The following is a 131778-nucleotide window of genomic DNA, read 5'->3' as shown; positions in this document are numbered from 1 at the left end:
AGAGGAATATAAAGAAAGTTCACTCACTTTACATCCATTGAGAAAGTTACCGATGGCGAGCACTGTCGCCAGAATACACCTGAAGGTCTGGCTGGCTGCCAGTTGCTCCATGGCCAACTTCAGATGGAAGAGAGGTTCAGCAATTTCCTGTTAAGACGACAAATGCATTTAAACGGCATTGTGGAGATTCATATAGAATAAATGAGCCTTCAAATCAGTTTTTTTTTCTGGTGACATTTTTGGTAATGACAAGTCATCACAGTGGTGTTTTTGCACCAGGATATTACTTGTGCAGATTGTGCCATGCTGATAATACTCCGTTTTTCACTTACTCTCTCTACAGAGTCATAGTCCAGAGCAAAGGTCCACAGCTGAAGCCTGGAGCTCAGGTGAGGGATCTCCCCCAGAGTAAGCAGGCAGAGCTCAGCCTGGGCCAGAGGGCAGTGAGGGTTCTGGGCCTTGGCCTCCTTGATCAGACAAAGTTCTTCTTCTGTTGGGATTAAAGCTTGAAGACGCTGTTTTATAGAAAGAATGTGAAAAGAGATTAACTAGCACCGCTTTCAGGTTGAATTTGTCACATAGCTATAAGGGAAATGAGCTGCCCTTCCAACCAAAACAAGCAAAGGTTTGGAAAAATCCTTACAGATCCTTCACACCTTGGACACAGTATTTTCCAACTCCTCTGGGAGGCGCTACAGAACTCTGTACACCAAAACTACACAGGAGCTGTTTGTCTTTTCATACCATCATCTTTATAAATATTCATAAATTACAGTCCAAGTCTCATATGTGAAGCACATTGTTGCAGTTTGTACATCAACACTCTTGCATTTTACGTATATTGTTCCTCTCCTATAAGCTGCTCGTAAATAATTTACTCAATATGTAGCTTGTAAACTGTGTATTTTCTGTAATTTTGTGGACTTTGTCTGTGTGTTCTCTGCATTGCTCATGACCCACCAACAACGGGAAACACATTTTTTGCTAGTACGACCACATACTTGGGCAAAAAAGCTCATTCTAAATTCAGAGGTTAATCAGATGCTAAGTCAAAGAGGACTTGGCCTGTACTGCACCTGAACGTCGTCTCTGTCCAGCACACTGCTGTCCATGCTGTAGATAGCAGGGGGGAGGAGGCGAGGAGGGGGGAGGCTGCTCAGTGCAATGGTTATGATGTTACTGCGCTTCATTCCCAACACTGAGACTGATGGCTGCTTCTGGGTTGGGATAAGAAGATTAGAAGGCAGTAAAATTGAGAAATTAAAACAGCTTATACGATAGGTATTCGCAAATCAGATTAACAAACATTTCTGTGGCTGTATTTGCCTATTTTCGGCCCTTTTAGTCCTCCAGAAAGAGCTTTGATACTGTGAGGGGGTTTAAATTTTTGCAGCAGATGAAAACGTGAAACCCCAAAAGTGTTTCAGAAAAAAGGTATTTAGACTTCCTTTTTGGGATCTTGAAGAAGTTTCCCCTCTGCAGTCATTATAGAGGATCCAATCAATAAATAATATTTCGGCATTTCTCCAGCTAACATTTTGAACTATCGGTCTCTGCAGAATCTCAGTCACTCTGGTCATTGTCATCCTAAGAGTTTCAGGAAAACACATCTTAACTTCTGTTTTTGGTTCTTGGAGTGATTTCACTCTCATCCATGAGGCATTTTCAGTTTTAATTGACTGATGGATAGTCCCAGATGTATATTGTCACCCTCAAATCCCCTGACTAATGACCCATTTAGACTCAAGACTCATATGTCTTGAGGTGTGAATAGTTGTGAAACTGAAATGTCAGGGGTAACTTAAGACCATAATGGTGGTGAAACTTACTGGGGAAGAAATCTCAATTTACTTGATTACTGATTTCATAGATTCACTTTTCTGTTTACAGATGGCTATTCCAGTTTAACATAGATGATTTCCTTCACTCCTCTTGCAAATCATTGTTTTCTTTATTTACAGTCTGTACATTGCAATTATAACATCCCTGATCTGGCAGTTGCATCAATATTTATAGCTTGAGGTATGTGAGTCTTGCTTTTAAATGCATTGGCTATGGGATTTGGGGGTGACAGTAAATATCTGGGGCTTCTCATCACTCAGAAATGAAGAAGCCTCTTGGATAAGATATGAAACATCGTCAAGAACCAAAAGGAGCAACCCAGTTGTCTTTTATTTAAGATCTTTGTACTACACATGAAAACTGATACAGAGCCGCATGAATAGACCCAATCCATTAGCTGCTCTGTATTTTCCATAAGATTAAACCAGACACTGTAGAAGGTAGAAATCGATTCCTGAGGCATTATCCTGTCTCATCACTCTCACCTGCCGTCCAGAAACCACACTTAAACTGGTGTTATTGCCCTTAGATTCAAACAAGTACTCTAGCCGGTTTGTGTCCAAATGCACCGGCTCAAGTCCGGCCCAAATAGTCTGAGTCCCAAAGCGAGTCATCCTGGGAAGTGGAGCCAGATTCTGCAGTTCCCTCCAGTGGAGCTTCAAGGTGCGACTTTTTGTGGTGGCACCTTTAGGGGAAGCTGAGGGCAAACAAGGAGGAGGAGGAGGAGGAAGAGGAGGAGGAGGAGGTGGTGGTGCTGGGGCGACTTGCAGACATGATGATGATTCTTTGGATGTATGAGTTCCCTCGTCCTCTGTACTGTCCTCCTCATCCCAGAGGTCTGAAAAATCCAAGGTGTTGAGGCAAAGACGTGCAGCTGGTGTTAGGAACGAAGCCCAGGACTGGTCAAAGTCCCAGGTGATGTCCTTGGTTTGCTCGGACTCCTTCATTGATCCAAGTTGTCTCTGACTCAAAAAAAAAATCTTTAGATATTTAATAGCATTTTGTTCTTCAGAAAAGCTGATTCCAAAAAGCACACTTCTTCCTCATGCTTGAAAAAATTAACATCTTTCTGATCTGATTATGTGAAAGCCACATTTCCTTATGTTCCACACAGAAACAAAACTTGATTTCTTCCTCTCCTCTTCTTACTGTGCAGTCAGCAACCCCCTCACAGACTCTGTGTATCCATCTGAATGTCTGTGGATGCTCTGCCTTACTTGTCCACCACAGAAGCGCATAACTCAAACACCCAAAGCACAATTTCTGAACCACCTCTGGGTGTTCTCACTGCACCGTAACCTACAATTGCCTGGGGGTGCAGCGATTGTCCCTTTGAATCTAAAACAGCGAGCTGTGTTTGATCCAAAAGTCCACTGTTGTCCTGTTGGTGCGCCAAAAACCTGCAACCTCAGTCAAAGGGAAAAAAAATTCCGCTGAGTTTTAATGGGCTGTGTTTAAGTCCTGACTCCAATTTTGAAGAGAAAATCCAAGGAACGCCTTTGTACAGCGTTTCCAGAATATTCGAATGACGCTCCTCTGCATTTATCCCCTGACTTTCATGTCCCTGAGTGACACTGAGTGAGAGTTTTAGTTAGAGAGCAAGAGAGAGATGCATTGGTCAGTTGGTGCATCAGTTTGGGTTTATTTGAGTTGCACCCTTTCCCTTAATTTCCTTATCGAGGCTGCATCTCCTGTTTGTATTGCTACTTGTGTATACACAAACGTCTCTATCAGCCTCTGAGGATCTGTTACTTCCCTCTTCTTCTCCCCCATGAGCACATAAAAGAGTACGATTTACAAAGTTTTGCACTGTATTTTTTTCATATTGCATGCAACTTTGTGGAAGACATATCTGCAATCAGTAAAGCTGCACGGATGGAGCAGAAACATACGACGTTTCAGTGTACAACACATGAAATCCTGATTCCATGATGCTTCTTTGCACATTATATGAAGAGACGTTGTCCTAAAATGCAAATCGTGCAGCAGTGCATGGGCAGCAGTGCTCAGCAACATCGTAAAATTGAAATAACACTCTTTAATAAAACATGACACTGCGGTGCTCATGATTTCAAAAACATTGCAACTAATTTTAATTAAGAAATGTGAAAAATATTTCTGTAAAGGGTGTACAACACACACAGTATATGGTTGTGTTTTGCAGGGTCATTTTCATGGTCGACGTGCAGCCCTAATGAGGATCCCTCCCTCTGCCATTAGGTCTCTGCTAATTATACTTTATCTCACTCAGTGACCCTGCTGTCTACAGGCTGCAGTGGGACTCAAGGGACATTAGGCCAAAATGGGCTCTATTTGCAAAGCATTGGATCATTTAGCATTTATTTATCAAGAGAAAGCTTGCAAACCTGCTGCAAAATTTAGATAGTAAATGCTACGTGGGAGTGGTCATACAAGCAAAGTCTTTGACCTCTAAAAATACAGTTGTGACAAGTGTTAATTTGGCAAAAATTCAGTTGCCAGACATAATCTCAACCTTCCTGTCAGTATTTTGATGATGACAGAGGGATTCCCAGTGACATTTCCAGTTGATATATTCTGGTAAAGCTGACTGGGAACTTCCTAGCCTCTCTGTGTATATCTGTGTGGTCGAGATTGTACAAAGAAATGTGTGCATCTCTTCTCAACGGTTTCTCTGTCTGTCTCGTCTGACTCCCTCAGGGCCAAGATAAAGATCAAGGCAAAAATTACATGAAATCATTTCCAGTTTGCTTTGAGAGTATTAACTTGAAGGTCGGGAATCAGATTTTTTTTTGTCATTTAAAAGGATGATTTTGAACTGGGACACTCACCACATGGAGTTTTGGGAGATCGATGTGTTGGTGCATAATAACCAGATTATTTTTGTTGTTTTAATTATGCTAGTGTGAATTACTATTAGCACAGTTCAAAAGTTGTTGCTTTAAACCCACAAGTCCACTAAATTATTGCATAAGTTGTGTTTTGAGCTTTATGTAAGTTTCTCCAAATCCTATCATGGCAAGATCTTGGATTCAGTTCAGATCATTCCACACATACATTTGAATTTTTTTCCCCCCAAGCAACTGAACATCTCATTTTCCTGAAAGACAATTACATACCGGTATACCACACTGGTGCTATGCGCCACATATTCATCGCAACAATGCAATGTGGCAGCTGTGGATAGTGATGGTATGTACCCCAGCTCCTTTCTGTAGACCTGATGATTGGTGGCTTCACAAAACTACTATCAGATCTTGATCTGGAAGTGAGATCCCACCTAGGGCTTTCTTTAGTCTTCTTGCATACACATTCCACTGATTTATGTGCAATTATTTGTTACAACCACTGTTCCCTCTAAGCTGCGCGCGTGCGCAATTGCGCACTGCTGACACGGTCTCCGCGCACAGAAAATCTGCACTGCGCGCACACACAAAAAAAATCTAACCTAAATTAAAAATAAAATAAACACGTAACAATTCATTCTGTGCTATTTTTCAGTGTGAGTCAGTGAGTGACCAGTGACGATTCACATACGTATTTACCATAGACTGTATATAATGGAATTTACGTAGCTAATCAATGTCGTTGACAGGCGTCCTTATGTGCAGGCACCGTTTCTCAAAGATATGAATGAGTAGATAGGACACGCCCCTTTGAGCTGCGTGCTACAGCGAGGCTAAGCTAGTGGGAGAAAAGTTTCAGTGCATTCCGTTGATGCAGACGGTGTGAAAACGGAAACAAGTATGCCGGCTCACTGTGCTGCATACAGTTACACACTACGTCGTACGATTGAGACAAGGAAACTTGGAATGACTTTTCATCGGTAAGAATAGTTTTTGGCTCTTTTTTCATTATGAAATCTTGTTGAGAGCTTCCAGTCTACGAGAGCTAACTAGTTAGCCACTAGCAAAACACTAAGGCGAGCGAGCAGCTTGACAAGCAAATACCAGACGATTAATAGTAGCTGTAGTATAGTTGTACAAGCAGTAGTAGTAATACTAAAAGTACAAGCAGTAGTAGTAGTTTAAACAGCTGTTAGAGTCGTAGAAGTAGTATCAGCATTTGTAATATTATTACAAGTTGTAGTAGCAGTGCCAGTATCAGCAGCAGTAGTGTACCACCACCACTACTACTAGTAGTAGTCACATTGCTATGACTACCACCAATACTACCAATAGTAGTTATAAAGCCTAACTCATATATATCCAGATTACCATCTATGTTCTTCCTCCAAACCCATTTTATGATTGGGATTACAGGCAGTTCTTTAGGACTGCTCTCAAATAATTGAAATGTTACTAAACAAGGTTATACTTATCAAATTAAATAGCTCTGGTCTCCAGTATATTGGCGAATTCAGTTATTTGTACTTAATTTATTAGCATTTCTTTTTTAATATGTTGTGTACAGACTGACTTACTTCTCTGTCTACTTTTCTTACTCCATGTAGGTTTCCCAGAGACTATGGGTTGAGGAGGAATTGGAAGTTTGTCGGCTTAGACCTGGTGTCATTCCATCAGTGTTAAACTTCCCAGCTCATCTTGGAAGAGTACGTGCCAGAAAGACCACGACCAAGCAGCCTTGAGATCTTAGGCAGCGTCTCCCTGAGGTGGGTGTCGACGGTGTTCACAGTCAGGTCTGTGGTAATCCCGTCAAAAAAAAAATCTAGATTATAAATCAACATGTAACCAAAGCACTCTGTGTATAACGCCATAGTATAGGATGTAGTTCAGAAAACGTCAAAGTATAGTATGCTTTACTCAAGAATAACATAGTATGGCCTGTAGTTCATAATACAGCATGTTGGCAAGAAAAAAAAAACAAAACATAGATTATGATGTGGTTCAAAAAGCGCAAAATGATAGGATGTTGCCTAAAATTGTCATGTATGATATGTGGTTCAAAAAAATGTCATAGTGCAATATATTGTCAAAATAGTATGTTATTCAAGAAAACATCAGAGTATAAGATGTCGTCTAAAAATGCCATAGAATAATATTTCATTGCACAAGTAAAAGTATAGTAAGTTTTAAAACTGTTCATATTCTTACATGTTGCTAAAAAAAACAAAAAAAACAAAAACAAAAAAAAGTCAGTAATATGTCAATTAAAAAAGCCTATAGTATAGCGTGTCGCCCAACAAACATCATAGTATAGCATGTCGTTCTAAAAACGTCACAGTGTAGCCTTTAGTCCACAGCTGTCAGTAGGTGAGGAGCAACACAAAAACAGTCCAAACGCTGGTTTCCAGAGGGTTAGATGAGTATTTATTTGAAAGAGTAAGTTTACAACAACACAACATGTGAGGCGGTTAAAAACAAATGGGTGTTAGTAAAATAAAAATAAATAAACAGAACTAAAAGTGAACTTCATGTTGACATTGATGGGCATTCCAACCAGGAACAAAGTAAAAGATAATCAATACGAAAAAAAACCTCTTCCTGTTCACCTCTTAAAACCCAAAAACACACCGCAGTAGCACCCTAAACTAAAACTACCAATGGGTTTCCTGTTTTCCTTTCTGAACAATTCAAAGGTCCCTCTCTATCTCCCCACACATCCACCAACCACTGGAACACATCTCCAAAGTTCTGCCGGGCCAGCTCAGCTTCCCCTCAGAAGAAGTGCCGCCACCTGCCAGATGAAGGAGCCTTTTGAGAGGCAGCTGGCATCGTGATTGGACTGTACTTTGGTCTGTTCCAATCCAGCTTCAGCTCCAGAGACGGCAGGCGGGACGAGTCAACGGAGGCCTGGTGGACGAAGGCATGCAGCTGAGTACAATCCAGAAAACAACAGAGGAGGAGTGCAGCAGCCCAGGGCCAGAACAAACAGAGTAGCATCGTATGTCTCTTAGAAAACATCATAGTATAGCCTTTGGTATGAAAAAACACCATCATATACATCGTATATTGTACAAATAACAAGTCAAAGGAAAGAGACATACATTGTAGAATTGTAGTAATTGTGGGCTGACTGATTTACTGATTATCAGTATTTTATTTTTTACTGATTTACGGTAATAAATACATTTAAAAATGGCGCTACTTTGGCTCTGAACCTTAATCTACCTGTGGTCGCTCTGTCTTCTGGAGTGATTTGATTGGTTATACGTCACGAATAAAACTCCTTTAACTTAACATCTGTAAACAAAACAAAAACGTATCAACAAAGTTTTCTGTTAGAGTTTGTGTTCTTCTAAGTTTAACTCCAAGATTTTAAATACTTTCATTTACTGCAAATGAATATCTACTCCAAATGTCTCACTAATAATCATTATCAGCCTTAAAAACCCACAAAACACCCCTCTATACTCGACCACACTTAGTACAGTCCGGTTCCCCCTTCTATAAATCTGCTTGGAATCTTCCACTTCCTGTTTGTCAAAGTGGCCTTCTACCTGGACAGGTTTTGTTGGAGCTCATGCAACAAACATTTTGGGTAACTGCACTTTAATATGGATGGATGACACTGAATTAGAGTCTGTTTTAATGAGACTGAGTTAAGATGTGTAGCTCTGTCATTAAATAGTAAATTATTTCTCAGAATTCACAGAGAAAAGTCTGAAATGTTTGCTAGGTTAGCGTCCCACATGTTCTTTGGCTCAGCTAAAGCTAACTCTCTCCAACTTCTGGATCTCTTGAGTTGCTTGTTGTTAAAATATCTTGCTAGAGGTGCTGAAGCTCAGAAAGTCTGAGATGTTTGTTCAAAATAAGCTCATTCTCAAGTCTTATCTGAACTGTCCTCTTTTGTTTGAACTTTCCCTAAACTTAGGAGTTAATGACAGAGCAGCACATCCAGACTCAGTCTCATTTATGTAGAGATTAAACTTCAGTGTCATTCATTGATGTTAAAGTGCAGTTTTTCAAATGTTTGTTGCACATGCTCCCGACCAAACCAGTCCAGGTGGAAGACGATGTGAAGAGAAAGCTCCAGAGGATGAATATCACACATTTACGTTGGAAATAAATGTCCTTTAATTAGACATTGTCATGCAAAAGTTGGATTTCCCTTTAATGATGTTCAAATCTTTGTTGAGTGTTTTGTTGATGTTGGTTTCTAAATGTTTTTTGACACTCGGCCCCAAAGATTAAAACCTTTTACGGCTCACAAGCTGCAACAATTCACACATTATCAACTATCTTTCTGACTAAACTAAGATAAAAAGTGAAAAACTGCCTGATTCCTGCATCATGAATGTAAATCTTTTTGGTTTTTATGACAGTAAACTGAATATATTTGGGTTTGACATTTTATAAACCAAAACAAGAAATGAATTACTGGAGAAAACAATCAACAGATTAATGGACAAAGAAAATGTGTTTTCCAACATATATGGCTGAATTACTCCAACATTACAAGATACATACAATTTGAATTCAATTTTATTTATATAACGCCAATTACAGGTCAAATTGTCTCAAGACAGCTTTATTTTTATATTTTTTTGTCATATTTAAAATATGACAAAGTAAGAAATTTAAACCTCTTGACTAATCCAATTTATTATTTGGTTTTTAAGAGACTAATCGACAACTAAAATAACTTTCTCCACTAAAACTAATAAACATGAGGTCAAATAGAAGGAAGAGTTTTAAATACTGCAGTCCCACGATGACAAGAATAAAGTTTGTCAACAAAAACTAAATCTGCTGGTGGATTCCATTAAAGTCCTAATAAATGATAATAAAGTGTGATACTAAAGGTTTGTGGTGCTAAAAATGTCAAAGTAAAGATATCAAGTTGAACATCTGGATGGAGGTTGATAAAAGTTGACCTCCCTTCATTTCTCTGGAGCCGACTCCATGGATTTTATGGATGGTGGTTAAAGACCTGCTCTTCTAGTCGTCTTCCTTCTAGTCGCTGTAAAAAGTCACTCCATCCTGGCCGACTTCAACACCTCTTCATGACAACTTGTTCTGCCTCCGACCTCGTGGAAACTCCAGAAACTCGGGAAAACCCGTGGAGACTCGAAGAACTCGTGGAGACTCGAAGAACTCGTCGGGCGGGGGAAGGTGTGGTGGGTGGTGGGGGTAGGTGGGGGAGTAGAGGGGGGAGGCCGCCACCCACCTCCCCGCCTACTCTCCGCCCTGACTCCACCCAGACTCCGCCTTGGCTCCACCCATGTGGTGACTTCAGAAACTACGATGTCAAAGGGACGACGAATTTATTTCTTTTTATCTGATCTGTAGCTCAGTGAGTTAAGGATTTGCCTATGGAGCTGCAGGTCGCTGGTTCAAGACCAGACACTTCTTAAATTTTCTCAAAATACTGACAAAGACAAAGAATGAAAAAGGCCGGTGGCGGGTCTTGAACCTGCGACCTTCCAGTCACAAGTCTGTCTCCTTTTCCCCTGAGCTACTCGCTCAGATACTAATTCTTCTTTTTTTTGCGCATTTATCATCTATTTTTTGTCGTTTTCGAATTTTTTTTAAACTCGAGTCTTGTCTCGCCGTTTTTCTCAGGAGGTTGGACTTCAGCCTTTGTGCTGGAGGGTGGAACCCTCAGTTCCAAGACTTTCCAAGCCTCCACACCTCCCGAGTCCTCAGGACCTGAGCTTTCACACAGTCTGAGGGCTGAAATTTTCTAAGTCCCACATTAGTTCTCTGGTAGATTTAACTTTCAGACAGTCCAAGGACTGATATCTTCCAAGTTCCTGAGTAGTTCTCTGTTAGTTTGAACCTTCAGACAGTCTGAGGACTGAAATTTTAAAAGTTTCTCAGTACTTCTCTGTTAGTTTGAACCTTTAGACAGTCTGAGGACTGAAATTTTAAAAGTTTCTCAGTACTTCTCTGTTAGTTTGAACTTTCTGGTTAACAGAAGCCTTAAAACTTGTGACCATGAGTCTTGATTTCACATTTAGACCATCCATCTGAGTTCTTCTCAGACCTTCACCTGTGGGTTTTTTAGAAATCCTCAACAAACTTTGATTCTCTTCACTGAACAGTAAAGTTTGTGGAGATCAGAAGGTAACATTAGTTTGATCAATGCCTTCAACTACTAGTAGACTTTATCTGGAAAGCAGTTTTCTGAAATGAGTTCTTAGTAAATCTGTCCACAATCAAACCAAGAACATAGAAAGAGGAAATGTTTGAAGAAACAACTTGATGTTTTCATTTCAGACTAGAAAACACTTTAAGACCTTTATCTGTTTTTGCTCTTTTTGATCGTTTTATTGTCTCTTCTGTTTAATTTGATCTTCTAAAGTTTAACTGGTGTCTTTTCAAATGTTTTGTCTTTAGTTTGATTCTTCTTAAATGTTTAGTTTTGCTCTTTTCTCACCTTTTATTCTTTTCTAATGTCTGATTTGATTTCCAAATGTTTTGTCTTTTTTAATGTTTATTTGTTGTTTTTTCAAATGTTTTATCGGCTTGTTTGAAAAATTTCCTTTTCTTTCCCAATGTTTAATTTTTTGATTAAATCTTTAAGGTTTTTCTTTTTAAATGTTTTACCACCTTTTAATGTTTGAATTTCTTTTTAAATGCATCATTGTATTTTCTGTTTAACTCCTATTTAAAGTTTTATTGACTTTAAGATTTTATTTTCTTATTAAACATTTAATTTTTTAAATTACATGTTTTGTCTTTTTAAAGGTTTAATAATCTAATTGTTTTGTATTTTTAAAATGTTTAATATTCTTGTTTAATTGTATTTTTTTAATGTTTATCTAAAATATTTCATCTTTGATGTTTTATATTTGTTTAAATAATTTTATTTAATTTCATAATTACATGTTTTGTATCTTCTGTTTAATTAACTAATTAAATATTTTGTCTGTTTAATATAATTTAATTGTATTTAATGTTTAATTTTCTTTTTAAAGGTTTTATTGTATTAAATGTTTTTTTCCTTTCATGTAATTGCTTTTTTTTAATGTAGTTTATTTCTTTAATCTTTTTTTCTGTCAAGATTTTAACCCTGACCTTAAAAATTAAACAAACCCTTAAATCACAATGAAAATACTTCTGTTGTCACAATCATGAGTTAGTCAATTATTCAGTTTATCAATTCAACTTTATTTGTTTAGCACCTTTCACACAGATGACAAAACTAAACAAGCAAAGAGAAAAAACTATGCTAAAACTATGATTAAAACTCAAAAACACATTTCTAAAAAAAAAAAAAAGGGGGGATTTAACATGGTAATAAAATATGCTGTGTCCATGGGATGGAGGGAATTTATTGAAGTCTTCTTGGGCTCACATGGCAAATCATTTAAAATATAAAGTTGATATTCAGTCTAAGGAAACTGGAAACTGCAGAATGACAGAAGAACCAACAATATCTCCTGTTTTGTCCTTTAATGAGTCCATTCTTCTTGTGCTTTCAGATCAAAGAACTACAGACTCTTCACAACCTGCTCAAACTCTTCGTACAAGACCTCACCACACGGGTCAAGAAGGTTTCCGTCTCATTTCTACTCTGAAGCTCACCTTCTCCTGCTCAAACTGCTGACAAATGTTTCTGCTGCTCTAAAGTCTGGTCTCCAGAACTTCCTAAAAACTCTCAAAGTCTCTTCTGCTGCAGGTTGCTATGTAGAACTTTTGCAGAAAACCTCACTAAACCACATGGAGGGGCCTCAAGATAGTCGTCCAAATGAAACCGTACAAAAACCAAACTAGCACAACCCAAATGCTAAAGTCTCCTGCAGCCTACCAGAGAACCTCTTTAAACAGAGAATCAGGACAGGAACTCTTACCTTCTGGACAACCAACGTTGGTTCTCAAACAAGAATACAGAATGTGTCTGACCAAAACCTCTAAAGACTCACTACAGCCAAGATAAAGACACAACTCAGCTGCACCAAATCCACTAATCACTGCACACATTAGCACCATGTGCTAACTGTGGCTAAAGAACCACATTTACCAAGACAACTATCCAGTACAAAGCCCTAAAACACACCAAGAAACACATTAAAGACGATTTTACTGCTGGAAGCTGCAAGCCAACGCCTAAAGAACAAACTAAAGCAATGGAGCCAAACCCGGTTCAGTGGTGAAGAGAAGCAGAGGAAATGTTTGTCTGCAGCCAAATAAAGCAGGAAGACACTGAGCTGCTCAGGTGTTCCTGATAACACCAAGCAGCCACCTGGACAGCCAATAGGAACACAGCTTACTGGAAGTCCAGAGGGCTGGGTTAGTGAAGGAAATTTAGTTTAAAGTTGAGGCAGAAAGTTAACAAAGAAAGTTGAAAACCACCTTCTGATACCTGAAATCTCTGAGTTTTCACACAAAGAACGCCTGAACATGTCAAACTGGTTTCATAGTAGAACCATCATTGTAAAAACGTCATAGTATGGTGTGTTGCTCAAAAAACATTACGACCCGGCTGTCTAGGGTCACCGAGGAGCAACACAAAAACAGGACAAATGCTGGTTTCCAGGGGGTTAGGAGGATATTTATTTGAAAGAGTAAGTTTACAACAACACAACATGTGAGCAGAAAAATCACAAAGTCTGTCTTTAGTTCAGCTGAAAATACTAGTTTTTGTCTTTTTTATTGACCAAACTTTTCAGGAAGTAGATGAAGAATAATTAAAGCTCTCATGTAGAAGTCCAACTTATTTTGGATCCTTGTGGAGAGTTTAATCTTAGAGTTTGTCAAGCTGTTGAGTTTTTAGAGTCACATGGATTGTTTTGACATTTAATAACCGAGTCCTGAAATAAAATTACAGTTGTGGATTTCTGTCATTTAGTCTGGACTAAACAAATAACAGCAGCATAAATCTCAAACGTCATTATGAGGAGTCTGGATTGAGGTTTCTCACTTGATAATGATCAAAACATGAAATTTAGGTTGGTTTAAAGGAATATTCCACCTTAAATCTTTGAATGTTGACCTAAAAGGTTGGTTTCAGGAAGTATTCCACCTACAAGGTCCTCAAACATCCACCTTAAAGGAACATTCCACCAAAAATCCTTGGACATGCACCTAAAATGTTGGTTTAACCGAGTATTCCATCCAAAATCCTCAAAGAGACCTGAGGGGCTGGTTAAAAGGAATATTCCACCTAAAACCTCAAATATAGACCCGAAAGGGTGGTTTAGAAAAAATCCTTCAATGTAGACCAAAAAAGTTAGTATGGAGGAATATTCCACCTGAAATGTAGACCTGAGAAGTTGGTTCGGAAGAATATACCATCCTAAACATCCTTAAATGTAGACTAAAAGACGGTTTGGAAGAAAATTCCACCTAAAATCCTCCAATGTAGACCTAAAAGGTGAGTTTAATGGTATATTCCACCTAAAATTCACTACTGTAGACCTTGGAGGTTCGTCTGATGGTATATTCCACCCAACATCCTTTAACATAAACTTAAAAAGTTCGTTCAAAGGAATATTCCACCTAAAATCTTTCAATGTAGACCAAAACATCTTGGTGTAAAGGAGTATTCCACCTTAAATGTAGACCTAAAGGATGGTTTGGAGTAATATTATAATCTAAAATCTTCCAATGTAGACCTAAAAGGTTTATCTGACGGTATATTCTACCCAACATCCTGGAACATTTACCTAAAAGGTTGGTTTAATGGTATATTCCCAGAAGAACCCTTGAACATCAGGCTTAATGGTATATTCCACCCAAAATACTTGTACATATACCAAGAAGTCAGTGTAAAGGAAATGTAGACCTAAAAGGATTGTTTAAAGGAATATTTAAACGATTATTTTCATTATTTAATAATCTGTTATCAGTCAGAACCCTGGCAAACTTATTTTCATCAGTTTTTTTAGTGGAAGTCACAAATAAAGGAGCTCTTGGTTTTTCCCGGCGTTACTGAGTCAAAAGCTGCTGTTTCAACACAGAACGTTCACATGCATCCACAAACCTCTCAGCACTCAAACACCCACAGACAGGCAGCCGGCTGGGCTGAGGCTCAGCGGCGTCCTCAGACTCACGAGTCGGGGAGTCGGTGAACTTGTTGGTCCGGTTTGAAGGCCTCCGTGTGGTCCAGTAGAAGTCCACGTAGTCGGTGTTGGCTTTGAACCGCAGCGACTGGCCGCCATCAGGTGGACCGGCTCGTCCTCATAGGGCTCCTCCTGTAGCCTTGAGGGAACCACAGGAACATTCAGTAGCTGTTGGAGTTCTTCCTGTCAGGCTCGTGGTAGAACGGCTCTGAAGAATCTTGTACTTGTCTTATCTGGAACAATGTAACAGCCTAAACTGTTGACAGCAGTGTAAAGAAGCAAACACACAGGCATAGATTAGGACTCAAACTAGATTTATTTTAGAAAACAAATCAACTTAGAGGCATTTGTTCACATGTGGCTGAATAGGAGGCCGTCCAATCAGATTCGAGGTCTTCACTCTGTAGGTTGTTTGTTTGGTGAGACTCTTGGACCTCCATCAGCTGACGTGGATGTTTGATGGTCTTCCTCTCTAGTGCCAGATGATTCATCCATGAATTCAGCAGCTACAGACTGAAATGAAGCTCATGCTGCCGTTATTGAATTCCTGTTCCAGATCAAATGTTCAGAGCTCACCTTGAATGCAGCCGTCTGCTGTCTGATAGTTTTTCTCATTGTAGTCTTCAATAAAGTCTTTTTCCTCATGTCAGGATGTGGTGAGACTCTTTCTCAGTCTCTGCAGACGTCCCTCATTGTGCATCTCCAGAGAAGAAACAGAAAAACTGATCACTGCTTCAGCATCACAAACGCTCTCCAGCATTGAGAGTGTTTTAGGAATTCATTCATTGTGTTGTGAACTTTGAAGGAGCAGAAACTTTACAGCTGCCAAAGATATGAGCTCCAATTCTGTATGTTTTAGGAAATGAAGTTCATCAAATGAACACTTGATTATTGCTGATAACGCTCATTAAATTACTGAAGAAGTCTAACATAAAAACCTGTAAACTCTCAGGCAGCTTTTGTTAAAGTTTGTCTATAATTCTATCATCATGTTCTGGAACCAGGACTCTGCAGAAGTTCCTTCAATCAGATACTTGTGTGTTTCTATTTAAGGCCTCAGGTTTGAACGTACAGCAGAGGATTAGAAAGGAGTGATTTTAATATTTAAATCAGTCCAGTAAATGTTTGGCATGAAAATTATTAAAATTTTGATTTAGATAGATTTGTGTCAAATAATATTGTAGAGTCTCACTTAAATATATCCAAATGAGTTCAGTGTATTTACATTTTATAGAATATTTGATTTCTTAATCTCAATACTGTAGGGTCTGACCCTAAATATTATAATAATGATGTCAATTTAAATAATATTTTAGTGCAGAGTCATAAACTTTAATCAGCTAAACTTACATAATAAATATCACTGTACAATCTTAACCTGAACATTCATATTATTGAGGTAAATTTACATAAATCATGATATTCTAGAGTCTTAACTGGAATATTTCTAACATTAATCTTTTTGTATTGTGCTGATAAACAACAATAACCCGACTTTCAGATAATATTTGTTGTCTGTGATTGTGAGACTAAATTCCTCCACATTCTGGAACTGGACTGAATTTCCCAAAATGGAAACATGGACAGAATTTAACACTCATGTATCCATGGCAACGCTAACGTTTCTGCTTCTTACCAAAGTTCACAACACAAGGTAAAGATTTTAATGTAAAACTTCAGGGATGACTGCTGACCATAAGTATTCTGATCAATACTTCATGATCAATATCAGGACAGATGTTACAACTCCAGCTGTTCCATTAGACTGCAGTTATTCACAGAGAAATTAAAACATCACATTCCTCATAAAAACTAGATGGGACTTTTATTAAATAAAGTGTTGGTGAATAAACAGTGTAAAAAGTGCAAAGCAGCTCCATTAAATCAGGAGATGTGAGACTTCCACAGCATGGATCACCATCTGCTGTGTTGATTCATAGCTGAATGTCAGAATGAACTGAGATAGAAAAGCTGCTTTGAGCTGCAACATTACAGTCTGACAATCCAACACCATCACAGTTTTCATCTGGTTGTTTTGCTCCAACATGCTGTGAAGTTCAGTTTTTACCTGAATCAATACAGAGATTCTATTTCCAGCCAAGACTGAAATAAAAATTAGAATGTTATGAGGTTATTAATGCAACTAAATCCTTTCAGATGGAAGGATTTACTTCTAAGTTCTAATTCAAGTTTCAGTTGGAGCACATTGCATTCACAAAGAAAAACAGCGATACCTTCATAGCAACATTTAATAAACCTAAAGCTTCCCTGTTGGCTCATTGGTGGAGTTTGTTACTGAGCATCTGAACCTTAAATCCAGTGAGACGACCATCTTCAGTCGAGGCCAGTCAGAGAACTTCAACACCTTCCATCAGCTGGACCAGATGTGGCATCATCTCCCTCTGAACATCTGGATGACAGGAGAAAAGACAGAAATCAAACACAGATCACAGAAATACAATTTATTCACTTTCATCATTTTATAAAAGTAGCATGAACTTTATTAAAACTTGACAATATCAGTAATGAAAGTAAATGTTTTTATCTTGTGTTGAAGCTAAATTTAAAGTCAATTTTAATGACAGTTTATCCTGAGAGGAGTGAGAATGGAGCTTTTCTTTCCTTTTTAGAATATTCCCTCAAAATATTCTGTTTATTATTGGCTTTAGAAGCATTTTTCTTTATTTATTTTTAGATACCTCAGACTGATACACTTTGCTGGTTTGCAGATAATTTCATGTACAATGACAATAAAGATCTTCTATTATAACATATTTTGCTAAAACAAGAACTGCAAACCTTCTCAACCATCTCTCAGTCTGCAAAATTCCAACTGCGACCAAGAATTATCTGATGTAGTTATTATTATAATCTTTACTGAACCAGCCCTGGAATTAATAAAAATCTGTATATGGATATGATTTTCTCTGATGGGACCACTAAAACTGCATACAATAAAGTAAATCTCTTCTGCACTGCACACATACTACACTTTTGTATAACTCTGGATGTCAGAGTAAAGGCAGACAGATCCACCGATCAGCCACAACATTCTGACCACTGACAGCTGAAGAGAACAACATCCATCATCTTGTTCTAATGCAACGTTCTGCTGGGAAACCTTGACGTTCATGTGGATGTTTGACATGTACCACCACCTAAACACTGCAGGACAAACAACCCCCTAGTCTCCATGGCAACAGCAGTCCTTGATGCCAGCTGCCTCCCTCAGCAGGACAAACAAACTGCTCAGGAGTGGTCCGAGGAAGACGACAGAGCTAAGCTGTTCACCTGGGTTCCCCACTCCCCACATCCACATCTGATTGAGCATCTGTGGGATGGTCCAGGATCAGCCTGGTCTAGGTAGGACCCACCCTGCAACCCACAGGACCCACAGAATCCACAGGACATCCCCAGAGGTTCTGATGAACCACTGGGTCAGAGGAGTTTTAGCAGCATAAAGGGACCAACACAGTATTAGTCAGGTGGTCAGAATGTTATACTGTTATATTGTCATGCTGATTATATGATCAGTAAATGTTACCATCAATTATAACGTCCACATTGATCAGGAAAAAAACTAACTATCAGTTCATTCAGAAACTATGGGGTTAAACCTAAAAACACAGACCTCAACAGCAGTTTGTTTCAAAGCAGAACACCAGCTGGTTTTCACTAAAGAAGCTTTCAAAGCAACAATTACATGACAATTTTGTTCTCATTATTCAGAGTCAGCCAAAATAATGTACACACATCAGGAAAAGAGAAACTTTTATAAATATTTCATTTGTATAAGTACTTCTACACATATAGATACCTCTTTCAAAGTTTGATCAAGTCACGATAACTCTGTTTGCTGTTGTACGATGTTTTCCCAACAGATGGCATTACCCTCATGAATGGAGCATCAACAAGTGACGTCTACAACACAACAGAAATGTCTGGAAGCCAATGGCCACCACTTTGAGCACCTCTTGTAATTGTAGAGACCAAAGATAACTTTTATTAATCTCGTGATGTCTGAATAAATTTGGTATTGAAATATTTATGCAAGTTTTTCTTTTCCTGATGTGTGTAAACATTATTTTGGCTGACTCTGTATAATGGGTTTCTGTCAGGTCACCAGGCAACACCTTTTTATAATAATGACAAACATACCTGCATTCTACAGGAGTGATTTTCCTCATGTGCAGGTAAAGATGTGTGAGGAGCTTAGAGATGACAGGAGCAGGAGTCATCCTCACTAATTCAGCTTCCACCTAGAAACAGAAAGACCACAAACAAACACACTGATATACTCTCAAACGTTCAACCTCACAGCCTCAAAATATCTGTTTAGGGAGTGTTGTGTTTCTAAATTCTGCTGAAAGCATCGACAGACATTCTCTTACAAGGTTGTGTAAAAAGCAGCCTGTCCTCTGAGCTACTGAGAAATCTTCCTGAACAAAGTTTCCACATGTAAATCAGCTCAACAAAAACTAAAGCCTCAGTCACAGATAACAGGTATCGCAAATTATAAACAACTTTCTTTGTTAACTCCGATTTTCTGCTTCAACCTCACATAAAAAGGGGAGTTTAACTCATCAGGTGACTGAAAATGAACAGCTTGTGCATTTCTAGATCCAAAAGTAGGATGTTTCAACTTATGTTTTACTACAAATACATGCAATAATAAATAAATACATGGCTGGTTGTTGGTTTATTCACTATTAATGTCATTTTATATACTGGATTGAACTTGAGCAGTGGAAGAGAGAAGGAATTTAATGAAATTATGGAGATTCAGAGAGGTAATGTTGCGCAATGTTAAGTTAAGCATGGTTTAATTCAAAGCAGCTGGATGTTAAACTTCAGTGCAGCTGATCAGGTTTCAGTTAACCTTAAAGTAAAATAACTTTTTTAAAAGCTAAAATACACAGCAGAGAAACACAGGTTGAGAAGGTCATTCAAATAATGAAGGACAGCTGCTGCAGCAACTAACACAGGTGTTCAGCGGTAAGTAAGCCACCTGTGTTAATTAGCCCGCTAGCTAACTTAGCCGCTTAGCTAGCTAACTTAGCCGCTTAGCTAGCTAACGCGTCCGGACCAACTGCTCAAACACGACAAAACACAACTCTTCACAAGTCGCTGACTTAACGTACAACAAAACAACGCTACTGGTTAAAAGTATTTATCTTCTTACCGTATTTGACTCCAAAAACAATGTCAACAGCAGCCAGAGATGCTACCAGACCTGCAGACCATAGATATACATAGACTAGATCCGCTAGCGCGCTGTCTTCTATATTATCTATGGTTTGACCAATCACTGCTCTCTGGCTCCGCCCTCTGAGAATCTTGTTGTCGTTTGGCTCCACACTTGCTGATGACCACTTCCGGTCTCAGAAAATGAAAAAACGGACATTTTTTCGTTTCTGTCTCTTACTGATTTTACTTTCTTGTTATTCTAAATATAAAACGAAAATCAAAGCATTAAAAAAACGTATATCCCTTTTTGATCATGAAAAGGAAAAACGCCTTGTATTTCAATTTTATTTTTGTATTTTAAAACGAAAAATCAAATAACCACTCGTTTTTTGTTTTTCAATACCCGTTTCAGAACGGAAAATCCAATTACCAGATCCGTACACGGACCCACCACACACACCTTTGACACACTTCCACACATTAGTTGAGGAGCCGCGAAAACCTGGTCGCGCCAAACTATTTTACATCTGGCGCGAAGCTCTCCAGCAAACTTCAGCGTTGGATGAAGAGTCCAGCCACTGGTCTGGCCCGGATTCTGCCACCAGCGCGGATGAAGCCGATCTTATCGAAGGAATTGATCATTCCAGTGACATGTAAGTCTGTATTCATGACAAGTTGTTTGTTTTGAGTTGGAGAAAAGTAAAGAAAGTATAATATACATGTAACGCCGCCGAAAGCATTCCGCGCAAAATACGCATCATTTTTACAAGTCATGTGCTGCGCACATCTAACGTACCACATAACTTTTTCTGTGTGCAGCAGTTACAATGCTGGGAACGAGGAGGAGAAGGAAGAGGAGAGAATGGAGGTCTCCTGCTGTCCTGGTACCCCAGCGAGAGGTAGAGGGACAGACCGTCCTCCAGCCATGAGACGCTGCAGCAGCCGCTCCACCAGCGAGCGCTCCGGGCCAGAGGCCTCCCTACAGCTGGCTGGAAAACTGAGAAGGAACCTGACAGCTTACCTTCTCTGCCACATTTCCTGCCGAAAAGGAGGCCAGGTGTCCAGCCACCTCTGTCAGAATGTGTGGACAGCCCTTCTCCATCAGACCTGTCCAAGTACTTGGACCAGGAGACCATCAAAATACTGTTTCTGATTCAACTCAGTAAAAACGAGTTTCTTTTGTTTTCAAATGCACTTTTTATGGTCTGACCATGGTTTTGTACATAAAATATGTGTGTTCATAAGTATCTGGCACACTTAGAAATTTGATTGCACTATTGTAAATAATTTGTTTTGATGCTGATGTGCAGTTTTGTTTATTTTCGTTTTTTTTTACAGGTTACAAAATTGACCATATCTCAAAAAGCAAATTATGTACAGACTCCAAATAAATTTCCTGTGGTTCCAAAGGATACTGTGCAACTTTTTTACATTTACAAATTTGAGGGATACAGCTATGCAATTTCTGTATTTTGAAATATATGTGAAAAAAACAAAAACGATTTTCATTTTTTTAAGGTTTATTGCACTTTTATGCAATTTTTTGTAGTAGTTAAGACATAAGTCAATACATATTAAAATTTGGGATATCAGGGTTATTTTGATGTAAAGCAATTAAAAATACTCCAAAAAATGGCACTACAGCATGTAAAAATGTAAAAATATGTCCTGGCGGACTTGCACAATGGTGGGTCTTGAAGGGTTAAGTCAAGCCGATGCTTTAACAAATGTATTAGTCACAGTCAAACAGCGAAGCAGTCAAGCTTTCATACAAACCTCATAACATCACTAACTGTTGATGCTACAGTTGACTAAATGCTGCTGACGCATGGCCCCCAAAAAGTATCTAACCTGCAAGGCAAGGTTTGTTAATGTTGCGGTTGGCTGATTGTTTACTCACTGTACCGTTAACCTAAAGCTCAGTGTATCGCATATCAGGGGAGCTCTCTGAGCTGACACATACACACACACACACACACATACACACACACACACACACACACAGACACACACAGACACACACACACACACACGTTCACAAGAGCAAAGCAGGCACCTCTGATGAATCATCATGCAAATAGACAAGAGCCACAAAAAACTCAGTGCAACAAGGCGGTGTGGAGATCTTGGTGGTGATGGAAACTGTTTACTGCGATGGGAAACTGAGCAGCCCAGGCCACAGCCCACCTTCAAAACTTTCTTATGAATATGTCTGTGCTCACAATGAAAATTCAAAGGCACCATTTCAGGCCCTTTCCGACTTGAAATAACGCAATAATTCCAAGTCTGGACACACCTTCTCATTCAATGTTTTTTCTTTATTTGTATTATTTTCTGCATTGTAGATTAATACTGAAGATTAACACTTTTTTGTTTCCGTGTGCATTCTTTCATAGGTTTGTTGTCTTCAGTATTAATCTACAATGTACAAAATAATTAAATAAAAAACATTGAATGAGAAGATGTGTCCAAACATTTGACTTTTCAACCCACCAGTCACAGGCAGATGGGTCCACCCACATAAAGAGCCGGGTTCTGCTAAAGGTTTCTTTCCTTTTAAAAGGATGTTTTTCTTGCCACTGTCGCCTTAGGGCTGCTCTGGGGGTTCAGGCATATGGGTTCTGTAAAGCGTCTTGAGACAATTTGACCTGCAATTGGCGCTATATAAATAAGATAGAACTGAACTGAATTGAAATTGAATTTAAAAGCTGCATAAAAAGCTATTAGCCTGATTTTTTTTTATACATAAATCTATGTCCAACATATTGGATTAACCGTAGTTCATTCATTTTCAGTCTCACAAACAGTGCACCACAAAGTTATTTCGTAGAACAAGATTAAACAAAATGTTTAATTAGAAAAATAAATGAAATACAAGATTCCGGTGACAAAATATGTACATTTTTATTACAAATATCCACAAACATGCAAAGAAATATATAAAAAGTTGATACAAAAGTTGCATTGGTGTGAGGAGGAAATACAAAACTGCCGCTAATGTAAAAAAAAAAGTGTGCAGATACTGAATGATTGGGTTTTTTTGTTTTGCATATTCTTTGACCCCAAAAATAACAGGTGAGGAACAATACAAGTGAAGTGTGGCAGTTGGCATATCTTTGGTGACAAGCACACACACACACACACACACACACACACGCTCACACGCACATACGTACACACAAACATGGTATGACCGAGAATTGTCTTTGGCGCGCATGCATGAATGCTGCAAGCTTAGTCACACCTCATGCATCACCATCTTATCTCATTGTACCAAGGCTTTGTTTTTTTCAGATTACTCACAGTACATCTGAGGCACTTTTCACGTTGACTACACTGCAGTCAGAAAGAGGAAGCTAAAACCGATGTATGTGTCCTGAGTCTTGACCGTCTTGCCACACCTCAACAGACAAGCCCAAATGTGTGACACATTATTATTCCTGGGGTGTGAAAATAGACTGCAGCACATGTAAATTAGTACGAGAAATAGCAGACGTTTTAGCATTAAATGAGATCATGCAGCTCCGAGTGATTAATATACAAACAGCGAGACATTGCAAATTGTATTTGCTCCCTCAAGGGAAAAACCCCCAAAGACTGACTTCATCTGTTGCCCACTTTTAACATCCCGTACAGAAAATGCAGAAATGTCCGTCCCCCAGCAAGGCATGGCGTTAAAAAGGTGCAGTCCACTGCTTTTTGTTTAAACAATAAATAAACAACCACCTTCCAGTTCTTCCTCATTTCACTGCTCACTCTAAACATCAAACAGATCGGTAGTTAATTAAAGCCACTGAGCACCATAGTTGACCTGAAGAGACAAGTTGGTTGTACCTTGTGATTTCACAGCATAAATGACAAAAGTCCTGCAACGATAACTTCTACTCTACATACTCAAGCGCTCACTGGCTTTGGGACAAAGTGATAGTTGCATGTGCATTTTAGCCGAAAACATCTGACAGGTTTTGGTAATTCTTATGAGATTTGTATCGAATAACACCATAAGAATTTAAATAGAAACGTTAAGAGGAATAAATATACTAAGTAGGTATGTGGTGAATCTGGTAATACGACCTTTAACCTCTGGCCTTGATGGCACATTTAATTAAGATGAGATGTGTTTCCATCCTGCAAACATTTCCTTCAGGGCCTAGTTTCTCTGCCCACTTACTGATGTAAAATGTGATCAATCAAAATAAAGCAAAAAGGAAAATTCTATTGAATCCTGGACATGAAAATACAAAAAACCCCCCTCTGTGTTTGTATTGTGCAACAGGAAACAGCAGCAAGCATGTAAAACAGAGATATCTGCAATATCACATCTGGAAATGTGACATGAACTCAGACCAGTCAACCCACATGTTTTAGCTGTCTTGGAAAACAACAAAACAAACAAACAAACAAACAAAAAACACTGTTGGTAAATCAAGTCTATTGTACATGATAAAAATACTGTAATTTGTATTGTCACATATATTTTGTTTGCATGGCTTCATCCACTTTAAGGCTATGAATCCTTTGGCAGTTCTGTGCATTGTTTCTTGTTTTAAAATGAGTAAACAAAACAAAACAAAACAAAAAACTCAGCTGAGCTGTTATATATGAGAAAATAAGGATCAAAAGTTGTAATGCGTTCAATATATGCATTGTAATGGCTTCTTTAAGTCATCTTAAGTTTTTATTCTGGGTAACTCTGTTATATCCAGGCTCAATTCACATTTGTCCAAGTCTCCATTCTGGCCCTCAGTGTCTCGGTCCCAGATGTGGCTCTCATTATTGCCAATATGGTTTCTGACGTCATAACTGTTTCTCTCATGTTGCATTCCGTTCTCTCCTGCAGGTGATTTTTGGATTGGACTTCCTCCAAGCTCCTCTGCTGCCTCTGACAAACCTACATGTGCCTCATCCATGTGGCCGTCAATCACTCTCGCCTCGTCTTCCTCCTCCTCTTTGAGGGCATCCGGACCTCCATCCAGACTGGAATCGCTGAGGAAGGAGTGGGGAGTTTGGGTGTCATCCATGGACAGAGGGGTGTCTTCGGCAAGACGGCCCGCCAGGTTGTTGCCTACGCCTGGGGTGAGGGGCATCTCCTCGTGGTCTTGGTCTGGATCTTGGTCTTTGCTGCAGTAGGCGTAGCGGTGGTTCATGTGCTGGGAGTAAGAGCCTGAGTGCGAGAAGCGTTTTCCGCACTTGTCACATTGGTAGGGTTTCTCTCCAGAGTGTAGCCGGCTGTGTTCAATCAGATGATGCTTGTGCTTGAAGGCCTTGTTGCAGATCTTGCACTCATGAGGACGCTTGCCTGTAATGAATACAGAAAAGTGGTCTCTATTATTCTATAAAAAGACCACGTATGAGCTTTTTTTATATATACATCAAAGGGACATTTAAGACTTACTAAAGCCCTTAAAAAGGTAAGTTTTTCTTTGACATAAACATTCTCAAAGGAGTTGTTTGGCATTTTGGGAAATACACTTAGAAAGTAATATAAAGCTTCTGCCAGCACGCAAAGACTGAAAATGTGGAAAGATCGAGCCTGGCTCTGTCCAAAGGTAATAAAATCTGCCAACCAGCACCTCTAAAGCTCACATTAACACATTATATCTCATTTGTCAAGAAAAACAATGTGCTGGACTATGTCTTTCCCATGTTTACTCGACAAGGAACAGTCTGACACATAAGCCCACACAAAACCACACTGTGTTATTTTAGGCTTTAACCTTTATACAGATTAAACCAACAAGATACAACATGTTAATTATTGAGCTTTAGAGGTGTTAGCAGTTGGATTTTGTTACTTTTGGACACAGTCATGTCAGCTGTTTCTCTACTTCTGTCCTTGAGTTACACTTAGCCAACCATCTGTCAGCTGTAGCTTCACATTTAGCGAACAGACATGAGAGCTGTCTCCTCATTTATCTGTCAGCAAGAAATTTAATATGAATATTTCCCAAAATGTCAAACTATTTCAACTATTTTAAAGAATTGTACTGTAGCTATCTATAAATTGTAGGAAATGTCACGTAACTACATGCAGACTCTGTGAGAGTTACAGACCTGTGTGTTCGTACTTGTGTCGGAGCAGAGAGCTGCTCTTCTGGAAGGTTTTTTCACAGATGTCACAAGCATAAAGCCCCTCGTCTGTCTTCTTCAGTCTCTTCCTTCCCGGCCCTCCTTCTCCCTCAAACCCTTCGTCGATTAGAGAGAGGTAGTCCAGAGCACCACGGCTTAATGCCTCACCCTGCAGGGAAAACCTGACAGCTAGAGCTATATTCGTTGTTTACATTTAAGTTCTATGCATTTTTACAGCAACTCCTTGCTTTGTAATCTACAATAACTTAGCCTTACTCACCATCAGACCTTGTCTGTCCTGGTAGATCTTTTTCAATGCTGCCTCTGCATCGGCCTCCATCATGTAAGCCATAGGAGAGAGAAACCCAGGACTGTTAGCTGTCTGGCTGAACGGAATCGGTGAGATGCCTTCATGCCCTGAAAGCCCAACTCCAGACTGGCTGAAGATAGGAAACCCATTGTATAAGGAGCCTGGAAACACAGGAGCTCCAGCCCCACTGAAGACTGAGTGCTGGTGCAGGGGAAGGTGTGAAGTTGGACTTGGTCTTCTGAGCTGTTGGGACCCGAGCTCCCTCCTCTCTCTCCTGGGTGACATGCCATTGATCGTTTTGTTCCTCCCCTCTTGGTCTGAGAGCTGCTTGGGCAGGGAGAGGTCCAGAGGTTCGTTCTGTGCAGACCAGGGACTGCTGGTTTCTTTCTGGGGCGAGGAGAGCTCAGGAGGACAGCTGGTGAGGTCGAGGCAGGCGGGGGGACTGAACCCTGAGGAGGGAACTCTCCTTCTGCCTCGAGGTGATGACAGCTTGGGGGAATGGTGAATCATCTGACTTGGGCTGCCTTTCTCCTGGCCGGACCAGAACACTCGTGAAGACAGGGCATCATGGCGGGGCTGAGGTGGAGAGTGTACCGCAACCAGAAGCTGTTGCGGTACAGAGTGCCAGCTGGGCTTCTGTAACGGTGACTTGTTTCCAGAGAGGCCGTTGGTTACTTCGCTAGGTTTGCTGTTCTCCAACTGAAGAGCAGGTCTGGGGAAGAATAAAGGCGGTGAGGAGTGGTCTTTCCTACGAAAACCCTCTGGCACTTCCACTGCTTCTCTGTTGACCTTACAGAGGTAGCGCTCGTGCTGCAGGAGAACAGCTACATTGGGGAAAAGCTGCGAGCACCAGCGACATGTTACCCCAAGATTTCCTCTCTCTGCTTCACCTGATCTCACTGCTTCTCTTCTCCTATCTGGAGACACCTTCCTCTCGGGCCCTCCTCCATTGTGAATCCTCCTTTCCTCGACCTCTCCTCCTTCTCTGTCCTTCTCCTCATCTTTCTTCACGTCCATGTGGAGCATCTCCTGCAGCATCTGCTCAAATTTGTTCCCAGAGTGGATATAAGGCAACAGAGTAGTCCCTTTCAGGATGCTGGCCCTCAGAGAGAGCTCTGCTGAGGGGTCCCAAAGCCTCGCCAGGTCCGATGTACCGCTGAAACTCGTGTTTTGGTTGATTTCCTGCAGTGAAAGCTGGTGAGGATCCGCTGGTACTCGACCCAGAAGCCTAGTATTGTCTTGGTTTTGTGAAACCAACAAAGAGCCCTTGTCATTACTGGTTCTACCCCCACCAGCAGAGGGAGACGTTGGAAATGAGTGGTGGTACGAGCTTTGGCTATGTCCATTAAAAGCCCCACTGGCTCCTGCTGCGTTTCCCCCTCCAAGCCCTCCACCATTCAGGCACTTTTTGCTACTTAAATGGGAGCTGTAGGAGCCAGAATGAGAGAAACGTTTCTTGCAGTTGGAGCACTCATAAGGTTTCTCACCTAAAGGACAAGACATACAGAGGACATTTGTGGGAAAAAGATGTAAGTAAGTTCAAAATACCTTCTGGTGGGTGTGATCTTTTCACATTTTTCATAATTTGCTTGTTCTGCGATGAATTATTTTAACTTGTTTCCTGTCAACACATCGATTTGGGTATAATTTCAGACCATGTAATTTACACGATAAGTAAGGGTTGGCGATACAGTGAAACAATAGCAAATTGATGGGTGAGCACAGCTGTTTTGATGTTATTTTGTCTCACCGCTGTGGATGCGCAGATGCTCTTTGAGGTGGTGTTTGTACTTGAACGCTTTCCCACACTGCAGACATTTGAACTTCCTGGTCTCCATGCCTTGGTCCAAAGAGATGGCACTCTAGGAAGGCAGAACACTGTCATCAGTTTTCTACTGCAACACATTTAGGGAGCAATTTCAGGGTGTGAAGAAGTATGGTTGTCTCTTTCATCAACACAAAACGGCGTACATAAATCACCTTGTAGCCCAAAATAGAATATCATGCAATTACGTTTTCAAACACCTCTCGGAAGATGCGACAGAGATTTTAAATTCAGTTTATTTTCGTTGGATATGTCACCTTGTCCTGCACTTGGTTGTGAAGTGCCAGGTGCCGCTCCATCTGCGACCTAAGGGTGGCAGTGTATCCACAGAGCGGACAGACCATGTGGCCCCCCTCCCTCTCCTGACAGTATCTGATGTGGTCCCTCAAAGAAGCTCCTCGCTGATAAACCCTGTGGCAAAATGGACAGGCCTGCTGGCTCCTGCCTGCATCTGGAGGCCAAAGAGAGGCGATGCTTCAACAGACGAGTTACACTTTTACATATCCATTAAATCTATACTTTTTCTAACCCATAATATACTTGTCATGGTTGTGAAAGTATCCCAGGATGCACTGAGCAGAACCTGGATCATTTGTCAGCATATTAAAGAACTGCAGTACAGACAGAAAGGCACCTGCATTCAGACTAACATTCCTGTTAAATATAGCTGTGGTAAACTATTCTACAGGGTGGGCCACAAGTTTCCATACATAGGGAAATGTATAATGTATATTTTTTTATATTTTAGATACCCTGGAAGATGGGTTTGAAGATATCTTTGAGGGCACTTGAAGGCCATGGTGTATCAGGTGAAGATACGAGACATAAATCATCTCAAGGAACGAATCACCAACGTCATTACAAGCAGAACTTCAACTGTGCTAATGCAAGTTCATCAACTGTGGAAAACACGTATTAATATGTGTTTTCGACGCAATGGTAATCATATAGAGCACATTACATCAATAAAAACGGTTGTCCAACATAAAGTGTTTATTTTTCCTATGTATGGAAACTTATGGCCCACCCTGTATATGAATTCATGTATCACACAGGTTGTGTATTATACTAGAAAGATCACCTGAATAACTGAAAATCTGCAGAAATTCACTACAACTGATCTTAATTCACTTTGTATCATTGCACACAAGAGAAATATGTTGTAGGACTGACATCAATTAGTGATTTTGTTTCTGTTAACATAATTATATTGTTTTTATTTGAGTTAAAATATATATTTGTATTGCAATTTGTAGGCCAAAAAACTAATTACATATAATAAAATCTTGATATATTTAGTAGAAAACGCTGAACAACAATCAAACATGAATTTACACCATGCCCTAATGTGGGCTCTTCGTCCGACCACCAACAGTCAACAAGCTGATGTGTAAAAAGCCACTGTTTCCATTTCTCATTTTCTCAGAATGTCATTAGCATATCGAATCTGATAAGTAAATTACCACCGCTGCTTACCGTCAGCCTGCGGATGAACACTTCACTAAAACTAACAACACGCTCCCTGGCTCAAGAGCAAAAATTCAGCCACGATTATCACTTTTGTTGATTTCTCTGTTTAGTGTCGCGGCAGCTGTCACACATCAGTCTACCTGTTCCTTCAGGAGAGCAGTGCTGAGCTCCTGGTGACCACATGGCAGGAGGCAGCTCATCCTGCCGACTGCTCGGGTGGTAAACGGCCGCCGTGCCGTTGTGGTTCAGGTGGTCCAGGAGACTGGCTGAGGTAGAGGCCTTCCTCAACTGGGCCAGGAATTCATAGTGGGCTAGGTCCTCTAAGGCATTCTGGGAGCCTGAGTTCTTACCTGGGGGGCAGAGAAACAGAAAATGAGACATCTGCAAGTGAAAAATGTGTCAAAAACATACGCACACTACTGGTACATGCACACACTCAGGTTTGCACAAAAACAGTAGCACCGCTGCAGGATTAGTTTTTCATTTATTTAACAGATTAAGTGTCATTGAGTCAACAGGTGTGATTAAAATGGAAAAATAAAAGCTGTTTAGAGACAATTTATCCAATAAAAATATAACACAGTGCACAAAGGAGCAGCACGCAGTGAAAATGCAGACTGAAAGATCTATTTCTTTGTCACTTTTACAACCTTTGAGGCATCCTAAAGCCTTTTGAATTAAGCATTTCCAGTGACGACCAGTGTTTTTGTCAGTCTGTGCATCATTGTCACTGATTCTTGGCTGCTGTCATTTTTTCATCAACTATTTGTTCAGTCAAATTCTTGAGAAAGTGTTCACTCTCTGCCTTTGCGTGCGACTGAATCTAATGGGACTAAATTGTTTATGTTAACGCTGACAGATAAAACAATGAATTCAGGGAACTGGCGGGCTAGATATGAAACTAGATGTAAGAATTCTGTCTCGTTTGTGCCCTTGACTGCAGTGACAGGCAGACGAAGAGAGAGAGAGAAAGCCACAAACGTACATGAAGAAGAGAGGGCGCCTCCTATCACAACTTAAGCCAATCAGCTCTGCTTACAGCTACTTTGAGGAAGATTTTTCAAATGTTTGCAGATGTTGGCATATTTTGAGCTGTTTTTTTATGTGGTGAAGGGAAGAGCCTGTGTGGTTGAGTGTTGTAAAAACTCAGCTTTGCCTTCATCAGGCAAGGCCAAATCACACGAGGCGAGGGAGCTAAGTGATTGTTAGTAGGCAAGCCGCGTGAGCCTTTGATCTCTCCTAAATAAAAGGGAAAGCCTCACGTCGCGCAGTGCTGATTTCAGTACCGTAACGTCACCTCTTTGATGCATGGAAATATTGTGACATTGTGTGGGATGAGTTCTTTTGTCATGCTTTCAGAAGGCTGCCTTTTCAAAGAGAAGAGCGAGAAAAAGGAACAGCTTGTAGGGAAGGCATGGTTTCACAAGGAGCCGATATGAAGGTGTATCTAGAGGGCCCTGAGAGGCATCATGAGGCTGGCGGTGTCTTGCATCAGAAAAACACCACAAACTTGTTTACGCATACAGTAGTGTCATACACAGCTGTCTCCTTTATATATATGCATATATCACATTTTACCTACATATTGCTTTGCTGCAGTCTTAGCCACGCTTTGTTTTATTTTTTTATTTTTGGAAACAAATTCAGGGATGTTTTATAGTCCAGAAAATAAGGGTTGAATTTAAAATAGCTAAAGGTTTACAGTTTTTCTAACAAGGCAGAGCTATACTTTAGTTTACAACTTACAGTACATCCTCAGTGGTTCCTGGTCTCCCTCCCTGTCAGTGGATGTGTAGACAGCGTCCTCAGCAGCTTTGGCCTCCGACTCCACCTGGCCCCAGCAGTTCCTGCTGCCGGGGCTGAGGCTGTGCGGCCGTGTGGGGTGAGCAGGGCTGCCGGGCTCCTCCGTCCCCTCGCTGGGCGTCAGGCTCGTCTTGTCCAGGCTCTCCTGGCAGTCCTGGGGCTCCAGGCTCCACAAACCCACCTCATCCTCCCCCTCAGATCCCAGTGAACTCACTTGCTCAGCATCCACTGTGACAACAGAAAAAAAACAAATGTTAAGACTGGCAACTACTGGCTCACGCTGAATAGTCACTTTAAAATGTATTCAAGGTACAAAATGCAGATTAAAGATGTGTGATTTTGAAGTGTTATGTTGTAATTTCAGCTTAAATTAAAATTTATGAATGTGCATCTTTGCTCCATGTTTAAACAGAGATGTCATTTACTACTTTTTATTGTCCAAATAAATAAACAGAATTTTTTAGCATGACTCAAAATGCACTGACATGTGTTACTTATCAGTTTATATAGCATTCACTGGCATGAGCTATAGATTAGAACCAATGCAAACCAGAGACAACGGCAGGCAATAAAATGTTAAATACACGACAAACTGAAACCAAACAAGGAAAAAAACACAGCCAGAAATTAAACGCTAAAATGTTTTATAAAATCTATAAAATAAAAAGAAGTTTAAATAAACTGTATTATTATTTTAGTTTTCATACATTTCTTTTTCAGTGTTGTTGCTCTGTAGGTGGGAGGAATACTATGTTCTTCACGGTGAAACTGTTTCTCATCTGTGTTTTTCATGACGGAATATTTCATATGGTTTTATGGGGTTTGATGTTCAAATAATGATCAATACGAACGAAACAAATTTCTGAACAATTTCCAAGAAGGCTGGTTTTACTGACAGTGCTGAGAGTAAAGTGTGGCTTTCATTTTGAAAATGATTGAAAAGAAAAAACATGACCTGTTTTTGTAAAATAGGAACAAAATAAATATGCATTTAGTTAAGTTAAAGCGGTGATTAAAAAGTAAAATACAGCTTGCTTTAATGTCTGGATTAATCACTGTAATTTACATTTCACTGTTCGTCAAATAGAAGGTTTTTTATTTTTACATTTTAAGTTTCTTTTCTTTTTTGTCATTTCCAACTTAAACTGTTTAACTTGCTGTTAAAGAACACGATTTGTGTGACTGCACATGTACGGCATATCACACATTATGACTAGGATTGCAGTGCAGCAGTACGGAGAAAAGGCACATAACATATTGTAACTTCAAAATGTACCCTCTGTGCCCAGACTGCAACAACGCTGGAAAGGCGCATTACTTTTTCCCATGGCAAAGACAATAAATGACAATCACAAACACATGCCTGGGATTTCAGCTGTAGGCTCTGATTTCCAAGGCTTTTTCTGAGGACGCTCTGTTTTCCCCTCGCTGATTGGCAATATCTAATCAGAAACCAAGTAATGACCATTTAAGAACACAAATAGACCCTTTGAAATATGTCATCAGAGAAAGCCAAACCATTGTCGAGGGGGGGAACATGGACCGTGCCAACATACTGAGGGACATATCTTCTTTTCTACTAGGTTGTTGTGAAAATAAGGTTTCTGATTATTACAGTGTCTTAATAAAGTTATTAGTTTTAAATACTTTCCTTCTAGCCTTGAGAATGTTCCTCTTTTCATCAGGTCAGTGGGAGAATAAAGTTTTACAGCTTATTAAATTGAAGGAAACACAAATTTTATTCATTAAAATGCCAAAACAACACTCAGTCACCCTTGGAAGATTTTCATTTTTTTTGTTTGAGCTGTTCCAGCTACACCCTGACAGGCTGGCGGACACGATAATTGATGAGGACTTTGTTTTCGACTCATCTGCGCCTCCACTTATGGCTCACAGCAACAAAAAGTCAGTGACTGTACACAGCATGAGATTTAATAGAAAATCTATCTCCTCATCTTCACGTCTTGAGGAGACACAAGCAGATAGATAACACACACAGTCACATTGTTACCGAAAGTGCAAATGGGGGCTCGGTGCAGCTGAGGGGGCAGTCCACAATCACAAACACCTAAAACACTCGCTAGTCACAGTTTACAGTCACAGTTTACACACATCCTCCTGATTGATATGTATAGCTAATCGTAAAAACTAACACCTACATGTGTATCTGTTTGTATCAGCAAGTCGTGTGTCCTGCCCCAGCTCCACTGCACCCCTGTTTAAAGTGCACTCATGCAAAATTGTGATTCACCCGAGGCTAGTCACCCATTACGTGCTGCTCTACAAACTTGGGGCAGGAATGAATTGCTCATATGGGGGATGAAATTGGTCATCAAATGTGCTTTACTGCAGCGGGCAGCTATGAAGCTATGTGATGCAGTTGAGGTTGAGCTATCGTCCCTGCAGGAGATTCCTAGGATGATAGGACATACCGCTGCGATGAAAAAAGAGGGAAATCTGGTCCGGATTAGCATCAAATTGGCTCTAATTTTCTCTCTCATGACAGTGAGTGACACTGAGTCTACATGTGCTGTCATTAAAGCCCACCGAGCTGGAATGGCTTTCATTATCTGGCCTGTTGATTTATTTATCTGGATAGCGACTGCATCCTTCAGATAGGCCTTTTTATTTCTTTCTTTATTTTTTAGGAGCGGGACAGCAGAGGACTTTTGGGATTTCCTGCATATGAATGTAAAGATGAGGTTAAGCCCGAAGAAACCATGCAAAGTTTTAGGAGAGTTTGTGGAAAGACGGCGAACACAAAACAGCGCAGCAGAGTAGAAAACAGCACAGCGCTGTTGTGCATGCACTGTAGTGTGAGTGGGAAGTGTGTGACTCATAGCCGGAGAGGACTAACCGAAGTGTGCTGCATCATGCTTGACAATGTCGATCACTCAGTCTTCTGGGGACTGTTTCTGATAGTTTGACAACAACAGTGTGTTCAGATCAAACACGGCAGCAATATTATAATGTGTCTGCCTGACAGTGATGGAATATGTGAAAGACTGATGGTGTGTCTGCCAGAAACAAGCCTGCATTTTAGCTCGGGACACCAGTCAGAAGTGCAGAGGTTTAGCCTGCAAATACACGGAACTGCTCTTGTTTTGTGAGGACGTGCAATCCAACTAAAATCTGATGTGAACCCTAAAAACCGATTATTTACATGGTCAAGTCAGTTTCCTACAGACAGACAGAGAAGGAAAGACAAACTTCACACAAATACAATCAAAAAGAAATGACACAAAAAAATAAACTAAATAAAATTCAGATATATATGTTTGTCTGTATATATGTATCAGCATTTCTTTCTACACAAGCTGGCAGCGGCGCACAGACGACGGGTTCAGTGCTGGTCTAATTCTGCACTGTTTATAAACCAGAGGGCATCTACTGTACAGCAACACGCTAAGCTGCACTTTATTTTACGATGAACACATGTGATCTGGTATTGGCTCAGTAATTATGTGGCTAAATGGTAAGCACGCAATAATTACCTTGAAATTACCTTGTTTGTTTCTTTTGGTTTTAAATGGCAACAAACAAGGCCAGGCCCAATTTACCACACAATGTCACCAGTTCTGTTGATTTTTTTTATTTATTTATTTTTTTTTTAACAATTCAAGATTGTTACACCAAAGCCAGAGCAACGGTGATATAATACTGTCAGTGACATTTAGTAGATTTATCTTCCTCAGATGACATTAAAACAATCAACAGACTACTGAAAATAATCAAAAATAACTTTTCAAGCAACTATTAGTTTAAAACATGAGCTGTCAGAAATATACTTTGAGCAACACCCGTATTAAAACACTTTCTCACACTCTTGTTAAGAGTGTAAAAGGTTATTTGTGTCTGAATTTAATATAAATTTGTGTAGATGTCTGTGAAAAAGTTGAATTGTAGTTTTGTCATATACAAAGACAAAAGTAATTCTACATATATCATATGTTTTAAAATATAAATAGCAATTCACTCAAAATGATGCTTGAAAGATCCAAGTTTACTCCTGAAATGTGAATCTATTAATACATTTCTTTCAGGCTGCAACTATATTTTGTACACTATTCCTTTTAAAAATCACTTTTGAAACGTTTCAGCTCCCCAGAAAAATATAGTCCATTTGACAAAAAGCAAACCAGTATGATACGACACAAGCATGTGGAGCACAGTGTGCTACATTACAGCAACATCTGATGCATTTCATGCAGTACAACATGTAGGTGGTAAAACTGTCAGAAACAGGCAAAGAATTATTCTACTTGCAAACACTGAGCCATCATTAAAAACGTACTGCTCCATCGTATTTTTGCAACAGAAAACACTTTGGTATTATCAAGAAAATACATCTTAAATAGTATTTTAAACGTATTTGATCATTTGTTTAAGGTAATAATTTCAAATAATGCTTTCATGCCGGCAAAAGTGTGCTGGTTTCACAGGTGTCAGAAGAAACGCAACACTTGCTATTTTGAACTCAATAAATTACCACATAAGGGTCATGGACGCCCACATGCTGAACAAAAAGCAAGAGCAGGAAGACATGTTCAGTGTTATTTTACAGTACCTATGAGAGCTGTTCAGAGACGTGGTAGATCCATATTCATCTGCAGAGTGCACTCGCGTCGACAACGATTAGCTCCCTTTAAATATATCGCAGAAATCAAACATGCCATTTAAAAAGTTGTCACTGTGGCAACTCTCCTATTCATACCTGCCGTGTGACATTCGTAAAATGAGTCAGGGGAGGACCGCAACCAAGAACAAACGCCTCCCACCTGATCTCCTTCATCTTAACAGCAGCTCACACTCTCTGTCTCTCAGGGTGATAGTTTCTTCTGATTTTGGCACCTTGGCCTGCTGTTTGATTTCACCTGCTTCAACAACACTGGGAGTGAAAATGCACACTGACGCCTGTGTGCAAGTCATGTTTTATCAACGTGTTCTGGCACCAAATACAGAGTGAAAATCCCCCAGACATGATCTGCAACAAGGAAACCAAAATGATGCCACATTTGTAAAGTTCATAACACAGGATTTTACACAAGTAATACAGGAGTGTATTTATTAATCAGTAAAATTGGTGCTGAATCTACCTCCTAGTGGGGTCGCCTCATTTTTAAATCCAACTTTTAATTCCTATTTTTTTCCAAATTCTTTACAGATCATATCATGAATGCTGACAGCAAATTGAGAATTAAATGCAGCAAATTACATGTTAACCAACAGGAATGGTGGTAATGTGATGTTTTGCTGCACTTTAACTGCATTTCTGTGGTAAGTGAAAAGGAAATGAAAACATTTTTGCCTAATGATGGTGAAAATAACCATCAACACACTGATATGAAAGTTTGACTTCAACTGACTGCAGTTGTTTCTTAACTGGTTGGCACTTGGCCACACACACACACACGCACACACACACGCACAAAGTTGCAAATAGCTTTTGGCGAGACTAAATGAGACTGAAAGTGTGACACTGATGGGGACTGTAAAGGTCATATCAGCGTGGAGGAAGAGATGCTGAAATGCGATGTGTGGTGCAGTATGTGATTTTGCATTCTTGCAGTGTGTTTTGTACACAGCATTGTGGTGTATAAAGAAACGGGGTGACAATAGTGAGACAAAGGTAAACAGACACCGTTGCATAAAGAATTCTGCAAAGAGCATAAACTACGCTAAGAGCAAGGGAGAAAGAAAAGCAATGCGCCAGTGAGAGATAAGTAAGGAGTGAGGAATTCGAGAAGAAAAGGAGAGAAATGTGCAGAAAGCAACATTGTCAAACTGTCCCTGACACGAATCCTCTGACTGATGTCGAACTGTGAAAAACACGTTACAGAGGGAAATTCCCTCAACACACACTTGCATACACACCCACAAACTAGGGTATAGAGAAATGCAGAAAAACAAACAAACATGACTTGTGGGCAAAAAAAAAAAAAAACAAAAAAACACAAAAACGGGGAGCAAGACCAGCTAGCTGGAGCAGAGGACTACAATCTGATCAAACACAGCAAAGAAATACATGACAATAAGCGTGTGTGTGTTTCTGCATGTGCGTTTGTGTGTGTGTGCTCAAAGCTCCAAGAATATCTGAACTGCAGCCAGAGATAGAAAAGTGGGAACCCGTGTGGTGCCACAGCAGCAAAGTCACGGCTCTGTGCCTTCAGATGTCCCGCTCATTAGGAGACACCACCCTGTCAGAGCGTTTAAACCACCACCACAGAATGTGCAGCCGAGGGGCGACATCTGCACTTTAAAAAGACACAGAGGCGCGCAAAACAATCAGCGCGAGAAATAAACACCAGGCTAATTTCCTCATATTGATTAAGTCCCTGCAAAGAGACGGTCGCAGCAACAATTCTGCACATTACGCAGTGATCTTTAACAACAAAGACACCATATTGAAACTATTTCGCCTTTGTTCAGTGTGGCTTTTAATGATTCGCCTCAATTAGGGCCCTTGTGACACAAAAGCAGAATCCCTTTTGGCATTTTATTAGCTACAAAGCCACCGAGCCTTTCACTGATACTCGCAAAGTTGATTTGTCAACGAGTTACGCTTTTAGTGTGACTGCGCTGGTGTTAGTTTCATTATTCACATAGGAGCTCTCAGTGCGATTTCAGAGGATGCTGGGCGAATCAAAGTGCAGCCCCCTGGAAGACGGCGACTCGAACAGCTTCCATGGCCGTTCTGAAAGGGCCGAGGCATTTGAAAATCGATTGATATCAGCATTACTGATCTGTCATTCTCTATCTGCGTGTCACATCAGCGCACTCGACAGTGAACCACATATGCTCAGTGGAAACCTGCTGTGATGTGACTTCAAAAGGCTAACAGAGTCAACTAATAGCAAACGAGTTCTGGTAATGTACAGCAAACCCACCAGACAAAGAGTTAACAAAGCTGTAACTTACTGTACAGTCTGTGTGTTGCAGTAGAAGATATTCTACCTCATGATGAAAGTGAAGAGATAACAGCTTGTCTGCTACCGTCGTTTTCTCTCTCCTTCTTTCTTCTTCGATACTAAATTTGTTTTTTACTTCTGATATGTCAAACCTCCTCCCACTCACTTTACTCATGCACATCTTCGCCTAGCTATAGCACACTCTAAATAACTTACAGCACATGTGAAGTGGCCTAATGAATTTTCATGTCTTAAAAGGTGGGATTTCTAAGCGTGTGAACTGAATGGAATTTAAAACATTTCGGTACTGCAACCAAGGAGGCCGCGACACAGCATCACACACACAGACAGCATCTTCTCCCCTACAGTGTCTGTGTTTGCTCAGAGACAGAATCAAAGGGCGGAAGTGAGAACAAACAGAGGACAGGGAAGGTGGCTGAACAGCTCGTGGCCCCACAGAGGTGCGTATACGTGCCGGTGAAACTGTGACTCACGTGGAGGTACAATACAAAAGGCAGCGTGAAGACGGAGAAAACATCCCCTCACGCCGATCCCCACCCCAGCTATGTATTCTTAGATTGTGGTGAGTCAACTCCAGACATCCATGATATATTTTTGTAGCCTATAATGATGTTAACTGATGTTGAGCGCAGAGCTGACAGCTGACTCAAGAGGAATTTCAAAATGAAGATTTTCTCACAGGTAGACTTTCAGGAGGGGAGGACAGTTAGCTTATCATTCAGTAAATCTACCCTCATCTCCTCACAGACAGACATATTTCACACATGCTTTGTCTCAGACATGTAGTGAGACACAAAGTCAGTGCTAAAAACAACATGAAAGGCTCCCTGCTCTGTGACTGTTAGCTGCTTATCAAACAGAATCATCAATTTGTTTGCCAAAAAAAAAAAAAATGTAGCAATCAGTTTTTCTCTTTGCAAAAATGAGGCAAGGTGTGAGTGAAGAGGTGTGCAGAAAGCCTTTGTGGTTGCCTGTCTCCTTCCTTCAGGGGTTTCCTGTATGCTGCTGCCTGCATGTTTGCCACCGTGTTTACCTGTCCTGTCGACCACCACAGTGACGTTTTTCAAACAAATGCTTCCCTGAATGACACCGACACTGACCTTCAAAGCAAGCTCGTGTGGTTTTGTGCATTAGTGTCCCTTCTGAACTTCATAGACGGCTTGCAACACTCACACTGCAGAGAGGAGTTAAGATTTCTGCAGTTAGAACTTGCAAGCATGTAGCATGTTGTGATGCATATTCAGAATTTATTGTAACAAAATCTTACAAAAGGAATGTCATTGTCCTCATTACACAGCTATCACAAATTCTCACACAAAATGCAATTTCCACTGACCAAAGTTAAAATAAGACACGCTGCCAGCATCATTCTGGACTTCCCTACTATGTCATGCTGAATTGTGCTATTTGAGTCACTTAATGTGCCCATGACTCACCAGCAGTGACAAATTGACTGAACAACTGTATGCATACTGTGCGAGAGTGAGTGTGTACACATATGAAGGAGGCCTTGCTGCCATATTTGAGCACGGTGTCGGTGCCATCGCGCCCGTCGTGCATCTGCAGCCATGCAAGCACGCCTGGCGCTGGTGAGAAAGGTTAGCTCGGTTAGAAAACACGTTATTTCGAGTTGGCCCTCAGCCTCCTCCTGTGGCCCGCACTGGTTTCCGTGTACCGAGGGATCTGTGCTGGAATGCAGTAACGGTCACAGAGGGACCCACGCACTCACCACATTGTGAATCAAAACCCAAACTCCACTTCATTAGGCTCCTGTCATTGCAAAGACTCTCACACCACTCTATAAATACCCCTGTCTCCCCCCTCCAAATTTGTTTTCCCTCTTTTTTCTTATACATGAAAATGCTCAGGGACCGTTCCAGCCTTCTGATGTGGCTCTTTATTTTGTACGTTGGCGCAAGAAACCACACAATAGTGGCTCCTTTTGAATATTAAAACATTCTCTGACAGGGTACAAAGGTTCTGAAGCTTTTTAATAGGGGTATACGCTAAATAAAACTTCTCTTTGAGCTTAACAGTAATGCAATGTGGGATTTGGTTGGTTCAGTTCGAGCTGAAACTCTCTGTTACTTACTACAGGAGATTTGTTTTGAGAGTGAAACAAATGTGACTGGTGTCCCACTGACTCTACTTCAAACATCCACATATAGGATCCGTTAGAGGTGTATTTAGTGGTGCAGTGATCCTGAAAAGGACAGCTAACCGTATTAAACACAAAAATGCCTTAATCTGCCCGCTTGAAGCAGATTCAAAACAGAAGATAGAATAATTCTGAGGAACCCACATCGAGATATAAAAGATCAGAGCGGACCACACGAAGGTATTCACCACACATGAAGGCACGCAAACATATTAAACTGCTCCTACAGCTGACAATATTCATAACCCTGCTTCTTCAAGCATAACTTTCATAAAATGACCAAACGCTTTGCTTTATAACAATACATTTTGTTTGATTAGACGCAGAAACCTGGAATTCCTGTCTGTGTAACGTACAGATGTGGCGCCATCCTCTGGCCCATGTTGACATTACATCCCCCTTAAGTGAAAGATGATGATACACCGAAACATTTCTAGTGACCACATGTGACCTCGAAGTCTTTGAAACATAGAAAACATGCCTTTCCAATGTGTCACTGTGCTTTTATTTTCTTTGTCTTCCTCTCAGTTGTTCCTCACATGCCTGCACGCCCAATCTACACTCCGTCCGTCTGTCTTCTCTGCTTCCCTTTGTCACTTTTTCTGTCCTTTGAGCATGCACACATTAATAAAAGCAGGCAAAAACACACACACACACACCGTTAAACTGGCCTTCTTGTGGTTATGCAGCTCTCATTAGTGGGACGTATGAATCATGCTGCATATTAATTTACACACATTCACATATCACTTAGCTTGATGTACGCGTTGAGGGTGTGCACGTTAAAGCCTAAAAAAAACCAACGCCTTGAAAAAGAAACTAATTAAAGTCACGGAAGAAAAAATGCAAAGGCAGCAGAACCGCACGAGAAAGTGTGTGCATGTCATTACTGACCTGGCCCATGTTGAAGTAAAAAAAAAATAAAAAAAAGTGATGGTTAGAAGAGAGAGAGAGAAAAGAGAAAGAGAGAGAGAGTGTAAAACCTCAACCAGTGAAATAATGTATATAAAAAAGACTCAACAAGAAAAACGTTTGAAAAGCAAACTTGGGGAGTTTAAGAGGATCTTTGATGTGTATCAGAAGAGGAAAGCAGCCTTTGCGACTGGGACGACAGTAATTTTAAGTCAAAGCAGAAGGCTGGCTGACTGGCTGCCTTACTGGCTGGCTGGCTGACTGCCTGGCTGACTGACTGTGGTCTTTGATGGCGCTGGCTGTTTGAAGTGGTTTTTGGGGGATGTGAGCAGCGTGTGGTGTCAGTGGGACAGTGGAGGCGCTCAGGGAGGAGGGGGGCATGATGGCGACCGTACAGGACGGCTGGGGTGGGGTGGGGTGGGGTGGCTGGGAGGAGCAGAGGACGGACGGATGGACGGATGGAAGGATGGATGGAAAGAGAGGAAAAGAAGTAACGGATAAAAATGGAAAAACGGTGCAAGGCAGAAGAAAGTCGAGATACACGGAAACAGAGATAAAGAGGGATCAAAGGGATGATAAAGACAGAGGAAGACGACATAAGAGAAGGAGACACTCGAGCAAAAAAGAGGCAGAGAAGAAAGGAAACAGATGATAGAGAGAAAAGTTTGAGAAGTGAATCGAAATAGATGTGACAATGAATGAAGTGAAGGAAGTAAAGTGCGTCTGACAGGGCCCCATCCCAGTATGAGGCCTGGACACATTCACACCTACCTATTACTTGTATCATTTAGATGATGTCACCTCCCTCTGATTTGCTGCCAGGCTGCCTTATGACTTATTTCCCTTCCATCCCTCCTGCAATGCTGGACACATGCACTGTGTAAGTATAAGTACGCTGTTTCCTTAAAGCATCACAGAGCTGAAAAGGAAAAAAAATAATTGATTCGGTGCAACTGCTGAATGCTTTTTTGCACTCCTTGCCTGTTCAGGACTTTTTGAAAATATTAGTGTCTCTATAGTTTTGTCATTTTGCAATACTTAACCTGTTATGTCCCATGAGAAATTCTTTTTAAAAAGATGAGATAAGACTATCTACTAGATTGCTGTGTGGTGATAAATGACGGAGTGGACCAGTGCATACTGCACTGTTTCCTCTCTAGCACAAAATACTTCCGGTGTATGGATCCTGTTCTTTATCATACCTGAGCTAAAGATTTATTTGCACGATCTCATATTGTATAATGCTAGCAAGCATCTGAACTCCGTCTGAGGTAATAGTTGGAGTTGTTTCATAGTAATCAGTCCTGAAAAGGATGAACTTTTAAAGTCATAAGCCACTGCAACAATGACATTACTTTGCAAAAACTGTTTTCACTTTCATCATGACAATGTTGACCTGTGATGCTGCAGAGATACTTTCTGAGGATATGTATAGATTACTTGTCTCACAGAATAAACAAATGTTAATTTTTGTGGCAATTTTTAGCAAATGACAGTAACACGTCACACCAGCTGCTTTGGCTTCAAACAAAAAAACAAGAAGATTTTTTTTTTTTTTTCTAAATTGAATGTTATTTAACGTGCCTTTCTGTACTTTTGTGTTCTTGCATTGTGCATAATAAGGTAACCCATAGGCTTTAAACGGTGCAAGTCTAGAACAACGGTTAGGTGCTGTATCTGGTCCAGATTTGGAATGAAGATGGGGCTGTAAATGCTCACAGGGTCTAAGAATCAGACTAATTCCTGGGTAGGTTTTCTGTGGGTTGGACGAGGAAGAGTCTGGGCTGCCAATGAAATCACAATGTGAGGGATGACCTCCTTAAACAGTGCTCATTTTTGACAGTTTGGTCAATATTTGTGCAATACTTCTGTCGCTGAAATAGGAAATGCTCTTTAAAGATGCATTTTACATTGAATTTTTTGCACAAAGTTACTTTTTTAATGTTGAATGCAATCTTTTTAATTTTTCCTCTTATGGTTATTGTCGTAAGACAATAAGAAAGAGAGAAAGAGGATTGATAGAGATGTTTTTAACACGTAAAGTCTTGACTATTATATTTGAGCCAAAAAATCAAACATTGTGTCCATGATGGAATGTGCTTACTCCCTACTAACTAGTAACTATGTGTATGTACATTATCTGTGTGTGGACCAGGCTGTGAAGGTGGTACCAGGTGATCACAGGTACAAGGAGACAGAGGGAGGCAGAAGGAGAGAGGAGGAGTTGGCTGGCATGCACTGCAAAAACTCAAAATCTTACCAAGTCTGTTTGTCTTATTTGTAGTCAAAATGCCTCATCCCACTTGATTTAAGATAAATTCACTTAACAAGAGACATTTCAGCAAGATGGAGGGACTTGTTTTAAGACAATGCATCTTGTTAAGTCAAACAATCTTGACATTATCTTGTTTTGAGTTGAATTTTACAAGAAAACTCAAAATATGTTTAACCCTCGTGTCATCCTGAGGGTCAAATTAACCCGTTTTAAAGTTTGAAAATGTGGGAAAAAAATAGATTTTCACAGTGAAACTTCTGATGTTCACATTTTCAACATTTTTGGGAAATTTTTTTCAACATTTTTGGTGGAAAAAAAAAGAAATGTTAAAAATGTTTCTTAAGAACATTCACAAAAAAATCAACCAAAACCCAGCTAATTTCGCTGGTTGATTTTTTTTGTGAATGTTCTTAAAGAAAATGTCTGAAGCTTTACTGATATATATGTAATCACTTTAGATATTTTTAGGATTTTTTGGAAGATTTTTACTCATTTTTTGAAAATATTTACAAGAATTTTCTTTCGATATTTGGGTGATTTTTTTCAAAATAAAACTTTTATGGGATTATTGGAGTTTTCTTCCTGAAGATTTTGCAAATGTTCAGAAATTTGAAGGTTTTTTTTGCTAATTTTTTGGATTTTCTTCAGACAAGGAAACAATATTTTTTGGTGCTTGTAAATGAGGACAACAGGAGGGTTAATACATCTCAAATTAGGAGGTTACATGAAAGCAAAAATCTATTTTTGAGTGAAAAACTGCTTTTTTTAAAAAGCATATCTGGCTTATTTAAAGACACCTAAGCTTGACAAAGATAAGTAAAATAGAGCTTAAAATGTTTCCCAGCTAATTTTGAGATCTCAAGATTCTAAATATCATATCTTATTTCAAGAAATCTTCCCAAGCCATTTTTCACTTGTTCTATTGGCAGATTTTTTCACTTATTTCAAGGTAAAAGCTCCTTGACATAAGTTTTTTTTCTTGTTTTGAGAGGAGCATTTTTTCCAGTGTGACCTCTTCTGTGCCTCTTGTTGTTAGTCAGAGTTGTGCTTTTTTCTCACCTGAGCAGATAGAAGTAACAACCACGGTGGTGGACTGGGCAGGTTATGTTGGCGGGACAGACTAGATGGACAGAATACATATTATGTTGAGTATGGCACAGTGATATAATAAAATATACCGTGAGAGGCTGTGCAGGCAGTTTTTTTTGGCAGAGATTCCATAATAGCCCTTCAGCATAGTGTAATTCAAATGGTCTGAGACGAAACAAAACTTCTGCATCTCCTCATGGATTATTTTTCATTGTTTAGATTATTAAACTTGTGACTCGAGACTAAGGCCACTCACAGGTGTTTCCAGAAAGTGGGTGTTTCTGTTTGTTGTTCTACGAATGCAGACGTTCACACACGTCCCATAAGATGATGGAAAGCCTGATTCAATTGGGCAAAATCCTGCAGGAAAAGTTGTTATTCCAGCACTGGCAGTCACTTCCTGCACTGTAAAGGAACCCCAAAAAGGAAGATGGACAGAAAAGAGACTGTAAATGCAATAAATCACGTCAGCATTGGTGAAGGGGATGCATAGTCACTGTTTTATACCACTCTGTAGTCTGCTTGGACAACATGTTTGATAAACGCGCAGTAAATGGGCATCTACGTATTTTACACATGCATTTCACTGCTGAGGCCACAGGCTACTGTCCTCGTAGAATCATTTTAGGCTGCATGTGGGTGTCTCGCCGATTTGGGGAAATGAAAAAAATGTATGTCACTCAGACCGTAGCAGACACTCGTGTTCTCACAGACGCACAAAGTATAACACTGACCAAATTCTATGACTTCTGAGGGTTTTTTTTAACATTACTCAAAAATGGACAGACGGATTTGGATGAAATTTTCAGGGAAGCTCAGAAATGACACAAGGACCACCTGATTAGATTTTGGCAGTGATGTGGCTTAAAGTCTGGATCCACGGATTTATTAAAGATTTCCCTATTACTGCAAGATAGCGGCACAGCCTCACTGTAACTGTGACAACAAGTGAACACTGCCTGCTGACGATTTCATGATTGTGATGCTACTACAAATCCATCGCTGTGGACTCATCAGAACTTATCCATTGGAAATGTAACAAGGAACAATTGATTAACATAACATACACATGCACAACACACGCCTGTGCTCAATGCAAGGTCATTTTTTATTGACCGTTTCATCTGTCGGAAATGATACATTGACTGAGCAGCCTTGGCAGAGTACTGCGCTCTCTGAGTGCTTTTCTTGTATTTTCTGCCTTTTCCAGATTTCTACCTACCACAGCCTTCACTGAGATTTTGGTAAACTGTTCTTGCCACAGTGGCTAGCTCTTTAATTCCCCTGGTTGCATTAGATGATTGGGGGCAACGGCAAAGATAACTAAATAAAAATGACTTACTGCAATATTTTAGTTCGATTCGCCAAAAACAGATATTACCATCTGGAACAATGACGGCTTACTGTGATTTGCGGCTTTTCTCAGTTTGTAAACAGAATAATTTTGTCTTTGTATTTCTAATTGGACAAATCTGGCAGTTTCAAGTTGTCACTCTGGGCTCTGGGAGCTTGTGGTAGATTGATACTGACATTTTATTGCCTAAATAATTAATTGGTTGAATGAAAATATTATTCACAGACAAAAACAAGCCTGAGTTGCAGATTTAGTCTGATTATTTCATCTGTACACCATTCTTTTTGCAGGATTTTCCACAACATGTTCTGTATTATTCCATATACTACAGTATATAGAAATACTGTATAATGAACCACGTATATCATGCACCATATGATTAATCTATCTAGTGCCATGCTATGGTCTTGAGTTTCAGGATGTATTTCTTTTTCATTCTTCCAAAAGTGCACACAATGCAGAGCTAAAAAAAAAAAAATCATTTTCTTTCAACCAATAACACAATATTTCAGGGAGCTGCAGTGGTCGATGCATGCTGTGCTAATGGTAAGTAGAAGGACAGATGTAGATGAGACTAGAAGTTTAACTTAGACTCATGTTTGGCTCTAAAACATTAAAATGAAAAAAGAAAACAGACTTCGAGTCATAGAAAGTTGCAAAAAGTTATTTAAAAAAGACAGGAATGAGATAAAAGCAAGTAAAAAAAGACGTAGAAAATAGTGCTACATGGTCTTTACACACCTGAAAGTCCGAACAAACCAAAAAATGATTAAAACAAACCGATCCGTGGTTCAGTTTGCTTTGTACCGAGACCAAATCTTTTGTGTTTGAGCCGAAACATTTGGTTTATATCAAACCAAAAGGACAAAAAGGTCCAGCCCTAAGTCATTTGGCTCCACAAACTAATGAATCCACAAACGCTGCTTCCTGGCAGGTGTGATGTTTTACTTTCCACGGAGATAATCAAGGCAGAGCTAAATAAATGCAGCCCCTCTCTTGACCGTCGCTGCCACATCTCAGACTTGTTTCTCGTTCATCGTGCTCATCTGCTACATCCAGCTCCCAACACTGGCAAACACTGGCACTCTCTCCTCCAGCTGAGTGGGCCTCGCTGCCTGCCAGGCTGTCTCCTTCTCTGCCTCTCCTCTCCCTCACTGCCACCCATCTGGCCCTTGTAATACATGACAGCTGAAGCAGGGCTTCCAAATTTAATTTGAGGTGTGATAAAACAGCACATATCTATAAATTGTGTGCGGAGAGCCTGCCTATCTGGATGGTTTTAACCTCTTTCTTCTGTCAAACATGTGCAGCATATCAAACACACGAACCCAGGCTGTCTGCAATAAAGACGAATCCACAAATAGACTTAATGGTGAGGACTATTTCCAACGCAATGACAAAGAACATAATAACACTGCAAATGGAATATGTCAGGAAGGTAGGGGATCAATTTGCAACACGAGGCTATACAGTAAGCACACCTAATCTATCAGATAAAGAGCCCTTGGTGTAAAAAATAAAAATGTCTCATGATTAGGAAGCTGCAAGAAATGTAGTTGGTGTTAAGTGTGTGAAAAGAGCAAACCCAGCCACCTACAAACACACATAGACACACACACACACACACACACACACACACACACACACACACACACACACACACACACACACACACACACACACACACACACACACACACACACACACACACCTCATGATCTCTGTGGCTTCAAGTGTTATCTTGCAGTTTAAACTGTAAAAGTGTACTCTGCTGCCTGAAAACACATGTTCACCATTGTGCTATAAGACATTTTCAATCATTTCTACACTCACTGGATTCAGCCTTCACCTATGAAGAGATCAAGACTGATGTGAAAGTTAGTTTCTGTGAGCATTACATACATTTCATTGCAAATGAAAGGATGTTTATCTGTACCATCTTGACCCAAGAAGTCAAGGCTGTGTGAGACCCCACTGTATTTCTTTATCCTGCAATGAGAAAATTTTCCAAAAATTCCCCCTGGAGAAGATCACCAGAGCGGCGTCCGTGCAGCAGGAACGTACCGTACGACATGGGCTACATCAGAATGAGCAATAAGTGGATAAACATGTGAAAAATACCAGAGGGACTCAATCAAGGGATTCCCCGTTACTGCTGTGTAGCTCTGGCATCAAACACACTGAGCAAGGATGGGAGAAATCTGTGACACTTGGAACTGTGGGAACGCTGAGGAACAAATGAGGAAACACTTAAGATTATCCCACGTTCTGTCACCCATCCTGTCCCTCCTCCGTCTCTTTCTACCCCCACAAATCCCCTCAACCCCTCTTGTCTTCTCAGGGCGGCGAGCTGTTTTCGCCGTCTCCAGTCCTGCCAGCCCCATCAGTTCCCCACCTCTGTCATCCTCCTCTCTTCTTCTTCTCCTTCGGTCCCTCCCACCCGCTGGTTCTGACGCCTGAGCTGAGCCTCTTGAAGAGTCCTGGTAATAAACTGTGGTGCCTGGGCTCTTCATTGCTGTCTCGCTCTCCCCACCCCTCATCCCCGAGCGCCGATACATCTGCCGTTAAAGCAGGGCCCGGTCCAAAAGGTCCCAGCCCCTCAGCTCTGTACAGTACAGGCGAGTCAGTCTTTCAACGTTCCAATGCTTCCCCCCCCCATTCTCTCTCTTTTCTCCGTTTCCCCCTTTTTTTCCTTTTTTTTGTTGCTCGAGTCCTTTGTGTACAGTGTGCTATGCTCACTGTGGCAGCACTGTGCCAGAAAAACCCACACAAACACACACACACACACACACACACACACACACGTACGCACGCACGCACACACACACACACACACACACACGTACGCACGCACGCACACACACAGTCACAGACACACAGCTGGGCCCCAGCTGCATACAAAGACTGGGGTTTGGAAATCAATGAAGGAGAAAGAAGAAAAGGGGAAAGGAGTTTAAATAAATTGGCACTTGAAAAAAGAAGAAAAATGAGAAAGGGAGTGAGGGAAACAGAGAGAGAAAGCTCTCTCTCTTTAAAAGGCACATCCACTCAACAACAGAGTTAGGTTTGAAATGAGCTAACAAAACATAAAGTGCACGGTAACAGAAGTAGATGTGTGTGTGTGAGGGTGCACGTGAAGCACAGTCCCTACATCTGATTCCAGAGCAAAGTTTGAAGGATCATTTGTGTGGATGTCAATCTGGCAAAGATGCTGAGGACAAAATGGAAACTAGATATTAAAGAGAGTCGTTTGATCAAAGCTGTCTTGCAAAAACTGAACTAAACTGTCACTGATTTTCTTCCGTTTCTCTACAAATGTATTCCACAAATATCATGACATATTTTTTTTTGTTCAGGGACTTTACTATATGTTTGTAGTTTTCTGGCTCCTGTGCCAAAAAGCTCAAGTACAGCTGTGCCAGAAACACTTCAAATAGTAAAAATCTCTTCTTAACAAATCAGAAAAAAGTGCATTCAACTATCAGATGACCCCCACGGAGGCAGAAATCGTTGGCTTACAGAGGCCTGAAGGGAGGGTGTCAAAGTACTGGCTATCAGTGCTCCGCTAATTAATTCACACACTTTGAAACCCAAAGTCTCTCTCTTACAGCCAGTAAAACGGCCGTCATTTCAAATGTATCTGTTTCCCTGCTTGATCCCAGGGACTGTTTTCAATCTGCCAGGAATGAAGAGTTGTAATTTCCTCACATTGCTTGATATTGCTGAACATTGACGGTTTTATTGGGGGAGACAGAGACATAATCAATAGGCGCCTTGGAGAGAAAAGAAAAGTCAGCCTATGTTTTTCCCTCTTTCTTCTGGTTTGGAAAAGATCCCCAAATCGCTGTCTTATGCCTTGGGCCTGCCAAATTCATTTGGTTTTATCAAGGACCTTTAACTCCCTACTCACACGGCCGCCTCCAGCCCGGCACATTCCAGGTCCTACACACAGCTTTAACACACACATTTCTACAGCGACACGAGGACGCAGCGAGCACACACACTTTTCACACGCACGGATGCACATGTGACATATGCTGCTAGCAGGCAAACTCACTGGCAGTTCATAAAGTACTGCTAAATAATGCAAAAAGACAAAAAAAGCAGCCTGATTTAAAGCTCTGACCAAAAATCAAACATGTCATTCATCAACATGACATTACAAACTGCTTCAGATTCTCCGCTCAATAACAATTCATCATCAGTTTCCCTTTTTTTCTCCCTCATTCACTTCTAAAATGCTTTCAGATCTTTAAATCCCACCATTATTTCATGCATTTTGTGAGAAACTGGTTGCAAGTGATGCTTATCTGTCCTCTGAGGTCGCAGCAGGAATTAAAGGAACTGGACTGTTTCTGCTCTGGGGCTGATAAATGACAGGTCCTTGTCAGTAAGTGTGCTTTCTGGCTGATAGATTTCACAGCGGCGTGATGCTGTTGATTTGTGAAATAGGCTGGAGTCGGTCGACAAACTGCTACGCGACAGTCAAAGGTGACAGTGTGTGTGCGTGCGTACACAAGCACACACCAGCACCCGTTCACGCTGAGCAGCCAGAGAGGATCTCACCCGGGTGACACTTTGCTTTGCTTCACACCTTTTCTGAAATAAAATGAGGAAACACTCACAGCCAACTATTAAACAAGCAAACCAGCTCCTCACAGCAGATAGGTTTATGGAGGCTGCATGACAGATTAGAAGCAAACATTTCAGTCTGTGATGGCCTCAGCGAAGCTCCAGAGAGTTATGAGAAAAGACTGGTATCTTTTTGAACACTAAATAGCTTCTCGGTGACAGTAGGATGACAAAAAAAGCAAACTTCACTCTGGTTTTTTTTTTTGAGAGCTTCATTTACTTTTAGAGTCATGGATTTCCCCACAATAAAGACAAGCCAGGAAGGCACAAGCTGGCACTCATCACTCACACACTCTCACAGATTAAGCCTATTATTATTAGCATAATTTAAAATAAGTTGATTATATGTTTTTAAGGCTCGGTTTACGTTTTAGATTTTTAGAAGGGGGTTACAAGTTGTGTTTACGGTCAGAGAAGCAACCAGTGTTGTGCATAATTTTAGAGTTCGGGGTTTAGGGAAGCAGGGTTTGGTTCCAACATATATTTTCAGTCCTCATTAGAAGGCTGGGAGAACAAATGTTGTGTCGAATGTGTGTCAGTCTGCAGGTGTGTGTACTCTTACTTCTGTTTGTAAGTTCAGAGGCACACACAGAACAAGACAGAGGCTGATGCATGCAGAACAAAGTCTCAACAAAGTCTCTCAATTCAGCATGTTGTATAGAAGTTCCTCTCAGAACTGCAGTAGGAAGTGCATTCACAGAAACTGATAACCGACATCATCGAAAGCTTTAAAGTCTACCGAAGCTTCCCTCTACTTCTTGATAAGGTGATTGATAATCATGTCAGAATTAGAGATTAAAAACTAGAAATGAGCACATGCAGGCTGCTTTAAATCACATTTTAAAATCATCTATATTCAACTAAATGTGCTATCAGTGGACATATTTTTAAAGATTTGCTATTAATAATTCTTATTCAAATTGAAAGTGGTGTAGAGGTTTGAGAAAAACGTTTTAAAATGTATGAAAATGTAGTTAAAGAAAAAATCGAGGCCATTTTTCTTTCATTACTCCTCATGGACTATTTTTAACAATAAAAATAGCATCGAAAACTTGGAGTAAAATGCCAAATCACGCTGCACAACAAGGCTCAGGATACAGAGAATAAAGGAACAAGAGCCTGGAAAGTTTCACTCTTACAGCAGGTCAACATTTCAGCGTCAACAGCAACACAACTAAAGAATACAGACAGAAAGACGCACTGAGTGTAGGAAGTTCTATGTTTGACAAAAATGATTTCCTATTAGAAATAACAAAATTAGTGTCAGATTATGGCTTCATTAGAAAGTTTAATACAGCATGGATACGTCTGAGTTGTTCGGCGTTTATTTAGAAAATAATTTTTACATCATGTTCAGGCTGTAAAACGCTCTAAGATTTTGTCAAAAACGCGTGCAGCCGCAGGTTGTGGATTTCATGCGGATCGCTTCGCACCTTATTGCGCGTCTGTGCAGGTAGATGTGTCCAGGTAGAACAATCCCAGCGGCTCCTAACCTGACCCAAACTGACAGCTCATCTCAGCAGTTTGTGCTGCAAGGCAACCGCGAGCCGTGAAAAAACCTGAAATATCAAAGTACTGCGCAGCAAACTGCAACACACTGAAAGCACGAAATGTTCAAAGTTCCCGAAGAACTCCGCGCGGTTCGCATGAAGGGCTTCATTCCGCTGCAGCAACACCAAGCCCGCATCATTCACACAACTTCTCCAAACTTTCCAGCGCCGCGCGTTGTCTTACCTCGATTTCTCCTCGGGTTGGCTTGTTTCCTGCGCTTTCCCCTGCTTTCTTCTGTCATCGTCACGCTTTAGTTGTGCTCGAATAAAAGTTGTCCGGGGAGCGGTGCGAGCGCTCGTGTGTGTGTCCTGAGTGGCTGCCTGAGAATGAATGGTGTTGAGGCATCGCCTTCGGTCACAGCGGGAGACTCAGACCTTGATGGGACTCCAAGCAGAGGCGACGAGCCGTGAGGAGTGATGTCAGCGGCAGAGGTTGGCCCTGAGGTCAGTCTTGGCATCGTAAACGCGCACCTTCCCCAAAGCAGTAATGCGAGTAGGACCTGCATGCTCGTACAGCACGACCGTAACAAAAAAAACACGTTATACTTTGACAATATGGCCTATTATCCCGAAGTCCCTTGCACCTCCTCTCCAGTGAGGGAATCCCGAGAGCGGCCCGTGTTGTTTCCTCCACCTAATGGAGAAATATCTGTAACTTTTCTTCCACGTTTTACGCACAGAAAACTAAGGAGATGCATGAATGTAATTGGTGGCTCCTGTAGTAAACATTGGAATCTGGTTATTTGTTAGTTATTGATAAGAAACTCTCCTCACTATGTGTAATTTGAATGCTAAAACCGATTCATCCACGCTTTTGCGCAAACGCTTTACGCACGGAGACCCGTCTAAAGCTGACTCTATTCACGAGGTGCAAATGAGGCTGTTAACTCCAGCGGCTAGTCCTGACACATTTGCACCCAACTAGAGATTAAACTAACCGCAGGTTAATGAGAACAGGTACGTGCCTTCCCCCCTCCCCCTCCTCCCTCCCCCGTCTCCTTCACGTTTTATGGCTTCGACTGTTATGCATGTCGCACCTGCGCTCAAGTACCCCGGAGTGGACCCCCGTCCTGCGGCCCATTCACCACTGGATGGCTGTAGGAAGTGGTGCATTGACGGCCCCTTTGTGCTCCAACCTGGACCGTAATCTGTTTTGCAACTGAAAAAACACATCCGAAATAAAACTCTAACGCAGCGTTCAGGACCCCCACCTTGGCTTTCTCGTGCCCCCCACCTTCAAGCAGCTCCGCGAGAGAATAAGAGCGAGCCGGGTAGCTTTTCACGGCGCATAATGTGTCCCTCTATAGAGCCTATGCGGACTAAACAAACAGGGATCTGACACAGTGACACAGATTAAGTCGATTAAAGACAGAGAGGTAAAAAGGCAGATTAGCCACACGGAGCTTTTTACAGACCTGGAGATAAAAATCAGCTGCGAAAAGAAAATTCTAAGAATAAAACGATTATTTTAAGGTCGAAATACTCTATCAAAGTATAACTAATTGTCCCTGTAGGAATATTCAGAAGGAAGAAAAGTTACCCAAAATTACAATACCACACGTATAAAAGCAGATATATACACTAGTATATATCTGCTAGTATATGTATATATATATATATATAAGAGAGATCTATTATATTTTATTTATGCATACAGAATTCAAATTTTAGATTTTCGAACACTGCATGAGCTCAGGTTCGCATTTCACCAAAACCTTTCCCTCTACATTATCAGTTAGCTCATACCAAAATGAATAAATAAATCAAAATACTACATGGCCCTTCATTCCTTCAGCCATCGGGACTGCTGGGGGTTTGTCTCTTAATGGATTCTGGAAGAGAAAGCATCCTGAAGGTGGGGAGGGAGCAGAGGTTCTGAAGAAAGAGAGGGACAGAAGGGTCATCACAGCTCTTTGTGGTGGGGTGGATAGAGGAGAGGGAGGAGAAAAAGAGGGAGGACAGGAGGTGGATGAGGAGGGGGCAATAAAGTTTGCTACAGCTGAGGGTCACCGGGGAGCAGAGGTGCCTCAGAGGTCCTGGGAGCTGTTTTCTAAACTGTCTTCATATGTGTCCGTCCAGATAGAGGCATTCAAAATTTCAAGTGATTTTCTTTAATTCTAAATTTGTGCGGATGTCGGCCCATAGATGGACATTAGAGGCTGACATCTAAGGCTGTTATAGTTGTAGGTGTTGGTGTCAACTCATCTTTAATCGAAAAGAGCCATGCTATTCTTGTTTTGATGAAACAGCTGCACCCTGATGCACTTTTACTGAGAGACTACAGCTAAGTTTGGTATGTTGAATGTCTGTGCTGATTCTAAACTTGGTTTCACAGTTGTGCGGTGTAATAAGGATGCAGCAGTGCTGTGGTAGTAACGTTTGAGTCTTCTACTGTCTTGTTAAAACAACTACTTACCCTTTTCTCTCTCTCTCTCTCTCTCTCTCTCTCTCTCTAACACACACACACACACACACACACACACACACACACACACACACACACACACACACACACATAAACACACACTGAGGAAGCAGTCCCACTGGGGTTTTGTCCCAGCCTGTGGTCTATGGGTTCAAAGCTTCTTGCATGGGGAGGAAAGCCCTTACACAGCATATTAAGCAGGAGTTAATTATATGCCAACGTAAGTGACAAAGGGAAAGAAAAGCCTCCTTCTGAATGGCAAGACAAGAAAAGAGAAAAGTCATTATGCTGCCCACTTCTTTGCATTTGAAAAACTCAGTTCTTATTTTGGCATTTCCATTTGTAACGCTATGCAGAAAAATGGACATCGCATTGCAGAGGGGCGACAATTCTATCTTTGCAAACTTTTTACATTAGATATTTAGGAATATACCTGCTTACACACACACACACACACACACACACACACACGCACACACACACACACACACACGTGCAAACTCTACTGTTGTGAAAGGAGAGCTATGGATATTTAGCATCACAAATACTTTGGCTTAAGGCAAGAGACAAGATCATGTTTCCAAAATGTCAATCTTTAGGGGAAGAATCAGTGTAGACCACAGATGTAAACATTAAACAAATGCAGTGAGCCTAATAAATATTTACATCATCAAATATGCTTTCTAAAAAGCATAGCTGACAATGCAAAGGTGACGGTTAACATGTGTTGTGTAGATTTTAAATAACTCAATATGACACATCTAAAGAATAACCTCTTGAAAGATTACATAGTTTATGGGCCAGCAGTAATGGTAACAATAGTTGTTTCTTGCACTAATCTTTCCTCGTGTGCATTCAACATGTGGCCATACGATTGCGGATTGTAACTGTCCTTTTCTTCTTCTGTCAGCTTCCCCCCTTCTGCAAACAACCGACGTGACTCCTTTGTGGAAACCGAGCTATTGTTTCAAATCACAAATCTGGATATGCCAGATTGCAGATCAGTAGTCCGTCAGGAAAACTTCCCCTTTGCCTTGGAGCAAATGAGTCACCTTTAGCATCACTGCCAGGCTGTAGTGGCTGCCGTGAGTCTACTGCGCCATGCCACAACACCACAATGCCAATATAGTCTAAGCACACTGGGGCCCCTGAACCAAAATGAGCCAACACTGTAGAAAGTAAAGGTGGAGACAGCATTTTGAAAAGTTAGCTTTTCAAAGCACATGAAACAGCAGCGATAGTTACTTTCTTTATACCAGGACATTCTAATATAGGCATCATAATATTTGAGCGTCTTGTCACTTAAACAGGCATATTCAGATATCCACTAAGTTTTAAACAAAGTTCAGTCAGTTAAAAGTCAGACTTGAGGTTGCACAAAGCAGGAGTAGATACTGTTGCTATGGTTACTGAGGATTATTTAGCCTATGCACTTATTTAGAAACGTGTAAACTTCAGTTTTGATGGTAATCAGCTGTGTTTAGACAGTATTTTTGATGGACAACTGAATAGCAAGACATGAAAAACATATTTTCAGTAACAAGTTTCATGTAGGGTTTAATAATTATAAGTAAGCTACTATTTGTACAGCACTGGATCTGAACCTAATGGGATCCCAAAATAAACATTAAGGAGAGTGATTTAAAGAGATGAGATGGAAGAAATGTGATTTTGTTTACTTTTTCAGATTTTTCCCTTATCTGGTGGAGTATATATATATATATATATATATATATATATATATATATATATATATATATATATATATATATATATATATATATATATATATATATATATATATATCTTAACTGCTCATGAGTCATGTTCACACCACGGTAACCTCTGATGTTGATGCACAAATCAGCATGACTTCATTTTAAAGGGTCACAAGCCAAAAGAAATGGGGAACCACTTTCGTACCGCATCATGCTTATTAACGTTGGCATGCTCCTGTTTCTGTGCCTAGTTTTGCCATCATTCTTTTTATATGATGTCTTTAAAGCACAGATTGCTGTTGATAATATTTTACAAGCAAGATTTGTGTAGTTTTTCTTTCTTACAGCATTCAGCAGCCCACAGTGCCGGTCCCCGCTGACCACAGAGAGCCCGTCCAGGCACTGATGTCACCAAGAACGGCCACGTTTAAAGCTCATTCACTTAATCTTAGCAGATCACTGCAGCCATAACGGGGTGCCATGAGGTCTAAATCATATTCATAACTAGGGGTTTTCCAATTTGCTTGTGGGACAAATACAAAAGGAAGGAAGATTTAGGATGAATGTCTTCTGCTTGGCCATTTGGATATAACTTGGAAGTAAAATTGTGCAGACTATACTGTAGTTTAACTGTTTAGAGGAGTTACAGACTATGAGAGAAAGTATGCCGCCTTCTTGTAATGCTATGGCAGCTTCATTTGTAGTGAATGAAATTGAAACGCTGCATCTGTGCTCCTTGTCAGGCTGTACTGCACTCTATTGGAGAAAGGGAGTCACTGCATTAATCCAACATGCACAGGAACAGATGTCATCTACAGAGAGCAGTAATTACATCCTCCTGTTTACCTGAAAACTTAAGTCATGGATCACTGATCCTTCATCCTAAAATTAAAATATCACATGAGCCTAAAACCAACCTCACCAGTATCACTTCTCAACAACAAAAGTAAAAAAAAAAAAAAGAAAACTTTGACAAACATTCTGCATCCATCCAAAACTGAACATGTTTATTCATAAAATGGTAAAATATAGCACATATGTATAAAAATGTAGAAAATTGTACACAAAATATAACACTTGGCTTTTATCTATTATAGTTATTGCTACTATTATAGCTTTCTGTTGCTAAAGGTGATATTCTTTTGCCAGCAAAAAAGTCAGAATGAAGGATGACAGTTATAAAAAAACACACACACATAGAAGGCAACATCCATAAAGTTCATTAATATAAAAAGATAACTTTATACAAAAAATCTCATACATTCTAAAGAACAGCACTATCAGTCAAAGTTCATGCCCTTATTGCTAGTGTTAGTGTTGTGTTAAAAAATAGACTATTTGTGCATCTTTTTGTCATTTTTTGATGTCTTTGGTAGGTTGTACACTTTTTTTTAATCCGAAATGAAGAAATGTTTGTTCCTGGTAATGCTTAGCAAACTCTGAAGTGAGGCTACCGTTTAATTCCGAAAAGTCACACAAAATGCTTTAGTAATACTCTAACGTGGCCTTACTGAGCATAGATGTGCTCAAATGTGTCCTTGAATGACCGTCTAAAAATACTGTCATAATTCTTTGTTGTCATCAAAACGAGGTTTATATGAATAGTCGTAAGAGACAGAGACATTCCACACAGTGCTGTAGTCAGTGCAAAGCCACAGTACAAAATTAGTTCTTCTACAAAGAGCTGAAGCTTACTTCTGTGTGATACAGCTCAATAGTTGCACAAAAGTACCTCAATGTACCCAAACATTGTATATGTTACTACAGCCGTCGCCAATCTATGCTTCTTGATGCCCTATCTGGAATTACTAATGCAGAATTTTCCATATAACTCCTCTTTGGGATTAGAGCCAAAGTGCGGCAGTACTGCACTATGAATGTACCTCAGTTTCTCAAATGTAGGCAACTATTACAGATCTGTTAACAGACACAAACCGGCTAAGCTGAGTTTCATTCAATAACTTCAACAGCCATCATCCTCAGCTGAGTCGTGTACGAGTCGCAGCTTAGGTTAATGTTGAGCAAAGGCATTATGTTCGACTATATTAGTCATGCTGCCATGTGGAGGGGACTGTTTTAAGGTTATATTTGAGCTTTGCTCCTGGTATGTACCTTAGAAAGGGCAGGGCACTTTCTGCTTTGCGGTTATAGAAAAAAACTGAAAGAATAAGTACACAGCTGCTTTACGAACACTTACAGTAAACATGTGGAGTGCAAACTCTCTGTCTGGAAAGGTAATTACAACATACATGTAATGTGAATACCAAAGATTCAAACAAGTCCTGAGTGTCTGAGTGTGGGCACATGTGTGGGGCTACTATGTGTGTGCCGGCGTCTGCATCTGTGGAAATACTGATATGCCACTAGTACAGATTCTGTTGTTCCTGACAAGGAGGAAATCCCTACAAAAACAGATGATTTTTAGTAGCACAGAGAAATTATTTCTCAATCGCTAAAAGTATGTCTTTCTCCTCTCTTCAAACAACTGTTTAACCAACATCCCACCCCAAGAACACTTGCCTTCAGAATCCAAGCAGTCTATCAAAAGATGAGGGATGATTATCCAATGTCATATTCACAACATACTGTATATATAAAACTTATTTACATGTATCCTTCTCTGCTCCACTCTTGCCAAAGCCCTGTGAGACTGGAATGCCTGTTCAGAAAAACTTCTGTATCATCGTTTCATATCAGGCAAAGAGCTCTGTATCTTACAGTAAGGCACGGAAAAATACAAAGTACCAAGGCAGCAGGGGAACAATACAGCGAGGCAGGCTGATCAGGCACCTTTGGTTTTAAGGTTTTTGGGTGGTGAGTTGAAGAATTTTTAAATCTGGGATGGGACCACATTAGTAGCTCAGTCTCAACTTGCAGCCAGAACACAATATGATATGTCATTATTCTTTTTATATGGGTAACCAGCAGCCAGAGACCCCTTACTCCTAGAACCTGGCATAGGCAAGGTTTAATGTGCTGGGTTTACGTATGAAGGCATACAGGGCTTATGCATACAACAGCACATACTACTGAGCCATTACATCAAGTGTTTTATCGAAAAGGTGTCGGTTTTAACACTACAAGTGGATGTGAGCTTTTTAAACCTCAGGCTGGTTACATTGAAACCAGGCCAAGGCCAGTGTTTGATTGTTAGCCCAAACGTATGCTTAGCTGCCCAAGAGTCTTCTTCTAAGACAGTGTATTCAGGTATTTATTCTCCCCAGCCAGTGAGGTAAGCATGGATGTCATGTCACCCACAGCCATGTTAGACAGGCCAGAGCCTGCAGCAAGGCTGACAGAAGTCTGGGGTGTAGTGAGGCGGGACGAGGCCTGGGAGGAAGATGCCGGCTGACCCTGAAGGGGATTGTTGACTGGGCTGAATGAGGAAGAGTCAGCATCATCGATAATGGAAGTGAAGTCGATGCGAGCATTGTCCAGGTCCAGGTTTTCTAAGGCATTCGAAATGGGGCCAGACTCAGGATAAGGAGTCATGGGGGCCGACTTTGTGCCACCTGCTGGGTCCAGATTGGACCCCATATTGTGCTGCTGGTTAAGACAGGGCCCATTCTGGGGGTCCATGTGTTTCTCCATATCCATGGTTATCTGTCCCGAGTAGTACATGTTGTTGTTGTTGGAAGGAGAGAACATTTCATTTTGTGGATGCTGGACTGGAGGAAGACGAACCCCTCTTCTGGGGCTGGAAGTGGAGTGAACAGGGCTGAGTTGAGGTGGGCTACCAAGATAACCTCCAACCTGTGACAGGCTGTTCTGGCGGCTGAGAGGTTTCCGTCCTTGAGGAGGCCTTGGGACCACCATCTCCTGATTATAGCATGAACCTTGGACACCTGCTAGCTGCTGGTCTTTAGGTGTCACTGAACCAGGTCCTCGGCTGTGGGCAGGAGGGCTCATGACCAGGTTCTGGTTGGGGAAGGAAGGATAGCTCTGGTTGGGGTAAAGGTTCTGATTTTGGTGCTGTGGACTGTGCTGCATCATTGCATTGTCAGAAAGAGGAGGCGGTTTAATTCCACTTTGCTGCTGTTGTTCTTGTTGCTGCTCCCACATGAGTGCTTGCTGGGACTGTACATAGTTCCTCACCATCATCTGCTTCACCTGCATCATCGGGGTCTCTGATCTCTGCCCATCAGACAGCGCAGAGCCAGCACAGCCCAAGCTTAAACCTCCTCCACCGGGGAAAGAGTTTTGGTTCGGCCCTTGAAAGTCACAGCTGGGATTGTTAGAGTTTCTCATCATTACCTGGCCAGTCGGTTGTGGGTAACCCTGTGTCTGCTGCAGGAGCATTCGTTGCTGATGGAGCTTAGCACTTTGACAGGCATCTCCAGTTCCCATCCCAGGGTGGAACTGCTGCTCAGGCTTGATGATAAGTTTGTGGGTTCCATCAGAACTGTTGTAGAGGCCTGTCTGATTGTTGAAGTGGGCCTGTCCCTGTTGAGGTCGGAGGCTAGGGCCTGAATACTGCATTGCTCGCTGGTTCTGGAGGGCATGGCTGGAAGTTTGGACTTGGCTGTGGGTATCATTCCATGGGCCTCCAGCATCACCACCCTGGCCTATGTTAGGGTAATGGGGGCCCGAGGGACTGAGCTGGCAGGTGCTCATACTGTACTCAGCCTGTTGGAGCAGTGAATTTGACATGCCCTCTGGTTGAATAGGTCTTGCTTGACCCATTTGATTACCATCAGACCTTGAAGTGACTTCTGCTCCTTGGCCCTGGTAGTGCCGCTGCATGTAACCCTGGTCTGGGCAGTTTAGAGAGTCGTGACTTGGGGACAGCTGGTTTGAAATAGGACCTCCACCTCCGACTCCACCAAGGGTCTGATTCTGTTGCTGGTATCCCATGAAATTTCTCTCTCCAGGGGTCATCATCATTGAACGATCCCTGGCATCAAGAGGAGCGAGATGGGGCTCCATACCCATAGCCTCCATCATTACATTCTCTGTAATGCTAGGTGGCCGAGGAGAGTACATATGGCGAGCCAGACTGGTGTCGGAGCCACGGTGCGGCAGTGCATTCCTTCGGCCCATCATGGCTACATTGTTAAGGCTATTGAAGCGCTTGGGAAGAGCTTGAGGATCTGCTACTGATCGAACCGGGTCACTAGCTCGCCTGTTGTTGTTACCCGAAGCCTGGTGAGGGTAGATGACACCAGTACCATACTCGGTGTTAGCACTGTGCCGACGAGGACCACCTTGTTGAAGAAAAGGAGGCAGAGGCTGCCCCTGGTACTCACTCAGGAGACCTCTTCTGCCTGGAGTTCCTGGCTGCTCCATATTAGGTAAAGGAGTAGGCGGTGGTCCGCCAGTGGCCGCAGCATATTTGGCCTTTAGGCTGTACTGCTGAGCCGGTGTTAAATTAGGCAGACCTGGTAACCCTCCTCCACCTCCAGGACATGGAGCTCCTCTGCGATTGGTCTCAGGAGAGAGAGGGTCTCCTCCAGCCTGCTCTGGGCCCAGGAGGTGACATCCTCCTCCTGCTGTTCCTCCCATCTGTGAGACCTCACTGGAGCGCCGGCTGGACAGGTAAGGAGACACCATAGAGGAGCGCCGGCTCACAGTATAGGCGGAGCTTAGGCTGCTGGTACCACTTCCTCTTCTGTCATGAGTGGAGCAGGCAATGGTTCCTCCTCCTAGCTCATGGTTTGACAGCTCCATAACACGTCGATTTGAGAGGAGCGGTGAAGGTGCACACATTCCCATATTCTCTCCTGAACCTGAAAAAAACAGAATTCTTAACAAGTTCTGTTTTTGTGCAACAGTTTTGAATCTTAAGTTATTTTATCACAATACGTACCAGGAAGGGCGGGAAGCTTGTTACTGGCGCAGCGGCCAGGGGGAGTTGGCCTGCGGATTTGCTTCAGCTTGTCAATCTTCAGGTTTTCCAGCCTCTTCAGAGCCTGTGCTGACATCCCCATCGTTCCTGGCTCTCCTCCTCCTCCTCCTCCTCCTCCCCCACCTGCAACTCCATCTTCCAACGCTGTGAGATCCTCCAGACTACCTGCTGCATTTAGGTTCATTTCCACACCACTGTCATTGTTGTTGGCGCTCCCCAGTGGAGAACGCTCACTACTGCAGGATGATTGACCGCCAGGGCTTGGCTGAGATTTCTAGAAGGAGGAAAAGAGGGAGTTGAGTGTCTGTGACCCACATTGTTTTAAAATCAGTGGTTATTCACACAAGAATTAAACACTGTATTGGAGTTCTGCTTCAGTAACCCTATTAACCTTCAGTAAACTCACCAGAGCAGTCTCAGGGGCCAACAGTTTGCAGTCCTCTCTACGGGTCTCTTCCTTCTCCAGTAGCAGCTCAGAGTTTGGGCCTCCAGGAGTCATAGCTGATCCAGGGGGTCGAGGGCCAGTGTCTCCACGGTGCTTCTTGGTGATGTGGGCTTCAGGGCCATGTACCGTCTTCACGTGTTTACGTAGAGAGCTTGGATCTGTGTATCGCTTTGTGCAACCAGGGATCTTACAAACATAAGGTTTCTGTGAAGAAGAAAAGCATCTGTCAGTACACAAATTCTTTTTTGTGTTTACAATCCTGTGTATCAAAATTTATTTTACTGTATTTTTACTGCTACTGAGTGTCGCTCACATGTAACATTTTATCATTTTTAGTCATAATTCAGGCTACTGTCGATATGTGTTAAAATATGTTCTTCTTGTTTTGCTCTACCTGGCATCTCGGACAAGAAAACTTGAAAATATTTGCAGAAATGTGAATCTCTACAATACTCCTATGTATATTAATTCATTACATAATTTTTTAATAACCTATTTATTAAACATTAAATGTGTTTTTCTTAGAAAATACGGTTTACAACAGTATTGCTGTTAATACAAACCCAAGACAGCATATGAATTTAGCTGTCACTTTCATTACTTTCAGTGGATGTACTACAGTACCTCATTGGAATGAGTTCGGTTTTGGTGCTTAGCGCGATCTGAAGCATTGGAGAAGGCTTTGTTGCAGCCCTCATGTTCACACACGTATGGTTTCTCCCCGGTGTGAGAGCGCAGGTGAGTCTTTAAATTCTCCAGGCGAGAGTAGGCCTTATTACAGCCTTCAAACTAAAACAGAAAAAATACATAACAGCTTTATAATAGTATTACAACAATGGGCAAGTTGCAATAAATAGAGCAACAGAAATAACCAGTACATTTACAGGCATGGAGTCCCACACAAATACTATAATTGAGTTACAGTACATTAAATGTACTCAAAACAATTTTTATAAAGGATTATTCTCTGCTTCCCATGAAAGGTCTTTGTTAATGAGCCATACTGAAGCTAAAATAGAGGCATTATTGTGCTCCTCTGAGGTAAAAAAGACGTTCTTCAACACTGCCTAATGAGACTAATGAGCAGGGTATGATGTTATCTACATTGTTGGACAGACTCCTCATTGAGTTCACTCTGATCTGGGGCTATTTTTTGTAAGTATGATCACTGGAAATACAATGTGCATCATGGTGTTGCAAAAAAGGCATCAGTCATTTTCCTTTGCCCTGCTAACCTTCATGTAGGGACACGTATATTAAACAGCTGACTTTGGAAGCATTTTGTGTTGTAACCTTTGCTAATTGTTATTCTGATGATTTTGTGCTTGCCAGTATGATTAAAACAGAGAAGAGGAGCAAATACAGAAGTCAGACACTTCAGATCCACTCACAGTGCACTTGTGTGGCTTCTCTCCTGTGTGTCTGCGCATGTGAACCACCAGCATGTACTGGGCTTTGAAAGGCCTCTGTTCTCGAGAGCACTCCTGCCAGTGACACACAAACTCCTTCTTCTCTCCATGGATGTGCTCGTTGTTGATGTGCTGCACAGCAAACAGATAAATAAGGACACTCAGTAAAAGCCAAAGTGACTGTAGACTGTAGATACTCGAATGTTTTCAGATGGAAGGATAAAATGAGATATGAAAATTCAAAGCTCACTTCATCTTTCTCAGCTCGTCTCTGCATTTTACACTGTCTTGCAGTGTCTATGTTGTAAGTCTTACGTGAACTAGCTGGTCTTGTGTGTCAAACTCCTTGTTGCAGCTCTCCCAGTGACAGTTGGTCTCATAGATGGCCTCGGGTTCAGGCTTCCCGTCCTCCTTGTCCAAGTCGTCTCTACCATCCAGGAGGCCCAGGAGAGGATCCTGATAACAAACGGTGTATGTGTGCAAACCAAAGTCAAGTTAGCTCAAGTTTATTTTGTGCATTTACCCTCTATTACAAATCAAAAATCATGTCATCCACTGCTAATTTGATTGAAGTTACTCATCAGCCACAACAATACAAACTGCTTGGAAAAGCTGCAAAATGTGCATCTTTATTTCATGTTGTGATTGCAATGTACAGCAAAGGTATGACCTTCTGTTTCAGCTTAAGTCACTGTTCTTGAACTCATTTCTCTTTGACACACGACACACATACACATTCCTTTACATCCCTGCATGTGTACATGACGACTCCCAGGCCAGAACTGTACCTGAGTGCCTGTAGAAGATGGACTGGCTACATCTCCCTCTGACCTCTCCTCCAGGCTCTTCACATTCATGCCATCCATCACACCTCGAAGCCCCGGCTCTGTCTTCAGCTGCTAAATAACCCACAGAAAATGTCACCGTTATCTTTGTCAAGCTGTCAACTCATTCATTAAATTGCCGTATTCTCAAAATGTACATGATTTCTGTCTTCCATCTATCTCCAGAGGTATCTTTTACCATCTTACACCCGTTCTCTCCCAGCTGTCTGAACCTGAAGGTGCTACTGAATTACTCTGAGTGCTTGGTGAAGTGAGTGAAAGAGCCGTCTTACATGTCCATGCTTGGGCGGAGCGTGGAGCCGAGGATTGTGGGGAGGTAAACGGGAAGCTTGGCAGGGACCTGGAGTGTGTCCACCTAAAGGTGTCCCCCCGCCTCCTCCGTACATGGAGCCCTGCTGTCTGGACTGGCAATTTATATTACTGGAATAACCCAGCGACGGACTGTGGAGTAAGAGTAGAAACAAAAAGGTTGAAAAGGTGTCATTTTTTGCTTTGCCACGACTTTTAGGGATGTCATCACAAAACAAAGCCTTATAATCTGATATTACTTAAAACACAGGGGATGTGAAGATTACTTTGCACTCAGTAACTTCAAATTGGATTATGTTTTATGCTAGACAGATATTTCTAGTGGCTTTCAAATGCATTTCTGAGCTTAACAAACAAAACACCGATTCCTGACCTCATGGCGCTCACTGAGAGATGACCATATGAGCTGGCACCGTTGGGGTTGCAGCGGGAGTTGACAAAGGCCACCAGGGAGTTGGGTGAGGTCCGTATGACCGTCTGCAGGTCCACACTGGCGTCAGACAGAGGTGAGATGGACAGAGCTCTCTTTTTACTCAGCTTCAGCATGGAACGAGGTGTGGAGAATCTCGAGGCTAAAGAGGATAGAAGACAATGAGAGCAGGAGGGTTGGATTTTATAATACAAAATATTCTTGTGACTACATTCGTTGAAACTTAAATTCGAGCAGTGAATGTGAGTGTTCCCTTACCATCACCTGAGCCAATCTGATCAGAGCCAGGCTGAACCTGGCAGAAGTTGTGATGAGAGGACATCATGTTGTTCTGGTTACAGTAGGGGGTGCTGTTGCCACCTGTAGGACATTTCAGACAAACAGAACTCTTCTCACTGCAAAGATCCACCTTATTTTATTTATTAAGGAGGGACACAGAGGGTTTCTGTAGCTAAGAGAGTCAGAAAGGAGTCAGTATGGACATGGTTAAAATCTCAGCATGTTGGCCTGCAGCACTGTGCATCTATAACAATGGGAAGGAAGCTGAAGTTGTAGCGACAACTGCTAGAATGCTTTTGCATTGTAGCCTTTCTGCTGTGAAAAAGGATAATTCATTGCCCTATGAGACTGTCTAGTCTGGACTCTTTCCTCTTACATTTTTAGAGAAAATGAGACAAAATAGTAAAAACCAGCACGATCGACACAAGGTTAAAAGACACCACCATCGTCATTTATACTCGTCTTTTGACAGTTTTCAACTCACTCCAGACATAATTGTGCATGTAATAAGCATCTAGTATTACTACCTACACACATTATTATCTTAAAACCACATTACCACATTAAACAGTAATCGGCATTACTCTTTTATTATATCAATTTTATCTTCACTTCAGCTAAAGTTAACTGAGTAATTTAGTCCAACCTGCTTTTTTTTTTTTTTTTTTACTGCAATTCCACACTGCAGACTAACAGGCGCATTTATATCTTAGTAAAACAACCAGTCAGTTCTTCACTTCTGATCATCCCCTTTTCTAGAAATCTGTCAAGCTTCAGTTTCACTCTCTCAGGTATCCTTAAGTCAAAATCAATAGCAGCTGTGAGATTAAGGAGATGTAAAAGATACTCTGACTCACTCTCCGTGGGCGGCATGCCCCTGTGGCCCATCATACTGTGTGGTGGGGGCGCTTGAGGGGGCCTCATATACTGATCCATGCAGTGGCCAATCCCCTGCCCTGGTCCGGATCCATGAGTCATGCTGGGAGTCATGGGGTTATACATGGCGTGGCAGTCTTGAGGGGGTCCGTCGAGGAGCGGGGCACGTAGCGAAGACACATCACTGTAGGGAGACTGGTCTGATGGGACTAGGCTGCAGATATCAAAGGAACACACGGCTATAAATGATGAGGAAGAATCTCAAATTAGCGTGTAAACATCCCCTGCTAAAGGCAGAATGGGAACTGTAGATACAGAATATGATAAGATCAACTGTATCTTGGGCACATACAGTAACTTCTGTTATAATACGTCACTCTTTCACATGCACACAATGCCAACATCACATACACAGACTGCTGTCAACCCACAAATGATGAATGGATTCTTTTTTTGCAAGAGTTTAAGAAGCTAATTGTAATTTCTAGCTGTCAGTGTCTTGTAGCACAAATAAATATTAACTTTTAGGATTTCTATTCCTCTCAACCTAATGATTAAATGACTTTAAATTGTGAACTTTCATTTAGTACTTGTAGCAGATAGAAATGTTGAAAGTCTTGGAGAGTCATCGAGCATCACAGTAAGAGGTCACAGGTGAGTAGTGAGGCTCTAAAGTGGCACAGGATTTTTTAAATGAATCTAATAGTTTAAAAATAAAACAAAACATTAATATTTTACAAAACTGAATACACATAGGTTAAATATTAGAGTATATTCTGTTTCTTGTGTCATTCTTGGATCATGAAAAATAAGAGCAACTCCAATAAAAAATTGCAGGTGAATCACACTGTATAAGCTAATGCATTCATAGAAATTGCTTTTTTGGTTTGTTTTTTGCACTTTTGAGGTGATGTGTTGAAGCCCAGGAAACCTGAAGTTCATCTCTGATCTGTAGTGATGCCTCTTTCCCACCACTAGATGGTGTGTAGCTCTCATCTTGGTCTAAACTGTGGAAACTTACTCATCTGGGTTTTCCCCTAACCCAAACTACAAAAGTGAAGCCTCGTTGGAACTTTCCAGTCTTGTCATGAATTTCAATGGATTCTCTGACGTTTCGTCAGTCACCCTAGTTAGTTCAAAATCTGTCTCCTGTTCTTTTCCTCTTTCCCTCTGTCCCCTTCGCTCCTCTTCCAAAAGGGACAGGCTTCATCTATCCACCTTCTCCTAAGTCGCCCTTTCAGTTCTTTAATTCTTTCACCATGATGTGTATTCCACACAGGAGCTTAATCTGTCCTCTCTAATCCACTGTGCTGGTTCCCCCCTGGTTTACCTCCCTCCTATTCTCACTTTTTTCCCATTCACCCCTTCTGTTGTACTTTTCTGTTTCTCCTTCTCCTCTCTCTCTCTTTCATCCCCCCTCTATCCTTTCTATCTCTTTCTATCTCCTCTTCCTCTCTCCCTCCTCCTCCTCTGTTTTTCTCTGTCCTGCCCAGCCACCTTTCTCTCCAACTCTCTCTGCTTCTCCCTCACTCTGGGTAACCTGAGTGGGGCGCGAGGCAGTCATGCAGAGCGCAGCGGGGCCTGGTCAGCCTGTAATTAGCAGCTGTCAGAGAGAGGCCGAGTCCACCCGCAACCTGGGTGGCATGAGGGAGGGAGGGGGAGGAGGGTGAGCAGGAGGATAGAGGAGGAGTGAGGGGCTGAGCTAGCACTGTGACCACAACAATTGTAGGGAGGACCTTGGCTTGTGCATCCTCAGAATATCAGCGTGATTAAATTAAGAACAAGCTTTTGGAGCTTCGACGTGTGCATCCTGTCTCCTTTCTAGAGAGAATCTGCTGTGAGGTCTGCCTGTTCAAAAAAGAACAACATGTTGGCTAGAAGAACTGATCACAGTGGAGAATACCCAACATTTAAAAGGAAAAGTTTTACTCATTTGATTTCTTTCTGAGGGGAGAATTTTTTTTTTTTTAAAGCGTCATTCTTTGCAAAAAAAAAAAAAAAAAAAAGACTGGAAAGAACCTCTAGTTCACAGCTCCAAAACGTGCCAACCAACATCCCCAAACCTCATTTATTTACACATCTCCCAAACACAAAAAGAAATGTAAATGTATAACAATCTGTGGTTTTAAGGGGATTTTAGTCATTGCACTCTACCTAAGTGTTGCCATGGCAATGAGCCTTTAATAACTTTGTGCCTGTCTGGCTGTGGCTTGAAAAAGTTGTACAGGAGTGCTAAGAAGTGTAGTCAGTCATAAGAATAGCTCAATCATGCACATGTTTCTATGGAGTTTGACTGATAAATGAGCAAGGTTGATATATTTGATGAGTTTTTTTGCAGGTATGCTGGTATCAGCATGTAAGTGGGCTGATGAGGGACAGAAATGTCAAATTATATGTGTAAATGACACCACAAGTACACTCCCTGAAACTTGAAATGTCAATGTTGGATTAAGCAAACAAGATACAACTTGTATATATGTACGCTTACACTGTAGTTGCCAGTAAGTCTATGTTTTATTGAATGTTATTGATTGACAATGTTGAACCATTCTTTCAAGTTTTTCCTCATGTTGCATAGTTGTGGTGATTACAACGGAGCTGCAGAGTAACGAATGAGGTCAGGTTAACCGCTGTCTTACCCTCTGGAGGGCTGGCTGGGTGAGGTCTCGTAGTAGTACAGCCCTTGGTGTGGCTGCATGTCCACTGGCATTGGAGCTCCGAGACCTACTGCTCCCCTGGCACCCTGGACCTGACAGCGAGAGACAAGGACACGGTGAGGGTGAAGAGAGGCAAACCAAACAAACCCAGCCCGACCAAACTAAACTGAACTCCACCAGAGGAGTAAAAAGCCAAATACACAAGAACAATTGTGGTTGGAGGGGGGGAAGAGAATACGTAGGATGTTAATAACAGACCAAACCAAACCAAGCAAAACAGTTTAAGGCCAAATAAGCTCTCTGAAAAGCTTGAGTCATGCTTATTTTCAGTGGTGTTAGTTCAAAGTGCTGAATCCATTACTTAGGGAAAAGCAGCAAGTAGAGGGTTGGAAGTAAAATGTTCTTTAGAATCTGAGGGGAAAGCACTTGCAGTGGATTGATTTAAGTGGAAATAATATAAAAACAGAGAAACGCTCGAATGAGAAAGCAGTATTTTGACAGTAGCACATTAGAAATAAGAAGATGAAATAGAAACAGCTTCTATTCCAGTCATATTGACCAAAAAGTGTGATTTAAAGCTCAATGAAGTCTCAATATGAGCCTAAGAATCAGAGGTTTCTCACTGTAAGCATAGATAAACAACTGGAGAAGGCAATCATGAGCATTTATTGCTCTGAAGTAAAAATGTGTTTGTCCTGTAAATCTGGGCTGAATAAATATGATCCCTGAGCAAATTAAAGGGGTGAATCGTTCAGCAGCCACAGAAAGATGGAAATAAAAGCACTTGGATTTACTTGGATGAATAAAAAATGGCAGTATTATAACTGAAAATTGAACAATTAGTCCTCTAACGTAACTTATATGGCACACACAGACTCTGAGCTCTGGAGTTTGGATTCTTTGCAGTAATGTGTTTTTTTCAGAATTTACTTTTGCAGTACTGTTAGCTTGGATCTCAGATTTTAAATACGCAACCGAGTCGACTATATAGGTTTCAGATACTTAAATGGCAGGTCGTGTGGCGGTGCCCAAAACACACTCGTACAGATTAGACAAAAAGCTGGTGACACAAACAGTGGGCTTGGCTGTAATCTCTCTTCTCTAAACACAGTCGCGCACCTCAAACACCGCTGACAGACGCAGGAAAAACTTGTTGCAGCTTCCCTGCAGAGAGGTGATCAGCGAGGAAGAGGCACACAGAAGAAGAAAATCTGGGTTTTGCCGTAAAGCTTAAAAGCACAAAAGTCTGAGGGATGCTAGCAACACAAACAGAGAAAAATGAAAGGGAAACAAGGCTGGCTTTTGTGTGAAGCCCATATTGAGAAGGTATCTTTCAGCAGCAGTGTATGCATAAGGTAATTCTAGCTGAGAGATCTCAGGAGCAAGCACCTGCTCATTACATCCAACCACATCAGTGCAGGTACTAATAGTTGGAAATGTGTGTTCTTACATGTTTGGAGAGGTAATGAGGACCAAAAAAAAGAAAAAAAAAATCGGACAAATGTCTGAGCTATCGCAAAAAAACAGAAAAAAAAGAGAAAGTGTTTGTATGAGAATTTATCTTTGGTTAAAACTGCTTTATCAATGATATACTAGTTATATAAGAGGATGCTGTGTAGTTTATATATATATATATTTTTAATCATTTAATACAAATATCTTTGCGTATTTGTGTCATTTTTACCTGGATTTCTCTTCATCCATTCAGATCTCCTCTGATACAATTATTTAAACATGCTGAACTGACATGTTGATATTTGTATTCTATACCATGTCTAGCTACCCCTAACGCTGCACTATGTAGAATTATATTCTGTACCATGTAGAATTGTCCCCTACACTATACCATGTATAATTAGCACAATAACTGATCAGTCAGGATTCCTGTACATTATACTTTGCATAGTAACAGATTACTAGTCGCATTCATTTCACCCATTGTCACCCCAGTAGTGAGTATGACTGTCTGATGCATGCTTGTGTTTTTTAGTTTAGTCTTTTTTAAATTTACCAAATATTTATTCATATTTTTTCACAGTGTCAACACTTTTATTTCTGCACTGTGAAATGGATGAGAGAAACGTCATTTTGTTTAACTGTGCTACGTATATTGTACTAAATGACAATAAAGCTGAAGTTGAATACCAATCATTACAAATCTGACTTTTGTATGCTGCATCCTTGCCTTGCGTGTGGAAGGAAAATAACACATCACTTCTGTTTATGTGACAACTTCTCAAACCCAAAGGGGGAGAGCTCCTGTCCTCTGCACATGAAAGCTCTATGGTTTCAGTGTAACAGGTTGCCAGGCCTGTTATGCAGTAGCACAAGTGTTAAAAGGGCAGCAGGGACCTATTTAAGCCCACAAGCCACCAGGGGGGATTTGGTACGCAAAGTTAGCGAGTAGCTAAATTATGTGGGCGGTCCGGGGGCTAATTGCATATATTCAGCACAGGCTTCAGATGTGTGCATGATAATTAGCCGGAAGTGCTAAATAGAGATCTTGCCGAGTACCTCAGCTGTCCAGAACCAATAAATACCAAGAAGGGGGTCCCCCAGGCAGCCTGACACACACACACACACACACACACACACACACACACACACACACACACACACACACACACACACACACACACACACACACAAACTGCCACACCTGTCAGTCTCGCCAGGGGGTAGCATAATAATCCAACGGCCACCAAGTCTGTGAGCGAAAGAGTGAGTGTGACAGTGAGCGTACTGAAGCAGTCTATACAGCGTAAACCCAGTAGCAGGTGTGTATGAGAAGAGAGTTTTGGAGTCAAGTGCATTTGCATCAGAGTGTGTGTTTGTGTGCATGTTTAAATATGTGGAGTGTGTTCGACATGATAAATGGCGGTGGTGGATCTCAGAGTAAGAGTGAATAATGTATGAGCCCACCTGCACATAAGCAAGCTGGAATGTTTTTTTGAAAAAAAAAAATGTTTGCGAGTGTTTCCCCAGGGAGCGAGGAAGGCAGCGAGTGAGTGAGTGAGTGGTGCTGCTGTAGCTCCTTGTACACACACTGAACCGTGTCTGGGGTAATTATTTTGCACACTACATAGCTTACTCTCTTATTCTGAAAAAGTCAACAGCTTAAATGTTTCCCGAGTCTGAGCAAAACTGCCTTGATAGATGTTTCCATGCAGAAATTGCAGCAGCAAATATGCCAAGATTTAGATTTTCATTTCTGTTACTTCGCTTGCCTCTCATTGGTGGTCAAAATATTAGAAACACCTGTTAGTTTAACGCAATGCAGTTCAACAACAACACAAACTATAGAATAAAAAGATTCAGTTGATATAGTTGAATCAACATGTCACCAAACGTTTCAGCATAAACTGAACATTATATTACAGAAGAATGTAGGATTTATTGCTTTGCTTCAAGGTAGCAAAGTCTTTTAAAGCATTACAGTCATCACTACAGAATAGCCTGCATATATGAATCTATCCAGCATGTGTGCGCACGTTTGTGTGAATACATGACCGTCAATCAGTGTGGCTGTTTAGTATGGGATTTGTTCTATTCTGTCTGATCAAATATTACAATTGATATTAAGACTGATTCCAACCATAAAACCTGAGCTTATACAGCACACATAGATATAGTGTATACTACTGTTCAAAAGTTTGGGGTCATCCAGACAATTTCATGTTTTCCATGAAAACTCACACTTTCATTCATGTGCTAACATAATTGCACAAGTGGTTTCTAATCATCAATGAGCCTTTCAACACCATTAGCTAACACAATGTAGCATTAGAACACAGGAGTGATGGATGCTGGAAATGTTCCTCTGTACCTCTATGGAGATATTCCATTAAAAATCAGCTGTTTCCAGCTACAATAGACATTTAGCACATTAACAATGTCTGGACTGTATTTCTGATGAATTTAATATTATCTTCATTGGAAAAAAAGCTTTTCTTTCAAAAAATAAAGACATTTCTAAGTGGCCCCAACCTTTTGGGGTAGTGTGTATGGATTTATGTTCTAAAGCACAGATAGATGGATGACTTCCTGCCCGTGTAGTGCTGACACAGGTGTCGTGGCATTGTGCTATTTTAGGTCAGTATTTTGTGAGAAACTCTGAGGGAGTTTGCTCCTCGGTGTAATTTTGTGGTGCTGGGTTTGAGAGGGATGGGGCAGCAGCATATTAAAAACCCCAAGGCCATAAATCAAGCGGCTAACTAAACAAGTCTGCTCTGCTGCGGCACAGCGAGCTGGGCAAGAACCAAGGAGCTGAGGATGAGGACAGGATGTCCAACCACTTTCTACACCCAAAAAACCTCCACATTCAAACACTCCAGGTTCACTAACCCCGCAACATCAAAACCTCATACAACCCCAAACATCTGTAACCTCACACAGTGACTTCCATATCACCAACCATACACAGGAATCCAAGTAAAACAGGACAGGAACACAGCATTTAGGGCAAACAATTGTATGTAATGAACCGTAATATAAAAGAAAAGTTAAAGACCATAAAGTTGAGAGAACCGTGGGATGTGAAATCAGTTAAAAGAACAATCTATAAATAACTGATGATTTAATCAAGTTTTAAGTGTGCTTCCCTGGAGGACAGATGGATCCTGTTGTGAAAAAGCGGAAACATTTTTTAAAACCTTAATTTGGGGCTGTTAGGCTACTTTTTTCCAGTGTGAGACAAATTTATGAATGGCTTTTGGAAGTACCTGCTTGCAGTTGGACGCTGATATTAGCTGAGCTTACCTCAATTACTGGATATTTTTAAACAACCCCAAGAAGCCCTGACAGCGGTATAACGTAATAAGTTTCCATTCCAGCTTACCTACTTACTCTAACCAACACAGCTCACCACCAATAAATAAAATACGGTTTTGTGTCCTCACTGGGCCATTACTCATTCACTGTCAGAAACACGACCACTTGCACATTAAACAGCGACCAGGCAGCAAAAGCTGATGCTAAATACAACAGCAGATCTGGCTGCAGGTCTTCTGAGTGCAGTAAGAAATTTTCAGATAAAAGCAGATTTAAAAGCCACATCATGTCAGTTTAGAAGACAAAACACCACACCATGTTTATAAACGATTATTTGATTTCATGCACAATATGACACACTTTTGTACACTAAGAGGTTTTGCTTGTTTGTTGTGGTATGAACAGGAGCTTATCGTTAATAAAGAGAGTTAATTTGGCAAACTTTGCATAGATATTGGCATATAATAGACTTTTTGCTGATCTTATTACTCTTCTTTACTGTTGTACTATATTTTGGCAATACTATTGTCCTGCACCTGGCATTTTTGGCCGTAGTGAAACCAGTTTTGTTGGCTCATTTTTCATTGAAACATTAAGTCCTGTACCTCAGTGGAAAAAGCACAACATGGCTAGAGGTAGAGAGGAGTCAGTAAATGGCTTCTGTGCAGTATCACACAGTTATAATATCATAAAATAATTGTAAAAAAGCTTGAATCAACACAAATGTTACCAATACAGGAAAAATGGTGGCTCTACATACTATAGATATTTTACTACTTACAGTTTAATTTGTTTTCATACTCGTTTCCTATTTAGTCTGTATAAACAGAGCCTGCAGTTCAACCCAGTGCAGCCAAAATGACAAACTTGATTTAATCAAACAGACACAGAGTTTGTGAATGAGAAATGCAACATAAATTGATTTTGATTAACTATCACGATTTTAGGCCTAGATTGTGCTAAGTTTCGTGACAGCAGCAGTGGTCACCAGAAAGTTGAAAATAAGCCGCTTTAAAGTTTCTGGCTCTGATAAATTGTCTAATTTTTGTGCTTTTTAAAAAAAGATAACATGACTTTCAAATCCAGTGGTGGGTTTTGGTGTTCATGTGGCTAAACAATATATGACACAAGTTTGCAACTTAACTCAAATGGACAAATATGGGACAAAATAATGCCCAAATGTTGAACTGTGCAACGACATTCAATATTTTTCAGTACATTGAGGAAAAAAATGTTGTTTACTCTTTAAGGTAAACAGTGGAACTGGAAGAAGGTGAGGCAATATACTACAGTACAGTACACTTGTTGCAGGGATTTGACTGTACTGCAATGCACTGACTTTTTACGCTAATAGCTTGCAGTACATATTTGTCAACAAGATTCAGCTCTCAGGTGATAGTTTGTGTTTGTGGTACACAAAGAGCAACATTGTTTAGTCTTGCCCAGTTTGGCCATTTGTGACATTCCCATAAAGTGCTGATCCTCCTCCCTCTGAGGAAGTCTCTGGAGAGGACAGACATTTCCACAGGTCACTGCTCATGTCAGACAAAAGGTCTGATCCGGCCCTTGCTCCGCTCTACTTCTGCACTCGTCTCCTCTTGGGTGTAACACTAAACTGGGGCTTGCACAGCTAACCACCACCCACCCCTCCCCAGGTCCCTCCTCAGCCAATATAAAAAGCAACATCTAATGACATGCCCTCTTCCTCTTAGCCTCCTTTCTGCTCTACTCTCAGATGGGAATGTGAGTATACAGCATGTGAAATTGTGTTTGCTGGATGATCTATGACTTGGACAGCATTTACACGCACAAAACAACCTAAATTAAACCTCAACATCTCTGGAACACGATGCACGGAGTATAAACAGCCATCTGAAAGTATTTGTGCTGCTCTTTCTCCCTCCACCCTCTCCTTCAGTCCCTGCCGTCCTCCCCTCTCCTTCTGCCTTTTCCATTGCTCTGTATCTCCAACTATCTCCGTCTTCTCCCCCGCTGCCTCCACCCTCATTCCCTCACTCCCTCTCTCTCTCTCTCTCTCTCTCTCTCTCTCCCTACTCATTCCTGCTCTCCCGACCTCTCCCTCGCCCCTCCCCCCTGCTGGCGGAGCTGCAGTCGAGGTGGGTGTTCTCTGGCTGTTATGACTTGAGAGACGATAATGGCAGCTATAATGTAGCCAGCCGTTCCTGATGTGGCTGGGCTTGTGGGGGATTCTGTTGTGTTAGGGCTGGAGACGACGGAGCGAGGGGAGGGGAAAGGGGGGAGAGGGGGGAGAGCGGAGGCGGGGCTCGGGCCCTCAGCCAACCACAGTCCAGATTCTACCTCATTTTCATCTTCATTTTTTTTCTTCACCCTCCTCTCCTTTCTTTTCTCTCCTCTCACACCATCTTTTTCTAGTCCCGTTGTTTTCCTTCGGTGGTAAACTTTGTTTTTAAATTCTGGCTTTGTTTTTGTAACCCCCACCACCCCACCCAACGCAGACTCTCCTCCTTTCCTGCTTTTCTCCCCCCCGCCACCCTCCCCTGTGTTTTTTACCCCTTTTACCCAGACTCTGAATTCCTCACAGCTGCTGTAATGTGATGGGGGCCGATGGTGTGACCACTGAAAGGCCACAGGGCTGGAGACATCACTGTAATGTACAATAAGCTCTACTCACTGACCTGCTGCGGGGAAGATTAATGTCATATCTACTTATGAACAGACATTTTGAGTTGGTGCGCATTAAAACTATTTTAATCCAAGTCTAAGACTGAAATTTTCAAAAGACACCAAACTTAAATGAGAAAAGCAAACGTGACGGGCTTGAAAATAATTGAATATTTCTTAGTATCGTGATCAGACAGAATCATGTTAGAATATGAAGACATTTTTACCACTTGTTGCTACAATTGAACTCTGTAAATAAGTGCAACATGTCAGGCAGGCTTTGACCAAAAGATTTTCCATTAATCAAAGTCTAAAAATTGAGTTCTGCTTGTTTTATAGCATAATAAAGTTCCATCACACAATACAGTTCACTGCATTGTCAATCAGTGTGGCTGTTTAGTATGGTGATTTGTTCTATTCTGTCTGATCAAATATTACAATTGATATTAAGACTGATTCCAACCATAAAACCTGAGCTTATACAGCACACATAGATATAGTGTATACTACTGTTCAGTTTGAGGTCACCCAGACAATTTCATGTTTTCCATTAAAACTCACACTTTTATTCATGTGCTAACATAATTGCACAAGGGTTTTCTAATCATCAATGAGCCTTTGAACACCATTAGCTAACACAATGTAGCATTAGAACACAGGAGTGATGGTTGCTGGAAATGTTCCTCTGTACCTCTATGGAGATATTACATTAAAAATCAGTTGTTTCTGGCTAGAATAGTCATTTAGCACATTAACAATGTCTACACTGGATTTCTGATTAATTTAATGTTATTTTCATTAAACAAAACTGCTTTTCTTTCAAAAATAAGGACATTTCTAAGTGACCCCAAACTTTTGAATGGTAGTATAAATAATCTTCAAAGTCTAATCTAATCAACTTTTTTTTGCAATGGTTTGGAGGTAATCTGAAAAACAAAGTAGCAATGGAATCCTAAAATTATATTTCTTTTTCTTTGCACTTAACATTCAATAGTGTGACAGTGTCAGAAATGGGGTTCCACGGTGTAAAACTGAAAAAACTTGAGTGCCGCACATGGTTGAACCTCCTTCACATGACAGAAACACTGCTGATGATCTACAGTTTAGGAGTTGGAGACTACAAAGTTATTATGCAGCATCAGTGTCTAGAAAGCAGAATCCCTGAAACCCTTTACTAGGCTGGCAGTGTTGTTTAATACAGCTGACAACATAACCCCAGCTCCAGCCCCACTGATTCACACCTCGCATGCTCCTGTACTGTAAACTGTGGGCTGAGGGAAGCTGTGGTGGTGATGTCTCACTGCCGGGGTTCTCACCTTGTCGAAATGCCAGAATGAAACGTTGATCCCTTGTTGCTACACCGGCGGAGTGACTGATGACAGACATCAGGGCACCAGAGGGCTCCTGAACATGACTGAAAACAGCAGAAGCAGAAAGGAGTGGAGCAAAGCGAGCAAAACCTATAAAGCGCAGAGGCTTTAGTGAACTTTTTTTTAATGCTCAGGCAAGCTGAAAGCCATATTTTTATGATGACAAGTTATGGTAAGCTGCACAAGTGAAGAGGGGTATGCACATAAAGCACAACTATGAAGGGTGTAGAGAAACACAAAGAAGGTTAAATTCTACCTTAACGCACCGACAAAGAAATAATCTCGGTGCAGAAAATGCTGCCTTTACTGTCACATAAACAGTAAATAGTACCTCGGCTGCACGGTCATAATTACTGTGTTATCACCTTTGTAACTGTTGGCTTGATCAGTCAGTGACTTGGTAGTGTTTGTTTTAGGATTAGGAGTGGTTCACCTCTCCTTGTTTTCATTTGCCTGTACAAGCACTGTTTTGTACTGCCGGCCACTGAGCGTTTCTTCAGGCAGTTCGATTTTTTTTTTGTCAGTTCAAGCAAGCTTAAACAGCAACTCCAAGTCGACAGATGTGGTGCTACGAACACATGTGAGTGTGTTTCCTTCATCTTCAGTCCCCCCCTTTAACTTGCTGCTCCTTCACTCTTTCACAATCCCACTTTTTTCTCTGTCCTCTCTCTCTCTCTTTGGGCCACCCACCCGCCATCCTGCACATACCTGTGGTTTCCTGCACCCCGCTCCTCGCTCACCCTCCTCTCTTTTTACCTCCAGCCTCTCTTGCTCCCCTCACACACACACACACACACACACACACACACACACACACACACACACACACACACACACACGCACACACACGCACACACACACACACACACTCTTTCTCTGTCTACCAAGTATTGAACTTTGTCTTGTCTTTCCCTGCTACCTTCTTCCTTCTTCTTCTACTTTCTGCACGTCTGTGTATCAGATAGGTAATGCACCGACCACAAGTATTTCTTTGAACTCCTTTTAAGGAGGAGAAGCAGAGGAAACAGGGGGAGGAAAAAAGGAGGGAGAGAAGGATGGATGGATAAAGCAGATGAGGAAAGGTTGATTCACGCAGCTGGCTCCCAGCTGTAGACCGAGCCAGCTCACAGAACTGCTCCATCTATAAACAAGCAGGAGCCCAACCCCCCAATTTCAAGAAAAAAAAAACCAACAGAGCTTCGTCACTGTAAATCCAACACTCCTCTTCACCTTCACCGGTGCTCCTGAACATCACCCGGCTGCTTGTTGCTCTTGTCCTTCCTTCCTTCCTGCAGCTCATTTTGCTATACTGTCACTGTGGCATTTAAAGGACATTTTATTCTCCAGTCAATCACCTCCCTGATATCAGCAACAGGAACATGTCCTGTGCAGAAATCCACTGAAGCTGCCAGCTAACTTCTGAAACAGGGAACAAAAACCAGATAATAATCTGTTCGGTTTATAGAAGCCCGCAGTGATTATAAGAAAAATAATAATCCTAACAGTCTTGGGTGGGCAGGCAATATTTATAGCCGGCCTGCTGCTACTTATATTCCTTAGCTGTATAACACAGCTGGACGCGAGGGAGGAGAGCGAGTAGGTGGAAAACTCATGAGGAAAAAGACAGAAAAGAGAGACAGAATAGCTCAGGGGATGGAAGTGGAGAGTATGTGTGTGAAGGGGCGGATACTCGCTGCATGTGTGTGGCTGAGAGCAAGACAGACAAAAGACAGACAGACTGACACACCGCGCTAAGCATGCCTTCGTGTGTTTGTGTTCAGTGTGTGGGAGAAACCGCGGCTCAGTCCCTGCAAAAAGTACGACAGCAGCAGACGAGAGCTGCAGGCCACCAGACGAACACAGTGACCACAGCTCTGAGAGCCTCTCACAGAGAGGAAACAAGGAGATATACGACACAGACAACACAGCCATAAAACTCAACAGACAAGATTAATCAAGAGGAAGCCATGGGAAATTTGTTAAGCACTCGTTTTTGTATCCTGAGCTCTTGTTTTAGTGATCTGAATAGTCTTTCCTGTGCAGGTGATCATGGAAGACAACAGTATGGAGGGATAGGAAGGGAGATTTAAAGGCAGGGTCAACCTCTGAAAGGTAGGCACTGTCAATGAAGAGACTGGTAAATGTTGGACCCTTCTTTTTCCCAGGGCATCAAAAACTGATGCTTTTGTCGAAGGTTCTGGCGTCTGAGAAATACACACAAAGTGTCTTTCTGAGTCGGTGCCACCTGCATCAATATTTAACACCAAGAGATGTCTAGGAGTTTTTCCAGTTTGAAAGAGTCTCATAAGACAGCTGGGTAAGACTTTCTTCTACTAGACTAAAGTGGGGTGTGTGTCAGAACATTATTTTATCACAGCAGTATCATTTTCAAGTTTGGGCAGAAAAACAACTTTGTTAAGTTTAGATAGAGATCATTGTTTTGATTTAAAATACGCCCCTTCATAACAGTCACCACATGTTACAAACTCATTGTAACCTGAAAAGTAGTGATAGGGACGAGACCAACATTAGGCTATGGACTCATGACTACCCAGTGTGGTGAAAAATGATGTTCAAGGGAACCCACTGTGTTCATAATAAAACAGCACTATGTGACAAACTGGTCATGAAAATGTAGATGCAGAGGGCCAAACAAAGAACAAGAAAGGCATTCAGAGAGTGCATTACTCCGCCAAGGCTGTTCAGTCGTATCATTTCCGACGGCTGAAATCTTGAAAAAATTTGTGGCAGAAATCACATAGAATATGGCCATTTAATATAGATGTACCTACAAACAAAATGACCTTGCGGTGAGCACAGGCGTGTGTTATGCATGTGTACGCTATGTACAGATACCGAATCACGTGATCTAAATACGTAGCGGGTGGTGGGAATTGGTGAAACTCGGAAACACCCCCACAATTTAATCAATTGTTCCTCATATCACTTCCGACGGATAAGTCCTGATAAGTCCGCAGGTGTCGATTTGTAGTAGGATCGCAATCATGTGATCATCAGCAGGCAACTTACATAGTGTTCACTTGTTGTCATAGTTAGAATACCGCTATCTTGCAATGATACAGAAATCTTTAACAAATCCATGGATCCAGACTATAAGACACATCACTACCAAAATCTAATCACTTGTTCCTGGTGCCATTTCTGACCTTCACTGAAAGTTTCATCCAAATCCGTTAGTCCGTTTTTGAATAATGTTGCTAACAGACGGACAGACAGACAAACAAACAGACAAATGTATCCTGATCTTCACATAACTCCACCGTTGCTTGGCGGAGTCATTAGAAGTTCAAGCAAATGGAGAAGACGGTTTAGCAGCAACAGATGAAAACACAGTCTTTCTCCAACTGTAGATGCAATATCATTTATGGTGTTCTTGAATGCACATTTGAAGTAGCCAAGAGATGAATGTCAGAATCCCTTTTTTTAGCCAAGATATTGTAGATTTGTTACATTTGCTCAGATGAAACTGCATGGTGGCTGTCTGCGCCAAAAAAAAAGACAAGGACCAAACTTAAGCATTTAAAACTGTTGTAAGAATTAAAAAATCTTGTATGTAAAAACTTTTTAAAGTTGTTACAAGAGCGCTTCACGGAGTTAGCATTGCACTACTATGACATGAGATATGAGCCCTTTTTACACATACATTATAATACTGGCAAGAAGACCCCTCATTGTACCACCTTTGCTCATTCACACTGAACTTAAAGGTGGTATAATGCCGCCTTCGTGTTTGTTTTCATATAGCATGATGGCGTCCCGGAATCAGAGGCGTAACACAACAGTTTAGTATCGCATGTTCCGCCATGCCAGCTCTCCTTTTCACACAGATGATAACTCGGCTCTGTGATTAGCTCCACCGCTGTTCAAAGCCATGAAGGAAATCTCATTCTGTCTCGGGAGCTTTCACACAGAACAGTGAGGCGGAATAATGGTGGAACGATCCCTCCTTGAAAGGGGCTATTGTCATTTTTATTCCACGTATTCTTCTTCTTTGTTAAAACTTGGTGCCTACATTACCCACAATCCATCCCGACAATCAACAGTTCAGTCAAAATCCCAGCAGTTGAGCTCACATGCGGAAACTTGTCTTCATCAGTTTGCAGACTAAATGTGCACACGTGAGCGTGTCTGTGTGGAGGTTTGTGTGTGCACTGTGATAGGGGTCATAGTGTTATATGGTGTTACATCATCACTTCTACGCTTGTGCTTCCCCCCAACACACATGCAGACACACACTTCTTTTCTTAGTATCTCTTCACCTTGTAATATAAAAAGAAAAACCCCTTTTCACATTTTTACAGCTGCCTTTTTTGGTTAAAAGAATTCTCAAAAATGTCAACATGTGAAAAACATGATCTTGTCTGGAGAAAATGTGCTTACATTGGTTTCGGTCCACAACTTATCTTCCTCGTGTGCCCACAGGGAGTAAGGAGTACACTATAAATCATACGAAAATGGATGACTGGTGCAATCTTGATGACAAATTTGTTGATGCAAAACAGTAGGGATGAAAACGATGTTCTTCTTTTTCATTCTTCTTGCCATTTAGCTGAACAACGCTCATCAATTTGCGTGGTGAACAAGTTACAGAGCGATACTGTAAGCTGAAATGTTCTCTTGTGTGGTCCTCCTCATAGCTGCTGACTTCATAACTAATATATTGCAGGCGTTTAGTTTAATACCCAGATGTTGGTAGGAGAAAGGCATCCGGGCCTGCATTAGCTTTTAATTGGCTGGGATCCCTGAGCTGATGTTTGGGGCTTAGCATGTGACTCAGTGTGACACACACAAAGAAGCAAAAGCGCCCCCACACACACACACACACACACACACACACACACACACACACACACACACACACACACACACACACACACGCATTCTCATACACACACTTTCCCTGAACGAATGAAAGGCTTGGCCGGGCCGTGACAGGGCGGGAGTCTCATATGCTGTCAGGAAGAGACGAGTCATGGCTGTCCAGATGAGTCTACAAACTAAACAAACACAGACAACGCACGTGCATGGACACATAAACACACTCACATGCACACACACACACTGAGTTACATCTTTGAGATCCCAGGACTGACTGACGCCATGCTGCTGACGGTTTGAGCCAAGCAGCAGCCATGATTTCTGTCGAGTACGTTATGACAGCGTGAAATAAAGAAAAAATACATATTGGAGAAAGACAGAGACAGTTAGGAAGAGAACAAAAAGGACAGAATGGTCCTGCTACGTTACATTTCTTGGTCACAAATAACAAACACACAAGTCAGGTTGATTGTCATTGTGTGTGTCGGTTCTTTTCTGTGTGTGTGTGTGTGTGTGTGTGTGTGTGTGTGTGTGTGTGTGTGTGTGTGAGACAGAGTCTTGAGTTCCCACCAGGCCTGTAATTAAGTGGCATTAACATAACTAAAAGGCAACAAATCAGCTAATCAGCTGGCTGTGAATTTGGGTGAGGAGCTTAAAAACAAACACACTCACACACACTCATGCACGCACACACGAAAACACACTTATTACAGCCACATTTTATGCTTTGCTCTCAGATAAACCTAGACACACAAACTTGTAAAAATCAAAAGCATATGAGGAATTCCACCAATCTAAACTGCAGCTCGTTTAAATCGATTGTGAAATCAATCCTTAAGTTGGGAACACATTTTACAAGATTCTCTCATTTGTCGTGGGCAACCCCACACATAAAGAATGTTTTCACCATTGTTGGCACTTCTCGTTTCTCATTAAAGCACTAGCACCACACATTGCATGCTAGCAAGAGTTTAGGCTGACCTCAGAACTGTCACTCAGACTTTTCTTTCGATTGTTTATGAGCAGCCTCTTCCATTAGAGCGAGTCTGCTGACACTTAGTGATTAATATTAGAAACTTGAGAAAAACCAAACAGAATCTTGGAAAAAAAATGGTCTAACGAGTGAACTTAAGGAAAGCATTCTTCTATTTTTTGGTTCAGATCAGTAAGCATCATGATAAATCAACAGGTAAAAACCATTTGCATTTTTATGTAAGAGAATATTATTGATCCTTTTCACTATTTACCGGTTTACATATGGACTGATGTCAACGCCATTTGAAAACGTAGAGGCTGACTGAAACAAACTGGGGAAGATCTTTGCTGTGCCCTCAGCTGTGTCTTCTTGTAAGTCTTTCTCACTTGATTTCTCGACTGCCCTCCATCCACTAAATTTCAAGCTCCAGGTACTCGCCAGCCTGTCGCTCATGACTGGTCAAGCAACTGCTGCTCGTGATTCGTCACACAGATGTGCCGCCACATCTCAGCGATTACCAAACTTTACAGTACATCTTTATACAACACACCAGTTTTGTGTGTTAAGAGGGGGAAGTGAGTTGGCTCCAGAGGAAGCAGTGAAACGTGTTGCATTTCTCAAGTTTGTATTCTGCTTGTTCAACAAGCGTTTGGCAAACTGGCCGCATGAGCAGCCTGTTGGTAGCAGCAGCAGCTCCACATTTGTGTGAAGTTCATATGAATGCCATAGTTTGGCATAAACTCCACATTACGTTGCTACAATTTCTGTATTCATCACCTTGATCTCTTTCAGCTGACTTGAGATCAGATATGGAAAACATCTATGTGTCACCAGTAGGTATCTGTAGCTGCTACAGCTTATTCTAGCTCCAAGTTTCCAACCCTCTTGTAGAGTTTCAATGTGTATGCAGAGTAATATGTGTGGCTCAATCCAGCAGATACAATTTGGGGACTTAAAGGCTACTAATGCTTGTTCAGCTTGACAATGGGGCATCTAGGAAAAATTCTTTAATTGTTTTAAACCAATAGATGGTAGCTGTCGTGGCACCTTTATGAAACTAGTACTGAGGTAGTTGCTTACCTACCTATAGAATGGGCCACATGTAGATTCAACACAGATCTATATACACTTATTTTGAGTAGAATTCCTTTGTTAATGGACACCAGGACCAGTAGACATGTATAGGCTTTTTTTTTCTTTCCTAAGATCAGAAACCATGGTTTTGTATTCATTTTTGATTTCTTTTAGGAAAAGGTACGTGCAGCTTCTACACCAAGAGTCCTCTTTTGGTTAGATTTATAAAAGATCTTTTCACATACTTTAGTTTGTGTCAGTTTCTAAGGTTTGTTGCTAATGAATAATTTAACACTACCAAAAACACCTGGTTTTATGTCGCTTCCCTTCTCCCTCAATGAGCAGGGTTAAAACAGTGACTATGAGGCGTGTATTTCAGAATGCATGAAAACAAAGAGCATGATCCAAGTTATGAAAGCATGAATCCAGAGCTTCTGCTAAGTTTTACTCTACAATCTCCATGATTCTTCAGTTTTTGGTTAAGACATGCTTTATGAAGAAGGAAACAGAAAGCACTTCATTCTTCCAGACTGCTGAAGCATATAGACAGTAATGTGTTGCAAAAAGTAGCTGTAAACAACAAGGTTTCAAAAGCATTTAAATTCTCGCAAATGTTTCATGTAATGCGTTCATCATGTTCTGGTGAGAAATGCTCAATGTAAACTATGTAGTGTTTGTTTACAATGAATACTCTGCAGGGTACATTAAAGATAGAGCATGTGAAGTGTAAGAATGGGAGCCAGACAGCAGTTATCTAACTACTACAAAGAGCTTTTGAGCTGGAACCCACATCAAATCCTAAATGGTTCATCGTAAAAAATACCGGGGCACTGTAAAGTAGTAAAAGTTTGCATGGAAACAGGAGACTCACAATAGTTTGAAAAGCTTAATACAAACAATTACACCAAATAGAACAGTCCAGAAAAAAGAGTTTATTCTTTGCTACATTGCTAGAATCCAAGATTTGACACTTTCACACACATAAGGCATCTTCAACAGTGTTGGAACTGAAAAACTGCTGACCATTTTTAAGCGGCGCTGTGTCCAAACAATTAATGGTAATCACAGTTGCTGCTTTCCATGTATATTTAGGGGGAAGGGTGGCCACAAAAGAAGATTCACCATCTGCCAAATGCTGTAGTTTACATCAGAAAAATGTTGGAGATGTTTTGCAATTGCAGCAGCTTTCTGCCATTTGTGCATGTAAACACAGATCCTATCTCATGCATGAGGAAGGGGCTCCCTTTCACCGCGTCTCAGCTCTAAATTCCAGCTTGCATCTCCATGCAGTGCTCAGTGATGCACAGGAAGCAGTAGCACGCATGCACATGAAACTCATGCACAAACACTCACTCTGCTCTATTACGCACTCGATTATACGCATACTGTACACGATGCATAAATATTTACGCATGAACTGTCACATATACGTTGAGAAGAGACACAGGTAGAGATATACAAGTTTACAAACAGACACAGAGCCCATAGAGAGAGTGGCTGTTGGCCCTGATGACCCAAAGACCTTATGTGACAAACACAATAAGAAGGGCGCAGTTTACGTCAGTAGCTACTGAATGGTTCACTAAAGACACACACACACAGACACACAGACACACACACACACACACACACACACACACACACACACACAGACACACACACACACACACACACACACACACACACACACACACACAAGGATTTTTCAAGCAGTTCTTCCAGGAGCTTCCCCACACTATATTAAAAAATAGCTTTTAAAATGTACATACGAAATTTACTGTTATTTTACAAATTTTCCCCGTTTTGTTAATCTACAGTTAACCTAGTAAAATCACAGAAGAATCATTTAGGAATTTATTATTCCTACATGTTAATGCAAAAAACAAACAAAAAAAACCAACAAAAAACTGGCCAAAACTGCAAATAGCATCCACATCGAAAATCTGTATTATTTTTTTATTAGAATTAATTTGTTCACATTTGACCATAAAATGACACAATTTTCTTACTGTATTTAAATCAGCAACAACATTGTTCGCGTTAGAGATATTTGAGAGAAACATTATGAATGTTAAGAATTGAAGGATGGTAAATCCAGCTGTTATTTTACATACTTTCCCTGGTTTGCTACATTACAGATCCTATCTAGAGAAATCAAGGGAAAAAAGTATTTAGAGATGTGTCGACTGCCAAAAAAAGCTCAAAACTGTAAATTAACCACATCAAGAATCTGATATTTTATGAGTAATTCATTCATTACACTATGTGATCGTCAAACTACAGTTTTTTTACTGTTTCTAAAATCTGATATAATATAGACATTATTATTATAACAGACATTGCTTTATTCAGATTTTCAAAATTACAGTATTCCACCATTTTTTTAAACATATTTTTTCTGATAGTTGCTTTAAAATTTTCGCCTTTTTTTCTCTACAGATTTTAGTTTTTACAGTGCAGTTATCGTCCCTTATTGGCTTATCTTCTTTCATATTTGAAAACCACAGCTGTATCTACATGAGTCAGAAGATTCAAACCAGCAACTCATGTTTTAAAGTCACTACATGTACATTTTGCAGAGCAGTGACCAAACTGGATCTTTTTTCTCATTTTCAAACTTGATCAAAAGGTGGACGTAATGTCACGTTCATGTCAAAGCAGTTGTAGATGCTCAAATAACTTTCACACCTTGCTTCAATCAAAAGTCCACTGTCATCTCCTCCTTCCATCCCACGTGACATCAAAGTTTAGACGTAAAATGGCAAATTACACCACCAATAAATACTGAATTCTTGAAGCAGTTATCAGTTGCACAACACCAGACTGGACTCAACTATGATGTTTTTTCCAAACTAAATAATAGTAGTTTATAGTCTTATAGTCTTATATAACAATTTAATTGCTGTGAGTCAAATTTTCCTTGTTCAAATTTAGAATACATCTTGATCTCATCTGGAGTAATTAAAACAGGTTCACAAAAACTAAACAAAAACTCATCACATAAACTCCATAAAAACCTGAGCTTTTAGATTCGATGTAGGGGAGTACACTTTTACCACTGTGTCCTGTAGCGAGGGGGAAAAAAAGGAGCTAGAGTGATTCAGTTGAGATGGAAAAAATCTGGCGGCAGTAATGCTGCTGTGCAGCGGGTGACTCAAAGTCTGTGTGTGGTATTCAAGTTCTCCTCTCTCTTTTATAATGAGGGAACAGGGGGAAATCAGAAGGGATGGAACGACAGGGACGGAGAGGTAGAGAAAATGAGAGTGACAAAAGGAAACAACAGAAGAAAACCAAGTTGATGGAAGAAGAGGAACTGAAAAAGAAAGAGAGGGAGAAAGAGAGCAAGCAGCATTGAGCGGCACTATGCTTGAGCAGTCCTTTTGACGGACAAAAGAAGGACCAGAGACCCATTGTTGAAATCCCATTCCTCACTGTATTGTCCGACCTTATCAATGGAGGGTCACCAGTAACAATGGTGAACGTTCCCATAAGTTCTCATTTGTTATGTGTCACAGAATTAGCTCAAAATGTCGTTTCTATAAAACTTTTTACTAGTCAAGACAATGCACTTGATATCATTTAGCAACCAGGCTGAGAATTATTAATAATATAAAATCATTTAGTGATAGTCTCAGCTTTGGCAAACATTTCCACTGTGTAGGAAATAAACATTTGATTAAAAATGCATTATTTTTATTTAAAAGAATGAAATTCAGTCAGTTTATCTTCATATTACCCCAACAGGTAAACTAAGTACATGAATTCTACTTCACTCGACTTTTTAGAAAAAGAACTGGAATAATGAAATGGACATTTTATTAAGGGAGTACACTTTGCAAAGACATTCTTGCAGTGAGTTAGAGGAGAAGACTGACACCACTTTACAGCAGAGTCTCAGTTCAGGAGCTACATCCTTGCAAAGATGCAAAGGTCAAACGGACTGCGGTTAATTTAGACGATATAGTGTATGAAGGACTTCCAGTTTGCATCAGCAGCTGCTTCCACCCCTACCCTTGTGCCTCGCAGCATCTCTCCTGTCACCTAGCAACGCTGACAACCGAAGCTGAGAGTCAGAACAAAAGTTGAGACTTAAGTCATTTTGACAAGATGGATCCAGAATTGTTTATTTAGTTTTTGTTGTTGTTGTTTTATGATACACTGAAGGAAGTGAGATGACCCCATACTTAGATTCAAAAGTGTAATTTTCCTCCATAGTGTTAAAAATGCAGTGGTCACTGGCATGCAATGAATCTTGGGATAGACGGAGCTCAGAAAAATAGAACTAATTTCTAGACTTTGAAATGGAGCAACCCTAAATGCACCATTGGGACAAATTTGGTATTTGCAAGCAGTGTTGCAACAATGCCACCCCTGAATTGGGACAAAGCTTATGTGTGTCTCAAAAATATCAAGCCACAGTAAGCGGCCTGTTAGCTTAAAGGTAACTGAAAGGTAACTGCAGTCTGTCAGCGAATAACCACCAAAGTTTGGGGATTTGATCCAAACTGCCAGAAACAGGAACTCCCTGAGTAAAAATGTGTTTTATATGCGATGCAGTTAATAATGTAAAATAACACTACGGCTTGAATAGCAAAAAATGTAATGAAATGTTATGTGTAAAATTCCTTGTTAATTTTTTATAGAACTGTTGAATCTGTCCACCTGTGCAATTGACAAAAAAAAAAAAAACACCTCCTCTTGGGTCACCAGACGTTTCTTATTCATTACAAGCTATAAAAGCTGACAAAGAGAAGGCTTCTAGCCCTTCATCTGCCTCTTCATTCCCTTACTCCCTCTCTCCCTCCGCCTCTTCATGGAGAACAGAGAGGGGAATCATTCAGCGGCTGAAAAGGTTAAAGTCTAGCAGTAGGCTGGAGTTCCTGCGTCTGCCAGGGGCACCTGAAGAGGGGCAAACATTTACTGGCAAAGAAAAGAGGGGGAGAAAAAAAATCAACAGCCTGCCCGAGAGCTGCAGGGTCCACGGTGAGTGGTAATGTAGGGCCCTTGGAGAGTTTGTCTTGTAATTGAGTCAATTGTTGACCCCCTGTTCAGGCTGCCTCTGCAAATCTTGGGAGGAAAAGCCTGCCGAATAATTAATGTCCTCTCTCCTTCTCTCCCTCTTGCTCTTCATCTATCCATCTCCTACTCCTCTTCACTTTCCCCCCTCGGCTTCCCTCGCTTTCCGTTGTCTCAGAGGATAATTGTGCTGTGAGTAAAAGGCAGTCATTTAGGGAGGGGGGGGACTGTTCAGGGATCTGCTGAGGCTTACAATCTTCTTTTCACCCCAAATCTTTCTTACCCCCAACACTCACTCTCTCTCCTCTCCTGCATTCTCTCCCTTTTTCATTCCTCCTTTTGTTTGCACCGTGGGATGAATTTTAATCACTCCACTCTCCACCTCCAATCTCAGTCCCCCCTCATTTTTTTCCCTCTCTTTCCCCAGTCTGGCGACTCCCTGCTTCCAACTTATATATCCAGCCCTGTAGCACCTTCTCTCCTTAGCACTCCTCCACTGATCGTCCCCTCAAAAGTGAAAACAAGAACACAGATGTGGTCCTTTGATGACGAGAAGAAGGGAGTACTTGTCGCTGCAGGTTTAGCACAGGCCAAATGTCTTCAACAGATGAGAATTGGGAGACAGAAGGGGGGGAAGGAGGCAGGGATGACAAAAAGAGTGGGGGGTTGAGAGGGAGGTGTGCTGGGCAAGCAGGACAGAGAGAGGAGGATCACATTCTGTTTGTGAAGAGCGATCATTTTTAAATGCCTCCTTCATTTGAGGACACTTTGTTTGCACAAGGGCTCTAGTGTTGTGCTCCCATTGTGGCGGCTTATCCCGAGGGACAGTGCAGGCCAGGGACACTGTTGTTATTCACATTTCACTCATTTACTAATTAGCAGTTGCTCTTAACAAGAAGAGTGCATTAATACGACTTTAAAAAGTGGAAAAGCACATTAGCATAAGAGCTGCATGTGTAACATCCACCAAAATTAGTAAATGAAAGATAAAGTTCACGGAAATCAGCATTTGTTAAGCTTCCTGAGGAGCCAAACAGTAACACTTACATCTCTCTCTCTCTCTCTCTCTCGCTCTTTTTACAAGTCCTACTTCATTTCCTTCCTCGGTTTACACATTTGTTCCAGTCTTACTGGCCCATACCAGCTGCACACATTTACAAGATGACACGAGAAGGTCAGACACCTCCTTGATTCTTTATGGTTGATGTTTGGATGTCATCTGTGCCTCTCATAGCTTACAAGTTTATTAACACACAGACAGCGTGAACTCTTGATCCCTGTGGCAACATTATGACTACATGTTTGCAGAAGTCAGGAGTAAATGAGCACATTTACAATTTAGAGGTGCTTGTGCTTTGTAAAAGTATGCACAACAGCTACGGTATCTACCATTACTTCAGTTCTGACTTTTAGGAATTTATCTGACGGCTTTAGTTACAATGATTATAAAAAACGTGATCATCAAAATTGACTTTCAGTTGTGCAGTCGAAGCTTATTTATTAACTAAAGTGACATTACTGAATCGTTGAATCATGCAGTCATCATCTTTCATTTATTTTTTTTTTTATTATTCTACAATTCAAAAAATAAAAAGGTATAAAAAAGTGTCCATAACAGGTGTGTTTGTTTAAGATGCCATCCTGTTTAATCCTATGCATCTAATAACAGTAAGTCTCACTACTTTTGCAGTCTAAATCTTTTTATGCTTTTTTAAAAAATCTCTGCTACAGGGCTGGCTTTGTAACAGTAAAGAAAAAGTGAGCAGTGAATTTTTGACAATGAACTTGTAAGTCTGTGATGGTAAATGTTCAACTGCAGAAGACATTTTATTTAGAGCTTGAAGCATTGCCTAAAAATGTCAGCATGAATGAAATGGTTTATTTCAGTTACAAACTACAGTCCAAAAATTGAATTGTGTGCATTTAGCTGACAAAGAATTAATACACATGCTTGCAATAAATACTATTTCCTCACAAAAAAGAAAAATTTAACAAGCTCCATAACCGAAAAAGGAACAGGCTGAAATGGAGGCTTATTTTTGCCTATCCTGTACAATTGTGGTGTAGTATTGGGCTAATTTTTAGTCCTTTAAGCCTGAGTGAAGATTCAGTATGTTTTATGATATGATACTGAACCCAATTACATAAACAATCCATGAAAGGCTTTTTTAGGCAAAGAAAGTGTAAATTTTGTATATGTCATTTCCCTTTAGCATACTGAACACAGAATTTTTGTTTATAATAGAGTACTTATACATTATGGGAGCTGCTTCTTAAGTCTTGGCTTTTAATATGCTTTTTTAACTGTTGTATTGCTTGTGTGTTTATATTGATATCAGATTCTAGTCAACATCATCATTTACTTCTCTTTCATCTGTTGTTCCACATGAAGAGTCAAATCCTCACTGCTGTTCTCGGACTCTCTCTTTCCTTCCCTCTGCACTATCCCTGGTCCTCCTTGTGGACTGTTTGTTAGGAAATCCTGAACAAACCGTGGCTGTTTGTTCTCTCTTTGTCAATGACGGGTTTTTATAGACTTCTACTATTGACAATCGTGTGACTCCTGTTGGCCTCACACAAGCTGGATAACACTGTGCAAATAGGTGTATGTACACACACATTCACAATCTGTCCGAAACACACTCATGACCTGTGTCCGAATCACCCAGAGCGCATTGCGGGGAGATGGAGGCAAAATAAAGAGAAGAATTTATGTTATAGCAGTACAAATGGCCAGAAAAGCTACGATAATATTGTGTGGAATTATCCTCCAGGCTTTAAATCAAATCGTGAAAGAGTGTGGTTTAACAGATGCCTTAAAGCGATCTAAATGACACACAGCATGTCAATAATGATACATATTAAGAGTGACCAACATGCAACAGCTTCTCCTCCTTTGGTAAGTCTTTCAACAAGGTTTTAGCTGCAGGGATTTGCTCCTTTTCAGCCACAAGAACTGTAGTGAGGTTGGCTCCTGATGTGGGTTGACGAGGCCTGAATAGTGTGGACATCATCATGCGTACAAGGGCTTCTTGATGCTGAAACAGGTGCTGCATCATAATTGAAAGCACACCATTGCCCAAAATACCATTGCATGCTGTGGAATTAAGATTTTTAGAATTAAGAGCTGATTTTCAGTTGATTTCAATGTTTTCTAGGCTAAATGTCCAAATTAAATATCCTAAAATTTATTTTTTTCAGCATTTACAGTAATATAACAGAGTTGCACACAAGTAGTAAAAGATTAGACAGCGTTTTGGAGAGGAAAAAGAGATAAAAACAATGGCTAAGCAGTTTGTAAAAAGTTTATTTAAATTCTCAGAAATATTGTAAAGAATTTGGTGAGTGATGGATGATAATCTTCTGCAAAAATGTCGGTTCATTTCAGTGGAAAATACTAAGTACTGCCCACACAATGTGTCCACAGCGTTGACTATGGGGCTTCTAAATTACATGCATACAGTAGCAGTTGACACTACGATGAAACGCAACCATACCGGCCTGTCATCATCGCCATTCACTGCTATTACTCTCCAGTTAACTCAAACAGGAGGGAGAAGGACTCTCCAGATTCTTTGGCCGTGACTCAGAGCAAGAAAGAAAAAGCTGCATAAGGGAGGTAAAGAGAAGGCGGGTGCGAGCGAGTGAGAGAAAGCGAGAGAGCGAGAAAGAGGTTGACAAAAACACACACAGGGAGCAGAGCAGAGCTGCTGTGTCAATGGAGGAGATCATGGATGCCAGTAGGGGGCTCAGCCTTCAGCACAATAGACCCCCAACCAAGCCAAGACCCTTAATACCCATACTCCCATTTCACACATCTTTTCAAAGCGCCCATACAACCCACGTCCATCTCCCCCCACCCCTGCTTCCACACTCCGGCTGTGCCCTGTGATTGCAGCCCGGTGACAATAGCGTGAAACTCTCAGTGGTGCAACTAGGGGCCATCCGGGGACTCACACAAGGGCCATCGGGACACCTTGCCTTTGTGTATTGTAAAACAATGGCGTCATCTCAGGAACAGCAGTAAAAGCTTCCTCTGTCCTGGCAGGGAGCTGTTAAGAATGACAGGGGCATCAAGTGTCAGTGATAAATGGATCATTAACATCTGATCTAAGGTGAAGTGTGGAGCTGATAATGAGGGGCTGCGTCAAAATCACAGCTACTGGTGAGAACCTGTTGTACCGCCACTGAAATGACTGCGGCTGATGCAAACTGCATGATGACAGCTGGCATTGGTCAAATCAAAAGATTATCCTCCAGTGACTGGAGGTCAATCCATAGAATTTAAGTGAAAACTGTACAAAATTTTATGGCAATTTGCTTGGGATTCCACTGACACAGACAAAAACATGAAACGAGATAAATGAGTTACTCTCGTTCTTGTTACTACAATACTCAAAAATTGACAGCAGACAAGGATCTTTAAGACTTTTGGGTGTGATCTGGTCGGTGCAATGAGAGAGACATGCAAATATTACTCTTATGCAAAAAGAAAACATCTTGAAAAAACGAATAGTTGGGCGCAGGGAGGAAAAATATACCTCAACGTCCTGGGCAGTTCCAAGGGAATTCTGGCTCAGACCCAAACACTGGAAACAGGGTGAAGAAGGCCAGGCTTTGTGGAGTAATGTGGTAGGGAGCATAGAGGGGCGTTAGGTAACTGAGACAGAATTTACATTGGCAAATGGGCCTTTTTGCAAAAAGCATCATTTCTTTAATGTTACATTTTTTGCACACCTTTAACAAATGAGAATTTGTGTGTGCAAGCAAACATAATTTGTAAGTCGGACTTTTATTTGCTAAAACTAATCCTGCATCAGGAGATTTTTTTTACGAGCCCTTTCTGCTGCTGAGAGAGCTCATTGCATCAATACCCTGAAGGCATTATCAAGCTGACAAACTAGCCTTTAGTCATGACCTAGCTTAGCTCCACTAGCCTCTCAACTCGGCTACTGGCCTCCACTCAAGCAGACCCCCTCCTCCATTTACAAGGCCCTTCAGTAGTCGGCTGGTTGCTAGACAATGTGCTTGGTTATGTGGGTTATGTAAAGACCCTCCTGCACACAAAAGCCAATGTGGGCGCCTGTTATGTGCAGCTCTTCAGAGCCCCGGGTCAGTTAGCAGAAGAGCTCTGGCGCTAACACTCCAAGTTAAAAACGTTTGCTCTTCACTGTGTTTACTGAGAGGAGAGGAGAGGAGAGGAGAGGAGAGGAGAGGAGAGGAGAGGAGAGGAGAGGAGAGGAGAGGAGAGGAGAGGAGAGGAGAGGAGAGGAGAGGAGAGGAGAGGAGAGGAGAGGAGAGGATTGGAGAGGAGAGGATTGGAGAGGAGAGGAGAGGAGAGGAGAGGAGAGGAGAGGAGAGGAGGGATCTATGAATTATCATCTATTTGTTAGTTTCATTTCCCCTCAATTTCCAAACCCCAATTGGCTGAGGTTAAAACAACTCTCTTGTTGACTTGTGGGCATCTTAGAGGTTGCATTGGGAAAGGTCAACATGTGTGTATGCATGTGTGTGTGTGTGTGTGTGTGTGTGTGTGTGTGTATACTACGGTGGCCGAGAGGTGCAAACCAAATTTACATAATGCAAAACACTTTTACAACCTCCAAGACAAATTTACAAGCGACAAAACACTTTTACAAGTCCAAAAACACTTTTACAAATCCAAATTTAACTGGAAAGAGAATGTCCCAACTCCGGGGTTGAACTGGAAGTGACAACGAGGAGCGGCTAATGCACTCTCTCGGTCTGATCTGCGCCATTTAAACACCCTAAAGACCGACCACACGAAAAACAAATCCACGTCAATCGGTTCATATGTTCCCCACAAAACGGGCAAAACATCACCCGCTCGCTTGGTTCACCATCAACAACAACCAAAAGTTGCATTAGCCGCTCCTCGTTGTCACTTCAGGTTCAACCCCGGAGTTTGGACATTCCCTTTCCGGTTAAATTTGGATTTGTAAAAGTGTTTTTGGACTTATAAAAGTGTTTTGTCGCTTGTAAATTTGTCTTGGAGGTTGTACAAGTGTTTTGCATTATGTAAATTTGGTTTGCACCTCTCAGCCACCGTAGTATACATACTGTGAGATATTCATACTGCATGTATCTCATCTTCTTACATACCTCACAACAGTGGTAGGCCAGATTCCTAAGAATTACCACAAATTCAAAAGTCAAATCCTTTGCACAGCCCTTCCCAATAATGTATGTCATTGTCACCTGTTTCTATATAACCATTCAGAGTTATTTTTATATAAAAGTGACAACAGATAGGTCAACAATTCCTTAAGACTTCAGTCACAGCACCAGTAAGAGGCTGCAGCAGCACAAAGTAAAACCAGCCACAGAGCAGCACTTCCTCCCTGCATGGATGCAATTATGAATATAGCAAAAGCCTTCAGACACAGCATATGTGGTGGAGAATTAAATGTAAAGAATAAACAAACAAAAAAGCAAACAAAAACAGCAAAAAAAACTTAGTACTTTTGGCTTGTGCACTGTGGGATTTTATAAAACTGGCAGAAGAATGAATCATGTGTAAAAGAAGCTATAGAGAACAGATGTTGCAAGAACATATGGAGGACAAAAAAAAAAACACATTGCCTTTACAAAAATTTGTCTTGATCAAAAGATCTGACTGTTATGAGTCAGCCAGTTATCTGCAAACCTGCTGAACTGTAAATTAGTGATGCTACTGAAACAGCCATGTGGTTAGATTAGCGCAAACTGTATGTGTTGTGTTGCCATGGAAATCTGCATGCATTTAGTTGGTGATGTGGAAAATGCATAAAGATGTTTTTTTTATGTTTGGTCCTAATTTGCTGCTGAGTTCGTTTTACACTGCTCGTACTGCAGCTAATAGAATATGATTTTTTTTTTTTTAAAAAAAGATTAGTCTATTGGTATTTAATACAGAGAATATTCTATCTATCTATATCACATTAGAAATAAGCAGTAGGATACAGTGAGTGCCAAAATAAATATACTAACTTACATGACTAACAGGTTTTTTTTGCATCGTTTACAGTAACAATGCTTTTTACCAGAATAAACTTTTATATTCATCAATGCTTGCTAGAAAAAGAATCAAATGACACGTTAAATGCACCATTCTATGGGACTGTGTACAGAGCCTGGGGAAAATAACCCGATTACCACAGAAAGTTGCTTTTAGGTTTGAGTTCTAGGTTTTGTTAAGCCAGCTAATCCAAAGAAATCTTGAATTTGTCGAACGTGTTTTAGAGTAAACCCTTCCAGAGCATGTTCGTCATTTTCTTCAACTTTTACATGATTGTACACCGTGAATTAGTCCCCCAGGGTCGGGCGTTGAAGACAGAGTTGTGCTGTAATGTCCTAAAGTGTCAGAGTGCCAACATTTGTCTCAAAGAGCTGAACTGTGACGCGATAGCATATGAGTGCTTCAATGCACAGTGCAGTGATTACACACGGTCTTTTTTGGCTACAACAATGCAATCACTGCTCCCCATCACCCTGCTTATTAGATCTGACTCCATGTGACTTCTTCTTCTTCCCCAAATTACAATTAGGGTTAAAGGGTCACCACTTTGACACAATTTATGTATTTCAGTGCTTTTCAAAGATGACTTAGCACGATGACATATTGGAATTTCCAGGAAGCGTTAAAAGTGTTGCAAAAACACTTTGAGCAGTGCATCGCTGCACCAGGAGACTACTTCAACGGGGAGGACGACCTAATTGAAATCGGCTACGGTTATTGCTGTATGTAGGCACGATCCGATCAACCCTAACAGCCAAATAGATGTCACATATTACACAATGGAAGTTTCTCCTCCATTTGCTTGCTTGCACTTTCTCTTATTTCAATGCAAAAAACTGCTTTGGTTCAGTCCGTGTAGTTTGCACTTAACTTAAAGTTTTCATTTCATACAAATAAGTATGAAGGGCTTACAAGGCTGGTTATACATTTGAGGTGGCTGCCAAAGTGTGTACTTGTGTTTTTTGCATTTACATGTGAGCGGTGGGGTTTTCTTCATTTTAGATCAATCAGAGAAGGGAAACACAACCTATGTCTGTGCGCAAAGGTGACAACAGACAGCCGGAGCCCTCCAGGCAGTGACGTGGTGGTAAGCCACACACCTCAGACACACCACCAGCCTGCTCTGATGGCCGACCAGCAGGGGAAGAAGGACCGAGGTGAAGCACGCCGCTGTGTGTGTGCAGGTTCAACTTAAAGACATGCAGTTTCTGCTTACACAGAAACACACACACACACATCCAGTGAATGTTTGCACACCGCAGTGTCTCCTAACGCACTGCCAGAGAGTGATCAGACATGATGTGGAACCACATAAACATGGCAAAACCCTGACTCAGTGAAATTATAGTACAGTTGAATTAAAAAAAAAACAAACTACAACATAGAATTAGTTGAAAAAATTGAGTGTTTAAAATATGACGTGAAACTTGTTTTCGAGAAAAATGTTATGTCCTTCTCATGGAAAAGACTAATTTCACAATCCCTCTCCCAAAAATAGAGTGCAGTGTAGCTGAAACAACTATTTTGATAACTTATTACTTGTTTAATACAGTTTTAAAAGTTAAAAAACAGTTGCAGCAATCTTGAGTTGCACTGTTTTTGGTCCTATGTGGTACTAAATCAAAAATTTGATGGGTTGGGAGTGTTGAAAAGGCAAAACAAGCTAACATAAACGCATGAAAATGATGACGAAATCGTAGCTGTGCATAAAATTAGTTGGTGGAAAAAATCTTCTGACAATGAAAATTTACTTTAGTGATGTTAGAGCCAAATTGTGCAACATTTATTTGATTATAATCACAAACACTGACATCTCTAACATCTTTTCCTGTCTTTATCCCAGTTAGGAGAGTTACCAGTCGTACACTAATGGAAAGAACCGCGTGCAAGTGTCATGTGTACATGCTGTTTATTTTCCATTGCAACAAGAGACAGTAAATGTTTTACAGTCTTTCAAATTTCAGACACTTTTCCGCTGCTGTCCCACCAATAAAGCTCACAAAGACAAAGTGTGTTTAGGCAACCTGAGATGAACCTGCACCGCAGTGAACTCCTTCTAATTGAATTTTTCATCGTGTCCTAGACAGTCGCCTCCACCCACAGAGAGAAAACACCCATATCTCTGAACATCTAAACACACACACTTGCACAACGAGACGGCCGGAGACCCATATAGGAACACTTCCATACACGCACTCACTCTGACACCCCATCGCCCTCACACAAACTCAGTCTGACAAGCCGGAGCATGTGTGACAGAGCTCGCTGGTTGGAAACAGACATCCCTCTGCCCCGAGGCTCGGCTCTATCCCACAGGAAGCTGGAGTGTGAGCCGGGACACACAAGACGAGGGAGGGAGCAGCCACAAGGATTCAGCTCACCATTAACTGGAACATATTTTGTTTGTAATTACAGCGCTACAGCATTGATTTGTCTGAGCACTTCCAGTTAGTTAAAGTTAAAAATACCGAAATTTTGATTAAAGAAACAGATATGCATGAAATGAGAGAGAACAGCGTGTGACATTAAGGGCAAAGAAAACTGATTTACGACAAGTGTTTGCCTTTTGCTCTAAAGTCTCAGTGATGCATCATTTTGAAACACAGAGAGGAATAGACCTAGTTTAAATCGAGGTACTCTGCTTGTTTTTAAGGAAAAGTTACGATTTCTCAGATTCACCCTTTTTTTTTTTAAAAATCTAAAACTGTGTATCATTTCCAAAATAATGGAATGCAGTGATTATTCCCAGCCAGAGAACTCCAGTTGCCCAATATTCACTCTTGAAGCCAAGTGATGTAACTCCTCTATTAAGGATCTATCCAAGGAGAACGTCTTGGAGAACATTCACACAAATCAAGACATGTGACTTCCAGTATTGGGGGCTGATTACATAAAGATTCAAGTTTCTCCCACAGCTGCTATTTAAAGTTGCTGATCATTACCAGTAACCCAGGGATTATTTTATTGCATTCTTCAGATATACAAGTTTATATACTTTATAATGAAGTGTGTTGACCACTAAAAGATCTGCAGCAACTAATTTAAAAGCCAAAACAGCACATGACAAAGCATCTAAGTATTATGGTGTCTTTTTCTGTCATTTAGTTGCACACTTCAGATACTTTTTTGAATTTCTGGATTAGCTTGGTGTCATCCCAATTCATCACACGTTATTTAACAACTGATATTAGGACATAGGTTATCAAGCAAGAGAATGGAATTTCCATTTCCCTCGCCATTTTACACTGAAGACTTGTCTACCTAAAATACACTGAAATACAATATTGTTGTGGAACTGACATTTAAGAGAGAGCTTGCCAAGTTTCTGACTCTCCTCCACTGTTTTTTTTTTTTAAATATTGTATGCAAAGCTCTAAACACAGCAAAGTTGGCACCAATCAAATCATACTATGTGACAAAATTGGACCTAAAAGTTCAGCTAATCACCGACAACTTCCCCTCTTTGCACAAGATCCACATCTGGGGCCCTTCGCCCACTGTACGCCCAAGCATGTGCGCACAACGCTTAACATTCACACAGATGCACTGACACGCACTGAACGCACAAGTGCTCACCACATTTCTGCTCCACAGCTGCACGAGAAGACAAGAGTCGATAAATAACCCCTTTGAATGGGATCCTGCGGGTTTCGGCGCTTGAAACTTTGAACGTCCAGCGATTGTTCTCTACAGCATAACAAATTTCCGTTCATATCCCAAATGAAGTGCTGCTCGCACCCCACTGAGAACACAAAGACTGTATGTATCTGTCAGTCTGTCAGCTGACCGCAGCTTTTAATGGACTACAGGTGCCAGCTAATAAGGGCCAATAAATGTGCCATAGCAGAGCAACTGCCTGTCCCATCCAGAATAGAAATAACGGGAACAGATCGGTGGACAAGAGGTTTAACTGCTGGGGAAATAATCAGCAGTTGGGAAAGTCCAACAACTTGCTGCAGAGTCATCAGATTAGGAGAAACTGAGGCGAGACTGTATGCTTTTGTGTTGCTGGAGAGATATTCTTTATCTGATTAGAGAATAAAAGGATTATAGGATCACACAGATTGTAAACTACCGTGTCTTATTGTTTTAACGCTACAAATAGTAGGAAACATTATTACGACATCAAACTGAACATCTAAACCAACAGCTTACCTAAGATATGACCAAAATACTGTCACCTGACCTAACCTACTGCAAGAAAAACAAGATGCAATGCAAAAAAACCCCACTCATATTCCTACAAACAGATCCCACTTGAATGACACAATTGATCTGTATTAACAGGTGAAACTGTGCTCTCCACTTTCACTGGTTTACCGTAAGTTCAGTCACTTCAGCAAAAAACATTAAACAAACAACAGACATCATTATAAAACTGTCAGAGACGAGAGACAGACTGATATACAGTCAGCGTTTCACAACCTTTTTGACTTGCTGCCCCCGTTTTGTTTGAATAACAGTTCAAGTCTCAAACAGGTGACTTTACAACTGATCATCCCACCTGCTCTCAGTTTTAGAATATAAAAGTACAACAATCCAGTTTGTGTGGTGTGTAAAGAACATCATATAAGGGGAACAAATATGTTAGGGCTACAACTTATGATTGTTTTCATTACTGGTTAATCTGTCGATCATTTTCTCAATTAATCAGTTATTTGTCTCTTTTTTTGAAAAAAAGGCAAAATATGGTAGAAAATACTTTCCAAAGCCCAAAATGACATCTTCAGTTGTGTCCACAAGCCAAAAACATTCACTATAATGTCACAAAGTGGTAAAGAAACCAGAAATTATTCAGATTTAACAAGTTGAAGCATATATCTGAACCAATTATTTAAGTATCAAAATAGTTGGCAGTTAATTTAAAACTTAGGAACTAATTGATTAATCGTTGCAACCCTAAAGTGCGTGCACCCTGGCCGTGTTTTTCATCCGTTCTACGCCACTTTTCAGGATCTGGAAGGGGAGCAGTAGCATTTCCCAGCATGCACTGTGTGAAAAGAAGGGAACCTCCCCTGCACAGGTCGCCAGTCTATCGCGGCGCGAACACGCAGTGTTGTACGTTTGGTGTGAAAAGAAAAGTGAGCGTGGATCCCTGTTGTCCCTCTGTGTATTCAGCTGAGTCTGGTCCCATAAGCCCAGCATAAATGCCCAGCGTGGTACCGCGATCCTCCCCGCAGCCCAAAGACCAAGAAACTCAGTCCCACAGCCTCTTCCTTTCACTGTACGCTGCCCTCTCACCGTCCCTCCCCGACACCCACAGAAAAGACAGTGTCTCTCCCCCACCAGCCGCTCTTCCGTTGTCTCACGCTCTCCTCAAACTTCTGCTAGCAGGTGCATCACTGTGCGAGCTCCTCACCCACAGGCCAACCCCGCTCTGCAACCTCCCCCCTGGCATAAAGACAGTGAAAAGACAGTGATGAGGACAAGAAGAGCATCAGGAGAAAGAAGAGCAGGAGGAGGAGGAGGAGGAGGAGAGGACAACAGCTCCGGACCTGAAAAAACAACAGCTGCGACAGCCGCATTGTCATTCCAACATTTGCTTCGTGCCGAGTGCAGCAGCAGGTCAGTTCACGGCATGGGAACCGCAGGACTAACACCATTTTGATCCTCACGTGCACCATTCTGCATCCTCAACTCAAATGATGAATCAAATATTATTTAGGGGATTCTGAGTTTTGTAGATTATTGATTATGTGAATTTCAGTCCCAGTTTTCCCTTTTGCAGCTTTTTTTTGGACATAAATTATGATAAGATGAACATTTGGGGGGTTTGGTCCATTGGTTGGACTAAATCAAATATTGGAAGATGCCAGAATAGATCATGAGAAATCATAACTGTTATTCTTTTTCACTCTTTTACTGTATTTTTCCCTATTTTCTCGCATTTTTAAACCCAAAACAACTAGCTGATAGACTGATTAATCCAGAAAATAACTGGATTATTCAGATTCAGATTCATATTCAGATAACTTTATTTATCCCCTAGGGACGATTCAGTTTGCAGACATGGGTCGCAGCAGGACAGGACATGAAACACACATTCCACATACATTTGACTTGGATCTGTCAATAGTCAGGGTTCAGCAATAAAGTGCAACAGTGACAAAGTGCAACAATATCAATTTGTTGGACATTTGGAAATCTAGTATTATGGGTAAAATGATCCTTTTTAAACTAGTCCTCACATCCTCTACTATCACGTTGAAGCTCTGTGGTAAACTTTTATTCCAACCTGACAGCAGCTCTCCTCAGGAGCACTGATCTGGTGTGAAACCCACCGTAGCATCGCACCTGCATCCATCCAGTCACGACACGTATTTATCAGCCATTCCTCCAGCAGGTCCTCTCCAGGAGCAATGACCTGCAGGGAGCTTTGTGTGTGGCCAACAACAGTGGCTACTGATGCTGAGGAAACAACAAACTCTACTGTAGATTATAACTGTCGAACTAACAGCTGTGTTGCTTCATCACCTTGCTCCTGCTTTCCTTTGAAATTCCATTCTAACGAATAAGACGTAAATTTCCGTAAGCCTCATGGAAAAAACACACAAACTCCACTCACCACGACGCTGGAAATCCAGTATACTATGTGGCTTTTTTAACTTGGGCTGCTCTTATACATGGGAGGCCATGTTTCGTGTTTCACCACACTCACTATAATCATGTGTGTCTTAGAGTCCTTCTTTACTGGCTCTCTTCTTGTTAGTTATTGGCTACCAGGAAATGAAGGCCCTCCTCATGTAATTAATGGGCACAATTATGTAATTGAGGAGTGGTCTGCAGCTTGCAGCAAACAGCACCAGATGTCCCGTGGGCCTGGCACTTGAAGGAATTTAGCCGTTCTGATCACTTACAGTGGGGTCAGCACCCGTACCAAGACCTAGCTCGCCCCCACACAGTTACTCAGACCCTCTTTTCTTTCTCTTGTAAATAAAGACTTAATGGTTTACAAGCCTTCCAATAACCATAATACCTTCAGAGCGAATTAGCTCACAAAGCAGCCAGACACACAGGCTGGAATGAACCAAGAGTGTGGGGCAGAAGAAACACACCTACGCACATTTCTTTTCTTTTCAAACAAGGAATTTTTATGTTTCTTCTTATCTTCAAAGATAATGTGTGTTTGACTTTTTTTTTATCAGAAAGTGCATTTTTTGGTTTTAAAGCCTTTGAGAAGATTTTAAATAAATGATCCTATTTCATACAAAAGCTTTTTTTTTTTTTAACCTGTATCTGTCTCCTATTGCTGGCAGTGGCCTTCATGAAGATGCATGTGTGTGTGTGTCTATGTGTCAGCACATTATCATGGTGAACCAGCCAGCCAACCAACCTCTATATTTAAGATTATTGCTGTGCTGCGAGCTGATTTACATGCTGCTGATGTCATCTCCTCGCTGTGTATTCAGTCCTGCACCATTACTGAGGCAGGAAAAACCTCCTGTTTTCAAAAGTTACACAAACTCAGCACTAAACAGGCCTTTCAGTGTATAAGTAGGACACAACGTGAGGAAGAACTTAAATTGATGCTGAATTAGTTTGTTGTTTTTTTTGTTTTTACTACTTCTTAGTATATGTATAATTTTAATCAGCCTCACTGAGCAGCTCGTATCCTCCCTGAATCATTTCAGTGAAAAAGGCTTTCTTGATAGCTGGTTGTTGAGTGAGTAACTCTCCCTCATCTTAAACATCAGGGAATCTATTTGTAGGCTAGATGTGGGCCTGGATCTTTCTCATGCTGAGCAAAACAAACAGTCACTGCTGGCACGAAATACAGAGGACACAGAATTATGCCTTATCTGATCCAAGTTCTTGAGCTGAGATGTGAATTGTTTCCGTCACTTCTCGAGCACAAGCTATTCCAGTTTAAGCAAAGAATGTCTTTTTAACATGATGTAAAAATCCAAGTTTTGAAAACTCCAAAATACAGTAATAATTTCTCACTTAGGAAAACTTCTCTCAGCAGTTATGCTGCAGCTTCCAGTTACTATTCCAGCGTTAAAGACGTCGTTAAAGCTAGAAATGCCATCGAACACACGGGAAAAAAGCCCTGGTTGCTCAATAAGCGTTAGAAAAGTCAACTCAGTGTAGTTCAGTCAGTTAGGGCAGGGCCAGGCAGTCAGTCAGCCAGTCAGGACGGTTGAGTTGTAAATGTGTTCCAGCAGGAAAAGCTTCAGAGCAAGGCGAGCAGTCTGGAGTCGGCAACTTTCCCCTGCTCCAGCTAGTGCACCGCCCTCCCTGCAGCCCACCCAAGAAGCAGCCCATGGGCATAAATTTGAGAGCCTGACTCGCTGCGGATTTAAAACAATCTGCATCTCTCTCTCTCTCACTCCTCCACATTCACTATGAAACGTTTTACTCGTTCACCCTTTACTCTCTTTTGCTCTTCTTTGCTTTCCAACAAATTCCACTGTTAATGAAAATGGAAAGTTCCCTCTCAGTGTGTGCCAATAATATTATTTTTCTTAAGGCTTAATTAAGTCAGAAAATATGTACCAAATGCACAGGAACTGTATTATTCCACGTTACTACAAGGTTCCCTTAAAGGATTCTTCTCCCTTGTCTCTACTGTTATGGAGAACAGCAAGAGCTTTGTTGAAATTAAGTTAATTACATCTTACAAAACATAACTTTTCTATAGTTTGTTGTTTCTTGAAGGGAATTATTTTCTCAATAACAACTCTGACACAAAGTAGACTGCTAGTTTCCATTTATGTTTTATGGCTGTGGACTGCAGAGAACATGACTGTAAACAATATTTGATGCTATAGAAGAAAACATGCAGTCAGTTTAGGCTATCGCAAAACCGACAAAACAAGCACACCGCATCATTTTTGGTAATCATGTGCTGCCGTGCCATTTAGCCTGATTGGGTTCAGTTTGGTTGCAGATGCTTGTCTTTGATGGAGTATTTATCATCCAGTTTCTGCTACAAAAACAATCAACAGATGTTAGTTATAAATTTAAAAGAAGGTGCACAGTTTTTTTTCTCAATCATCTGTGAGAGTCCGACAAAGTTCTCTGCAGTCTAAATGTCTTGTCAGATGTGTTGTAGTAAATATGAGGCTGTTTGAATGAAGGCAAAGTTACCTTTGACCCACAGCAGATTCATGTCAGTGTATCGGTGACAGCTCGGCCTGCATTTGGCTTCCAGTGGCACTAAGTCATGTGCGTGTCACCGTTTCGCGTCCATGAATGCGGACGGACTTCCTGTTATGGCATCTGATCTGGTTAACGTGGCATCAGCAAGCCACTGTAGCTTCTCACAACTGTCATTTACTTACAGAACAAGGAAACAGGAATAGAAAAAGACGCATGAGGCTGAGCAGCAGAGACAGAGCAATGGGAGAAAGAATGAGGATAGGGAGGAGGATTTATTTATACAGAACTGGAACATTTGGAGGAGAGGTAGCAAAAAAGAGAGAAAAAACACAGACAAAGAGAAAGAATCTTCATCTTTCTCTGTGGGTCTGAAAAGACTGACCGCACTACTCCCCTCTCATAAACATGCAGTTTAAAGTAACGACGCCAATGCGGTTTAGGCCTGTTCAAAATTTTGTTTTGTGGCTCCATAAACCTGGAACACATTGAAATTTTCTTCATTTAATATAAAAATACAAGCGGGTGAATTTACGTACATTCTTTTTCAAAATTTTAGTTTGTACACATATCTTATGCAGAATTTCTTTTAGCGAGAATGCACTGTTGCCCTTTTTCCTCACACAAACCCTCCTCTACACTGATGTTAGTAAGGCTGCTCGTGACACTTTCTACTACCAGCTGAAAAATGTAACTAACCTCAAATATCAAAAGATGAGATGATATGATCAGGCAAATATTTCACGAACTAAAACATGAAACTTGACTACATTTCACAACATATTTGTTCTTCAGTTTTAACACCGATGGAAAAGTGGTTAAAACATAATCTTCAAACTTAAAACTAAAATTAATGCTTTAAAAAATCCTTTATTAAGCTGAGATATTGCACTCACTGGTGCCAAATAATAATATACTGACTAAAATATCTAGTAGATGTCAGCGCCCATGTGCTTCTACATCTCACAGTATGTCTAAACATATGAAACATACTGCATACCATTGCATGATTAATCACAAATCTATTTTTGCTGCTTTATAGAGGAATACCTATATACTTGCTGCGTATGTATTAAGCAGAGTGTGTGGTATGTGGAACTGCAAGTTGCCCCAGAACATACGCCAAGCCAAGAATCTTAGAACATTATCTCATCTCAGATAACAGAGTTGTTGTCCAGAAAGACTCATCATAAACACACGCAACATGAATATGCCTCTGCACTTTCTCTCAACTCGTCGTCTCTCGCTCTGTCTCCCTCTGTCTCTCACGTTGTGGAAATCGGAAATAATCATTCCAGCAGTAAAATGTAATAGCTTATCACATAAAACTGCACTGGAAATTTAGTTACTTACATATAAAGTGCTAAGAAGGAGTGATCCAACTTGTTTATAGACTGAACTTAATATGAGAGATTGCAGTTCTGTTGGTGACAGAATAAAGAGAGGGAAGGAAGAGAGTTTCACCCAGATGTTTTTTTTTTTTCCTTTTCAAGAACTCAAAGACCTTCGAAGACGCACACTGTAACTCTCAGGACGACCCTGGCCTGCTATCTGACAGCAAATGGAAGCACAGGTCTGACGGTCGCGTTCTAATTGGCCGACGTCAGAGAGACGCAGGTAGTGAGGAGGGTGACCGTCAGACGCTGCGTAGTAATTACTCTGATCATGGCAGCACCCGAATGCATCGTGGCCATGGCAACCTGGTGAAATAATAAACACAACCTCCTCTTCACTTTCTGCCTGCCGACAGGACAGCATGAGTCATCAAGCGGCTGAGAACACACACATTGAAACACATAAGGTCAAAGAGACTTACATATACATGCACCTAATCTTTCAAAAAATAAATCCAAATACTGGGAATAAACTTGAATGCACATTTTTAAACAACAGATTCATCCAGTTATCATCACCGGTGCCCAGTTTAAACCTGAAGGAGTTCAATCAACTTTTATCAACCTGATCAGACAACTTGTGCTGAAAAATTACAAGATCAGGTTTTCTCTGCCTCCCCCACAGACGCCACTACTGTTTTGCTTTTGTGATCCAAAGCCGACCACCATCCCTCAAAGAAACCCCAACCACAGGCCCATTGTTACAAACCGAGCTAGTGTAGCCGTGGGAAATGAGTGACTATCAGGGTGAGTTGTTTGTGCATACAAAAGCCATTCACAGTCTCACCTGGATCCTATTAGCACTGGTTTGATTTCTAATATCAACCACATGAGATGATAGTTAACAGTCACCGTGTCTAACCGCTTGTGCGCACACACACACACACACACACACACACACACACACACACACACACACACACACACACACACACACACACACACACTTGCAGAAATGCTTGAAAAAACCACCACCCAAATTCAAAGAGGAGGGACGGATGAAGGGGAAGGCATCAGCTCCAGCATTTACTGTTAGCAGCGGGCTCAAATCTATATCACATGCATGCACATATTCCCCGAGGCGCTCACCAAAACACTACATTTACTGCAAACCAGAAAAACATCACTCCTATTGGTGCCTGCTGTGCCCCAACACAACTACAGCTTTCTCCCTTCGCAAACAGCAATATTTCCACATTAGAACCATTCTTGATTTTGTTTTAATGAGGGAACAGCTGATGAGCCTCTTGACACAACAACATTACAACTAATTGAAACACATGTACTTCTAAAATTAGATTAGGGCAGCCACTAGCAGTTACTTTCATCACTGATTAAGCAGTAAACTTATGAAACCAGTTATGGAATCACTACAGAGTCGACACTACGGCTTACATTTCCCATCATTTGTCCGCTAAAGTAATTATACCAACCCTAGCCAACCTTCTGTCTCATATTTCTATTGCTTTGAACTTATTGTCTCTGTAAAACTTTTATTTTTTTTTTTAAATCTCCACTGCCGCAATTTGTCCGATACGCCTTGTAACGGGTGGGAAAGCTCCAAGTGACCATGAACAATGATTTTCAGAATATTTCCCATGACTGCAACATTTCCCCTTTCTATTATGTGTGCCCTTTGGCTAATGCGATTCAAGCTTTCTAAGTGTCTAATGCCTTTGCCCTCTGGTGTCAGCCCACTACTTAGTAACAGCCCCCCCTTCTCATTCCTCTGCCTCATTTCAGCATTATTTGATGTATTCAGTGTCTTATTTCTAGGAAGACAGGATCACAGTGATGTGGCTCTATGCAACAGTTGTCCGAAAGCGACGGCAGATTTTCCAGTTGCATAATTGAGGCTTCTTGTTGTGATATTCAGATGACTCCGAGGGGATGAGGTTTGGCTTAATAATGACCAAAACAACCACCAAAGTCTATTCACGCTCCGTGTCAATAAACGATGACACACAAAGTGAATAAAGAATCGAAAACAAAAAAAAAAACTCAGTCTAATGAACCAAAATAACCTCTAAATACCAGACCCTATCATCGTCGATCTAAGGGAGGGGACCATCTCCTCATAATCCTCCAAGTAAAAGGGAGGAAAGTAGAAGATGAGAAAAGAGTAGCAGGGGATAAGGACAGAAAAAAGGAGCGTGTCTTTGCTCATGTGTCCTTTGGCGCATCCCAGGCCTGTCTACTCCGCTTCTGTCTGCAGCCGAAGCTGATGGGCTGTGCGCTGTGAGCTGACATGGTTTTAGCCAGGGCCGCCACAGACAGACAGCTGCTATTAAACCCTGATTGTTTCAGGTTCACAGGGTGTGAAAGGGTCTGATTGAGGGGCTGTGATCCCAGTGAGGGTGGTCTTTCTCACCCTCTCTCTCCCTCAACCTTACCTCCCTCCCTCTCTCTCTCTCCCTGGAAGGTGGGAGGAGGGTGTCGGGGAGGAGGAGGATTGTGTGTGTGTGTGTGTGTGTGTGTGTGTGTGTGTGTGTGTGTGTGTGGTGGGGGGGTTACAGGCATCACGTGACACATGTTTCTTGCTGAGCGGACTAAAATGGAATCTGGACAAAAACACACCACTTGTTGCTGCCTGCCTCTGGTTACGCGCGAGTCACATGACTGGCGGCCGATGGTGTCAACAGAAATTTGACGTTGTTTACATCATTAATGAAACGGAGAGCGATAAAGAGGCTGAGATATGTCCTCATCCAAACTCTGCCCTTGATGAAAAACTCCCATTACTTAAATGACTTCTGCTTCACATTCGGCTTAATGGTCATTAAGAAACACACAATTCGCATTAAAATAAACCAGCTTTCTTCCTATTCTCCCGAATCCAATTGTATTCAGGTTGACACAGACTTATCACTGCTCTGATATGGCTCTGATAAAGCAGGTCAACCCTCACCTGTGGCAGGCTGCAGGAGGACAGTTGCTTCCTGTATGGTCTATTTGTTTAAGAGCATTCCCATTAAGGAGCCTTTTGGCCTTAACACACTTGATAAAGACCAGAGAGGGTGAGGAAGCTCCCCTGCAGAGCTTTTCACACGTGGCCAAAGGACAAGTGCACTTTCCTCCCCTCAGACTCTCCCCCATCATCTCAACCTTGAGAAGGGTCCGAGCTGCATGTCCGCTGTGGATTATATTCAAAAAGCTGGACCCATGTTCCAATGAAATGTAACTGAGAAAAATGTAAACTATTTTCACCAAAAACCCCACAACTTCAGTAGCTTATGCACAATCCTTTCACTTCTAACTTCCCCAAATCCTATGAATTGTCTCCCCCTAACATGCCGTTGGAGTCTACATGCTCTCTCTATGTGTGTGTGTGCGAGTGTGTCTGTGCAAATACTGTTAGGCGAGGTTGTGAGTTTGTGTGCTTAGCACTTCTCACTGTCACTTTTGAATAAATAAGTGTTTGGCTCTTCTATTGAGTCCGGTGTTGACGCTCTTCAGTCCAGGGCCACTACATGAAGACCAGCAGCCTAATCTTCTCACATTAGCTGCTACAGTCAACTCTGGCACTGATAATTAGATTACAATCCATAATCTATCTCAGATTAGAGTTAGATAATGGCAGGCTTCAATGCACGTGTTTGTCTCCAATCAAAAGAAAGAGTCAAAAAGCTACAGAATTACACAGAAAAGCACACGTCAGGAAATCAATAAGTGACTGGAGCAGTTATCAGTCAGGCCATTTGCATGTGCTGTGTGCCTTAAAGCCTCACACAGTGCTCAGTGATGGTGTTGTTCTGTGGGTGCCCTGGCAGTAACTCGCATTTGGAAAAGATATTGGCACCTCAAGTATTTCAGGTTACAAGAAACAGCTGTTCTCGGGTGGCCCTGCTACCCTCCTCAGTGCCGGATGAGTTTAAACCGTGCAGGCAGTCAGAGCCCTAAAAGCAGCTCTTCCAGGAGACATGGACACACACAGGCAGGAAAAGTCGCATTTTCTCAAGTCTGAACTCTGTCAGAGCTCAGTTTGTGTCGGCAGATTCTTCGCATCTCCACAAATGACTGAATAAAAAGGCAGAACAAACGCTAAAATACGCAGAAGAGGAACCAAGTGAATGAATGCATGAAGCTAGTGTTTGATCGGTTCTTACAAACATTATGCAACTGGGTTAGTGATATTTGGAGTGAGTTCAGAAATTGGAAAGTAGCTCAATTAATTAACTCCCAGAGAGGAAAAGTCACGCACCATCACCAGAACAGATTCAGTCGAAACAGAACTAGTACACAACCACTAAATCTCATGTTTACAGACTTTTCTAAATCACTTCAAAAACGTAACAGTAATTAAAGTGCTGCGTAAATGAGCGACAACATTCAAATCATTTATCACTAATCGGTTATGATTTCAAGCGCGTAAGTGAACCATCAGCACAGCTTACCTCAGGTTAACGCAGGAATCTTCAGCATGAAACTTTCTGACTCGGTTCCCAGAGTCCTTGGAAGAGCTCAGAGGGTCCAAGGACTGTGGAAGTCTGCGTTTCCAGTAAAGCCTCCCTTTCTCTTTCTTCTCTCTTACTTTCTGCTTTAAGCGCGCTCGGATGGAGATGACTTGAGTTGTTTACAAAAAGCGTCGCATTGTCCCTTTTCCTTCAGGAGCGCTTTTCCATACTTCTTTTTTTTTCAGAGTTGCTTTGCGCAAACGGTGACAAAATTGAACCCCATGTTCGGCTATGGAGTCCCGCAAAGCGCCCTGGAGCTGGTTGCACAGCCAATGCGGGAATGCGCACCCCCTTCTCCCCCTCTCTCCCTCCCTCCTCCCTCCCTTTCTCCACAGTCTGTGGACCACCCCGAAACAGGAAGTTCACTTTTTGTTTTTCTTAAAAAAAAGCGACCACGCTGCCTCAGTTTTCCCCTCGAAGTTAACATGCGCCCCACAAAGTCCAGCCGAGCCGAGAGTTTTGCAATTCCTCGCCCTTGCTTTGCGCGCTGTACGTGAATGCCAAAAGGCATTTCTAGCAATATAGTTAGTTATTTAAAGACATTACAGCATGCACATGTTTATAAAATACTTGCATGGACATGGCTGAGTCTATATAAAGTGCGCTCCGATCTAGTAATTGGGATAATCTATCTATAAATGTTTGTGTTTACTTTAATGGTGTAACTTCATAGCAGTTCCTCGGACAGCGTGTGTGGCTGGCTACGTGTGGGGATGCTGCAGATTGCTGCGCCTTGCCAAGAAAATCCACCGCAAAACCTGGACCGGACTCTCAGTGTGCAGCTCAGAACCAGGACCAGTGCTGCAGGTCCGCAAGTCTTTTATGACAAACACAAGGGAACAAAACTGATCATGTCAAAAGAGTCACACATAACACAGGCATGTCGAAATCTGAAGCTCTTCGATTTTACAGCTGTTGTGTAACTAATTTGGCAAAGTGCAGTACTAACTTCCACACAACCCCCAACCTTGACATTTATTTTGTGTGAGCTGGTTTCTGGTAATCAGATTTTCAATTCCAGCATCTGCTAAGCGTGTCTTCCTTTATATTGTCCTGTGGTGATGCCTTGTAGAGGGACCCAGTGCTAAAATCTAGAGTTATATTTAGCAACAAAGTACTCAGAGAGCAGTACTCCACCAAGGCTGTTAATTCCCCCATATGTCATTGTCAGAAATGCAGCTTTTTTTCCCCCTTTTTTTTTAAAAAATAGAAATGCAGCATTTATTTATTATTTATTGATGATCAGTAATCACGACATCATAGAATGTGGCCATTTAATATAGATGTACCCACAAACAAAATGACCTTGCGCTGAGCACAGGTGTGAGTTATACATGCGTACGTTATGTACAGATACCGAATTGTGTGGCCTAAATATGCAAGGTGGCAGGAAGTGATGGGACTCAAACACCCCCACAATTTAATCAATTGTTTCCTGTATAATGTCTGACAAATAAGTCCGCAGTGGTCGATTTATAGTAGGATCGCAATCGTGATCGTCAGCAGGCAGCTGACGTAGTGTTCACTTGTTGTCATAGTTAGTGACACTGTGCCGCAATGATACAGAAATCTTTAACAAAGTTGTGGATCCAGACTATAAGCCACATCACTGCCAAAATCTAAGATGGTCCTCGTGTCATTTCTGACCATTCCTTAAAATTTCATCCAAATCCGTTATTTTTTTGGGGGAGTAATGTTGCTAACAGACAGACAGACATACAAACGTACGCCAATTGTCACATAACTCTGCTTCATTCCTTCTTAGAGTAAAAATAGAAATCCAGCATGACCTTTGCTAACTCAGAGAAAATGTAAAAAAAATAAACCTGTTTCTTTTTTTATGGTGGGAATAGAGTTAAATTTAATCAGTTTTGCATTAAAAATTTAAAACTGTTCTACTGCTGGCAGATTCTGATTGAGTTAATCTACACCACAGTCAGATGTGGCTTTAAAGGATACTCATCAGATTGTGGGGCCACTGCACAGACACTTCTTTAGTTACTATAAAAGGCCACCTTAAAATGCAGCTTTAGTCAAAGGACACTATGCCACAGATGATGACAAGAGAGAGATGAGAACGGTCTGTTGGTATGCTGGATGTTGGCAGGGCAGTTAATGCCATAGTCAGGCACTGGGATATTCACAACTCCATCATTTGTTATCTAAGAAATCATTTGAAGACAGCTCTTGATGTCTGACACCATGATCATGTCCCCCAAAATGTCCTCCAACTTTGTCCCTCAGAAACTGATCTAGAACCCCACTCTTGAGCTGCCTGTTATAATTTCCAATCTAGTGTGTTCTTGGTTGTTTCATGATGTCCATTCTATTGTAGAGATGCTGTGCGCTGGAGCAACGAAGAGTTTATTTTAAACAAAATTACTATAACAAATTAAGTAGGGCCCAACTGATATGGATTCTTTGGAGGCCGATGCCGATTCTGATATTTGGCAGAAAAAAAATTCCGATAACCGATTTATCAGCTGATCAATTAAAAAAATAAATAAAATAACTTCTTTACTGGTCCCTTAACGCTTACAACAACAAAGATATGAATTACAAGCAGAGCATTTTACTGTTTTAGAATATTTTGTACTTTAATATTTGTTTAACTTTACAACAGAGAGGAATTTTCAAGTACAAAAACATGCAACAAAGCATTAAAACTGTGGGAAATTATACAACCTTAAAAAAGAGTCATTCTATTTAAATGAGCTATGAAATACATCTTGTCTGGTACTTCTTGTTGCTGAAAATTAGAGGTAGGTTTTATTTATATATATATATATATATATATATATATATATATATATATATATATATATATATATATATATATATATATATATATATATACATATGCTGTATCTAAGCAACATAATGAGTAAAGTTACTGGCAAAAACATTATTTATGCAGCCCTCTGATGCCCTTTAACGTTAAATCACGTTTTCTCTACTCCATTATTTTCTTTGCCATGAAGTCAGGACTCATATGAACCAAAACAAAAACCAGAGACGCCTTTCTCAGATGTCAAAACATGTCATCCTTGACAGAGTCACAAATAGTCCGACACTGATGTTCCTCCATAACAACACAGTGAGTTGCTGTTCCAGCCTGGGTCACGTTATAGTCAAACTGAGAGTGACGTCATGACGGTTGCTGAAGACAGACGGTAATGTTAATCATTTTAACTTTTCAGCCCTCTTTAAATGCATATCGCTCCTCCTTAAATTCGCCTCAACACGCAGCTGACGGAGTGAAGAACGGTCGTTCTGTACTCTCAGATATTTTGTACACTTATGTTATTTCCTGCTGTTACTTAATGGCTTTTAAGCTGTGAGCTAACGCTATGCTAGGTCGGCATAACTACAGTGACGTTATTGCTAACATAAACAGACAGGGAGCAACTTAAGCTAGGTTAGCACAACTTTAGCAACGTAAATGAAAAGCAAGCGTCACTCGTCCTGACACACGGCAAAGAGAGTTAAACTGAAACGGGAGACATTTTGAGTCATTGTTCATTTCACATCGTCGTTTTAAACTTACCTGTCGGCTCAGCCCACTCCTGTAATGTTGCCTGGCTGTAGCTTCCTCCTGTACGTTACTGAGAAGACAGCGATGAGACTGAATGGAGTCAGAGCTCACATTGGACAAGCGGCGCAAGGACATCATTCTGCGCAACTCCAACACTTCACAGCATTTACTGTTTTTTCAGAAATTAAGAATATATCGGCGTTTAATCGGCAAAACTCCGGCCGATGACTGTTATTTTGAAAAGGGCTATAATCGGCCGACTTAATCGGGCCCTAAAATTAAGTATATTTTAGTCTGTGTTGTGCTCATATGATTGATAGAAAAATTCAGTTTGAGCAAATTCTCATCATCTATTTGGCGCATAGAAAACCAAAGGCCAGTTGGTATTATTCCAACATTGGAGTAGCCTCCTCAGCATCCATCGTGTGTCTGCTGGGCAAACTGTTTTAATGACAACTTTGAGGTAAGTACTGACATTTACAGTTTGGGAAATGGTGTTTTAGGGGGTGAACATGGGCCCGACATCAACATTTTGCCTGCAAACACAACATATTAATCCAGACATGCTTAGATAAGTCATTTGTCTGTGCATACAGTGGGCTAGACCAGGGCTATTCAATTAAAAATTGACTCGGGTCGGATTTTCCGACTAAGAACATGAGCTGGGCCGGATGTTTTTAGCCGACAGTGAGCAAAGTTAACCATTTAAAATAAACACAAACAGATAAGATAACAAACACACTGGATGTTTATTAACATACTGCCACATCCAAAAGGACAGAAACACAATAGAAGAGCAGTACTTAAACCTGTGCTGAAATACTGCTTCTTTAAATTTTACATTTCAAACACACAACTTCAACACATTTTGATAAGTAAATATAAGCACAGGTTAAGGTGCATATGAACATAAAAACTAAGTGCCGATTAGAAACACCAGCTTTTGTTTTGGTCACATCTCAAAGTGCATTAAAAAGTAACTTGCTTAACAGTAACTTTTCAGAACTTGAGACATTTTTCTTCTTTTGAAATAACAAAAAACAGAGTTTGTCCCTGTCCATATTTGGTCTCATCTGAGACAGTCACATCTTCAGTGCATATAATCAAAAAAATAAACAGTGGGCACAGTGATAGTTACTATCCCTTTGAAACGAAGTAAAGCTGACATCAAAGTGCATAATAAAGTGCAACTAAGTGAAATAACTGTCAAAAAATGTCTTTCTTAAATATTAAACTTCTAATAAGTGAACATAAAATAGTCACATAAATACATAAAACTACCTTTAGTGTCTGCTACAGCACGCTGCTTTGTTGCACTTACCATGTCTCGAAGACATCTGTGGCGAGAATGTTTGACGTGTCAGACCTGTTTGATAGCAGATGTCACACTCGTCTTAACTGTATCGTCCATTAAAACTTCATCCACGACAGCCAACATGCAGTCCTTCACAGTTTCTGAGTCTGTGAACGGCTTCTTTTTCGTGGCCCTTTCCTGAGCTGTGCAGGTCCGCTTCATTGTAGTACAGCTCCGGTTGTAAGATGCAGTCAAACTCTGAATTATAGCCGCTCTCTCATGACATCCCTCGGGAAAGTTTGTCCGAAACACGGCATGTTTTTTCAATGTGGTGTCTTCGGACATTATAATCTTTCAGCGTTGCAAAGCACTCGTTTCAGAGTAAACGCATTGGTTTGGCGTTCGGACTTGGTGGTAAATAAATAAATACTTGTCAGTCCACGCAGGATTAAACCGACGGTTTTCCTCGCCGATTTGTCATTTCAGGACAGAAAACGACATGCTGCTATTTTCGCCTGTGTAGAACTGCTAATGTTAACTTTTCAAACGTGTCTCCTCAACGCAAGGCATTGTGGGTTAGTTGCTAGGTTACGGTAAGTGTTGCATTCAATGTTTGCGAATAATGTTGGAATTTTTGTAAGAACTTGTCAGTGTTACTGAAAGATGTTTTTCAGTTTTTCTCGGACCCAAGTCCCAGTCACTCGGCAGCTGCTTTAGGGCCACTCGAGGGTTGCTTTCGGGCCGCATGTGGCCCGCGGGCCGCTAATTGAATAGGGCTGGGCTAGACAGTTGGTGTAGCTGCACTTAATACTTCCTGCTGTGTTTTGATAGCAGCTGTTAACAAAAAATGGTGTGGACTTGTCAGAATTTGGTATAAGGCTGAAAAATCAAATGCATGATCCAGAACAGATTAGAAATGTCCCTGTATATGAAGTGAACTGCAGAGTTGGGTGATAATTCTCATTGGGTTTATCAGTATAAAGGATAAAGACAGCAGTGGATCCAAGCATATCCCAGGGTAGTCATAAAGACTGTAGGGATGAGAGCTACTTTGAAGAACTCCAAAACCCTCATCCAGAAAGAAAAGAAACAAAAGACTGAATAGATGAAGTACACTGGCCGTCCATAGAAAAAAGCCACAAACTCTAATATTTAATTGGACCGCCTTTAGCTCTGAGAACAACACACATTCACTGTGGCATCGTTTCAGTAGGCTTTGGCAATGTCACAGCATGTATTTCTGTCCAGAGATGCGTTCATTTTCTACCAAGATCTTCTGATGATGGGAGAGTTGAATCTCAAAGATTCTGCATGGGGCTGAGGTCTGGACTCTGTGGAGTAGAATCCATGTGTGAAAATGACATCTCATGTTCCCTGATCCATTCATTCACAATTTGAGCCCCATGAATCCTGGCATCGTCATCTTGATACTTGTCTATACCGTCAAGGAAGAAAAACTCCATAGATGGAAAGACCTGGTCATTCAGTATGTTCAGGTAGTCAGCTGACCTCATTCTTTGGGTACATAATGTTGCAGAACCTGGCCAACCCCAGATCATAACCCTAACCTCCTCAGGCTGGTAGGCACTAGCCATGATGAGTCCATCACTTCATCCTCCTCTCTTCTTACCCTGATGCCCCCATCACTTTGGAACAGGATAAATCTGGACTTGTGAGACTACATGGCCTTCTTCCGTTGCTCCAAAGTCCAATCTTTATGCTACCTAGCAACCTGAAGACTTTTTTTCTGATTAGCCTTGCTCATCAGTGGTTTTCTTAGAGCTACACAGCTGTTTAGTCCCAATCCTTTGAATTCTCTTTGCATTGTATGTATGGAAATGCTCTTACTTTCACTATTAAACACAGCCGTGAGTTCTGCTGTTGATTTCCTATGATCATCTAAGAGTTCCTTCTGACCACATTTGTTTCTGGAAGATGATGGTTCACCACTATCCTTCAGGTTTCAAAAATGCATTGGACAGTTCTTAACCCAATTTTAGTAGTTTCAGAAATCTCCTTAGTAGTTTTCTTTGCTTGATGCAGGCCAAAATTTGACCATTCTGAGACAGATGAACATCCTTTCCATGACCACAGGATATGTCTTCCAACATGGTTGTTAAAGAAATGAGAAGCTCCTCACTGCATCAGCTAGGGTTAAATAGGTTATTGCCAGTTGAAACATTTTCATCACTGCAGTAATTATCCAATGGAAGGCTCTTACCTATTTGCTTAGTTAAATCCAGGTGGCGACTTTTTTTGTTTTGCACAGGCAGCGTATGATCTCTACTTGGTCTGGAGCTGAAGCTTTTTATGCTCTATATGAGTTCTAAAGTGCCTCTACATGGAGGTCTTGCCTGCATACGAAAATAATAAAAAAGAGGGATCGACCTGGCCTAAATAAATTTGCTAAAAATAAAAAAGCCACCCTGATGTGAGTAATGGACTCAACCTGGCCTCCCTTCTAAATATTGCCTGGTTCTGCCACTGTATACAGACGTTCCTTGATCTTAAAACCAACAACAACAAAAAAGGAGAAATAATTAAATGTCACTATAAAAATGTGCCTCTACCATATCATTTGTCATACTGATGTTTTTACAGTCCTGCAGCTGAAGTTCCTCCACGTTGTACCTTTCTTTTACTCTACGTCTGTATGTACCAATTCACCGGAGCCACAAAGTAACAAATGACACAGCAGTATCATATTTACAGAGAGTTTTCATCATGGTGCACTACATCACTAAATGTTTTGCTCTTGGACTTAACCTCATTGCTTTGGATGTAAAAACGTGGCTTTGCTTTTAGGCCTTTTGTTGTAATCGGCATCATCTTTAGTCACACAAAGTGCTGCAATTGAAGGAACATGAACAAAGAAATAGAAGCATTTACAATAAGAAAACAATAGGCACAATATGGAAAGAATGTATAAAGTATGGCTATTGTTAAAAAGAAGGAGCTGTACATATTTTGCAGGGATTTGCAAAATATGAAGCATGGAAATATGCACAGTATGAAACCAGGTTCATATGTTGATGTAACTTACTGAGATTTTGCATGACTGGAGGCCTCTGGATGTCTCTGTAATTGGATGCTGCGACCTTAAGGTTTATCCTAAAGTAAGGAGGCATTCTCGGATCTGCTGTTCTTTATGTGCTATCTGGTGTGGAAAGCAATAGCTCAGATACAGTGCAGATTTTTACTCTAGGCTTGTGTTACGTGTGGTTTTGAAGAAACTATCAGATTTCATTACTCTTGCCTATGTCTGTGTATTTATTCATCATAGATTCCCTGATTTGCAGTGTTGACACATCATTTAGGGATCTTGCTGTTTCTTTTTAGTATTGCCAAATATAACGTGCATGTTATCAGGAAAGAGTTTGATTCAGTAAAATGTGTAAATTTTCAATGTTATCACTCCAGCTAATGGCTATTTGTACATCACTATGTTGATGCAGGTGACTTTACTTTCTATGAAACCGATGCCACTGGTACAGAGCAGCATTCATCAGCTGTGAAAATGAAATCACGTAAATGCTAATTATATAGTTAGAATTGTAATATCATGCATAGAGGCCATAACTGATAGAAGGCTTTTCTATGTATGATATCAAGGCTCCACTGGATATCCAGTACTGAAATTTCAGCCATCAGCCCAATACAATCAGCATGACTGGAATTACATTTGTACTCCTTTTAAATCATTATATTCGAAAAAGTCAACATCCTGTCTTTATTGATTTGTTTGACTTTTTATTGTTACACTACCAAATTAGGGAGCTATATTTGTTATGATGTGGTGATCTGACCAGCTAGAAAAGAATATTTAATATTTATATACTAATGGATCACAATGGAAGCCATAAACCTGCACAGTGCTGATTTTTACATTTTTACATCTAAACTCACCGGCCACTTCATTAGGTAGACCTGTTCAATCACTTGTTAACGCAAATAACTAGTCAGCCAATCACATGGCCACAGCTCAATGCATTTAGGCTTGTAGACGAGGTCAAGACAACTTGCTGAAATTCAAACCGAGCATCAGAATGGGGAAGAAAGGAGATTTAAGTGACTTTGAACATGGCATGGCTGTTGGTGCCAGATGGGCTGGTCCAAGTTTTTCAGAAACTGCTGATCTACTGGGATTTTCACACACAACCATCTCTAGGGTTCACAGAGAGGGTCCGAAAAAGAGAAAATATCCAGTGAGCAGCAGTTGTGTGGACAAAAATGCCTGGTTGATGTGAGAGGTCAGAGGAGAATTGGCAGACTGGTTGGAGATGATAGAAAGACAACAGTAACTCAAATAACCACTGGTTACAACCAAGGAACACAAAATACCATCTCTGAGTGCACAACACGTCCAGCCTTGAAGAGGACTACAGTAGCAGAAGACCACACCGGGTGCCTGTCCTGTCAGCTTAGAACAGGAAACTGAGGCTCCAATTCACACAGGCTCACCAAAATTGGACAATATAAGAATGGAAAAATGTTGCCTGGTCTGATTAGTCTCCATTTCAGCTGCAACATTCAGATGGTCAGAATTTGGCGTAAACAACATGAAAGCATGGATCCATCCATCCTTCAGGCTGCTGCTGGTGGTGTAATGGTGTGGGGGATATTTTCTTGGCTCACTTTGGGCCCCTTAGTGCTAACCGAGCATGGTTTAAATACCACAGCCTACCTGAGTATTGTTGCTAACCATGTCCATCCTTTTAGGACCACAGTGTACCCATCTTCTGATGTCTTCTTCCAGCAGGATGATACATCATGTCACAAAGCTCAGATCATTTCAAACTGGTTTCTTGAACATGACAATGAGTTCTCTGGACTCCGCTGGCCTCCACAGTCACCAGATCTCAATTCAGTAGAGCACCTTTGGGATGTGGGGGAATGGGAGATTCATGGTTGTGCAGGCGACAAATCTGCAGCAATTGTGTGATGCTGTCATGTTAATATGGACCAAAATCTCTGAGGAATGTTTCCAACACCTTCTTGAAAGTATGCCACCAAGAATTAAGGCAGTTCTGAAGGCAAAAAGGGGTCCAACCTTTTACTACCAAGATGTACCTAATAAAGTGGCCAGTGAGTGTATATACAATACCAGTCAAAAGTTTGGCCACACCATCACATTCAGTGTTTTTTCTTTATTTTTGCTACTTACTGCATTGTAGATACATACTGAAGACATCAAAGCTATGAAGCAAGATATATGGAATTATGTAGCAAACAAACAATTGTGAAACAATTCTAAATATGTTTTATATTTTAGATCCCTCAAAGTAGCCACCCTTTGCTTTGATTACTGTTTTGCACACTCTTGGCATTCTCTCTTTGAGCTTCATGAGGTAGTCACCTGAAATGATTTTCCAACAGTCTTCAAGTAGTTCCCAGAGATGCTGGGCACTTATTGGCCCTCGATTGGGTATTGGTATCTCAAGCTGCCACAAACTATGACTAGTAGTGTGTTTTAGTCCACATTATTCAGCTGTTTGAAAGGATTGTGATTTATCACATCATGACAGACAGCATTTGTTATCTTTTGCATCACAAAATAACTTCATACGGGAGTTTTACTTCAAAGCAGTAATGAAAGCTGAGTCAGAGTCTGAACAGTTGGTGACCTGAACCAACGCTGGAGTCCATTGACAGCATACGGCCAGTGGTTAAATCAGATTCTGTCAATGAGAGTCGTGGGCTTTACTCCCAATAAATCTGCTACTGTAGCGGCCAAGGAGGGAATTCTTGGCTGTAAATCGGCCCACAGATGCTGGAGCCATATGCTTCATCTGCTTGAGAATCCAACACCGGATTCACTCAAGATTATCAATGGGTGGGATTAGAGGTGAAGAGGCAAATCCAGTGAGAACAAGTAGCTGTGAATGGTCTTAATGGTTTTACAGGACCTTGCTGGTAACACAAAGCTCCCAATCACTGGAAAAATCATAGTTTTAAAGAGTAGTTTTAGTTGAAATTACAATACACTATATATAATTGATTTATAGTGTTTAGAAAGATAGTTTGCTCTTAAGACTTCTTATTTTGACCAGAAGGTTCTACTCTGACAGGTGGCAGACAGCACTTAGTAAGGCTATTTATAATGTTTTGGCCACTTTTTAGAGCAAACTGAAAATACACATCTGGCATACAGTATCATTGGGTTATAAAGTTTATTTATTGCTGTATACTTTTTTTATAGCAGCTCTTACCAAAAATGCCGCCTCCACAGTATTTAGATAAAAAATTTGCTGGCACCATAGTGTAAAGTCTATAGAGCACCGCAACAGTCATTTCTGTTGACTTTTTGGTTATTTTCATGTAATTAATCCACAGCTATGAAAACTAAGAAACACACCATGTGATAAAACATGCATGCGATAAAGTATGATAAGATATGTTTGCAGATTTCTAATAGTTTTGCAAAATCTGAGAGGTCAAAGAATTTGACATAAAACTGAAAAAAAATCTAATGAAGGATTTAAAATAGACCAAAAGTCTCTGGAGACTGCAGAGTTGATTGATAGTTCTCAGTGGATTCATCAGGAGGCTACCACCAACTCCTCACTTATATATAAGTTCATTTATTTTTATCTATAACAGAAAACCTTCCCTGCAAAATTAAAGCAAAGTAATATTTCTGTGTTTGTTGAAAAAAGAAGCCAGTCTTTTGTTTTTAAAAAAAAAAAAAAAAAGCAGTTCAGTGAACTTTTCCTCGCAATGGAGCAAGGAGAGGAAAGGTGAATGGGACAGAAATAAAAGTTACAGATGTCTCCAGTCTAAGCTCATAGAGGGTTTACAGTGCCAGATGGATTACAGGCAAGCTTAGTACTGTTGTAGGCGAGTTAGAGCAGAAGCCAACCACAGTTCAAGTAGCAGTATTCAGTTTAAGTAGCCATAAGGACGGAAAGCTGTAAATGAGATGCTGCTTCACTGTTCACTGCTATTTTTTCTCGAAAACCTGGCCTAAACATGCTCTCGCTGAAGCTGTCCTTAATCAGGGCAGTCCACTTGGTGGCTATTATTATTACTCACAATTCTGATGTATACTTTTACTTGATCTACGGTTATTTGTACACATTGGTATGACAAAGTGAAACATTTCCACAATTCGTGTAGGTTTCTAAGTTAACAAGAACAACTACTTTTAATTCACCTGTAAAAAGAATTATTTTATGTCTTTTGACAAAGCTTTTCTATGTGTATAGAATAAAAGGAGCATCCGTTTTGTAGTATTTAAGGCCATAGAGGGACACAGAGGGACAAGCTTGTTGGCCAAGCGAGAGGGAGAGAAAGCATCTGTCATTAAGACTCAGGGCATCTGGATGCCATTCCCCCAAGCAGCAAAATCCACCAAATCTTTTACAGGATTTGTTTTTCCATTGCAGATGGTCCTTTGCACATGTTTTCTTCTCATTGGCCCGGGGTCCCAGGCTGACAGTGCTGCAGCTCTGAGGGTGCTGCATATAAGGGTGCACTGGACCTGCACTGGACCCTTACACACTGAGGAGAGGAAACTGGACAGGAGAGACCGTAGGAGACAAACAATACAGGAAGAGGACGTACATGCACACCTTTGGTCACTGCAAGCAGAGGAAGTAAGTCCTGCACAGAGGTCTTCTTTTAGTATATTAAGGGATCTAATGCGTATTGCAGTCAGTGCAACAGTTTTCACACTACATGCAATAAAATGACATTTATTCAATTTTCAGTGCAGTTTGCATTTTAGATTTGCAGCATGAATTTGTGCTGCAGTGGTAGTTTCACTAGAATATTGCAGTTCATTATTGTGTTGACTTACAGTATCTCTATAAATTGATTTATTCATTTGATTTGTGAATTGTGCAGTGATGTCAGCAATTTGTTTAACTGAAATGCATTTGTCAACATTAATAGAATTCACTCAGCTGTAAATGCAGAAATTTTGCCTGTATGAATACCAGCAGAGATGCATTTAATAGATGTATTGCATGAGAAATAAATAGATTTAAAGAGTTGTGCACTGATAATATAATCCAAGAGATATATTTCTACTATGACAAAAACTTAGAATTTGTATTTAATTTTTTCAATTTATTCTCAAGCCATGTGCTGAATGAAATACCCCCAAATAATAAAACACAGATACCTAATGTATCTGACAGCGATAGAACTGAGTAGCGTTTGCACCTTTTTATTTGATTGGAAATTATTTTTTGTGTTGGAAATTCCAAAATGTTATTAAAAATTGCAAAAAAAGTCTGAAATGTCTGAGAATGGATGAATCTTAGAACAAGTATTTATGAATACATTAGATCTTCACTATGTGATGAAATACTGCAACTTAAAGTTATGGAGTGGTACTCCATGCTGAGCAGTTATGCACAGTTAGATGCTTTGATACAAGCTAATTAGTTATTTAAATTAAAGAGCACGGCTTTGGTTTGCTGCAGTTTACCTAAATAACCCCCCCTTTTTAAAATATCCATTCACCTGTGTTGGAATAGACTTCCACACTCACTGGGATTAAAGGCCTGGAGTTATTTGTTGTTGTTGTGTTTGTTTTTATTTCAGAAATAATTTCCCATGTAATCAAAATCATGTTTTTTTATCCAAAGCAGCCTAGTTGGTGTTTTTGCTGCTGTAACTCCACTCAACCTTTCTATGTGTAGCAGTGGAATATTGAATTTACTACAAATAATACTAAATATTATTGTGAGTGTGAAGCCAACTTACAGCATTAACTGATACTGTCACTACTTGCTGGCTAGTTATCAGTCATTGTAATCCACTGGGCTGACTTGAATGGATTATGTACATTAGAGTGTAAGACAATTTAGCCAAGTGATTAGGTTAGGTTAAACAAGGGTGCTATACCCTAGTGTTTTTTTAAAATCTAAATACTTAATGATGAATTAAAAACAGCATACCCATAGTGTATGTAATGTAGTGCAAAATATTAAAGAATAACTTTATATAGGTCTTTTTTTTTGCATTTTCATTGTAAATTTGATTAGTTTTGCAAATGAGAAAACAACTACAGAAATTGACGTGATAAAGTCACATACACGAGTATAGGCACAAAAAACAAACAAAAAAAAAAACATTCATATGATGGCGTACATATGCAGTAGTTTCATTTGTATGAGTAGCCATTAATGTCTTTTAGTAAAAATGTGTAACGGCTTTTTAAAAAATACAAACTGTATTTGTCGTTATCAGATTGCATTTGCAGTATTTTACCAGTCAAAATACAGCATCTCAAGCTGTGAAAATACAATCTGATGTGCCTTCTTGTGATATGTGCTCAAGTAATGCTATAGATATATCCTCGTGTATGAACACAATTCATAACTCTATGCTCTGACTGCTAGTGCAAATTACAAGAAGGAATGTTTGCTTATTTTTTAATTTTTATATATAGATTTTTTTTCCAACTACATTTTTTTTCTTAACTTGAGTCATGATCACCAGAGGGCAGTATAATACCAGCTGAAAACTTGGCAAACCAAAACATAACACTGTTGTCCTATATGCACTAATCACTGTTAGAGAGGTGGAAACAGAGGATAGTATTATATTTAATGGTAAGTTATACTGTGTGTGCCCATCCTCTACTATTATAAATATTTTAAATTTGCTCATAGAAGCATATATATATATATATATGTGTGTGTGTGTGTGTGTGTGTGTGTGTGTGTGTGTGTGTGTGTGTGTGTGTGTGTGTGTGTGTGTGTGTGTGTGTGTGTGTGTGTGTATGTGTGCGTGTGCGTGTGTCTGTGTCTGTGTCTGTAATCATTTAACATCAATATTTAACACATTCACATCTCCCATATTTTCATCTTGGACTCAAATATTAAAATATTTGCTCATTTACACATGTCATTTTTGTTTACATGACTGTCTTGTGTCTGCTGCAGACCTACAGCATCCATCAGTTGGACAGATCATCTCAGCAAATGCAGTTTTATGAGACAGGAGAAGAAAATATGATGTACGTATGTATGTTAGGTATGTACACTACCAGTCAAAAGTTTGGACACATTTTCTCATTCAGTGATTTTTATTTAATTATTTTATACATTGTGGATCATTACTGAAGACATCAAAACTATAAAAGAATGCATATGGAATTACGTTGTAAACAAAAAGTGTTAATCTTCAATTTAATCTACAAAGTAGAGAATAATACAAATGAATAAAAAGCATTAAATGAGAAGCTGTGTCCAAGCATTTGATTGGTAGTGTATGCAGTCAAATGCAAATTTGCTATGAGATAAAATAAGCTTTACTTCTCTAAATTATACCAGCTCTGTTAAAACATTTCACTCAATAGAGTACATCTGCCTGTGTGCACCATCTACAGTCAGGATCCTGAATACAAGTAGCTGCAAATTCTATTTCAGTAAGTTCAGTTAGTTATACAAAATAAATGAAAATTGCCGTCTTTCTCTTATATCTGTTGTTGTTGTTTCTATACTGCGTACATAAGATTTGACATAATTTAATTTTGCTTGTATTTGTACACCAAGTAATTTATTATTATTTTTTTTTACATATAGTAAACTTAGTCATTCACACAGTCATATCCAGCATGCATTCAAAACTGTGAAGCGTCACGTCACACACATTAGAAGCTGGCGTACAACAACCTGATTGGACAGCTTCTCTTTAGTCGTCTTTGACAGAATTAGGTCCCTACAGGAAACTCTGTGTGGTAAGACCTGAGTGAGGGTTAAGGTGGAACAGCAAGGACTGTGACATTAATTCCCTGAGCTGTGCTGATGCAAGCTCCTGCTGGATCAGTAATCCAGTAGCCCCTGTCCTCATTGAAACACTTTCCCACAACCCACCTGCTTTTCAAAATACCAAGTTTTAATAACTTTTATTTATTCAAAAAGGGTCCAGTAAAAATATTCTTAATTCTAACTGCAGAACTTAAGATTATCGACTATTGAAATAGTTAATTTTTTTTTTCCAGATTGAATTTTCTCATTTTTTTTAAACCACTGTGTGCAGAATAAAAAAAACAATAATCAAGATTTGGCTCCCTCTAATGGCAATACAGCAAAAAGTATTTTGGCAAACATCTCCCTCAGGGCCTCCCACCCACAGATCAGGTCCAGGGACACTGAGATAAATGGTCTGAAAACAACACAAAGTTACAGTTAATGTTTGGACTGTCCCATTTTGCGATTTCTTAATTTTGGTAAATTGCCACACTTGTCTCTGGCTATTGCAAAAGAGGTCTTTAAAGCAACTAAAGCATTTCCAACAAGCCGCTCACTCTTTGGCTCACAGTTTTTATATCCTGACTGGATATTTTAATTTGCTACATTATACAATAGTTGCTGTACACAGAATGAAACCTAAGCTCATATGATCAATCAAAAAGTTCACATTAACAATGGATCACTTTGAGTACTTGCTTGTCACCTAACTCAATAGTACCTGCTGTTTCATTTAGTTTCTTCTTTTCTGTTAAAAATATCTAAAAACGAATACACTCTCAACTAGACAGCTTCAAACAGCAGAAAAGTATCGTCAGCAAAAACCTGGTGAACAAAGTAGAGCATTAACTGGCTAAAGAGACAAATCCTTCCCTAAGAAAGAGGTGGAGACCCAGACAGAGTTAAAAGGAACTTACATTTGCCAGGCAACCAGAGATACAACCCCAAACTGACTGTTCATTGTGTTGCTGCTGAACTTGAATAAAAACAAAGGTTTGCTATATCAGCTATAAAACTACAGAAAGGTAACAAGTTACAGGAAAAACCAACATGAAGTGTCTCAGTTGTTGGGCCACCGCATGCCATTACAACAGCTCCATTGTACCTTGACATTGCTTCTTCTTGTCTCTGAAAATCTGCTGTAGGGATAGAATGCCATTCTTTCAAAAGATGTTGTTCCAAAATTTCCCATAGATGTAAACTGGGTTGAGATCTGGTGAATGCAAAGGCCACAGGATATGATTAACTTCATCTCAATACTTATCAAACCTTTCAGGGATGACTTGTGCTCCTTGTATGGGGTCATTGTTACCATTGAGGAGACCACTCCCATTAGGATAGAATTTTTTTGTCACATGATAAAGGTGGTCACATGGAACAACTTTGAATTGATTTGCACAGACCCTTCCCTCTAAGGGGACAAGTGGACCCAAACCATGTCAGCAAACTGTCCCCAACAGAGCAACCAGATCTCCCTCACTGGTCAGTCATTCAGGTTTTTCCTTTTGAGTTGCCATCTGTCTGTATGTGTCAGTGTTTTCTCCAATGCTTATTTCTGCTGCCCCCAAATGGCCCAAAATAATCAGATATTACTTTACAGTAATGTGCTGTTCAGTAGTATATAACTGATAAAATGTCTGTGCAGGTGAAGCAGGGTGGGGAAGCCTGGAATCTACGATGAATCTCTGTAGGTGTTCCTTTGGTGATGTTTCTTGCTGTCAGGCAAATTGAAACAGCAGTCAACTTATTCTGTATGGAAAAGGCAAATTATAGTCTCCATCATGCTGCTTTTTCTGCCCTACCATTTTCAAAATGCTAAAAGTCAATGGAACAAATTATGCCTTTACTCGTATGAATGGCATGCAGGGGATGTGGGCTTGGACATACTCTGCTGAATTTGAAGTTGAGCATCAGGCATATTTGCTTGACTTGTTGCAATGTGAGATGGAGGGTCATATTCTTCTACCAGTGAAAAACACTGTTAGCTAACAACGTGGGATGTACAAGAAATGGTTGTTGAATATAAGGATCTTGAAGGGATCCTGTAAGGATAGTGGATTGATTGTATCTATTCCCAAGTGATCAGTCCAGTCAGGCTGGTTCCTGGAACACTTACCAGGTTTCTGCAGTGCCCATCCTTCGCCCAGCCTATTCAGAAACTATTCAGAATATTGCCACGTGATTGGCAAGATTTGAAGAAGCAGGGTTGGAGCAAATTGGGCTGTAAATCAACATCTCCTAGCAGCACTCAGGCTAGGTTTGCTGTTAGTGTTGGCACCCAGAAGAAAGCCATTGTACCTCAGGTGCTTCAGGCATAACATTCCTCAGCTGATGTTGAACCAAGTCATTCTGAATTTCTGGGTTGTTAGGCAGGTCCAAAACATGTTTTTAATATGCATGTTTATGACTGTCTTGTTCTGGCTGTTCCAGTGTCTCAAAATAAACCAGGAGACTATTGATGGATGTTTCTGGAGGCATCATCCAAGATTCCATCTGCCAGGACCTCCAGTGCTGTTTACCTGTTGCTTGGAAGGACTTGGAGAGATGTTCAAGCCAGGTATGTATGTCAGTCAAATAATTTGAAATGTTAGTTACTGTGTCACGAAAACTAACTTCTAAAGCACAAAATCTGCATTTATGTAAATGCCCTTTGGTCAAAATGCCCAAGATTCAACAAAAAAACACAAGACATACACAAGGACAAGGTCTGTTACCCCGTTTCCTTCTACAAGTCTTCAGGTCTGTGTTGTGGTATTTTCGACCATATCATGTCATGAACAGCCGAAACACCAGGAGCACTGATTCCAACATCTTTTATGCTCTGCCAATAGTGTTTTCCCATTGGAATGTCAGTTCAAGTCATTAGTCATACCCTAATGTTTTGACACCTTTTTCATGCAGTATCCTCCTAAATTTGTGTTTCCAATTGGCTCCAATACATGGCTTGGGTAACTGAGCTGTAAATATGTTGCTTTAATTCATATTGTGTTGTTAGGAATATATCTGATGTTTCAAATGTAGATGGTGCCAATCTACAGATTGGGGCTGTCTCTTGAAACTGTGTGTTCTTTTGTAGTCAGGAGAGTAGTACAGGTAAGTACTGCTAATTGGAAGCAGCACAGATCCTTCTCTGGATAACAGGGACAAAATGTAGCATTAACGATGTTGTCAGGCACTTAATATGCAAGTTATGATATGTTTAAGCAAGATATTCAGGCGCCGACTCTGACTTGCCTCAGGTTGAGGGCTTAGAAACGACTCCAAAGATCCTTTTGTGATACTCCAGAGAAGTCTGGAAGCTGAATGTTTGAGACCTTTCTGGCAAGGCAAAGGTAGTGTTTTTGTGGCCAAATGCAGCTTTAGTCATAAGCCTGGCTTTTCATATTGACAAAATGAATCCCTTATCAGCATCTCCTTTGCCACACTGGTGTTTTTGACACCTAACCCACTCTAAACATATAAAAAAGCCCTATGCATCACCTATAAACTCTGGACAAAAAATAGCCCTATAAGATTCTTTCAATTTTAATGTACAGACATTTGCTAGGCAGCTGTCACAATCTCTTGATTTTTACCATGTTGTTCTGATAAGTTTTACTTCTCAAAAAGGCCAATGATGTTTTTAGCAACAAGCAGAGGCTTGGAAGTCTGATTCTACTGTGTAAAGACTACTTAAACAAAGTCAACTTGTTTGAATAGAAGATCCCATTTTGGCAAGCCCAGACAACCTCTTGCAGTGATGTGCTCATGACATCCTCAGAAGTCAGTGAGTTGTATGTATAACCAAGTCATCTTCAAGTAAGCTTGTATATGTTCTTTTGTAGTATAACCAACAAAAAGGTAAAACATGAACGTTTGAACAACACGTTGAAGTAGGTGTGTCCAAGGATACTTTTTCAACTGAATATTACTGTAAATGAATGAACAGTGGTGCTAAAATATTGATGCAGGAGTTTGAGTTTCTTCCGTTCTCATTTGTGTTCCTCGTGGCCGGTGTTATTGTCCAGTGTAAGTTCACGCACTTACCATCAGTTGGGTTTCTGCTCAAAAATGAGCTA

General features: G+C 40.8%; 3 protein-coding genes and 2 long non-coding RNA genes across 8 annotated transcripts in view; 1 reads left to right on the top strand and 4 right to left on the bottom strand.

The window, feature by feature from the left end:
• LOC129348967 (FH1/FH2 domain-containing protein 1-like) overlaps window positions 1-3567 on the bottom strand; it is a 13142-nt gene extending 9575 nt beyond the window's left edge. The window contains exons 1-4 of the mRNA XM_055010793.1: window positions 2328-3567; window positions 1077-1217; window positions 333-515; window positions 33-147 (exon numbers count right to left, since the gene is read on the bottom strand). Coding sequence (XP_054866768.1) covers window positions 33-147; window positions 333-515; window positions 1077-1217; window positions 2328-2789 — 901 coding nt within the window. The 5' untranslated portion in view covers window positions 2790-3567. The remainder of the gene's footprint in view (window positions 1-32; window positions 148-332; window positions 516-1076; window positions 1218-2327) is intronic.
• A 1930-nt stretch (window positions 3568-5497) lies between these two features.
• On the top strand, window positions 5498-7863 carry LOC129348871 (uncharacterized). The gene is made up of 3 exons (XR_008601602.1): window positions 5498-5647; window positions 6275-6433; window positions 7361-7863. It is a non-coding gene; the product is annotated as an uncharacterized LOC129348871 (long non-coding RNA).
• A 6851-nt stretch (window positions 7864-14714) lies between these two features.
• Window positions 14715-18985, bottom strand: LOC129348861 (uncharacterized). Of its 2 annotated transcripts, none has more exons than XR_008601585.1 (3): window positions 18890-18985; window positions 15087-17141; window positions 14715-14870 (listed from the first exon to the last, which is right to left on the bottom strand). It is a non-coding gene; the product is annotated as an uncharacterized LOC129348861 (long non-coding RNA). The 2 variants fall into 2 exon arrangements; XR_008601586.1 differs by lacking the exon at window positions 14715-14870 and adding an exon at window positions 14947-14964.
• A 3812-nt stretch (window positions 18986-22797) lies between these two features.
• LOC111576945 (zinc finger E-box-binding homeobox 2-like) lies at window positions 22798-53112 on the bottom strand. Of its 2 annotated transcripts, XM_035954101.2 has the most exons (9): window positions 52479-53112; window positions 42166-42257; window positions 31339-31623; window positions 29733-29942; window positions 28380-28573; window positions 28048-28159; window positions 26268-27784; window positions 25973-26156; window positions 22798-25217 (listed from the first exon to the last, which is right to left on the bottom strand). In XM_035954101.2, exons 2-9 carry the CDS (start codon window positions 42179-42181, stop codon window positions 24589-24591), a joined length of 3147 nt encoding a protein of 1048 aa, XP_035809994.2. In that variant the 5' UTR covers window positions 42182-42257; window positions 52479-53112; the 3' UTR covers window positions 22798-24588. The 2 variants fall into 2 exon arrangements, with proteins under 2 accessions (XP_035809994.2, XP_035809993.2); XM_035954100.2 differs by lacking the exon at window positions 42166-42257 and having other exon boundaries at window positions 52479-53111.
• Window positions 53113-57416: 4304 nt separating this feature from the next.
• On the bottom strand, window positions 57417-112477 carry gli1 (GLI family zinc finger 1). 2 transcript variants are annotated; one of them, XM_055010841.1, is made up of 13 exons: window positions 112126-112477; window positions 69515-69624; window positions 66857-67089; window positions 65979-66080; window positions 65664-65862; window positions 65254-65422; window positions 64925-65035; window positions 64452-64592; window positions 64119-64268; window positions 63352-63516; window positions 62689-62931; window positions 62244-62556; window positions 57417-62163 (listed from the first exon to the last, which is right to left on the bottom strand). In XM_055010841.1, the coding sequence occupies exons 2-13, from the start codon at window positions 69583-69585 to the stop codon at window positions 59627-59629; spliced, it is 4434 nt and encodes a 1477-aa protein (XP_054866816.1). In that variant the 5' UTR covers window positions 69586-69624; window positions 112126-112477; the 3' UTR covers window positions 57417-59626. The 2 variants fall into 2 exon arrangements, with proteins under 2 accessions (XP_054866816.1, XP_054866817.1); XM_055010842.1 differs by having other exon boundaries at window positions 64925-65032.
• Between the last annotated feature and the right edge of the window lie 19301 nt (window positions 112478-131778).

This window comes from Amphiprion ocellaris, chromosome 5 (assembly GCF_022539595.1).
Source record: "Amphiprion ocellaris isolate individual 3 ecotype Okinawa chromosome 5, ASM2253959v1, whole genome shotgun sequence".
Classification (NCBI taxonomy): domain Eukaryota; kingdom Metazoa; phylum Chordata; class Actinopteri; family Pomacentridae; genus Amphiprion; species Amphiprion ocellaris.
Note: the sequence above shows the minus strand (reverse complement) of the source record. Positions and strands in the feature narration are given on the sequence as shown.

Coding starts and splice junctions, on each gene's coding strand:
- LOC111576945 (XM_035954100.2), bottom strand. CDS start 52,536: ATGACAGAAGAAAGCAGGGGAAAGCGCAGGAAACAAGCCAACCCGAGG. Junction 28,160..28,379: donor ACAACCAAGTGCAGGACAAG/GTGACATATCCA, acceptor CTGCCTTCCTAG/AGTGCCATCTCTTTGGACCA. Junction 26,157..26,267: donor AGGACAGACAAGGTCTGATG/GTGAGTAAGGCT, acceptor TTTTCCCTGCAG/GGTGAGGCATTAAGCCGTGG.
- gli1 (XM_055010841.1), bottom strand. CDS start 69,585: ATGCCAGTGGACATGCAGCCACACCAAGGGCTGTACTACTACGAGACC. Junction 67,090..69,514: donor CCCAGCCAGCCCTCCAGAGG/GTAAGACAGCGG, acceptor TGATATCTGCAG/CCTAGTCCCATCAGACCAGT. Junction 65,423..65,663: donor CTCTCAGTGAGCGCCATGAG/GTCAGGAATCGG, acceptor CTTACTCCACAG/TCCGTCGCTGGGTTATTCCA.